Source organism: Acyrthosiphon pisum, chromosome A1 (assembly GCF_005508785.2).
Source record: "Acyrthosiphon pisum isolate AL4f chromosome A1, pea_aphid_22Mar2018_4r6ur, whole genome shotgun sequence".
Taxonomy (NCBI): Eukaryota; Metazoa; Arthropoda; class Insecta; order Hemiptera; family Aphididae; genus Acyrthosiphon; species Acyrthosiphon pisum.
Genome location: NC_042494.1, coordinates 26,823,777 through 26,926,884, shown reverse-complemented (window position 1 = coordinate 26,926,884; position 103,108 = coordinate 26,823,777). Strand labels below are relative to the sequence as shown.

Sequence of the window (103,108 nt, the reverse complement as noted above, 5' to 3'; positions counted from 1 at the left end):
CCGACCGGGTTTGTTTTTGTTCTTGTTGTTGTTTTACGCCAATAATATTTAATAACAATAGGTTCACGATAAGCGCGTCGTCGACGTTGGAGTAAATAGCTATTATAAAAAGCTGCAATGACCCAAATCCAAGGACCAACACACCAACCAACACGTCGACGACGCGGGCTGACCAGATCTCAATGTTATGACCTGTAGAAACGCGTTTCCGGTTATCGAGCGGAAGAAAAACGCGAACACCCAAAAAATCACCTACACAGAACGAGGCGAAAATTACAAGTACACAAAACCGTTAACGACGCTGTATAATATTGTTCTATGATATTCCGAGAGAAAACATTAGATTAAAGGCAATATTATTATTTATTCAATAATAATAATATTATAATAATAATCTGTAGTAGGTAGGGTAAAACTAACCACGTCCGTCCACAGAAAGCGGCTCAAACGCGACACCACGGTACACGCACGGTTTATACGGGCGACACAACACTTGCAACGGCACGCGAAAAATCGGACGTTAAAATATGACAATAATAATATAACAAGCACGGGCGATTTTCACTCGCGTCACTGCGGATCGAACAGATCGTAGTCCAAGTCGTCGACGGCGGACGCTCGCGTAGACCAACGGACGGTGCGTAACGGATGGCGCGTACTGCTCTGGCGACGCCGCGACGGGGTAACGCGAACCGCACGCCGCCCGGCCACCGCGCATGGTCGGGGCCCGTCGTTGGCGGTCGGCCGTCGTCGTCGTCGTACACCGCGTTGGTGGGGTCGGGTGGGGGCTCCGGTGCCAGTTGGTCGTCCGCGGGTCGGGACGTGACGCTGGTGATGGTAGGACGGAGGGGCGCGCCGGGCGTTTCCCGTGCGCGCTATCCGCTCGAATGGGTGAACGGTAGACGGACGGATGGTCGCGGAACTGAGTAGGTTGCAGTGCGGTGGAGGGAATCAGTGGCAACCGCCGCCGCCCGATCGTTCGTTTGGACGGACGTGGAAACGTGCGCGAGCGATTCCCAAACGCGAGCAGAGCTTGCGCGAGCGATTCCCAAACGCGAGCAGAGCTTGCGCGTGCGGCAGTTCGCGAAAGGAAAAAGACAGTAAGCGGCGGTGGTAGTCGAAAAAACCAGTACAAGGAGATCCTGCGACTAGGCGCGGCGATTAGAGATCCTGATTCCTGACCGCTCACTCCCGTCAACTGCCGGTCACGGCCGCGACGACGAGTCGATTACGTGAACCATGACCCCACGACTTGACGCATGAAAATATAAAACTGCACCAGTTTCTATGTAACGAGCATTATCAACAATAATGAATGATTGCACACGAGTCTGATTGCAAAATCACATAATTTTAAATACTTACACAACACACGGTTGATGTACAATAATAATCTGCCACACACGTCTATACTGTAAAGCCGCATCACAACTACGTCGTGTGTACCTATAGTGTCGTCTCGATCAAGTCGTATTGTGATTAGACATTACTTTTTTTGGTATCATGTAATAACCAAGTTGCAACTGAGTGTACCAATAATTGACTAAAGCTCAACTTTTAAACCAATACGCTTACCAGTTGTAACCGTAATAACCACACCATCGCACGACACGACACCTAACATGTGATTGTGAAATATTTCATATTTGTTACCTTATCGTACCTGGTCGTCTGCTGCAGCAGCCACGCGGACGACATGATGAAGTTACGAAATTGCAATGTTTATATTGTGGCAATGCAGTGGCGTGCGTATTCGCTTTCGGGCTAAGCAAAACTTACATCCACTATTTTTTTTGTTTCATTCCGATTTTCTGCAGATAACAAGAATCCCGTTGGTCTATGAAAAGTATGTGAATTTATCGTAAAAATCATTCTATATTTTAAGTGTTCAACTTGAATTAAAATAAACATAATATTATGGCTCTTTGTCGGTGAAAATAAAACATTTATTTATTTGCGTTGAACAGTTTAAACGAATTCGTAGCGGCAGTATATAATATGTGATAATTTATCGTGCAAATTTCGAGCGGAATACCTCACGTCACACGAAAAGAAATTCTAAACACGCTATTACTCGCCATCGAAAACACAGAATAATAAAGAACCTGATAAGTAATAATAAAAAATTCTGTGCCGTGCGGTGTATTTTTTTAATCTCAACTTTTTTACACAGTACGGATCGTAAAAGTATTTCCGGGAAATATTGTAATTTGTGTTGTACACATAGCAATGAAATTGTTTTTTTTTTACCGATAAACAGTATGAATGTTGTTCGGACACTGTATTAGTTGTTATTAAATAATATTCAACGTTTATTACCATAAACATCATCAACCAACGACGAATGAAATCCGCTGTATATACGTTAAATTATTATGGTATATAAGTATATAATACAATACAATCCCATGCTTTAAATTAGATTTCAAGTACGTATATTATTAACAATGATTTTTCGTACATCGTACATGTATAGTTCTACATGGTTTACCACACTAATAATTACTCCGAGCGCTTAACCATATTATTATAACCACCGTCTGCTGTGTGCATAACACGGATGCACACGGTATTATAATGTTGCTCGTTAAATACCTACTTTCATAATATATGGTTTTTAAAAAAGAATATACAAAGTTTGATCTGTTCAAAGGTCATAAGATGCGCATTGCATTTATGTAAACACAACCGTCAACCGGTAAGGTGTGTTGCGTGCTATACGTAAATACCGCAAATACAAGTGAAAATAACACGAATTCGATTATTAATTTTCCAACAGGTGCAGCGTGTAACTCAAATAAACCGAATTTTATAAAAATATACAGTAAAATCATAATTAATACATAGACTGTTGTAGGAGGTAGCGGGTACATAATATTTTATAGGTCGGTGTTAATATTTCTATTCGGTTTATCGCCTTATCGGTGCGCCATGTACGTATTGGTACATTATTATAAGTACAACAACCGTCGCAGTATCTCATTGAAACAATTACGTACAGTCGGATACCGTAAAACTATACCGTGCAATGTGCAAATTAATTGATATCCGCATTGGCCTAATTGTTTCACTTTTACGGTTTCGAGTCTACCGCGGTCGATTTGACGTAATGTTTACAGACAGCAGTAGAGCATGTATATGTATTGCCATAATGTTCGTGGTTATAGTTCCTATTGAAATTATACATACGCTATATTGGACGGGGCAAACGAACACGAACCCATGTATTATAATGGGAAATAATAATAATAATAAGAAGAAAATATAAAGTTATACTACCTATTATACGCATTATAATTTATAATATTATACACAGAAGCCAATACTCTAGTCTCTAGACTACATTATTTGTATGCGACGCAAGGTCAATGTGAATTCGTAATTCCGAGCTCGTATCATGTGTACCTACATAACTATATATTATATATTGTTGCGCGCGAATGACACGATATTTCGAAATAATCAGAATGTATAATGTATCCTCACTATCTCTTTTGAATGATCAAACGTCTGTACAATATAACATAATATAATAACAATAATAATAATCCTTCGGAAATCATGGCATCACCTTTAAAAAGCGCAACGTGTATATAGGTACGAGGTATACCTATAGTCTTTGCTAGGTTTTATTAATTATTAGGCGATACCAACATTCATTGAACTTTAACTTTCCAAAATGTTTTTTAGAGCGCTATAAACTATGAAGTGTTTTGATAAGGACGTTATTAGAATACGGTGCCTCATACTATAACTTCTAAGTGACATGCGGCGACTTGACAAGATTTTTGAGTTTTACAATTTACCGACTAATCTATTCGCACCGCATCCACCTTGCTTAATTATAGGTCTAAACTCCATAGTAACGTCTTCCTCCAGGGTCCAGACATCGTTTTAATGAGAAAACTATTGACGCACCCCGTGGCCCGTTTATTAGAGCCACACGCAGTATTCGTATTCCTGGTAACATCAAGCTGACCCCCTTAAGCTATTTTAAATGGTTTTAAGTCAAACTATAATTTTCAGAAAATTATCCATTATTAAGAACGACGTCGATAAGTAGTCAAAAATAATTTTAAATAAATTTTCACACACTGACCAACTACACACTTTCATTAACAATTTAAAATATATTCGTATCCTGAATCCTCTGTTATAAAATAATTTAAATTGTGCAAGTTAAAGTATATAGGTGCCTACTTTGTTACCAAACGTAATTTATTCATAAAATCTGTCAAACTAGTTTTAACCGTAAATATTTTGTTAGAAAAAGCCGTACGATGTTAATTCTAAATAAATAATTAAATATAATAGTGCGTACCTACATACTATAGGTGTGCGCAAAATGGGGTATTCAGAATCGCTTTCTTGGAGAAAACGACTTTTGATTCGACATCATCCGTCGTCGCTGCAGAGTGCATAATATTATTTAGTCACTTATACCGGCAGCAGACGATGTTAATTTCCGCGCGTTTCTATCAAAAAGCGGTCGTATTGGGCGTTCAATATTTATTATTCAAAATTCTTTAGATTTTTTGTGGGTACTATACTGTATACTATTATCGTGCAGCGACGTTTCCGCGGGGTGCGTCGGATACAGCATACCTATATTATGATTGTTTATTATTGAGTAACGGTGGGCCATTTAGAAGCGAGAGCGACGATTACCATCTATGCGGACTTATTATAGTGTTATACAAATTATAATATTTTCGTTTCGATGAAAAAAAAACCGTTTTGCAACCATGCGCGCGCACGCTCTCGCCGAGCGGCACGCCGCGTATAAGTGAAACCGACTACGGAGTAAAAAAGAAAACGAATCGAGGTAGGTACACAGAGAAGAGTCTTAAATAACGACGACGATGACGACGATTACGATTTACGATGACGGTGAATGGTGATGATGACGATGTGAACGAAACCGTAACGGAGTTTTTCTCTCAAAACCGCGGTTGCAGCGCCCGTGCTTATATTATATTGTTATTAATTATTTATATTACGCGAACATCGACCACTTCGTCGTTACTTAACCGGCAGACATCAGTGATGTGGGATGAAATAGCGAATGAAAATAATGTTATGTACGATGTGTATCACGTCCTATACAAATGCGGCAGTGGCGGCAGTGGCTGCAGTGGCGTCGACGACGACGGGGTCAGTCACACCGCCGAGCGCAGTAACTATGACGCCGCTGGCACCACCGCCACCACAACCGCCCCCACCACCACCACCCCCGGCCAAGAGTGCATTATTATTTATTTTTATGTTCCGACGACCGAAACCGGTTTTGGCACACATTGTATAGGTCACACGCGGCACAAAAACGGGACGCGCGGCGGTGGGTGCATTTCTGATGTACATCGCGCCACCGGTGTATGCAGAAGAGGGTGCCGAGGAGGACCATTGAAAGGTATCTCTACCGCGATGGACGAAAGCCATAATTTGAACCCGCGCGGTCTTGTAGGGAAACTCTATACGGACAAGCAGGCCGTAATATGTATAGACAATAATATGACCCGCAATGACCATATTATTATATTGTAGCATAGCGGCGAGTAAGAGTAGTTTACAGAAACAGAGACACTTGAAGACTAAAAATAAATTTTTGTTTGACGAAAAAACCGATAGAGAGGTCCATATAATGATAATATATTGAACGTATCATGGGGAAAGCTAATAATGCTCCTCATGACGGCTCATGACCGTCAACGTCCCCCTCGCTCTAATCTCACTCGCTGTCGTGTGCGCGCGTCGATCTCGCCATTGCAGCGGCGGCGACTGGTATTCTACGTGCATACCATTTTCACGTGTTTGATGTAAAAAACGAATAAGTATTTTTATATTCGACCGAGTCTCTGGACTCAGTCGCGTACACACACATAATATTATATATAATATGTTTTATGCATGTATAAATAATATATAGGTATATCCCCGCGGGAGCACGGAAAAAAAACCTAACCTAACCCGCAAACACGACCGTATCGGTTGTTATTTTATTATTTTTTTTCTCCATACTCGTTTGCCTTGAGAGAAATCACACAAGACCGCCGACCGATACGTATACACGCGTGTATATAACCACCCTCCACCGCCATAGCCGCAAAGTCGTAACGCCCGCGCGCGCTTTGACTAAAAATTCGCCATTTTCACGACCGGCGTCCACGTGTAGACTTCTTACAATAATAAAACCATATTATAAATTATAATATATTATTATCATAAAGCTGCGACGCAGAATACCGGTTGACGGCTGCTAATCTGTATACCGGGAAAATATATCGTTGATCCTCACAAAAGGTTAGTCAGCCAGTGTGTAAAGACGACGATAATTCGTTTCATTAATCGTTTTGTGTTGTTATAATATTTACAACGTGCAGCCAGCGTGGCTTCAACAGCGTGTTTAAAACGGAATATTAACACCTAGCCCAGCTAGACTAGCTGAATTTTTAAAACCAAAATCAAGATCGAAATCGCGCATATAGCTTGAATATTGTATAATATTCGGGGTGTCGGATTATTTAGTATACCTTGGTTTTATGAGAGGATTTAAATGTTGATCAATTCTTATACATATAAGACGTTTTGAGGAAATCGAAACATAGATCTATTGAAAATGTTAAATAGTTTTACAGCTAGCACCTACAGTCGGTAACTCTTGGACTAGTTTCCCGGGTCATACTTTATTTTATTATATGAAAATATATAGGGACATGACATTTGAATTTTTTTATGGTTACCTTTCTTGAACCAATGACCAATGAAAATACAGCAATTTCGTGCAGGGGGACACGGTGCTCGATATGGTATTAAACAAGATGACACTATAATAATATTTAAATTGTATATAGGTACATGTAATTTATTATGTGATAAACATTTTATCTTGTGTCCGTTGCTTTGCAGGTCCGATTCGGCGGGACGACTGCAGCCAACAAATTCGTTTTGAGCCGAATAAACCGATTAATCCCATATATTATGCATAGTATAATAATATTACGTTACATTCAAAACCATCATCGCATCACAACGGCGATACACACTCGTAGATATATCCGTATATTATTCGGAAATATACCTCGTATCTCCACCCGGCCTTGGCGTCGGTACGAAGTTATATTGTATGTATACAGCCAGAGAACTACCACACATACGATATAATAATATGGGAATATGGGACCCGGTGGTATCGATTTTCCCTTCGCGCTGCACACACACTCGCAAGCATATATCTGCAGCAGTTGCTCGCTCGTATCGTCCCTCTGGTCTCCCCAGCTGAACGTCATTCTGGCGACGATTGCGAAATTCACTGTATAGCTGAATGAAACAACAACAACAATATAATAATAATTAATAATATTATATTATATTATTATCTATATAGTAACATATTACGCGTTCCCCAAGTGTATACAGTGTATCGCGGCCGTAATGATATGATTATAATGTGATACACGCATAATAATATAACACACAATATCCGACTCTTCCTACCCCTCCCCCAACCATAATCCACACGAGGCCGGTGTGTGAAATTAATCGCACGCGCCCGTCGGTCGTTCGTTAATTAGTGAGAGAGATAAACTTGGACGTTACGTGTACACATACGCAACAATAATAATTATATATATCCACAATTATTATATTACGCGACGAGACAGCGTGGGCGATGGAATCTCTGCTAGAAACGTCTATAGTTTCAACGACCATCATCACACTGCAATATAGGTACACACGGACTACCCGCGGCCGCGGTCAAGTGAACCGATAGACTTTTCATCATAGCTGTGCTTAAATAGAATCACAGAAAGCTCATTTTTAGGTTTGTAAAAAGTTCAGTTTAATATAAATATTATGAAGTTAGCACGCATTAACCCGACATTAAGATATTCTCTTGCAGACATACTGTGTTCTACACACAGGTGAAATATACTAGAAATTATATTTCTATACAGGTACGTGAAAATATTCGGTATTCGTCAAATAATTATGAAATCTTAAGTCTGTTATTAGGGAGTGCAGGTTACTTGCATAAGTATTCTGTAAGATTAATCACTATATTATTATGCCAGAACTGTACAAATAAATAAATAAATGTATTATATAATTTACAAAATATTCTGAAATGTGAAAAAAGGTCAACTAATATATTATATCTATTCTCCAAAATGTTAAAGAATAAATGTGTCAGTGTTATTTGGTCCTTCCTATATATGCACTGACTTACACTGACGTGATATAACTGCAGCTGTGGATGGTAAAGGTATAATTGTGCATGCAACAATATTATTATATTACGCCATCGCTATTGAGGAAACAATAATAATACCACGGCCACTGCGACATTTTCAGCGTTGAAAAATGTGTAGGTAGGTAGTATTAAAGTGCATACTTTACAAGTCTTCCTAAAAATTATTGTCAATTAGAAAACTACACAATATTAATTTTGTTTCGCCTTCCAAAAGGGTGTATGGAGTACTATTACAAAACATAATTTTTTTCCACTCGTCATTTACATAAATGTCCGTAGAAGCAAGGGGTTAAGCTTGTTATAAAATTGTTACTCGTGTCTCGAAGTGCACATATACGTTGTAACTAAACAATTTCTTGGTGATTTTTCAATTCTCAGATATAAATATTGTTCTTTTTGACCCACCGATAAGTAGGTACTTACTTCGGGACACGCCTTTTACAACTCATTTTGTTTTGCTTTTTCACGCGCGTGTGCTTTATTTAATCTTTGTAATTATTTAGCACTACAATTGTTATTTTATGTAAATATCCACCGATAAATTATGCAAATTTAGACACGAATATTGTATATATTTAGTATTTACTCGACAATCTATTTTAATCTATTCCTCCTCTCTGTACATATAGTGATATAAATATAGGTACACATTATAACAAAAGAAAAATAAGGGAATTTAAATTTTTAATAGTTTACCTACATAATACATTATATATTATATTATTCTCCAAACAAAACATTATATTAGATCTACATACTAAATTTGGTTTATAGAAGAAATGCTGGAATTTAATATTGTATTAAATTGTAGAATATAGGTACCTACGTTAAAATAAAAATTACTATTTAGTAAAAAAATTATTTGAAGATTTAAACCCACCAATCCTACATTAGTCAAGTGTAAATGCAAATAAGCTTGGTTCTATAATAATAATTGTGATGACTGCTATATATTTATAGTTATAATATTATAATGTTATATGAGTAATGAGTATGACAATACTACATTCCTCAAATAAGGAATATATACTATAATGTCTACAGTAATTTTATTTTATTTTATTATCTTATTGAAAAAAAAAACATTCTTTACTTTCATAATAAAATCACACTAACAACATCGAAAAAAATCCTAAATCTAATAACATTTAACAATTAATAGTATGGAAAATGGTATATGTTCAAATTAAACAACTTTAGGTGTTTATATTACATTTTACATATTACGTTGATTATTTTTACATGTCGTATGTACACAATACGTTATATTATACAAAATAACATTATGTCGAAATGGATATTCTTTTTCGAGATACAAATTTTATTGTGCAAGACTTATGAGTATTGATACTCTTTAGCTAGATGTATTAATGACTAATGTATTATTAACCGTTATAGGAATGTACCGCAAACATTTAACACAGAATGAAATATCATCAGGTTCATTGCCAAAACACTACATTTAGCACAAATGTATAATCTATTATCGAGTATTATGTAATACCGTGATTATATTATACTTTTATCAGTTTTAAATTTTAATTATTGCTACTGAAACTAATTGGATATAATGCGTTTATTATGTAAACATTAAAATAATGAAATTTTAGTCCTATTGAAGTCGTTCACGTTTAGTACAGCTTAGTATAAAATAATATAATATAATTGATAAATAATATAATAATGTTGAAATGGAATATACGTGTAACAGCCATGATTGGTATTATTTATTTTTTTTGTCATATTTTAAGGCTCACAATAGATTGGTGTTTGATTGTTTATACATTAATTAGTTAAATAACACGATTATGTCTTAAAATTCAATAATTATAATTATCAGTAATCAGTATATCATAAATTAGTTTTTAAATCCCAGAGAAAAATGATCCCGCAGCCTGCAGGTTACAGTATAATTTACTTATTTTCACACAAATAATAATAACGAAAATAAATTAAAATTTATTCCAGACAGCAAACATTATTCAATATAATATAGTTATAAACTTATAACATTTATCCCATCTACTCATTACACCTTATAATATGACGTAGAACACTAAGCAATTTTTGTCAGAATACCTACATTTTTATAAAATGTTGCAGTATATTAAAAAAGCGAATGATTAAATATTGAATAGTGAAATATGAGTAAATTGAAATAATAAAAGTTGAGTGGGTTTCGCAAAAAATGCAAAATTTATTTTAAACAAGTAAATCGTAGAATTGAAATTTAATGAAATTCTAAAAGTACAAATAAGTATTACATACTGGTTGATTTTAATTTACAATCGCAATAAATCACGGAAGTTTTATCCATTACCGAGCTAAGAAAAATAATATAATATTAACAATAAATTCAAAAAAATACGAAAAATAACTAAAGAATATCAATATTCAATTTAAAATGTTTAGGTTAGGTCAAAACTCGTATTTAAATATTTTTAGAGCTTCAAATTTCAATAAAACTGGCAGCCAAAAATAAAATGAACAGAGACCAGTGGAAAATAGGCGAACCACTGTTGCACTACTGCAGTACAAACGCAAAGTTAATTTAATCGTTTGAATTTATATTGAATGGGTCATATTATGATATTTTCATTTTAAATGTAAACTAAATAGAAAAGAAGGTTATCACTTATCAGTTATTACTTATCGTGCTGTGCACTTGTGTTCAGTCAGTTCAAGGACGGATTGAAACTATTCTAGTTACGTAAAAACAAGGGAGAATAATATTTTCCCCAAGAAATAATGATGATTAAAAAAGAAAATTTTAAAAGTTAATTATGAAAACACTATTTAATTTGTTGGACTTCATAAGAATTTTAAATATTAAACAACTTATTAATAGTAATTATTATTAATGATGGTGATCGTGGTTATTATTATTACTTAATTACACCAAAAAACATGATTATATATAGTCATTTAGAACAATATGTTTTATGATATTGTTATAATTTATATGTATTCCTAAAAATTACAATACCCACAAATATTTTTGATAATAGAAAATTGATCATATAATTTAACATTATGTGTAAACACTCATCAAATTTTACAGAAAACTAAGTGTCTTGGCCCCCTGATTGCTATACAGTCATCTAATCACCTATATTTTGCCAACCCCTCGGTTGTTTATTTCTATAAAATGCTTATTATATATTGCAATACTTATATAATTTAATTTTAGATTCTGAGCAGAACTATGGATGTATTGGTTTTACAACGATGCGTGTGTGTGTTTTTTTTTTTTAATAAATATACATTTCATAATCTGTTATTGCATTAAATTTTTTTAAATTAGTGAAAGTGACGGTTAATGGATAGGTGGTTGATGAGATATGTGCAACTTGTGAAGAGCTCATCCATCGATGAAACTTCGTGACGTTTATGGGTCTCTAGATTAATTAATTTATTCATCAGGTCATACGATTTACCAATATGTATTAATAAGCTAAATAATAAACTAGTAAAAAAGTTAAACAGATTTTCCATAATATTGTATAATATATACCTATTGTTTAAAACATATTACGTATCTGTAATATTTAATTTGCTGCCATAAGTTGGTTACCAATCATAATTCATAATATGATCCAGATATAACTTTCGTCCTTCATACTATAACTATTAACGAAATTTAAAAATCTATGAGTGGCAGTTTTGTATATAACATTTTTCAAAAATATTATCGGCATTTATCGAGTCACTGTGAAAATCGCGAAGTATAAAAAGTGAAAATAAAAATCATGAAATGCTCCAACAGTAAAAACAATAATAGCGAATACTTCATCCAAAATAATTTTTTTTTTTTCAAAAGATCGAACTTCAGAATTGCGGACTGTCATTAAAGACAATAATATTAATAAAAATAATGGATACACGTTTAAATGTACAATAAATTATAGACAATATCCCTATGTTTTATAGTTCGTCCCTATTTTCGTGTAATCAATGATACATATTATATAGCACGCATATATATCATATAAAAAATTAGTACAATATTTAAATTTAAATTGTTGTTGTTGCCGTTGTTCTTTTGATTTTGAAGAAGGAATTCCGTAATAATTACAAAATGGTAACACTAGACGTAGTATAAAGATTTGGATATTACAGGTACAACACTGATTATATATAATAGTATAATATAATAGTTAATAGTATATATACGACTCGGGCTATGGACGACTATAGATTCGGTAATAGCTAAACCGCTTATCTTTATTACTTATAGAGACCCAAAAATACAAAATGACATACAATAATTACAATTATTATGATTATTCACATATATGCGTAGTTAACAGGACACACGTCGTTTTCTTAAAATAATTATATTATTATTATATATCTATGAGAAGAATTTCCTATACTTATCGCTATAAAAACATTTCACCGTATAATTTTCACGATTTTGACTTTCACGGTGATTTTTTGACATTTCAACTTGCACCCAATTCAATTGTGTACATTATTTATACCATAACCTATTTATTTTTTTAATGGTTGCATATTTTTACGATTTTTACAGCAAATTATGGCATACTGTGATACTATTTATAATACATACAAATCCGTACTTTACCCATAACGGTCATAACTATTTGATGCATCTTATTGCATATTTTTGTTGTACTGTTTTGATGCCTAAAGTTTGTTTTTTTACAATTATTTTCCACTCAGCTAACAAGCCCATGATTTAATATGAATCCCGGTGGCCAATCGCTAATATTCTTATTATTGAGGTACAAATAAAAATTCGACTGAAAACTAACGAATTATAAGTGACACTGCACTATAGTAAGTATGCAGAGCACCGGCGCTCAGCTGTCTTTATTTCATAATAATTATACTGATTTCTCTGATCGGGAACAAAAATATTAAAATATGCCATTTTACTATAATGTACGTCAGCCGTCGTCATCATACTGAACGACTAAACAGTGAACACGTTCGCAATAATTTACGTCGGACACTCGGACGACATAATTATTTAATAATTAAATATAATTATTGTACGGTCAAGGTGAAACATTTCGTATGACCTATAGCCGAGACAGTTGTTTGTCTATCACAGTTAACGGGGAAAAATTCATCGACTTTGCTGGTTGTGACGACGGTTTATGGCAGACAAGGGAGAGGGGAAACGATAATGATCGGAGCCGTTCGTCAAAACTCTTGTCAAAACTATATCAAATAATATACGAAACTTGGGGTCGGCGCTTTAAAAAATAATTATTTATTTACGTGGGCTTATGGCGTACGAGGATGGACGACCAAACGGACTAGGTCGATTTGACGGGTGCTTGTTGATCAAGGTTGCCGTTATGGTTTTTTTTTATTTTACACCATATTATTATGTCGTTTGATAAAGCTGCAATGACGGCTGCAATTAGTAACCACATACGTAAGCATAATATATTATTATCGTAAGCAATTTAACTAGGATACCCACATTAAAATTTAAAATTGATATTGCGTTATTTAATTAATAATAAGACAACCGTGAATGCATTCCTATAATTTTAACCTAAAGATTACAGTCGGAAATAACTCGTAAACGCGTTCCTGCAGATAGAAAACGATAAACAGCTGTAAGCCGTAAGGTGCAGTATAGTGCATACTATATTTGTCATTCGACAACTGAAATACAAATGTAGATAACTGGGGTGATAATATATGACGATGTAGGTATACATATATAATAATATTATAGTTGGGTATGTTTTCACTTTTCTCATGGTTTCGGCACAGATAGCATATTAGTTTTAAACATTTTAGTTTTAGACATTATCATGCCATTTTAAAGTCGAGCTCGTTTTGGCCACCAATTTATTTACCCAATACCGATGTTTTCTACCACTATAATATGGTATACATAATATTATGAACCATTGATTTTTTACGACGAATGAGTGAATGACTATTTATTTATTATACGTTACTAATTATTTTATACCAAGCTTTTACTTAAATATTTTCTAAACTTATGTTTCATACATAATCAACATTATAATATTATAAATTATAAATATATTCAACTATTTGGTATCGTTTGGTAATTGTGGTAACCGTGATAATTTCACACGACACGGCGAGGTGTGAATCCCCCTTTACCCGTGTCAATGCAATAAATTATATTAATGGATATACAGCCGAATAAATAAAGTATAATTTGTTTAATTTTGATATATATTATATATTCCTACGAGGAACCTGTGAATATATTATTTAGGTGCCACTGTGCCAGGCGGACCGAGTGAATTTTACCTTGACGATAAGTAATCACCTGTCACAAACACAATAATAATTAGGATCGCGAATAAAATTTACGTACCTACTATTTTTTTATAGATTCGTTTTGTCAAAATTTCATTGCAGAACTGCAATACTGCACAGTGCACACTCGCGGACCGTAAACTGTTTGTTCGAGAATAGAATAAGTATACAACGATAATAGGTAGAACAGATGGAAAAATATTTAACAAATTTAGATATCAGCAGACGCGCGGAGAAAACGGCGGGCAACGACTAGGAAACCGACCAGTGACCTGCAGTTACCAGAGTTTTATACCGCGGTTACATACTTAATGACTTTACCATAAATCAAACATTTTTTTCTCATCTGATTATCTCGCGAGTACCACAGAGTTTATAGTTTAGTTTTATACCAAGATCAACAACAGAAATACAGAATTTCAAAAAAATCAAAGCGATGACGATTTGCATTTGTATGTATGTACTGCAGCATGAGTACCTACGCACCCTAAGTCCAAACCAGTGACATTTTTCAAGATGGCTAGGTTACCATCCATTTTCAGATATTAACTTGTGGAAATTACTTGAACATATACCAATTGGAGTTTATTTTCATTACAAACGTGAAACGTCAATAGTAAATAGAAATTATACAATATCTGTCACAAGTCGTGTGTAACTGCACCGACGTTTTGTACGAGATGATAAAGCAACAGATAACGCGTACGCTTTCAACGTTTTGTGAAACATAAATAGTTCAAATCAATCGAGGGGTTTTTTTTTGGTTACGTTCGTCGGGCTATGATGTTTGTTTAAAATAATATCTACCAGCACCCGAAATATAATGACGAAATGTTATTGACATATTATTATAGTCCACTCCGCACTCGCCGTATCAGTAATGTTAAGGTAGTTAAGTAGAGGTATACCATCGATAGAATAATAGCGCGAACGGTTTACCTATATGGCTATATAATATATACTAATATACTTTATACACTAAGGGCCGGTTGCACAAAAAAAAATGTATTGATCCTATAACTTAATACTTATTGGCTCTATAGGTTTTATCGGTTTGATAAAATATTTTATTGATAGATAAATATTAAAAATCGTTGCACAAATCATTTCTTATATTATAATATTTTGAGCCACATACCATAATGGTTCAGAGTGGTTCAATTATTTAAGGTTATGGTTCATTAATATTTTGATAATATTGTTTTGTGATAATAAAGATGTTGATAACAGAAGATATTTTGATAAGGTTTCATTAATTTTATTTTATTGGACTAAAATCGGGCCTATAAATTTATGGATCAATAGTGACTAATGGTCGATAACTTATTGGTTCAATAACTTTGTGCAACATATTTTAATTTTTATCGATTCAATAACTCAACTTATTGGACCAATAACTATTTATTGAACTAATATAGTTTTGTGCAACCGGCCAGTAGTGTACAAAGCGTATCATATTATATAAGAAGGTATAGGCGGGGTTCGAAATGAATAATCGATAATCGTGTGACACCGAATTACAATTTTTTTCGATTCAATTAATTTAAATTATCAAATGTAGACGTAACGACGCAAGACAACGTTGTTCACTTGTTCCCATTCGCCACAATTGATTTTTTTTTTCGAACAATAATGATATATTGTGTACTTAGTTTTTTTGTATGATATAGTAATATCCTATTCCGCTCATAGTTATTTTCTTTCCGACGGCGTTTACATCGCAATTGTACGACGGTTGACAAGTATTGAAGTAAACCGTATTGTCCCTTATGTCTGGCACTTTGTTTTTGAATAAAAATAAAACCTCTAAAGTAAGCGCATTGAATCACGACGCGAAATGAAAGATTTACGATCGTGTGCCTCGGCGAAGAGACATTTTAATAGGAATTATTAAGTGATTTTTTTACCTCGCGATTGAATATTACGTAGTTGTCGTCGATTTAATCGAACACAAAATATATTTTCTAATCGCTATTTTCAGACATAGTATATCGCGAAAATTGTGGCAAGTATATAATTATGACATTATGCTAGCGAGAGTACATTCGAACGTACGCGTAAACGAGTGAACATAACTTACGACGAACGACGTCCGTACTACAGAGGGGTAACACGCCGGGATATTGTTAAAAAATGCGGGTTGACGCTCGATGCTTTTCATTTCGATTAACATGATATTATTACTACTTAGGCGATTTATATCAATTCGATATAACACAGGACGTTTCTATCGCGTTATGTCTAACAAACAACAATAATATTGTCACTGTATATTATATCATTATAATTGTCGTCCAGCTAATCCAGCGTCATGCTCGTGCAGCTCCATAATAACATCGTTTTCTTCTTCATTATTTTAATGTCGAGGTGGTTTATTATTACTCATTACTCATTAGTTTCGTAATCGTTTGGCATAATATAATACAAGAAAAACATGATATGATTTACTAAATTTGGATTTATTTTTATCGTCGTCATTACATTATTATTATTACTTATTATTAATTATTATACGTACTAGGTGAAAACTAACACGCGATTGTAATTTGGAAGACGTCGGCAAATAACAATTATAATATTTTATATTACCACGCGATCGACATAAATCTGAAATTCCAGACGTCGAATCCTATTTGCTCGTGCCTACCGCACGACCGTGAACTGCACTTGACCGTCAAAATTATCAAGTCAGTACCTAATAATAATTGCAAACATATGCTATTAAAATTAAACACAATATCAACGAATTTAAGAATGGCTCGGAATCGAAAATAACAATGTACACGAACATGACCAAATTACAAAAGTACTGTATGGGCAAGCGAACGTAGTAGGTACTCGGTATTAATTTTTTGTGTTGTGAGCATTTTTAATATTTTTTAACGCGAGTTTCAAAAAACCGTATTCGGTGCGTCTCACGCGATTGTTGTATAAATTTCCAACAGAATTATATCCACCACGGCACCACTACATACGGCGTTGGCAGTAATCGACCTAGTGGCATAATAAATTACATTGCACACTAAACCATACACGTTTTTTCAAGACAATAGAAAACGAATAGAACCGAAAACCTTTTATAATAAATATAAAACTGTTTTGTGTACATCATTTTTTGAGATCATTCGCCAGCAAACAAATTAATTGCATCTAATACTACGGTATACGTGTAATAAATGAATAAAATATAAATAATAATGTACCTATACAGCTATACATAATAATACGTGCATTTTTAATTTTACAGACTATATTACAGACTAAATTTAAGAGTTAAAAATACATGATTATGGAAAAAGGATAATGACGTCTTTAATAGTTTAATATATCTGCAATATTATAGGCGGTTCCCGGCCGAAGAAAAATATTTAATTAAGAAAACCCTACGTATAGGTATGGCCGTTTGGGGCCATGTTTATATAGCGTTTCTTATTATACACATCCGTTTTACTTCCTCCGAGAATTTAACGAGCTAATTCTTAAAATAAAATATTAAGGCACCCATTATACGGGCACTTCCGACAGCAACGTTTTTATAAATAATTAAATTTTAAAAATAATTATTACGAAAACGAAGTATCCACGAAAATATCTTATGAAACCAGCTAAACAACTAATAGTTAAAGGAAATAGTTTTGAAATTCAGCATTTTTCGAAAGGAAAAAATAACTGCCAAATAACTCCACTACAATAAATAATAATGTATTAATTAATTAAAGTATAAGAACTAGATAAGACAAAAATTGAAATATCAAAATATATAATATTACATTTTCGTGCATTCATCATTATTTCACTGTCTCATATTGATTATTATTACGATAATTATCACAGATTATACAGATTTATTTATTTATTCTTTGCTATCATTGACAATGTAATATACAGCGAAACGTCCATAATAATTCCTCATTGGCAAAAAAAGAAAAATTAGTATTGTTGAGCAAATTGTTAAATAGAATTACATAAATTTGGTTTTAAATTGGTTGTGGTTCTTAAATATCGTCGTATAAAATATATACGAATGCCATAGTTGAATAACGTAAGCCTATTTACATATTTAACTATATTGATTTGACCCGTATTTCGTATTTTAGTTTGTGCAGCCACGCCGTAACTTATAATTAAACTTAAAAAAAAAGTAATAAAATAATATTTATACTTGGTAATTTTTAGGCATGGTCTCTGTGATCGGTATCGATTTGGCCTACAACGATTTAACACATTATTTACTTGATATAAGTAGTACCAAATGACTAATTTACAAAAAAAATCTGATGAGGAGAAAAATACCTATAGAAAATTACATCACAGCAAAAGTTTGGAAACAACTGGTTCGGGCGAGTATAATAGTGATGACAAACAATACTATGGCGCGTCATCGTAATCACCTAAAATAATAATTAAATTTACCATTGTTATTTAGTTGTCAGTAGGAATCGAGAATACAAAATAAAATTATAACATCGCTGATGTTTTCCTTGTGGCCTCAGGCCGGTGCAGTTCTATTCGCTGGTGAACAAAGAACAACATTCGCGTATTTTATCAAATGAAAAACCGAGAAAAATAATATTTACAGAGGAATACAACTGAAAGAGGAGTTTTAAAATAAGCAATAACACCACGCACATTGATGAGAGTGGAATGACTATACGATATTATATTGTATAAATTATTTTTTTTTTTTTGTCAAATCACCGAACCGTAATTGCGACTAGATGAAATGGCACATGTGGAGCGCGCGCGTGCGCGAAAGGTATAGAACATAATATTATATGCAAGAAAGTTTCGATTATAATAGGTACTTCGTTCAACCGGTTGTATAGGTATAATGTACCTACCTAAACTAACGTGCGCTGAACGGATCATGTTAAAAAATAATATAGTAGGTGCGAAAATGTCTTCGTGGAAGATGTATCGAAAGGTATTATTATAGTATCATTGCCATTTAAATGTTCAACGTAGGAATAAATGTAATAATTTATTATCAAAAGGATAGCGAACTGGTAACGACGATACGTGAAAATATTGTAATAGATTTATAGTTAGCGGGTACTTTAAAACATAGTACGATGGTTTGCGCGTTGTATATGTTGGGCAAAAAACCGGTAAACGATAGACAAAATATGAAATAAAAATAAAACGATTACCTACTAAAAGACGGTCAACCAAAAGGTTATACGAACATCGAATAATAGCTGGTGACATTTAGGATGGCAAAAGGGGACCATAAGGTCGAGAAACTCGAAAAATGGTATAGTCCAACACGCAAGCACACAGTTTACGCCGTTTACGATACCCATACAGTGTGTAGAGAAAGTTTGGAAAACTTATTATCTCACGACGGGAATCGTAAGTAATACAGTTAGTTGTTTTAAGTTAAAAAGTAAAACTATATTCGACAACTAGTCATCATTACTGCACTTGAATCGAATACAATATGCGGTCCAATGTATAGGATTAAAAATTTGAATAAGTAATTTCGTGAGTGTTGTATAATACAATCAAACTGAAAGTAAACTTTAGACACACTGTGTACTTAAAGTCGGGCACGCGTTATAACAATATCATATATTATACATTTTTAGTGGTATCAAGTCGTCCGTTGTGCCCATTTATAGAGGACACAGCGGGGACATGAGAGGGACGAGGTTAAAATGGCAGGCGGACTAGTGTAATAGGGATGAGTGTGGGCGGTGCAGTCAGCGGCGGCCTTTATCCGTTATAAAGGTCAGCCTCGGTAGCGTAAGAGTTATAATATGACGCATCATAATGTTGTGCGCATGTACACTACCGCCATCGAATATTCCGTTAAAAACAGTCTTAATCACTATTCAATAACAATAATAACGTCATATAAACGGGATAGAGTATGGGCGGGCTGCCTTGCAGTTTTGGTAATTGGTATAGGTAAACAGTACTTAGTGTTTCTGGTAGATGACCTTGCCCTGAAAACGCATCGAATGCAACCGAATGGACCTTGTCCCACATTATTGCGACGACGCGTAAGTACGACAAATGCTACTGCTGCTGCTGCTGCCGACCTTTCTCGTTCCCCAACCGTGATCGGTCGATGCGTGTAATAGCATTAAGCACTTCCACCTCATCCTTCACGACTTCACGCAGGCACCTCCGATCGATATTTTTATAAACAGCACCGTACCACGGGTGACGATCATCATTTAACTGATCTGAACCATAATGCACTTGTGATTATCAGTCACGCGTGAGTGCGTGACACTGCAGTAGGGTGCCAAAGAGTTGGTAACAATATATTACAATATATTATGTATTCGAAATGATTTTGGAAACACTTTTGACGTTTTATATATACTTATATAATATTACCGTTGTATACTCGTATTAGGATAAAATTTGGTACCTACGAAAAGATGTATTTTACGTTAACACGACGGCCAAAAGAATTATATTGAAAAAAAAAGCTTAAAATAATATTTGTTGAGAAAATATCATTGTTAAGTGGATGCACTGTTTGTTTTCTCTCTCTGGCCCAAACGCAACATTATAAACAAAACGCATGTCCGCAGAATCATTTTTTTTTTTCAGTAATCTCAGAGTAAAATCAACAAAATCAACAATAACAAAAACGATAGAGAATAATAATTTTGAGAGTATGACTTATCGAATTGCTTAAATATTGTCTCAAAACAATTTAAACATTATTTAAATTTACAACAATTTTATTTTATTTTGTAAATTAAATACAAAGTCAAAATAAATAATAATAATAAAATATAAAACCGATATTTCATACCCTCAAAAATATTATCCTCTATAATTTTTGTAATAGAGTGATTTTACTCTAAGATAACTCAAAAATATAAAAAAAGATTTTAGTTGAAAGCGACAAAGCGTTTTATCTATGTTGCGTGTGGGTCTGCCGAGAGAAAACAAATATTGCGTATTATAAATAATAATATAACATATTATACTATTATAGTATGCATAGATACTAATTATTGCTTATGTACTAAATACCAATTATTGAATAATATATTATGGTATTTATAACATAAATTATATTACATAATATTATTGTTTATTATGTCAGGAAATATAACGAAATTCAAAATATTCGTTTTAAAATTAAATCTTGGTGAGTTTCATCACTGGATCCTTCATAGTGTGCTTCATATGTTAAATACAAATTGTAAATTTTCTAAATAAAAAAAAAAAATTAAATCTATGTAGTAAATTTTATTATAATATAAGAGTAATATAATAAAATCATGTATAGGTTAGGTCACAAGAAAATTAAAATTATAAAAATAAGTTTGCATGTTAATTTCAATAACTTTTGAATAAAACATAAATGGATTACGTAAAATCACATTTTTTGACCTAGCTATGGTGATTATGTATAGACATCAGACACATTGGAGCATTGGACACCGTGCACGACTCCCTCCTTCCTCCATCCAAAAATAACGACAAATTTGTGACACAAATAATACCCTTATGGATATTGTATAGTATGTTTATTTATTAATAAATAATAATATATAGTACTTCGACCCCACCACAGTACCACACGTCATATTGTTCATGAATTTAATATAGAACGCGTTACACAATAATGCATACCGCATGCGCACAAAAAAACTGCACATATTATTTTTAAATTACCATACATCACATAGAAACTAAAATTTTTTTTTCACACTACATTTATTGGAAATTGTATCACCGGCGGTGAAATTATATAACAATAGAAATATTTGAATTATTCAACGTGAAAATATACCTACGATAACCACACTTAGATAACTAAATAGCGGCGTATTATTGCACAGACGGACAAAGTATACCTTAGTAAATATTTTAAGCGCAATACATTATTACGTGTAGGTACCAGAATATATTTATAGTAATAATACAAATTAGTGATTCTAACTAACTAAACGTACTATTCCGAACTCTTATATCCATTTCTAGCTTATAATTTATGTGGATTACTATATTATAATACATGCATTGGTCTTGTCGTTTTTAATAGGACCTGCGCGGCTGCGCCACTATCGAGTTACATTTTTTCATAAGCATAAAGTTTTTTTAGGCATTAAAATCATTCATATAAATGTGGAAAAAAATTAGAATTCTCATAAAAATATGTATACATTTAGGTACTTACTGTCATGGTATTGTAAAAATTAAAGATGTTAAATCTCTTTTCGTCTATTCGTTGGCTAGACATCATCAACATATTAGTCTTAACTTTCCTATAGCTTTGAAAAGAAACAGCTAAGCCCGAGTGATCTGATTCTAAACGTTACCAAAAATAACAACGAGAAGTTATCTGATAGAAACTCGGTCAAAAAGATAAAACATTGACAATGCCATTTAAATTAATAAATTGCGGTAAGGATTGGAATTCATTGACATTAAATCTCATTTGCAGTTTGCTGACACTGCAGTTATAAGTTTATGACCACTTTTAATTAATTTGATTCAAGCACTTTGAGAAAAATGTATACATCGTTAAATTAAATTAATAGTAATAGAATGACATTACATTCGCATAGATAAATATATAATATTATAGTAAATAGATAAACGCGAGCAACAGTAATCTTTTTTTTTGTTTTAAGCGCATCGATTAATATATTGAATAGGTAATGATTTTACAATGTGTGGTTTTTCTGTGTGCCATCACCTTTTGAGAATGCAGTAAAAATGATTAATTTTTAATTTTTCAGCGGGTGGTTTCTTGTAGCAAATAAAATCTTTCAAAAACTTGAAAATTTAATATAAGGTTCCTTACAAGTAGTTCATACTACTACCAACAAATTTTAAACATTCAAGAGAGACATGTTAAGTTAAAATTAGGTTTAAATTAGATGTTTAAACAAATAATAATAATTTTAGTTTTTTTTTTGTAATTTAAAAATATTTTTCTTGGGTACTTGAAACATTTAACGTGTAGGTATTATTATATTTTATACACACAATGACATTTTCCTATCCAGTATTTTCGACCAAAATTAATCCAACCTACGTATTTTTAACAGTAAAATAAATTACTCGCTTTTCGTATGCAACGATTTATTATTGAATTCATATTTATTATATCACATAATATACATTATAGTGTACTTATATTATATTCTAATTACTCCTGAATGACGAGGTACACTCAACACCTATTCTGTACAGCAGAGTGGTTACCTACTTGCCTCAATTTTTACTTCAAAATTATTGAAATTCTAAGGTCTGACTATTTCATTTATATATAAAAAAAAATTTATATCACATAATATACTACTCGTATAATTAACTATAATCTTTTTTTCATAGCGTTTAAATATGTAGGTGATTACACCAGCTACGTTTGTTATATCGTCTAAGTATAGGTATACGCTGTATATATCGTAGCGTAAATACCTATACGTGTTTAAAATTTAAACAACCATGTTAATCTGCAGTAACGGCTATTTTTAAATGTATCGAGACTGTGTCGCAGCAGCATTCGCAGAACTAGATTTATTCAATTTACATAATAATATACAAACACGATATACAATAATATCCAATCTATCACTGTAGCTTTATAAGGAAACGTTTGAATAGATTTATCATAAATATAAAACCAATTTCGTTCATGTTCAATGGGTGCTAGAACTCTGACGAGTGTCACGAATCGTATATAATGTTCTGATCTATTACTTAACTGGTATAGGTACTTTTTTTGTAGCTAATGCATGTTATATTTAAAATAATAATTTAATGTAATGTCGTTACCATTCAGCAATTGCCAATTATACTAAGCTTTGATCACATATTTTTAAAAAAAGCTTATATATTACGCGTGTTGTTATAAGAAATAGATAACTATGGTACAAATTATATTACTTATAATAGCTATATAATACAACATTAATCACTTATTTTAATTTATTTTGACAAAATATTCTAGCGGTACACGAAAATCAAAGTATATTATTCGAATTCGAGTAAGAAAACCGCCCGTTTTGTAGAGAACACTGCCGTCCACGGATTTCGTCGTTACACTTGTTATTGAGTATTTGAGTAAGGTATATATATTTATATTATATCCATGTCCATGTGATGTATACGAAACCAAAAAATAGAAGAGAACATGAACCTACATGGCTACATTATTGTACTGCAGTGTGTGCAGTATACTATATATTATAGTATAATACAAAATTAGAAACCGAATTCGAAAGACCGTTTGTTACAAACTCATACACAATATAATATAAGACATCCTATTTATTCACGAAAACGTATCTAATGAAGTCCGATTACCCCCTAATCGTTACACACATTGTTTCACGTTGGTTTCTTTTCAGATAAACAAAGATCAATTGATCAATCGACATCATCGTACCGTCACTCGCTCTGTACTGGATAACAATAATTATCCTATCCCGACGGATGTATACATATTATTATGTGCGTATGCTACACGCACACATTACGCTTGTCCAGTGGAACAAACAAAAATAAAAATATACCACGGAAGGCACACACACACACCCCATATTCTCACGATTTTTGAGCGTCGCGAACGAGCATATATTACACCTATATTAGACATTAAATTTTTTTCTTTGTCAAGCCGTGTTAATAATATAATATAATAATATACCTATGGGGTATGTACTATGCACGCATATAATAATATTATATAGAGACGGTCGTCGTCGCCGCATTGAAGTTTATTTCCGGTCGGAACTGCCAAATCGTACCGTCTACAGCCCCCTCAGCTCGACGACGGTGACTACGAGTTCAAACGAGTGAACTGATTCTGATATGACTATGTAATATATAGGTAGGTACGAGTATATCAAACATATTTATATAGCCATATAGGAACCTCCTAAATAGGTATATACACGCGTATTTATACATGTACATACCAAGAATTCGACGGGGGCGGTGGCTGCAGAGTTTTTATTACCAAAACGTATTTTAAAAAACTTGCCATCACCGGTTTTTACGCGTCACATAAACGCAAAATCGGTCGTTACGCATCATTGTATAATTCCCATATTCAACAGTATTCAACAGAAGTAATAAGAATCTTCTATGCACGTGCTACCCGAAATAGCATATAATATATTATATATTTAATATGCTCTATTATTATTAAATTGTACAGTCTCCGATTCACGGACGGTGTGCAAAACCTTAAAGGTACCTCAAAGTTGTTGGCATACACGTGGACACACAGTGTGTCATCGTGTCGGTGTCTGTTAAGAACAATAACTTCAACCACCACGTTGTAGAAAATCGTATATTATTCAAACTTAAACATTGATGCGATGTATATAATTTTATTACTATTATTTTTTCGACTTCCGAACGAATTATGTGACCATGCACCGAGGTCAAGTGGCGGACGAAGAATAATTATTATTAGGTACCATTTATTAATGACACACGCGATTTTTATTTTATATATATATTCACAATAATGAGACAGCAGTTTGATATTAACCGGAAAAATGTCGTTTCACTGTCTCAGTATATTATATATTTATGTTTTTCGAAGGACACGTTTAAAATATTTTACGCGTCTTCAAAAAAAAAAAAAAAAAATAATAAGTAAGTATGTTGAATATTACGCTCTGTACGTACACGCAGCAGTAATAAAATAAAATTATTGCAACGTTCAACGGTCTATAACAGGTACGTGTGAAAAATGTGAATTCAAAACTCGTTCAGCAGACTTTATGAATGTTTAATAAATATTATTTTATAATAATATCTCGTCAAGTCATTATTCCGTTCAAACATTTTGGACGGTGCAACAAAACTACCATTTTGCATTAAGTAGCGATAAAAGATAAGGTAATTAATGCGGTTTAGCGTCGCGCTGCACGCGCAATTCATGAAGAAGCCGTCGTTTTCATTATACTATATAGATACAATCCGTGACGTGGGGTTATAAAAATACCAGACAATTTAGCGGGGACCAATTATCAAGTCCTACCTTAATATGTGTTCATAAAAATTTAGCATGAATATACACAAAATAATTCAATCAGAAAAAAATTGGTAGGTGTATATCGGTGTATGTGTACAGAATATAATATTATTATATAAGTAGTGGTTTCCAACAAGTGTGACTCTAAAATTCAAAAGAAATTATCGCGATGGACGACTGTGCAATCCATACTGCAGTCTTGTAAACATTTTCATATACAGTTCGGAATTAATCAAAAGCGAAAATGGCGATTACAATTTAAAATAATTTTAGAGGACGTCTACATCAAAAAAAAAAAATAAAAATAGCAACGCCAGACAACTTAATTCGGGTCGTGACCTACAGTGGTTGGGAACCACTACAGTGTATTGTAAAAAATATAATATCACACGATGGCCAGTCCCGGATTCGAAGAGTTCTCCAGGCCACGGTGCGAATTTTCAAGTGTGTACGAATGCCGTTCGCATATATTATAATATGTATATGCATTCGAATTTATGTACAAGAGGGCCCTTGACATAATATTATTCGAAGACGATTTTTTTTTTGCGGAGTTACATTATACTCAAATTCTCTGTACCCGGAGTAGTATAGTCACATATTCTTAATATAATATTATATAAACAGTTATGTATATATACATGTCATGACTGTAAAGTATAAATAGCGGTGCGTATCGCGCATATACATATCACATATTATTATGATTATTATACCGCAGACATCGCAGACGTTTTGAATAAAATAATAATCAAAATTTACGAGCGCAAAATATGATATAATGCATGTGTATAATAATGTTGTATGGATCCAGAACTGTTTGTGGTGTGATGAGATTTCGTTCCGACGAATAAAACTGCGATCCGTTGCCGTTACAGGTCGCGGCAGTAATCGTAAACTCGGAGATTCGCAGAAAATGTTTTCCTATTAAGAAAAAAAAATAAAGCCACTCCTCCGTCAACCGGAAAAGTTTGATATTTAGGTACGGATACTTACTAGATTCTACTCAGGGTTTCAGAATACTTGGTATTGTTATAGTATTATGTACACAGGCATACAGCAACGCAATCGAGCTGGAAGATAAGGACTTCAGACGAGGCAGCTTTTATCCGACTGTATATAATATAATAATATTATACATAATAGCAAAATGTATATATAAAACGCCGGGACAGTGTTACCGGATTTACGACGCGCATAAAACAAGAGATAACGAAAAAAAATTGTACGGTGGATTGCGGAGACGTATTACATTCTATGCGGGGAAAAAAGAAGCACGGGGTACTTTTTATATTTCTCGGTGAGCTGTCGCGAGGAGGAGTAACTGGTTTCCTCCCGATCAGATATAATAATATAATTCCACAGACCGAGGAAAGAAATAATAATAATAATAATAAAACGAAATAACAACCACCGGCCCCCGAAGCGTCGTGCGCGCGCCAAACGATTTCGCATTCTCAGACCGTGGAGGCAGCATAGTGCATATTATGCGTGGTTATGGTGAGAGCGCGTCTCGTTTCGAAATTGTGCGAAAAAAAAATGTAAAACCGTATAACCGCGACCGTGGTCGGCTGTATACCACGATGCGTTTGTGTCTATACTGCAGCGTGCGTAGGTATATAAGTATTGTACATGCGCAAACATAATAATATATTCTTATTATATTTTATGTATATTTAATCAATGGTATTATAATAAACAATCCATCCAATTCACACACACAACACACTCTGTATATACGTACCAAGGCAAAACACTAAATACCATCATTGCTGCATAGTGCATACGCTGCGTACACGCCGCGCTGGGTAGGTTAGGAACATCTTGCATCGCCCAAACCGGCAGAGGTCCAAGGAAATAGGAGGTATACTTATTATATTTGGACACATTTCAAAAATGTTATCGGGTTGAACGAATTTATTCTAAAATATGAATGATCTTGTATAATACAGATATATATTAGCATTATATATTATTATATATTGTGTATATACCAATATTATTATCGGTACACAGCATATTTACGGTAACGCGATGTAGTGCGTTACCGACAAAAATCATGAGTGTTTGAGCAACACTTCTGAATTCTGATGAATGCCACTGGCCCGTGCACTGTTGAGCAACTAATACTTTCGTCAACCGCAAATAGTAAAACAACATTCTTAACAAGCATAGTTGCTTTAAAAATGATAAAAAAAAATGGTGTCATACATTACTTTTGAACATCGTAAATTACAATTTATCGTTTTAGAATTATTCATAGCTGTTTATTATCATATTACGTACTTATTATATTATAGGTCTCTGTCACCTTTCGGAAAAATTAATTTAAAACGTATATTATTATGCGTATTATAGCTAATATCATAGCGGCAAACATTCTTAAATAATATTTATTAAAATATCAAAAATTCGTCATTTTTATGAAACTGCAGCGGTCTTGCGTATTTTTATAATTTGTCGTAAAAGTAAATTTGTTGTAGGTACTTATTGCAGAGGTATATCTACAGGTATATCTACAGGCAAACATTCAAAATTTATATTGCAGCACTATAGTGGTTTCTACTTTTATGTATTTATATTTTATTATCCGGTGACTTGTTTGCACCTAAGTTGTGGTAAAAAATGATTCATTGTTCAATGATGACATGAGTAGGACAGCCTCGGTAAATGGTTACTTTGCAAGATTCGTGCGACATTATAAATTCTGGTTTATACTTACCAGTTTCCAGTGTCTGCAGGGTGTATAATAATTAAAAAATAATAAAATACTACGATGGTCTCAGGTTTAACGAAACTTAATTGACACACTCTACACACTGCTACGGAAACGAAATAGCCAAACATTAAAGTCCGCTTTTATGCGAAAATATTACATACCTAAGTAACGAGAGGTATTTTTAATGTTAAGTTAATGACACGTGTTGTTTTCTTCAAATTATTCTCTCTATATATAAACGGCACAATGGTTTCAAATTGAATGTCACTTCATCTCTACAATATAATATTATTTAGGAATACAAGCAAAACCAAAGTGAAATATGAAACAGTGTAGTGAATTGGAATGGCTATATTTACAATAAGCTTATATATTATATATTATAATATGGTATTTTATAATACGAATTTGGATATTCATAAAAGATTAGAGGTTGTAATTTATAATTTATTTATCTTGAATATAGAGAAAAAAATTAATGATACTTACCATGGATTATAATATGAAATTATGTTGGTTTATCCGAAAAAAGTTAAGAGAAACGTGTAGTTACATATTATTGATCATATCCAATATATTTTAGTTAGGTACATTACCTATATTATACATAAATGTAAAAGTTACTCACGGTGTAAAATATCCGATCTTATGGTTATTAACTACGCATATTTACGGAGAAATAAAAATAATGACATTTCGTCGAAGTTTTATAATGATATTTCCTATATAAATTTACATATTTTTGATGGCATAAATAACAAGCGCCAACGCGTGTATAAACTATTAAACACGTATTGATCGAGGATCGCAATCTATCCTTACCAAATTGAGCTGTCAAATGCAGAATCTTGGAATAGTGTATATAGTTATTATAAATAAAACTGACACATATATTTACGTAAAAGTTCACTTGCTATAGTTGCTATAGATACTATTGGCATCGTTTGCAGGTTAATTTTCATCGTTCTAACTATAGAGGTATACGTCGTAGGTATATATGTATATAAGATGTAACTATATACATAATTTTGAAGTATATTAATCACGTACGTATACGCGACCAATTAGTCAGAATACTAAATTCTGACGTGTATGGAAGGAAGGAAACAGTTCTTTAGGATTCTCGAGCAAACGCTAAAACAAAAGCAATATTATATTATATTATTTATAACTTGTAACCAAGTGCGAAAATAAGTAGGACAGCACAAAATTGTTTTTGCATCTGAGTAAAATAATTAAGCTAGGTCCATTTTCTCGCAGTATACGAAGCAAATACATAAATATAACATTTTAAGTTTAAGCACAATTTCTTTGCAGTTGCCAGTCCACGCAGTAATATAAATAGTATAATATAATATAGTATTGTAGACCGTCGTAATTCGTAAGTAGTATACGTATAAAAATCGAGAAATATAGATATGGACTTTCAAGGTTGCATCCTTAAAAATTTTTCTGAAAATTTTGACGTATCAAAATCAAAATTCAAACAAGTAGTTTTTAAGTTATTTAAGGACAATAGGTCCATACTAATGGGTTTAGAAGATTTAGGGACTACATGGTGATTTAAAAAAGTTGGAGATAAATATTAGTTTATCAACATAAATAATTTGTAAAAAATGGCCAAAGAATAATAAATACTAAATCCAATATTACATCTGTTTTATACTTTTGTAAAACATCTTTTAGAGACTATTATTCTTAGAATAAACATTTTAACAACCGAGAAACTACTCGTCTGAATTTTGAATTGGGGACATAAACTTCTTCAAATAATATTATAACCATTGAATAATTTACAGTAAAAAATGAGGGGAGGTTCTCATTTGAAAGACAAGAAGTTTGTATCGCCACAGGATACTCCTTAAGTAGTACAAAAAATTTCAAGAATTTGTAAATATTATTATACAATATTATTCTTTAAAATAAAATATCCAAAAAATCAAATTTTAAATAACTGCATTATTAGAGAAAAAAGGGGTGAGCATGGTTGGTGAATCACCCTGTATATAATTTACAAAACAGACATGGTACACACGCGTACATAATATAAAATATTATAACCGTTACGTGGCAAAGTGTATATTATTTAAGCTATGAAATACGCACGGCATTAGTATATTATATATTATAAAAGACGGTGTAATGATAGATAAGTACGCCAGTGGGGAAACCAGAATTTCTTCAACGAGGAGAGTTCTATACCTACTTAATTTGATATTTGAAATGTACGAAACGTTCTTCGTGAGTTGTGTTATTATAATATATAACACATTAACACGAAACTATTAAAAAAATGATTTTGATTGGTAATATAAATTATGTTATTCATATTATATTCCATAGCTGATTAAATCAATATACTTAATAAAATCCTTTTATACGCCAAAAAAGGGAAGGGAGATTTGACTTAATATATATATAAATAATAAATATACTAATAATGGTTGTATTTAAGGAGGAGTACAGGTGGCTGTTTCCCCGTGTGGCTAATTTAGAGTGGGTGACTATTATTTTTAAAATTGTCATTGATTTCATCCAACCGTCACTTCATTGTCCTTATTACCGACAATTAATATAATATTTTTATACATTGTAATAATTTGTTATACATAATTCATATTGTTATCATAGTACTATAATTATAATACTACCGTCATAGTCAATATCGAAAGTGATCACAGCGACAATAATTATGCTAGATACCTAATGTAGATATAATTAAAGAATTTCCTGAGTCACAAAAATACAGGAAGAACATTTTTTTAACTATCATTATTTTTTAAAACTAATAGGTACCTTTTTTTTCTCCTAAAGGGAAAATTTCTAAATACGACCCCGCGACGCGGTCGTCTTTGCACAGCCGCACAGGAACATAATTCCTATATAATATAGCTATTGTTATACTTCTATAATACATACAACGCACATTAAAATTATAAAATATTATTATATGTAGAATCACACAGGCCACAATATTATATATTCAATGAAAAATATAATATAGAAGGAGAAATTATAAAACGGAGCCGGCTGAGCAGCAGCCGTATATACCAGGTGATTAATTTAACGTAAGACATTCATTATTATAAAAACGTTTAATGTTTTTGAAAATATTTTTTTTTATTATTATAAGTCGCTAAACCACAACATTTTTCATTTTTTATTTAATGATAATATACATTGTTCATTTTATATTTCGAAGAAAAATATTATTTATAGTACTTCGATACAGGGGTTTTATTGGAGTATATACCCTAAAAATGTTGGTCCACTACTCCACCCATTAAAATTTCAACACATAACTTTAACTAATAAGTAATAACCTGCTTGTTTGAAATTTGATATTTATAGATCAAAATACTCTGAATAAAATTCTGCTACGGAATATAAAATTTAAAATATGCCTATATTGTCATTCAAATAGTAGATTAAAACATGATAACAATGAAAAAAAAATAGTAATAAATATAACTTTTTTTTAAAAATATTGTTTTTTAACGACTTGAAATTATGTAAAAGAAATATTTTAAATTACGTTATTGTTTTCTGAACAACGAGTGTCTTACTTAAAATGGATCATCTCGTATATAAACGTACGTGCGAGTCTGGTAAGGTGGGACAGCTAACCTACCTCATCTTAACGAAACGGTTTCTACGACTTTTTGTATTTTATTTATAAGCACACTGTACGCCACTGGGTCGTGGACCTCAAAAGAGCACTTACACACAGACGCATATTATATACACAGAGAAAAAGTGCGCGCGACCTAGCCGGGGCAAAGGGACAAGGAAATCGACCTTGTCCCAGGTTAAGGACACCGCCGCCGCGGCATTGTTCGATTTCCCCCTTGCACGACGCGTACGTTAAGTACCACGTGTGTTGCACAAAACATGGCGTATGGTACGTATGTTAAAAAAATACGATCGTCGACTGGCGGGAAGTGCAGTACCGGTAATGAGGATTTAGCGCGACCCCTCATTGCACTATAATTATAGGTATATATATATGTGCATAATACCATGCACACGGCGGAGCAGTCATTTTTTTGCCCTTCGTTATTTTGGTTTAGTTTATGGGCCGACTCGACTCTACTATCGCCCGGCGACGAATCGTTGTACTTGTTGTACACGCGACGTTTGACAGCGAAACGAGTGCACCGCATGCGGCAAAACGGTCGCTTGGCACTTACATAATAATAATATATTATACTATTATAATAACGAATGATCTTCGTATAGATGCAGTGCAAACTTCGTAGAGTGTACAATATTGTATATTACTGTATTATGTAATAATATATTGGTCTTATAGTACCTCTTCGTATCGGCCTACAACGTGTAAGCTACTGTATGCTATACGCGTAGATCAACATTTGCTCACGTACATATAATTTTAGCAAAATCTTATAATAATAACATATCAATTAACAGTACCCGACGTAATACCTGCGTATGTTTGGGCTTTGGGTGTATATAAGTATATAGTATTTAATAGTACTAATATAAACGACTGTGTTATTAAATGACACAAGGTTGATATAGGAAGAGGCATCTTTAACTAAAAATTAAACAAATATAAATCATTATCAATATAGTTAAGATAGCTGACTATCGAATACAAGCATATATAATCCGTTAATCAAAACGATTTTTTCTTGTGACAAGAGCTCATAATATGATATTTCTACATTTAAGTTCAGAAAATAAAAGTTAGCTACTATACAATTATTATTCGTTTTTTGGGCATGGCATTGACAAGTATTTTTATATAAGCATTATACATATATGTATATATATATATATATAGTGTAAGGGGAAACTGTGCTCGTGCACCACATGCATGATGCATCTGAATAAATTAGGGGCTGATAGTATATTTAATGATTAGTAACCAACATATAACTTTGTGAAATTATGTAGATTTTATGGTTTAGGTATCATATATCAATAAATTAATTAATTATATATATAGAAACTGAAATAAAAACATATTTATGGATTGATAATTTGATCCTTGTCGTGAAAAGGTAAATATGTTTGGAGAAAAATCGAATAGATGGACCTGCTACGATTGTACAGAAAATATCATAGGGGTTGACCGAGGAGGCTTGGTGATCATAACGAGACGTCCAAACAATTCTACCGATATAGTTTATGTAATTAAAAATTAAGATAAAATTGGAACTATTATTCATACTGCAGAGATAAATGAATAGCGCATAAAACATTAAATTTGCGAAATGGTTATATCCATCAAACTGTTAATCATAAAAACAAATTTATTGATCCTTTGGTAGATTTGTAGATTCCTAGAGCTCAAACATAATACATTGGAAAAATTGCGTTATATGATGTTATGGTATATAATACAGAAAAATTACAAAAAAAAGAATGGTGGCGTTCAATTGATGACAAAAATATTTTTGAAGATTTTATAGAAGATATGAAAATAGTATTTTTTGTGTCTGGTGCGTTTATACCTTTTTTATTTTTTACGGAAAATCAATAGTAACTGCGGTAGATCACACGTTAGACCGGAGCCTAGGTTTTTTCTGGGCGGGAATATCGAGATATCTATATAGTGCCTACATCGTGTATGGTGGGTGGGTAAATAATTTAGTAAATATATATACAAAGTTTGCGAGAACTGCTTTTGGCTGTTCTTTGAAGTAAAAAAAAAACACGGAACCGACCTTAAATTTGCCGCAACCGCGAGGTGACTATATTAGTATACCAGTGTATACTTACGTGTGTAGCGGCACGGTGTTATAATAAACATGAAATGTAAATAATATATAATATACTAATGGTTTTATTATCATAATAATATTATAATGGTTTCAAATAACTTATAATTAATATGAATTATACACAAGAGGAATATAAAATACCGAACAAATTGATAACCACGCGCGGGACTACCTTATAAATATACATGAAAAAGGCGATCTACTTTATTAAATCTTATATAATATATAAATGCTATGTATATTTGTTATTACATATTATTTGAATCATTTGAATTTGAACAAATTGGGATCCTAAATTTGGTGAGAGGGGGGGGGGGCAAAGAAAATTGTTTGAAATGCGTACACAATTCTGAGGTAAACACAAGAAAAAATACGAACGTGGTGTAAGGGGTAAGGGTAACGTTTCTTGTCGGTGCCACGTTCGTCGACTGCGAATATATAATATTATACACTTTATATACTAAGAGTCACGTGAGACTCTGATCATTCAATGTCTGACGACGCCATGCCGGTCGACTTGTCGTTGCTTTTGCCGCTGCCGCAATCGTCCATGCGGCTGTTGTGCAACAACTGACTCATGACGTCGGCCAGCCGCTTGGTCTGCGCCGCGTTCTCCTTTATCAACTTCTCCATCCTGGTGAAGTGCCGATCGTGCATGGACAGCGTGTCCCGGTGCACGCGAACCATCTGTTCCAGTATTTGTTCCAGCACGTCCGGTTGCTGGACGTGATGATGCCGGCGAGACGACGATGACGAACCGACGCCTCCGCCGCCGTTGCCGCCGCCGCTGGTGGTCGAGCACATCGTCAGCGGGTCCACTTTGAACCGTTTGGACACGTGACCGGAACTGTTGACCACGTAACAGTGGTCGTCATTCGGGCCGTCCATATCGTCCATGTCGTCTAGTGCCGCGTCCGAGTCGTTCATGTGATGGTTATGCATGCCGCTGACGCTCGATGCGTCCGCGTCGGCCATGTCATCGCCGACGACCACTGTTTGGGTGTACGTGGCCGCGTTCGCGTACTTCTTCTTCCGCTTAAGAATGTCGTGCAGTGCCTCGAAGTACGGCGGTGGTTTTTTGGGCGCTGAACTGTTCGGGTCTGTTGAGCAAATTAGATAGTTCCGGTACGACTTCTCCAGGTTGCGCCATTTTTGGTGGCACTTGATGCCACCTTCGTTCACTGAGTCCGCGATTCTGTACCCTTTCGACATTAGTTCCTCGCATATCCGCTTCCACACTCGAATCTTGACCGTGCATTGGTCGTTGAACATATCCTGGTATTTTTTAGAGGCCACTAGTCCTAGCATCTCCCTAGTCGCTTCAATATCCTTCTGGCATGGTGTCCTCATGCTCCACAATAGTTGGTCAGCGTCTGAAATACAGTGATGCACATATTTCGTAGCGTAGGTAGGTGACGTTAAGGCTAATGCGTCTATTATTTTATTTTATTTTTTTCTTTATGTGAGGGGGGTTATAATAAAACGTATTAAAAATACCGTATGATTCTTTTTTAACAAACAACACTATGTATTTCAAAAACTATTAATATTTATGAAAATTTTTTACACAAATTTACTGTCACAAAATTGTACTTAAAAAAATTAATTTTTATGTTACTTAATATTTTTTTAATTTCTTAATGACAGCATACATTTGTATTTCCAAATAAGAATATTTTACGGGGTATATCGGTGTTTAAAATCGAATTTCAAACAAGTATATATAATATATATAAGTTCATGTGTTATAAATATTTTAAGTTTTAATGAGCAGAGTGGAGTGGTCAGGGATACCCAGTAAAATTTCGGTCCACTACATCACTTATCGAAACTTTAAATATTTATGATTCATAAAATCAATAGAAAATATTTTTTTCAAGTGTTATATTGTAATAATTTAAAATTATGTAAAAACTATATTTTCAAAAAGAGTAATAGTTATTGAAATTTTGAATGTTCTTAGGTAAAGTATAAATTATAGATATATTGTACATACCGGATGTCTCCTCCACCCCGTCAGTGAAATACGATTTTGGAAAACTATTACTGGGCGTCAAAGGGCCTAAACTCGAAACAGAAAAATTGTAAAAATTTTGTTTTTGTGCTTATTAAAAATCTGAGATACCGATAGTATGTTTATATAAATAATTTAACATTTTGTGTTTAGATATTGGCAGATGAGAAGTATAATATTATTCAGCAGTAGGCGACCGGGTGGTATGAGACACCCTGTATATTTAGTGGTGGGCAGGGTTTAATAATATAATTCATAGACCTTAATATGCTAATAAACCGGCATGGATGTAGTGTAGATGTAGTAAAAATACAGCAGAGACAACCGGCATTGATGATACACTAAGTACAATATTATAACGAAAAGTGCCATTTATCGCTGACTGCTCTCAGTTAACAATAAAGACTGGCTATTGGGTATTATAAGGTTTATGAATATAAAACAATAAATTATCCGTTTCATGATGCAATTGAGTAGTTTACAATTAGATTTTACGATTTAAATCATTATTATACATAAAATATGACTATCATTGCGAAATGTGATATTGGTGTAGCATTAGCTACCAGTCTTGAATAGGTGGGAGCATAGGACGAAAGAAATGATACACGACCGTAATTTAAAATTTTTAATATTTGTATACACCTATATTATAATATGTTTTATCTAATAATACAAGCACGTACACAACTATTATCAATTAAATTTACTTTTTATCATTAATATAGTGTTTACTTAAAAATGGAATTATAAATTAAACATGTACTGAATACTGATATTGGTGTGTGAATGTCTGTATAGTAAAAACAAATTATATAATACTATTAAAAAAAGTTGTATGGCTCATTAAATGTATTATTATTGCATGTTTTACCATCAAATGATGACTATATAAATAAACAAAAAATAATGGAGTTAAAAACAACTATAATATTATGTGATAAAATTATGAAATAAAATAAAATCTAGAAAACATTATTAATTGTTTACAAATGTATTATTTATCCTACCTGCTGGTTTATAAAATTACTACTCCAGTCTGAATATTCAAGACCAATATGTATGTTGTATTCAAATTTCCAGTAATTAAATGTTCATAACCAAACAAATCTATTCACTTAGATATAATTATACATAATATTATTATTAAGTATACATACCCTGTAAACTGCATAATAATTAATTAAAAAGTTAAATGAATACAATTTGACTTGAAATTCCAGGTTATGGAGCTTTATATAGAATAGAATACGTCAATACGTGTACTTTCATTTTTATAAAATAAATTATTGATATAAGCTTATATGCGCTTGTTAGGATAGGTTAGTGATGCCACTGATGCCCTTTGACAATATATTTATTTATTCATTGTTTTGAAACTAAAAATATCGATTTATGTCATAATTTTAATGTTAGTAGATGGTAAGATATTAAAATACTGTAGGAATATATAAAATAAAACAAAATAAAAATAAAATTGTCTTTTAAAAAATTAGGAATTTTCTTACAAATTATATTTCAATCGAAATACATTAAATATTAAAATACCGTATATTATATGTAAGTTTGAATTATACATTTTCTCAATCAACTATATGACAGAAATTTGCAATTTTCATAATGACAAGTAATCGATGACTGTCAATGATAATAAAATTATGGTACATTAAGAAACGAGACTTTCAATCGGACATCAACAACAGATTTACGATCGTGAATTGTGGAACAGCGAGTAAGTAGATAGGGAATCCACAAAAACTCATTACCCGCTTCACATAATATACTTCTTTACAAATAACATTATGAAACGGATAAACAATTAAATGCCTGTATTGTAATAATTTAGGAATATATATTTACCTGTCAAGACTTGGACGATTGGTTTCATATCGTGTTCAGATGAATCTTTTGGTGACCCGGGGGGTGACCCGTAACTCCCATGGTACCCAAAACCAAAAATTTCCAATACTTCCTCAGAGTTAGGAACTGCTATACACTTTCCGCCTAAAAATGTTCGTTGTGTAATTTTTTTTTCATACATTTTGGTGTGAAAAATAAAATGTTTTATTTAAACGAGAAACTTCGAAGAGTGTATACCAACTGTATAATTGTATAGTTGTAAACCACTTGTAGAAGTTTCTTTTTAAACGACACTCACTTTCGTTGTCCAACACAATAAGATCGCCATTTTCATTTAAAACTGGTTGTTTCTGGTCATCAACGGCAATACTATGGTTATCAGGATTAATCCATTCATATTTTTCCATCTTAATAGGTGTCATGGATTTGATATATACTACTTAGGTATTTTTTATAACTTAACTATTCGTAATATTTTTTACCTGTCAAATTATAAATGTGAATAATTATACAAAAATAGTATGATACTTAAGGCTTTCATTGAAATGTAGTGAGTAAATATTTGAATAGTATAACTACATTCAACTATTCAAGTTTCATACTTTCATTATCAAAAAAAAATAAAATAAAAAACAGTCATTGGTTATTAATTATAATAAATTATTATATTCAGTAAATAAATAGTTAAATTTGTTTAGACGAATATCTGAGTTTTCTTTTATACAATACAATTTTATTATTATAATAGTATGGGTAATATGAGTAACAATTTTATAATTTATACATCTGTCAAAACTTATCCTTTCTAAAATTTCTCTAATTTATGTTCGCATGTCACATGTTTTTTCTCCAAGTCTACTCAAACTCGAGTCTCAAGTTGTTTCGTTGTTCGAAAGAACTATTTCGAAATATTTAAAAAGTGATAACACTATCATTACAGTAAAAAACTGCCTAATTGTAAGTCAATAAAACATTTTTTTTTTTTTATAGGAATGACACATAAACCAGTACTAAAATAAGTCAATTCAATAAGTACTCTTTCATAAAATATTGCACAGTTGCACACATATTTAAAATTTGATTCATAAGTCATATTACATTTATATAGTTAATAGTTATAAACATTATAACACAAAAACTTTATTCAGCGTAACACCAATATATTTTGTTGTCACAACTTACGACAAATCTATATATTATTACACTACTTTCAAGTCTATAATATTCCAAATTCACATATTCATATTAACAGATCAAAACGTCCGATGATAAAGTAACCATTTCATCAATCAATTACAAATTAGTTATTTTCAAGGCTTACGAACGCAAATAGGCAGCCGATTAAGAGTAAAAACGAAAAAAAAAAATGAAAAGAAATTATAAAAACATTTTAGACGGGCAATTTATGAACTAAAATCTGTGATGAAGGCGTACGAACGTCGTTCAATAATACTTAAGCATTAATTGTAAATCTAAATAAATAATTAAATGGATATATTGATGTATTGATAATATGTAAGGGATGTATTGGATATACGCCATACGGGGTAATACAATATAAAATTATAATCCTGCGGCTAATAACGACGGCAATACATATTTGTATATTTCTGAATATAACATGTATGAGCGGTTGTAAGTCGAGTTGAAGATGCGGTATTATTATTTTTTTAACACGAATGTTACGTAGAATGAACACGGAAATCCGATGCACACTGTGTAGTTTTTTTTAACGGTACGGTGGATGCATGTTGTAAGACGATTTATTATATACACCAGTATACTAGAAACGGTGGGAGTGAGAAAGAGAGAGAGAGAGAGAGTGAGGAGAAACGATAGCGGTGACGGTGGCCTTGGTCTAGACCCTCAGTATAACATCTCTGTGGTCCATTGCACAAGACAACCGAAATGGCACGGTGCACACAACGCACATACATAGGTACGAATACACACTGTTTGAAAAAGTTGGGCGTTGCATCGACCTCTCCGTTGTTGCACAAACGCACGCACACGCACACGCACACGCACACACCTACACATACAGAGTGTACACGCGATGCAACATCGGCAGTTTAACCGGACCCAAGGCCGGAACGAGGAAGACCAGTGCGGGGGCAGCAGCTATTGCATGACATCGCTGCCGCTGCACTGCACAAGTTCACGTCACATGCACTGTCATAATGTCTTTAGGTTAGAGAGAGAGAGAAAGATAAAGACCAATAAACCTTTATTGTATACATTTATAATACTATATACATAAACTCGTTACTAACAACAATCACAGCACTGGTATAGAAACAGTAAAAACAAACAAATGCACGCACGCACGTCATTATAACAAAAATAGATATAAAAGTAGGTGGTAAGAACTATAAGAATTACTGATTTTTGACTCTTCATTTTCAGTTTTCAGACAATAATTTACAATGTCACTGTCAAATGAATATATTGAAAAAAAAAATACAATAACAAACAACATTATGCAGCGGTGACGGCATTTCTCTCCTGCAGTGCAAGTACAACATGTGTACGATTTAATTATTATAATAACCAATCGGATAAAAAAATCGTTTCACGATAAAAATATAATGTATGATATTTAAAAAACAACAAAATAAGTAATTAATCACCAAGGATGTATTGAACTACTATCACTATTACAATAGTTCTTATTTTATTATTTTATTATTGTTATGTCGGAAAAGATATACCGAATTGTGCTATGCATATTATTATATATTATAATAGTTACACAAACAAATGATAATATATTTTCTTATGGTAAAAAAAAATAATGTGTGTCCATGATTAAAATATAATAGTACTTAAGTTAACTTTTATTATCAGATTTAAACATAAGAACATTAAGAATATATTATAATATAATCTATAACTTGTTTTGTTTACATCCTAAACTAGATAGGTATAAGGTATACTTTCAAGTTTCAACATATTTTTCATTATATTGCTTTGATGATATGGAGAGTAAATTTGCCTAGTTCATACAATATAATGATAAGATATAAATATCAAAATAGTGTGTTACATATTATATATCATATAATATTAGGATAAAGGGTGCCAACGAAAAATGATTCCACATCCATAAGAATTACGTGTATATTTCAACCTAATTTTATTATAAAAAACATAAAACGTCGTTTATTAAAAAATAGAACCAAAATAAATTAAGTCCCTATTATTTTAGTACCTAAATTAAATACTAACAGAAATGTAGGCATTTATATAGCAGATGATTAACTACGAGATGTTAATCAACGACTTAAATATAATACAAACGACCTACCAGAAAATTTGAATACACACAACTTGATTAATTATTAAGGATTACAAAAATTATAATAAAAATAAATCGAATTGTCAAATAAAAATGCAATAAAAATATACAATTATAAGATTAAACAATTGAAGTACAATAAACTTTTTATATATCAATTAAAAATTGGATAAATATGTCTTTATTGTTATCAACTGATTTCCAGCATGCTTCAATAAAGATTTTGAAGCAAGAGTTTGGAAGTAGTAGTACTATGCATTTTTCGAAGTATTTTAATATTGGTGTGTGACCAAATGCATTATATTGTTTGTGTGTGACTGTGTGGTATCTGTATGTAGATCGATCAAATTATTAGTGATTTCCAATCAAATGAAAATAGTTTTTAGTTTGCAAAATGTTATAATAGAGTTTCCACAACACTAACACAATTATTGGGAATAGTTATTTTCAATATATTAATTAAGGATTGGCCTAACTCTATCATGCTACAAACATATCCCAAAATTCCACGATCCTTACAGTCACCGCCCGTAATTTCTTTTCGTGTTATTAGGAGACATTTTTTTGGGAATCAGAGTTAGATAGCTTTTGTTGATAGTTAAATTAGCACTGTTAGTATTGCTACGGTTAGTAGGTAGTTACAAAATAAAATCCTATACCTATATTTTTTCTATATTTTTCTCGTAGTTATGTGTACGAGCATCGTGTTGATTTTAATTTATGTAGTCTACCCATGCCTTTTCAGTTTTACATACTTTTCTACAGCATACGCATCACGGCATAAACTGAACTAGTCCAAAACTGTTTAATTAGACAGTCCAGTAAGTATAAGAGTATTCACAATTATAGGCGTATCTTCAAGACCAATAAACAAATTTATTCTAATGAAAGATTGGTTAGATGGATTAAAAGTTACAACTAAAAATGTTCAAGTATTTATACGACGAAAATATCAGTTAATAGAATTTTCATTTACGAACCTATACATATAATAACCAATTTACTTAAAATGTCTATATACACGGACATATTATTTTTGATATTTATTAACTAATTTTAAAAATAAAAATCTAAAACATTAAAGTAAACCTTTCACCACATGAACAATAATAATAATGATATAGCCAAAAACAAATTAAATAGTACCCGTATATATAACGTTTTTTTTTTTAAAAGTATTGATCCGAAAAAATTTAATTTACTCAGTGTAATATATTAGTAAGGTGTAAAGACTAATGATTTAGTAAATAGCTATTTTTCATTAAAAAAAACATGTTGATTTAAATGTTATTTCAAGTAAATTTTTACTTACCACTAAGTTGTTGTTAATTTTTATAATGTACATATATTGATGTACCTATTGATATTTTATAATAATTAAAACATACCTGCAACAAACAAATACAACTCATTAGTTATGAATAAAATAAAAGAACAAAATTGATATGCATGTTAATGATATAAATAAGTTAAAATAAAAATAAACAGTATTGTCTTCATGTCAGGAAATTGCGTGGGTGTTTAATTAAAAATTATTAAGTAAGGTTGCATTTTTTTTTTTTTTAATATAACCTATATAAAAATTATTAATTTTAAAACCTAACGTTAAAATAATTAACGTTACGTGGTAGTGCGGTACAAAAATTTTGCATCCATTAAAGTATTCCAAAAACCAAGTAACACGTGTCACGTCTACAAGAACGCACGTAAAATTTATTGTTTTTAATACAACGCCCAGGATAGATTTCTGAAAATTATATACAAATATCAGTATTATGCTTTTCCACGTGGTTATATTCATTTTTTTTTTATTACACTACGTCACAACGATTAACCATATTATACAAGGGAATTTAATTATATTTTAATACATCGTTAGAAATGTTTATAATGTCTTGGTTAGTTAATTTTTGTTTTATAGAGCACGGAAATAATTAGGTTATCACTGATTTATATTCTAATTTTTTCGATATCAGAACTAAAAAAAAACTGGCCAAGTGCGAGTCGGACTCGCACATGAATGGTTCCGTACCATCATCTATAAACAAGTTGGCAACACGCTTATATTATATATTCTAGAATTTTTGGTATTTGTTGTTATAGCAGCAACAGAAATACATAATCTGTGAAAGTTTCAATTTTCTAACTTTCATGGTTCATGACATACAACCTGGTGACAGACCTACGGACAGCGGAGCCTTAGTATAATAGTCCTGTTTTACCGTACGGAACCCTAATAAAAACGTAATTGCCCAGTAAATGTTTTCCACTTTATATTGTGAAATTTGGTTGCTTTGACTAGCCTTAGTGGTTCTTTCCCGCGCAAAACAGTTGCAATGTTTTATATTTGTAAGATGGAGACAACACATGCGGGTGTAGCTTCCTCTTAATGCAAAAACTAAATTGTTGTGAAAATATTTTACACTTTTCTGCAGAATGGAGTATAAATGGACAAACGATTTGCATCATATTATTATGACACAAGGTAATAATAATATAGAATTAAATATACAATTGAAAATGAATAACCAAATACCTATATATAATATAAGTAATATACTAATGTTATGTAATACCATTGATTATAAGTGTATAAATAATACTAATAATCAATGGCAATACAATATAATAATTAGCTGAATAACCCAGCTTAGCCGTAAGCAGTTGTTTTTTTTGCGGAAAATCTTATATAAGAATCTTATACGCCATATAGGTGTATTTCGGTTTGAGTGTATCTCAGCTTTAGTGTACCTCAATTCACAGGCAAATCGGCGGCAGTACACCTACCTTTGCGAACAGGGCCGGATTGACGGAGGGTTTTAAAAGCACTTTCCCCGGACAGCAAGATGTTTGGAGGGCATCCGGATGCCGGAATACCTACTACTTGTGAACAAAATATAAAATATTTAGGTTTAGGAAATGTATGGAAAAAAAAATATTAACTTTAAAATATAAATATTGATTTATATTTATATAATTTGGGCTGAAAACATGGGCAGATGGCATTGGGGCATCCATCGAACACATAATAATAGTTTTATGATTTTAATTTAAAAATGTTAATAAATAATATGTCATGAGATTAATATAGATTTTAATATGACTTTAGTATCAAATTACGAAGGTTTATTAAAATTGTTATAATACTGGCTATTAACTACTATCTTTAAATTAATTTTTTTCCTTAATTTAGATACTTAGATATTGGGTATTTTTAATTTGTTTACTGCTAGTCGCAACAGTTTAATTATATTGAAGACAACTGAGTCGGTATCAAACGATTTCTTCAAAGGCGTAATTATTGGCCAAGATATAATATTATTGTAATGTTTGTCTCAAGCATATACAACAATATGCAAGCGCGGTGCAGACGTGTGCTCCTGTTGTGGGGTCTAATGTTCGAAATGTAAACAAACAACGCACCGTAGGTAAGCACGTTTTGATTTAAAGATCAATAGATTGTTAATAAACCAACACATCGGCGATAGGACTAAACGATCAATGAAACTTAATAGTGATATTATGTTCGGTTTATAAAACGGTATATATATTTCAAGACAATAACAATATTATTCGTTATAGGTATTTGTAAATTTGTAATAAACGGTATTATTATAGATATAATATTTACAGCGACGGGCCGACGGCGGATAACACGTGATGGGGCTGAGGCGGGGCATTCGGGTCAAAAGTGCATCATCACTCACTCGAGTAATAATCGCAACTTGACATTAGAATATTATACATATAATCAAAACATAAAATATATTGTATTTAATATTACACCGCAACGCGTAGTACATAATTATATAATAAAATCATTAATCGGCTGTCTACGTCTACACTCGCTCATTTGTGTATCCCGCGCAAAACGATTGGCACATGTGCGTTTCATACAGCGCGTGTATGCGCAGACAGACGTCGTCGGAGGCAACGGCCAAATGTGTTAAAATTTAGTGTGTCATCACTGACCTGGGCCAACCCGTGCAGTTTCGCTCCTGTTGCTATGCGCGTGCGAAATGCGTATAGTATCGGTGACGGCGGCGCTTGCGCTCTAATTCACAGCAGATGCCACTAAAAACGGCACAACCGCTGGCGTCGCAGCCACTCGCAGTCACCGCCCCGAATCAAATCGAAGCGGAAACGACGCCGTAGATCGTTTCGCGCGACCCCTTGCTTAAAGGGGAGGGATGGGGAGGAAGCCCACCAGCCCCCGCCCCACCACTGACGGCCGCCAAAAGCGTCATCGATCTTTTCCGTCGTTGACTTTTTAGTTGACACCGCGTAGATACAACAATATATTATATTATGTATAATATTAGTTTATTCCTTTTCCCCGGTTTTATAGTCGTCTCCGTATAACATATAATTTTCTCCACGGTATATAAATAAAATATTATAATACATCACACAAACACGTCCGACGCGACGGTCCAGAGTTATATTACACAAATTCAATATCTACCCCTCCCTCCCAACCTTCGCTACAAGCAACAGTCGTCGCCCGCGCCGCGAACAAATAAAAGCAATCAACGACAGTTTCCGCCGCGGTCAACCACCGATCAATGGAAGATAATAATATTATTATTATCAAAACGAAAAACTAAATAACATTTACCATGCACGTTATTATTTTATATAATATTATAAAATAATAGTTGTACCTGAATGCTAAAAGACAACCGAAACAACGATATTATATAATAATATGCATATATTTTCTCGTCACTACTTATTCAAATAAATCACACTGGACGGTAGGTACTGCTGTAAGTATATTGCGTACTACTAAAAGAGGAGAAGGGATAGAAAACCACAAATGCCGTATAAAAACTCCAGTGTTTAAAAATGCACTAGCAAACATTCATTTCCGAGATTATAGGAAGAATTATTAACGGCTACTTATTATGAGATTGTTTTAGAATTGATTTTTTTCCTAGCTACATGTGCAGTACGTGCACCTCAACTAAAATGTGACTCATTTGTGAGTGTACGATGATATTATTATATTGTTTTATGCCAAACGTATCGACCTACAATACTATTCTGTTTTTAATTTTAATCACTCACTTCTACATTCGTTATATATAAATAAACCAGACTGTATGACTTTTTTTCAATTTATAATATTATGTAAGTTAGCTACTAGGTACCTCCGAATACTATATCATATGGACCAGATATCATTAATTCATAATATTCCTTACATATTATACAGTATACCTACTGCTGTTAAATATTATCTACCGTGTACCGATTATGCACTCAGCCACAAGAAACATTTAGATTTTGAATGTATTTACTTAGAAACAGATTACGCTGTTTTAAAAAAAAAATAAAAACTAAACGCTTAATTAAAGTATATTATGTAGATATTAATAATAACTAATAAGTAATAATACAAATTCGTATTACGCTATTCGTAGTATTTGTACCTATAAGATTATATGTGTCTTCAACCTGTGGTTCATCTTATTGCCGTAATTTGAGGCCCGAGAAACACATTTTAAGCATTATATCATGTAGGTATATTATGTATTTTTAATAATTTAATACATGTTTTTATTACAAATGTGGCCAATGAGATTTAAAAAAATAATAGGTGTACCGCTGCATAAAAAGGTCGAAGACAGAAGAATGAAGACCCCTGGGTTCTGATGTAGAGGTATATACGCTATATGGATATTGGATACAAGTATATTTATTTCTAAAAATAGAATACAGCTGCCTTTGTCGGTGGTCTTAGAATGAGTTAAAAATAATTTATCAAAATATGAGTTGTATAATATATTATGACTTATGGGTAATGAGCAAGAAATCGATGTTATTTTGTAGGGGATTTCAAGACTGATACTGCATTATGTTGTACGATTGAGTATTAAAGCTTAGAGTTTTGTTATACATTTAAAATAGTTGGCATATTATTATATTCTGATGCTACATTATTATGTTAATAAATAAATAAAATATGGAAACTTTATTGATTTTTATTAAATTTTCAAGTCTATTATCACAAAATTAATCCCACGACATATTTTAGTCGTCAGAATTAATGTTCGTTATCGTGTTAAGTGTCGACATAACGTTTGAAATATGTAGAAAATGCAGTTAAATTTCATATAAAGATGGGACAGAACGACAGGTATGAGCCTAGAGGTAAAGTTAAGAACCTAGCGGAATCGAGAGAGAACGACATTTCTTCAACCGAGAATGTTAGAATGAGGGCGGAAATAAATAATCTCTCGTTTCGGTCGAGTGAAAAAAAACAAAGTGTATAAGTGGTAGGTAGGCATAATATCTAAACAAAACGGTAGTCGTCAACGCTATTGGATGTAACAATGACGGTGCGATGGAAAATTAAATACAAAATATATTATGTGTAAATGTTGAATGATGTTCAAGTAAAAATAAAAAATAATCGAGCATCATAAATAAATAACATAGGGACCGACGGGACTGGCCATGTTCTTGACGACTTTCGGTGGGGTTCGACCAGCTCTCGGCCCAGTACACGGGTCTGATGGGCTGCGCACGCGAGATTTTTGCCACTCTGTTGTTTTTGTAATCGTTACCAACACAGTCTACTGTTATCATTGTCTAAGGTTATGGTCGTAGATAAACAGTTTATTGTATTTTTATGCCACCGAACTGTAAGTAATATTGTAATAACTGTAACTGCATATATTATATATTATACATGTATAAAACTTTAAAAGAACAACATTCAATCAACTCGTGTATGTAACCGTTTCAGACTATTTAAAACTTAAGCTAACATCGTACATTTGACTGTAATACTACTTATAAATTATAATACCTTTATGGAAAAGGGAGGGAAAGGTATGAATACACCTTATTTTTAAATATGTTTGGACACATTAGTAATTTTTAAAATAACAAATCACATTATTATGAAACAGAGGTCTGTATAAAACTTATTGAATTGTTCAACTACATCAAAAAAGAAACAAATTTTCGTAAAATAACTCAGAAGCCTAAAATGAAAATAATATAAGAGTTAAAAAGGTGGACAAGTGTGAGTACCGCTCTGCTATACATTAGATGTCGGTGTACTTTATCATTGAGTAAGTTACTGTAATGTATATTATGTTAAATTTGAATTTAATAATAATAAAAAAATTGTACTTAGTGTTAAATATTTTGATACATTTATCATGTATGGAAAATGGTCATAACATAAACAATAATTTGAAAATTTTAAGTATCTACGGTTATTCGTTGTGAGTCAAAAACTCAAAAACTTGTCAATAACTGATTTTGCATGAAAATCCCGTTATTCATAATTTTTTTTTGTTTTTCTTCAAGCGTTTGAAAATCACGAGAGATGTTCACTTTTGACCCATCCCCCCTCTAAAAGTACAAACTAGATCCACTTTCCTATCAGATAAGATGCAAAAGTAGAAAATATAAGTATTTTTACTGCCCAAAAAGTAATCAAAAACAATTTTTTTTTTAAACACATCATTGTAAAGCCGCGTACACACTTGTAACATTTTCTGTTACGCCGTAATAAAATAATGCTGCTGTTCTATAAAAAGGTAACAAATCTAAGACAATCTGTTGTAGTTTATAATGGCAACATATTTTGACTATTGGTGGCTTAGTAAATAAAAGTATAAGCACAACAACAACAAGAAACAAAATGTACCAACGGTCACCGCCTTTAAAAACTGCACTGACAGGGCACTGCGTATACTATGCACAGGATAAGACAAGTGAAGATGCTGTTAGTGTATAAGTTGTGTCTACTTATTTACCGTACCCCTTATGCACCGTTGTTGCTTACGCACGAGATGGTGGGCTTGCACGATGCATTTTTAAATGTATTTATAGTTGGCGTGACATTAAGTCATTGCGAAACACCGTTGGATCATGCAATTTACAGAAACCTTTTAGGCACCGGCACCGGCGCACAACACGCACGTCATCTACAGTCTATATACTATAAACAGCGCAGTGGGGCTGCAATAATAAGGAGGGGAACGTCCGTGGTTTCTAGACAAGGTCACGTGCACTTGACACTATATTATATTAGCAGCTCTAAAATGTTTTATTTATTGTCACCGTAAATATATTTTTAATTTAATAATTTCATAATACACGCATTTTTACAATATTCAAATTCGTCATAATTAAATATTTTATTTTACGTATTTTATTGTTACTTTTTGGAATAGCAAAAAAATTGTGAAAAACGGGAATATTTTTTAAGTTTCCCATCAAAATCTTTTTTGTTGTGTGGTAAATCAATATAAATAACTAAAGATACTTGAAATGTTCACCAAATATTTATATTCGGTAGCATTTTCTAGAAATTATATAATTTTCAAACAATGTTGGCTCATTAGCCATTTATAGACATTTGAAAATGTTTAACTTTTCTTGTATGAAATATGTTGATTACATTTTTTTCTTAATCAAATCTTAAATACGTGATATAATTACTTTCCTCGTTAATTATTTTATAAATTTTTATTTTCAGCAAATAAAAATTTATAATATATAAGATAATTTTTTTTAGACATTTAAAGTTAAAATGTTGACGAAATTGGATGTTTACAAAAAATAACATTTATACTGTAATTCAAAAAATATGAACCGAATAGGAGACTAGAAACTTATTGCCATTGCACATTTTATAATTTTTTATGTACAGAGAAATGTTCAAAACATTTAAATTTTAGACTAATTTTAAGCTATTGTTATATCATAAATATATTCATACCGTCCTATACAGTGCATGATATTGAAATTATATGGTATTGAACAATAATATTATTATATTATGAATTATGATATCACTAGTATCAGAATATTGGTTTTCATCTATACAGACATCCTTTTTAATTTATTACTTCATAAGTCCTTTTTTAACAAAATAATTTATTGATTGTATGATTTTTAGTATTATTAATTCACATAACTATACTTGGTTAATTTGTAATTTGTCTATTCGTTAAATATGATACAATATTTTAAATAATATACGTTGTTATTACTAAATATCCAATACTCCTATGTTTCATGTAAACCATAATGTAATATTATATAGAATTTAAGTAGTATAAAAAGTAGTATTCATAAGCCCAGCTACAAAATTAAATGTATAAGGGGTGATCATTTAACATAAGACACTCATTATTTAACGCTAATATTTTTAAATTTTGTTTTACATAGTTTTAAATTGTTACAAAATTATATTTTTGGAAAAAAAATACTAGTTTTAAAGTTTTTTACTTTTTTTAATTACAGCATGCCTGTATTTTCAATTTCATATTCCTAAGCAGAATATTTAAGGCAAGTATTTCAATTTATTGAAATCAAATTTGGGACTATAGTCATAATGTAATAATTATAACTTCTAACGTATGAAATGATAGCCACTCTATTAAATCCTTATATACTGTATACCTGTACTTACATGTGTGTACTTATTTACATATAAGAAGGTAGTAATTTAGAGTGTATACGCAATATATATAATTAGTAAAATCATATATAAATCATTTAGTAAAAATGAGATAATTACGTATATATTGCGCGCACATCCCATTTTCACATTACTACGCGTTTAAGTATTTAAAGATTCAATGAGTGGAGTAACATTTTGCGGAGTACCCTTGTTGTACCACTCCACTCAGCTCATCTATACTTTAAATAGGTACCTATTTATAATTCAAAAACTTTTCGTCCAAAATTCGATTTTTATACATCAAAGGACTCTAAAAAATATAATTAATTAGTAAATAGTTCATTTATAATTAATTTGTTTGTTTTAAAATAAAAATTATTTTGTGTTTCTAATATTAGTAATGGCCAGTATATAGGTGTGGTAAAACTTTCAAACTAATATTTATTAAATGCTGGGTGTATAAAATAAAATAATAAAAATAATGTATATTGAATTAAAGATAAACAAAAAAATATCGAATATCTCAATTCCTATAAATTATGAAAAAAAGAACAAAAATAAATAAATACAAGCTAAAAAAACCATAAGATGAGGTTTTGAGCTCAGACGTATTGCATTGAATAATTACGATAGTACACTCAGAATGAAGGCATACACAGATTCTTTCGAAAACATATTTCAAGGCCAATATTCATTTGGATGAAATCATAGTACAGTATTGAATGCTTCGAACAATATTAGTCATAGGTAAGCAATTTATAATAATAAGTAATAATAATAACAATAATAACACTATAATAGTAATAAGTAATAACAGTGATGGCAATCTCTCCGTCCGTCCAACTTGCTCTTCTCTTTCAGAAATCTAATTTACTTTTTTATTATTATTATTCCATAACGAGAGAAGTGACCGCAGTTTCTCACGGATAGAATACATTTATATATGACAACGATGTATTGTACCTACACAGTACCTCCTACTTTTTTACCTGTTCCATTATACTCCCTATAGACTATAGCCCCCACTTATGAACACTTGCCAATCGTATCAGTTTTGTGATCCTCTCATATTGTAACCTTCAAACAGCTGCAGTAACGACGATACGGCGTATTCTATAGCTGCTGCCGCCGTCGGCCTTGGCCGTTTGTTTTAATATTATTATTACTTTTTTTTAGAACACTGTCCTTCCATGGTTTCCTCCACCCCTTCCTCATCCAAGACCTACTAGCTGCAATAATAATTGTGAAATTAATTTACATAGGTACTTCCTCCGATAATCCCCGTACACCCGTGATTCACGGGTAATTCTTTGCCCGCCAATCACCAGAACTTGTATGCAACGCGTGTACGCCCACCAACGCCACCGCGTTGCACTTGTTCTTCGACAATATATACGAAGAATACAGGTAACATCCATAATAATGTAATAATGTAATATTTTACTGCATCGGGTAAACGCAAGTTTTTTTTACATATAATATCCGCTCACATGTCTTTAACTCGTCCAATGGCTAGTATTTGCGTATAGACGGGTCTATATAATGTTTATTGTATATGTGTAATATATTCTTCAAACAGATATATATTATAGCACTTTAATTATTAGCGGTTAAAATAAAAAAGTCATGTTTATCAATATATATTGTGTATGATCTATAATAGAGAATCGTTAAAATGTAAATTAAATATGAACTTACAATTATTTATAGCCGTTAATATTTTAAATTGTTAATAATTTATCTAAATAATACTTAGAAAAACTTGATACTTAATAAAAATTAAACAATATGTTCAAACCAAAATTTATTTGATAATAAATAATAATTTTAACATATAGTACCTATAATATTATACTTATTTGATGAAACACGTCATGTTTTATAACTAATTAATAATCAGTCTTTAAAATTTGAAATTGGTCCTAACCTATTGAAAAACAATAGATAACTATTTAAATTAAGTACCCCGAAAAAAAAAATGTATAATATTTAAAATGATAACATTTAATAAATCAATAACAACCAGGATAACGATGAGTGATGACCATGAATATCATATTTCTGGTGCCTATTATAGTATTATACTATTATATAATAATATTGATATGTCTGATAATATTAACAATGTTATTTTAAAATCAACATCTCATAATATACTTATATCTTGATTTGCATTTCTCATTTATTGTTCATTGTGAACACTATTGGAACTCTATGACAATAGTCTACACATGAAAAAAAGATACGTAAGTACAAATACAAGTTACAATTTGAACATAGAATGCTCAATGCTCAAGTAAACACTATGATGTTAAATATTATTTCTTACTGGTCACTACTACTTTTTACATTAAATTATAAACAATTGGATATTAGGATATGTATTGGACACTAAAAAAACCAATATCGCTTGAATTATGAGTTATAACCACGTAACAAAAAGTACAGTTAAATCAATTCCCCAGGATTCAAAGAATTCTGATTTGACACGTAATACAATTTCATAATAATATTTCTAATAAAAGCCAATTCGTTCAACGAGTATGTATAGTGGTAGGTGATGATCGAAAAGCCCAGTTCCGATTTCCGGGCCAATGACCGGAACTGCAACTCGATTAGATTATAAGCTATTTCATTATTATAGACCTTTTGTGTAAACTCTATATTTCTATTGTATGTATCCATTATACATTGTGAAAATGTATTTTGAAAAAAGTATACTGAGATACTAGGGTGTTGTTGATCAAGCGCGATTTTAATATAAATAAATTGAAACCAATGATAAAACTCATTGCATTATTCTAAACTTAAAGCGATTCTAAGCAATGAAATTTACTGTTCAACTGTTCAAGTATGTTTTTCAAATTTTTATCACTCATAACCCATAAATCATAAAACTCATAACAATATTTCATTCACAACGAAATTATTTTACAAATGTTTAAGATGTTTAAAATTCTATGATCAAATAAACATGGGTTAAAAATTATAGTGGTAAATATTCATTGTAATTTTCTGAAAAACTAATAACCAATTATAAAAATAATTTTCCAAAATAGATACTATATATCAATGTTCAACCATAAAGGACTATAATGAGAATCTTATGAAAAACTACCACCCGAAACTGTTACTCATATCAAATGTCTACAAATACATTCAATTAATATATAATATTATAAATATATATTTCAATAAAGTCGAAGTCTATATAATATTAATTTTCAAAAATTTTAATTTTAATTTTTCATATCAAATGATTCAAAAATACCATTTGATTTTTCAACTCAACAGATTACAAACGCAAAAAAGGAAATTACAAAACAATTAAATGTCCAGCTGATAAAATTATAAGAAATGTTATAGTGAACTGTATTTACATAGGCAGTGCACTAAACACAAAACGTCGTATTAAAATAAATTTCAAGTTAACTTTAATTTAAATTATGTTTTGAATTGTATATTATTTTACAAATATATATATTATACAAAATATCTAGTTCAAAATAAGATATATAAAGGGGGGCGGAGTGGCCGAGAGGACACTAAGGGGGTTAAATTTACCAAAAATACGGAGTAGGTAAAATTATTAGTTTATTTTCTAAAATGTTATGGGCTTACATTTTGTTTGAAATCGAAGAAATTGAAATAAGTTTATGTAATTACGTCAAAATGCAAATATGACCAATATTAGAAAATTATTATTGTTAATAGAATACTCCAAAAAGTCCAAACATTAAATATATTTCAGTTATTTATTTAACAGACTATTTTAAGTATAGCCTATAATGTGAAGTGTTGCACACGCGCTGATAAGTTCTAGATTATTTTAATGAAATACAACTATTGTCAATAAAACATGATATTATTTTGTTATAACATAATTACAAAAAAGTTGAATATTAAAGGCACTGAAATGGATTATTAGTGACCTAAATACAATCTAAATATATAAACGGTGGCTGCAACAAAATATATTACTTTTCTAATAATAATAATAAAAGGAAAAACATTAATTTATTATAAAATGTGATAAAGTTATGACATTTAAACATTTTTTATATCGTATATAATTTACATTATGAAAAAAGAAAAATACATGGATAATTTTAAGAATATTCTAATTTTGTTTTACAATATAGGTAACATGCTGAGTTACTATTACAATGTTGTGTTATAATCAGGATTGCCAACATAAATAAAGATTCACACCAAATACTAAAATATGATCTTAGCTTGTATAATATATATGAAATAAATAAGACATTATTTTAACAATTTAACGCAATGTATTGTTACATATTAACTTTATAACAATATCAACAATAGGTACTGTATTATTTTATAATTTAGTATTTACAAATTTGATACTTATGTAAGTTATTTTTATTACGTATGATTGTATGAAAAGTAATTATTTTTATCCAATTCTATAAAATTTAACCACATTTTCCAATTTTTAAATGTAATCATTAATTAGTAATTATAATGGTTTTTTAATATTTATAAAATATTGTTTACAGTTTAATGAAACCTGTGAATTATAAACAATTAATTATAAATTATTTAACATTTTTACTCCATGATCATGAGTTATTGAGTTATTGAGTTATCTAAAATATATTGTAACCAATGTTTTAATTTAGAACTGTAAAATATTACAATCCTTCGTATATTTACGCACACACAGTACAGGTTTCGATAAAACGGTCCCCAACAAACGACCGTTCTGTCCCACCTTAAATCGAGGCATCTGCAGAATTATTCTCATCAGCTGTTCCATGGGTAGGGAAGGGTCATATATTTATGCCGTGTTCCCGGGTTCATCCACCCTCCTATCGTACCGTTACACCCCACGGCAACGAAACACACGTCACATACTACACGCACGTGGAGAATTTACCCAGTATTGTATGTGGTACTCTTTAAAAAGACGAGGCGTAGATAGAATACTATACGCTTATACTTGTGTGTAAATACTAATATAAAATTTTAAAAAAATCATTATTAGTATTGGATATTTATTAGCATTATTAGTCAAATTTAACTTATATAATTAGGTATTTTATTATTTATTCAATCGAATATTGAATCAAATATTAAAGATATTCTGTACCTATTTATAACCAATGATATTTTTACAATACATTTTATAACATTTTATAAATAATAATTAGCCATTAGGATTTGTATTTTGCACTAATATCAATTATGATTACGGTATAAAACTATCCTTCTCTGAGGGCGTGTCAGTGCGATACTGTTGAAGGCATCAGAATGAGAAGACTGAAAAAAACCGCGAAAGCGAAAGAAACGTTCCGTGAAAGCGAAAATGGTTGAGTTGGTTCGTCAATTAATTTCACAACAGCAACGATGACAACGACGAGATTGTGCAATTAAATAGGTACTAGACGATAATAACTAATATTGTGCAAATGGCAATAACAATAAGTTTTGATGGTTAAAATTATTGACTTTGAAGTGTTTATAGGTATATACCTAAATAAAGAACTTAAATAACTAAGAATATTAATTTTCTTATTGTACCTATTAATTTATTAAAATAAATAAATAATTAAATAATAATAGACTGAATGCACCTACCTAGACTTAAAACAAAAATGAATGACAAGTTTTTTGGATCAAATACATACTAGTCTTATGGATTTTTTTTTTAGGGGGATTTATAGTTCAAAGCCTATTGGTTAGGTTCTATAAACAGCGAAAATGCGCATTCGACGGAACAATATAACCGCAGTACTTAATCTTTCACGCTAATGCTGCTATTGTTTGCATTTTATGTAATGTTTCACTTTATAATAGTTTATATTGGTGTTTGAATACATATTTTTATATAGTCATTGGCCTTAATAAAATTTTGATTATATATTAAAATATGAAATGACCGAGGTAATAATTAATAATATTTTATAATCGATACACATGCAACGGAAACGACTAACGAGTCGGGCACGAAGGGCAATTAGATAAGTTTAATGGTGACGGCGGCGGCGGCGTCGGCGGCAGCTACGGAGGCGGCGTTGACCTAGTTAGGAACAGGCCCTGGTTCCCGGGAGCCAAAAGAGAGAGTACGCCCAGAATCGCAATAGAAATTATACCATACGGTTGGAAATTACACGTATCATCAAATAATTGGGAATGCGATTTTTATAAAATTAATAATAATGCATAGGTACCTCTATTTGTTTATTTTGTTCAGATGTAATAATATAAATTATTATGAACCTATGTTTAAACTGAATACAATATGTAACTGACAACCGTTACTATGAATCTTTTAAACCATCCGATATACATGATCTTTATAGACCGAAATATACGAAGGTAATATTAATAATACATTATAAAACAAAATATATTCTAACACATGTCTTAAAAATGCGTCCTGTTTATTCATAGATGCGCGCAGCCAGATGGTTTGTAACAAGGGGTTCACTGTACCTTGGGCCTTGGGGTAGAATTGGGACGGACCCGTTCTTTGACGTCGCGTACTAACATACACGTTTAATCCCTTGGGGTTTCACATTACATATTTAATGTTTTTTTCTAATTCCGTCCCTTATACCAAAGTCGGAATAAAAGTAAAGTAATTTAAAAACTACATACAGCAGGTGTTAACTATAATAATAGTTATGATTACGGTATTAATATATAGATATACCTAGTATTATTTTCATATAATATTGTCAATTTTAAGATGACAAACCAATATATTCGAAGATTTTCAGTAAAAGTTTTAGAAATAAAATATGCAATTTCTGAATTAAATATTTAATTTGAATGTGTGTGTATGTGTATAATGGGCATATGTAAACACATAGTGGGGGTTTCAAATTTCAATAACATGAATTGCACACGTGATTCATTACACACTAAAATACCTAAAATAAACACCTATATTATAAAAAGGTACAAAAATTATATTTATTTTAGCTTCTCAGAAAAACGACAGCGTATTTTTTACCTTTGTTTAAAATTAAAATAGGGTTAGACTGTTTAGATACTTTTATGAAATTAAGCACCATTTGTTTACATTTTGACTACTTTAAACTACAACGTTACATTTTATGCTTTATAATTGCGTAACCTAATAGCAAGATAGCAAAATTTAATAATAATAATATAAACACATCTATGTCTAGTAAAATCATTGATAATTAAATATTTGTAGATGATTACTATTGACCTATATAAGAATATATGACTGATGTTCAGTTAATGATTTTGAACAAATTTAAGCTAGGTACCGGCTATACTTTCATATTTAATTATTATTGAAAAAATGATTGTTGGTACGTCTGATACATATGTGCAATCGGTACAATACAAGATGTACAACGTACTAATTAAACTTTCTGAAAATAATGCCCTGAATACGTATTTTAAAAAGTAAAGACCACTTATGTTTACTACTTATTATTACCATTGATTAAAATGTGTTAATACAATAATATAACATATTTACGTCATCAAATAAAAAAGAAACAATATATTATTATCTTCTATCATTGTATATTTAATATACTTAAGTTTTACAAAAAAAAAAAATTGTTAAAATAAACGGTTTATACTGACGAACTATTCTGTTTCAAAATAATAATTTTTTTTTAGTTTTACAAGGACCAACTGCAGCAGTTACGGTTGTCAACCTATTCAAACACGCTGAATTGGTGTCAAGGCACAGACAGCGCAACACACGTGTGTGTTTAAGTTAGGTGTGACGAGAAGAGAGGGTGGAGGAATAGATACACAAAAGGTGATTGTCATTATGGTACTGGAAAGTCATTTTATTATGTGTTTACTAATTGTGATTATTGTTATAATTTTTAGTGTCAGTATATAGATTAAGAAAAATAATTTGCTTTATAATTCTTATAACCAGGAGTATTGTTTTGTCATTTAAATTTCTATAAAGTTAGTTTAAAATTATTTTAATCAAAACTATAATAGTTAATATAACTTTTACTTAATACATTTATCCAGAAATGTAAGTAAAATATAACTACAAATAATATTTTGGATAAAAATAATTACTTTAACATTTTGGTAGGTATAATGAATATTTTATAAAAATAATGTATGAGTTTCACAATAGTAAGTATACCTATACTAATGAAAACCCTATTGAGGTTTTTTAAATGTGATATACATAATGAGCTCGATTAAATTATAAAATTGAAAATAAATAAATACTATTGAAGGAGAGTATACTATAGAATAAGAAAATTCCAATTATAATATTTACATAATATGAATATTTTTCGACTATTTTAAATGTATCTAATATTTATTGATATTAACGGTTTTTAATTAGTTTAATTATAACATGTTCAATATTAACTTTTGATGTCAAGGTCTAAAAAATTACGACAGTTCGTATTTATTTCGAGTAAGTTCTTCGTTATAATTAACTCAATGTAATTGAAGTAAATAAGTGGTTAAATGTATTCTGTAAAAAAAAACTTTGAATAAGAAAAAAAATTATTTATATTTTAATTATTAATTATTAGAACAAAAAAATGTAAAACCAAGTGATTAAAATCTGAAACATAATTGAGATAATATATAGAGCACTTTGAATCATTATTTACCGTAACCCAACCATTATTGCATTGATGGTCTGACACAAGTCATTGCATATTATAGATGAATTAACAGCTGTTTTATTTTGGAATTGCTGGTGCTTAACATTTTTCTAACTACAAGATTAAAAGAATTGAGAGATTTCAGTTCATTGTTCAATCATTTTCAAACACCTAATTGGCTGTAACCACGTTTGACGGAAATTCATTTTTCGTTTCATAACGACATTTTGCCAAATTGTGTCGCTTAGTGGTTAGTCTAATTTGGTTCTCGAGTAATACCTATTTAAAAACACTTGACACATATCACATAATATTCTCATCTTTGATTTTATAATAAGTCAATGAAACCACCAGACCTTTTTACCTACTTAAAACAGTGCTGCTTATATTGGGAAGTTTACTTTGTGCTAGTGTAAATAGACGAGTAACAAACTAAAGGCGTAGATACCTGATAATTAAAACAAGCTCTATTTAAAAATTGTATGTATCAGTATATAATATATCTAATGTATTTACAATTTAATTTGAAGAACATAACAATAAATAACACAAGTATTTTAAAACAATTAAGAAATGTCTGCTGTCGACTTCAAGAAAATCAAAAATATATGAAAAATTCTAATTTCATATTGTTTTACGATCAAAATCATTGTAAAAACGAAATAGCTACACCTAGTCCATATCGAAATAAAAATAGTATAAATAGATACTATATAATACCATTAATATACCTACTTTTACTACAAATATATTACTGAATACAGTATAAAGTAGAAGAAATTTTACCGATTGAGGATTATAATATATCAGGGAATTTAATTTAAATATTATGATTGGTAATTGGTATTGGTATCGTATAGTGATAAAAAAAAACTAACCATAGATGGTATACCAACGTATTAACTGCCAAATTAATCAATACAGATTTTTTTACTATCCATAATAAAACATAATACATAACCACCTACCTACGATTAAGATATAAATATTTACATGTATAAAGGAATATCTATACTTATTAAAATAAAATAAATTATTGTTTCAAATTTTAATTAAAATAAATAATATAATATAAAATATTTAAATAGGTATTAATGTTTTAGCAAAATTTAATTTTGAAATATTTGAAACGTTCTAATAAAACATACTGGCATTTTTAATAACTAAAAATGTGTGTGTTCAAAACAGCCCTCCAAGTATACAAGGGCGGTTGGATTACAGCACAAGAAGGGAGCGAACTGAAAGCGCGTTAACGTGGGTGTTGCCTTGACTACTTGCTTACCTATAGTGCTTGAGTAATTTTAGAGATGTATTTATTGTCACGTGAAATGTGAATAAAATGTACAATTCGAATTAAATGTAGATTATTTCTTTGATTTTGTTTGAGCAAAAAAAAAAATCACTCGTTGTCATACGATATATATAACAACACAAAATCTAGGCCACTTTATTGATCAAATGCACCTAGACATTTAATTTGTTTATAGTGCTTATATATTATAATTTATAACCTAAGTGACAAATAAGACAGTTGAAGATTATTTTTCCGAATAGCAGGATTAAATATCACATTACATGTTGACGAACATTATAATATTATAACCAGTAATCACAACGAGTAAATATAATTTGGTGTCACTCACCGGAAATATTGTGATCCTGTACGACGCACCCACCGCAGTAGACCGATATTTCTCGTACACACGTTTAGATTTTAAAGCCGGGAAAGGAGAAAAAACAAATCACTAAAAACAGTCTATAAAATTTCAAAGGCAGTAAAAATATTTTGGGACGACCGTATGTGTTGCACTAAATTATCAAATCAAACCGATTGCCGCGGCGAACACAAAACACAATTTTAACACAAAGTTAATACTTGTTTATTGTTATTAGTCAGTTTACGTAATTTAAAAAATATATATAACATATTAATTATATTATATTACAATGTTTTAGTATAATTGTAAAATATTATGTAAATTAAATATAAATATATATATATATATTATTCCCGACAGTAAAATATTTTCAATAGAATAATGATAATATTAGTAAATTTAAGACGGAGTGGTGAGAGGGAAATGGTGAGTGGGAAAGAGAGGAATGAGTGAGAGTGATAGAGAGAGTGGATAAAGTGAATGAACGCATACTGTAAACACTGGGCCAGCCGACAAATACTGCGAAGTAACCACGAATGTGAACAGGGCCGTCGACGACTTTTCCCTCGTGAGCGCTCATACGCGCAGGCACAGACCGTGAACCGAGGTTTTTTCCCTGCTACAGTGTTGCCGTGCTGTTCCACGCACATAGACATTATGTGGCAACACCGCAGTAAAACTAATTGACTCACACGTTTTTCTCTCTCGCTCACTCTTTCCCACACGCACACTCGCTCTCTCTTACGCGCGACTTTACATGGCTCTAAACCTTAAGATTTAAGAAATGTATCTTTTGTTTATTCACTAGTCACCACGGTGTATTATTGTTACTATTATAATGCAGCCCGAGTGGGAGCAAGTATACAACGGCCTCCTCATGAGTAATAAGAATTCAGAGCTTTTGTATTAGTTTTGAATGGATCTTCCATCGTTGTAGAGAATTATAGAGATGCCTTATATTTTTTATTTTAAATATAGACAATGTTATTACATTATTGGGTACGTTTTTGTTCGAATTCTGCACCAATGTTAAATAAAAATTAAATCTATGGCCACGAAAGTATAACAAGTGATCCGGTCGAGATAATAGTTAACTAATAGACAATATTGTAATACACACCACATTTTATGAATCGTTAGCAAATAGCAACCCACTTCATATACAGATTCTAAAGTTCCAAAAATGCTTGTTCTAACCTCATATTATTACAACAATTCCATAACTTATATTCATTCTAATCCACTTATATCTAACTTTTATTCTACTACTCACCCTGACAAGAGATAATTCCACTCGTCAGTTTATGTGTTAACCCAAAAATCTTTTAATGATTAAACTTATCCTTCCTATATATATATATAAAAAGAGGCCTTTTTATGTTCCAATTTTGTAATGACAATTTTAAATATTTTTCCAATTTTTTTTCACATAGTTGTTTCAAATACCTTCCTGAGTGTCACCACGTCGCTCGATTTTTAATTTTTTTTTTGTCAGAGTGGAGGGAGAGGGGGATTGTTTATTTTATTGTTCCAATCTCGTGACGATATACTATTTAATAGTTTTCCAATTTTTTTTTCACAGAGTTGTTCCAATGTACAAATGTACATTCCATAGTGTTACCACGTCACCCGATTTTAAATTTTTTTTGTCGGAAGGGAGGGAGAGGGGGGATTGTAATTTTATAATGTATAAATAATGTATATATTATATAAAATCCAAATACCACTGACTCACTGATTTGGAATAGTGTTTCCTCTAATACTTCTATCGTGCAATAAGAAAGGATTTGCAGAAATTCGCATTTGGAAGAGGTGCTCAAACGACAAACGGGGACATTGAGGTTCATGATGGAAATTATAAATTATATTTTTATTTATAGTTGTCATTGGTTACAGTCTACAGTAGAAATTAGTATTGATTTATTATTGGTTATTCGGGCAGATCAGGTACAAGCTTGCATCAAATCAAATTATTGAACGTTACTTACTTAGGTGCGAAAGAGCTGACCTTTGTCCGTGATCCGACGTAGTCGGATTGCCTACCAGGGTGGCTGAGTTTCACATACCTACCGCAGCAAGTTACACCCAAAAGGAGTTTAACAATCATAATTTTTTTAAGAGTTACTATTTATTACGGGCAACGAAGTGCACGGGTTCAGCTAGTCCTATATAAAGAAATAGGTAGGTACCTAAGTCCTACAAAAATTGAATTAGACAAATGGACACCTTCACTAACAACCTAACACATAGGCGGATATATTATGGTGGTGGAAGTGTCGGCCTAACACACCATGGGCCCATGGATTAGCTTAGTTTAGCTAACCCCCCCCCCCCATAACTTATACGTCATTATCACAAATTGGTTACCTACCTATAAAATTAACATAAGTTATGTTAAATGTGTATAATAAAATATAAAATATAGATTAATAGATTCAATGTACCTATTTCATATATTTTTATCACACTTGCATCGAAAGTTTAATTTTTAATGCTGGTTGAAGCGTTCGAAAATGATCTCTTACCGACCGTCGGACTAAAGTTAAGTGGGAATCCTGTTATGCAGCAGGCGGTCCAGTGGAAACCCCTATAGGCCCTGATTGTAGATGGTGGTAAAGAGGAAATAACAAAATGTAGCGGGCGGAAAAGGGGAAATGCCACAACGTAGCGATTATAGTGTCTAAATCAGATTAAAATAAATATGCTGGATACTAGCAATAGTAGGTGGGTTACTCCCATGCTGACATGATGTTCTATATGAAACAGAGGCGTGACAAAAATAGTAAGTATGTGTGCTTCGTGTAGGAACGCAATTTCAATCTTGAGGAAAATCACGAAAAATCGCAAATTATGTTGTTTAAGAAATGCATAAATGTTTTCTTTTTAAACCTATATAAAATTTGAAAATTGAATACATTAAGTATGTCTAATTTAAAAATAAAGTTAATCGGAAAGTTAAATTAATTTTTTAAGAGCTTTTGAAGTTTGACTTTGGGCCTGTAAACTAATTATTTCTAATGGAACGATTTTTTTTTTTTTGTTGTTTTGTTGTAATTAAAAACGAATAACCATAAATACTTTAAATTTTGACGGAATATTAGTATTTTCTACATCTATATAGTATATGCGGTATATTATTTTCAAAATATTTGCAAACTTTTTATGCATTTATATTACGCATAAGATATGTTTTAGTTTTAGATTCTGAGCGGAGCGAATGAATGCATTGTATTTACAATGATGTGTGTTTTTTTTTCAAATGTTGTGATTTTTTTTTTAATTATTCTCGATAAAAACTTTTTCACTAAGTAAAAAAGCTTGAAAATTGAATGCAAAGTTATAAGATAACTTATAAGTTTCATTAATGGAAGATACACATTATTTTGGCACGATTATTTTTTATATGCATTTAAAGTTCAAACTTTGATAAAATATTTTTCAGTTAGACATTTTAATAGAAGATTCCACATAAGTTTTTCTACTTTTAAGAAAAAAAAAAGTTTATTGCAACGAAACAAACATTTTTATGAGCGTTTGAAATTAGAATTTTTACGATATTTGACATTCAACGTTTAATTAACGAATTCCCATTAATTGATTTTTAATATTTTGTTGTATTTTTCGTAAATGTTTAAACTAATTTAACTCTTTTTAAGCTATTATAGCCATGAGATATTCTCAATTTTTATTAATTTTTTTTAACTATTAAATTTGATTATTTATTCAAGTATATGCTAAGCTAGGATGACACTACATCTCCGATAAGAATCGTTTTTTGTATGCAATTATTTATCATTGAATTAATACATTAAACACATTTAACACACTGAACACATTTATTACCCGACATACTCGACAGCTTCTGTACAGCAGAATGGTATACCCACTTATCCACCTTTTTATATTTTTTTTTCTATAAATACCTACCGATAAAAATATTTTTGCTGGGTCCAAATACTTAAAAATGTAATAGGTACATAGTTCCACATAAGTTGTTTAAATAGCAGATAAAAAATGTCATGGCTAAATATATTTGCTATAAAAAATATTAAAGATACATAGGCGCACTATTTTTTAAAAGCATTTTAAGTTTAAATTTCGACAAAATTCATCAAAATCACAAAAGATTGCAATTTTTTTTGTGGATAGTTAAAAATGTATACATTTTTTAATTTTTACAGCTGAGGGTTGAAAATTAGATATTTAATAGATAGTAACGATTTTAGTTATTTTTTTGTAATATAAAAATATTATTTTAATTTAAGCTGCAGACAGAATCATCTTCGCTCAGAATCAATTTTCGTTTACAATGATTTTAAAAGTATCGTTGAATTTAAATTCAATACATCCATTACAGTGATCCACATCCCACACGCCTACTCGATCCCTAATGTGCCGCAGAGCGATATCTCTTGCCCAACTTTTTTGATTTTAATTTAAAAAAAAAAACTATAAATAATTTTTTCTGGTATCTGTCTTATTTGATAGTTAAAATAATATAAGTATAAAAAATAAAAAGAGATTTATTAACATCATATTAGGTAACTAGAGTAAACAGGGTATACATACAGTGCCGCAATTAGGATTCTTGGGGTCCCGGACAAAGTCAATGTATATGAGGTATATGTATATAATATTTTTTTATAGGTTACCTATACAAAAATAAATGATGATGGTGATTTTTTTTTTAAAAAAGCCTTAAAATATAATGTGAAGGCCCAGTGTTTTGTTATTCAAATATAAATAACACTTTTATGTGTTATTTTTTTTATTATAAATATTAATTAAAGCTTTCCTTTTCACATAAAAGTAACTCAATAACAATAAAACACTATAATAATATAATTGTATAGATAAATATAGATATTATTATGGATAAATTCTTCGACATCAAATTATATAGCATAATAAATTATAAAAATAAATATTTTTATTTAATATATTTTATTTCATTTAAACATTAGATTATAATGCAATTATTTAAAAATTTAAAATAGATGCGGGGCGCCTTTGGGCCCCCCTGAGCCAACGATTATCGGCCCTTTACATGTGCATTGCCCCGGCTACCCCTGCGGTTGTTGTGGCACTGTATACATGTTACTTTATTAAGCTGACAATTAAATTAATTTACACTAAATTAACCATATTTCATGTATTAGGTTATTTCCTTAAATTTTTATTTCATAATATTGCGTTTTTAAGTTAAAATTAAAAATAGTTACATACAATACTTCACCATATTTTTATGAAAATAAAATCTCAACTGAAATTAAATGTATACTTTATATTATTATAAGCTGTAGTATTACGTAAATATATTATGATAATGTAAAATTGAATATAGTTTTCATTATAATAATTTATTCGACATTGCAACACGATCATTCGGCATTTTTGAACTAATACAAATTGTATAAGCCGTTATAAGATAATATTATTTAAATATTTGATGTATTCAAGCCACCATTACTAATACAGCTGTGACCTCTATTAATAAACAACTAGAATTATAAAACCGATATACGATCTTTAAATTTTTTCATAACATTATTGCCATTATTGATTATAACTTTACAAGAACAGAAACAATATCTCGGACGTCAGTGTACAATAATGTAGATAATATTCATCAAAATTAATATAATCTTTTCGAATTTACAATGAACGTGTTTCCATAAGCATTATGCCAATTTAAAAATCATAACCAAGAAAATGATTTAAATTAGATATTGATAGCTTTTTAAAAATATATACAATTATTATTAAGTCACATTACTTTCAATACAATATGAAGCTATTGTCGAGTTAGTCAAAATTAAACTGTATTTTAATTATATAGGGGAAGTCAGGAGAAGTTGGCTCGAATTTCCAAAAATCCTCTCTTAGCGGACGACTACGTCATAATATTTATCTGTATGCAAAATGTCAGCCAGATCCTTCCAGTGGTTTGGGGGGCAGTGCGTTGATAGATCAGTCACTTAGTCAGCCAGTCCCTTATCCTTTTGTATATTTACTATATAGAGATAACGGGTCTTGTAAATGTGTGCGTATTAATTAATCATTAGGATGTGTGCATGTGTGTAAAATATAAAATAGTGGAGCGCTGCCGCAAGCGCACGTACAAGTCACCACCACCACGGCGTTGCCCGCGTGAAAGGTAAACAATTTATGCTCATAAGTCATATCTTGTACTTTTTGTCAATACCCCCTATAAATTATAATAGACCTGATAACGCGATAAGATTTCTGAAAACTAATTTGCATTAGTTAATATGTCTACATGAGATCGATCAGACCAAATTATAGGATAGGTACTTAATTTAATTTTCGAACCAACATATTATACAATTTCATCTGGACACGCTTATTGAGTCCAACCGTAAGTTGGAACGTACTATTGGATTTTAAACAATACAGTGTCTCACCATTTAAAACAGTAAAAATGCTTCGAATTTCTACTGTGAGGATGGTTCTTGATATCAATTGGATCTATATTTGGTTAGGATGGCACTAAAAGTAAACAATTCACAAAAAAAAATCCTGAGAAAACCTAAAAATAAATAAGGGAAAACGGAAATGACTGCCAGCTACACCAGTTTCCGACAAAAATTATGATTTTAATCATTTTGTAGTAACTAAAAATAATTGTTAATATATTTTGAAATCTTCACTAAGTCTTCACTAAGTATTTATAAAAGCATTAATAGACATTTGAGATTTTTTTCTTTTTATGTATGATAGTTTATTTATTTAAGAGTAAAACAGCTTGAAAATTTAAGACAAGATTTGTTTGGTCCTCATAAGTTGTTCAAACCCTAAATAAAAATTATCGAAAATATATGGTTATTCATATTATGCTAATTTATTATTGAATTCAAATTGAACACATCAATTTCAGTGATCTACTGAATGATAAATTTTCTCATAAAGACGAGTTTTCGTTTCTAATATAAGATGGTGCGATGAAAGAAGGGGTAAGTGACAGAACCGCATGGATGTGTAGAACAATTTAAGGCAAATATGCAATGAATATTGTGATTTTGTAAGTACAAAAGTAATCAGATTCAACCCTTAGAAAAAAAACTCGTTTTGCTTGCCTAAAACTATTTTTCAAGGATCTTAAATTCACAAATTCGTAATCTTTATAAAAATAAATTTTTGTTACCCTGTGTTGGAGGAACATTTTTTTTATTAAGCTATTTCACAGGTCAGATTTAACAATTTATAAGATCTTAACTTGATTAATCTTAGCAATTCTTACTCTGTAACAGCAACTCAAACATTTCATCAAAAAAAATAAAAAACTGCAATAACCTCGGTCACGAATTATACCTACCAATACATTATATACTTATATAGTTACAGAATAACCAATCGTAATTAATTGTTATACGCTTCTAACTTATAGTCATAGATAATGGATAATTGTCATATAACTACAAATAATAATAATAATAATAATACAGAATACCGATTACTTCATTTTTAAATATGTTAAGATATACGAGCGTGTTTGTACCAGCTATTTTTACGGGGTAAGTATAATACGGCATTACGGCAAATACACTATTCATCAAATGGTAAATGAGTATACGACGTATACCCTCGTGTATACTCTCGAAAACATATTAAATAATTATTAAACTAAATTATTAGTTATTATTAAATATTATACTTTTATATACAACAGTCATAGGAAATTTAGTAATTTATGTTCTATCACTAAACCAACCAAAAAACACCCTATCATCATTGTACATTGACCATTGTAATAAGTTATTATTAATAACTAATAAGCAATAACAGCTAATAAACCAATTCTACTCCCTAAAAACTGCTACAAAACGTTTGGTCACTATTTTTTTCTAATGTCGTAACATGTAACATGTTTGGGCACTATAGTCCTTAATAAATATTATGTAGGTTTTAATTTACAAAAAATATATAAGCACCATATTTATGTAGGTAAATTAAATATAAGTTTATAAGAATCATATAATATACCTATTATAAATTATGCAATATGAACATGAATCATTAAAAAGCAGTAAGTGCATCTTGACGAAAATAATGAAAAATCGATATCAATAGGGAAAAAAAGGTGGGCAAGTGGGTGACTGTAATGGATTGTGTTAAATTTGAATTCAATGATATAATATCATTGTATAAGAAAAACGGTTCTGACTGAAGACGGTCATTTTGTCAAAATTAAAAATTTAAATGCTTGTAAAAAAAATTGTGCCTATGTATTTTTTAATATTTTTCAACTGCTATAGTAACAATATATCAGAAGCATTGTATTAAATTTTCACATTTTTACCAACAAATAAAATTGTATTGAAAAAAAAAACTAAAAAATTTGGAAAATGAAAATGCCTGTTTTTCCTTAATTTTTATGTGGTTTTTCCCAGCGCTTTTGAAAACTATTGGGAATTTTGACCTCCTGAATGCACCAACTAGATTTCACTTTAAATACCGAACAGGTAAAAATGCCTAATCGTGTTTCACCACTAAAAACATAGTTTCATAAAACTATTACTAGGTATACAAATGGTACAATTCAGAAGTGTTGTTTTGCCAACTCTGAGGAGTTGACTGTGCCACAAGGTCGAAGGTATAAAATACTATTGGCAAACACGCAGAACTTGCTATAGCCTGCGGGTGAGATAGAAACCAACGGAGAAAGATGGCACTGTAATATCCTTGACATTCCTGTACATATATTTACTTGTATTAAAAAAACCACGATAATACTGTACTACCCGGCTGCCCCGTGTGAGTTCTGTAGGCAATCCTTTACAGACTAATATTATTTAGAATAGACTATACGTAGTTGTTAATGGTTAATAAAGATCACTATATGATACATCCTATAAAGTATATATACTTTTTCTGAAAAAACCCAATAAAACCACCCATTATTACTTTTACATTAAAACCCAACCGGTATGGTTGTATTAACTATTTTTATTTGGTCATATCATTTTGACTATATTATTATGATTGTATTAACTATTTTTATTTAGTCATATCATTTTGACTATATTTTACAGTTAAATCAACCAAAATATTTCAACTAATTATAGTTAGTTGATTTCGCTAACTTATTTGGTAAAAATGTAGTATATTCAACTAAAATATGGTTGATATAACTATAATATTTCTACCTAAAACTTTTTAGTTAATATTTTTTTCCGTGTATAAGTGATGTCTATACCTATGAAATTAATTCATATTCATAAGCTATCATATTATTCAGTTATTTTTGTAGCAACTGTGATGATTCTATATTTGTCTACCTAGATTAACTAACAAATTATTGTACACAGCTCTATTTAGACAAAAACCTACTTAAAAATGAAAATATCATAAAATACCAACGTAGAGACACATGTAAATTAAATGATCTTAGCTTAAAGTTTGATAATCGATGAATTCACGCCAATATTAAAATTGATAACACAGGGTTAATTCTGCCAAACGTAAATTTGCTATCTTGCACGTGACTCAGAGAGAAAATAAATAGTGCGCTGACATTATCTTTCTCTTATAAAGTCAACCAAACCTAAAAAAATGTAGGCGATTTTTTTTCTTTATAAAGAATTTTTATTTTACAATAACAACATTAACAATTAAATGGTAAATATATTTTTTAAATATTTTAATCAAACTTCAGCTTTACAGCTTTGTAAATATTTAAGGCCACATCTGGAATGCTATAAAATGAGATACACCACCACGACTGTTTGAGTGTACACAGTTGACATAGTTTTAATTGTTTTCCTCATCATTACTCGTTGTATTCTGATATTTTTTATAGGTACAAGATTATGTGGTAAACTAGTAATATTTTGTTTCGTAAGTCACGTATGTCGGCGGTTTACAATTTCTATCGCAAAACGTGCAATAACAATACATGACATACCTAATTAAATTGGGAAGGTAGAACTGTTATGGATAAATGTAATCTAAGAACCAATAGTGTCGTATCCATATGAAATATTTGTATCAACTGTAATTACTAAATAAGCCACCTATAAGTAAATGCTTATATTACATAGTTGATAATATGTAAATATTATAACAATATTTTAACACCGCTACAGATCTAGTATAATAATAAATAGGATCTATATTTGAAATCAAAGCAACAAATATGTACTAGTTATAGTCTGCAAGGAGGTTTATTGGGAATGTAAGCCAAATTTTTAATCAGGAGGTTAGTTCTTGAGGTTAGTTACATGGAATCGGTTGTAATGGAGTTCAGCGAAATCTGATACATTTTTGATTTGTAAGTCCTTATAGAAAAAATAGTTGGTTATGTACCATGGACCACCAATTAAAGCGTGGAAATCTATATTTAATAAAAACTGGATGTGGGGGTATGAGACGGATGTTGCAGGGTTTAGATCGGCCTCCTGATCTAAATGCTATATGACCAGATGGGTTTAATAATTGTCTTATATAATAGCATTTTAGTTTTTTATTTTAAGAGGGGATGTAAGATATAGGGCTAGATATTGACAAGATTCCTTTTGTTTTGTAGGCGAGGTTTCCAAGTTCGGATTTTAAAATTATACCAAGGTACTTGATCTCGTTCTGGACTGGTATGTTTTATATTTTTAGGTTTAATGGCTGGGTGATTACCAGAACGAAGAGCGGAAGTGATTTGAGGGAATTTACTTTCATCAATTCTGATCATCTAGTTATTGGACCAGATATCTATGATATTTAAATTTTCTTAGGTATGGTGTGCTGCTATGATAATACCATTACTTGTAGATAAGATAGCTGTATCGCTATCCGTGGTGAAGATGTTTAAAGTTTCCAGAATGAGTGGCAACCCTGGAATTAGAATCTTTTGGGGTTTCTATGAATGATCTATGATTCACAGGTTCTCGTGTAAGAATATACGAAGTGTCATATATCCTTAAGATTCTTTTGTTATATAATATGTGATGATAGGCTGGCCCCCTACAGTGATAATATATGAGGCCTATAAATTAGACCTTTACAGTCTGAGTGCATGAGGGGAGGATTAATGAACCCATCCTATAACTAGATTTATACCTGGATGATCCTGGGGACTTCACACAATATCTTACTCGCACTAGAATGGTCAATTAACAGTTGAATAATACTGGTTCAAACGTTTAATACGACAGATTAGGTTGACGGTTGACATTAGACGTTTGCACATTCCCACTGTACTTCTACCTACGGATCTACTAAAAGATTTACTTACACAAATACCATTCAGTGTGTAACCGAAACGACTGACGGCTTCTCATGATCCCAGAGGAAATAGGATCGCGATCGCTATTTTAGGACCGTTAATAACACACCACGCCGCACACGGTGTATTATAATATTGGAGAAAAACGACGGCAAAGAAACGTAAACGGTCAGAGTATAGCTCACGGAACCGGGTGCAACGGCAGCGATGACAAAAGCCTTGGCATGGTGTTCCCTAACCGCAAAAGGGACGATAATAGTATATTAAAAAATTCTAACATTATACACATACACTCAATGTGCGATGAAATGGACAGGTTGCGGTGGTAAAACAACAGCTGGAGAGGTAGGGAGCGGAAGAGGTGGTAGGAAAGGGGAAGAGAGCAAAGCTGATGTCGGCGGGTTCTAGAGGGTGGGAGGGAAGCACCAGACGGGCCGTTGACGCGTTCACGACCTTCCGCAACGTCAATGGCGTTGTGCTCAGACTTTTAAAATCGGAAAAACACTAGTGAATCAGCGGATGTTGTTGGTCCGTCTCACATATCTTCGAGCAAACACACGCATCGAAAAAAAGAATTCGTGATGATACAAAAAGAAATATTACAATTTATATACAATTATATTTATTACTATAACACAAAAAAACGTCGCATGCACACACCATCTAAAGGAAACTAGCAACTTGTGCTTGTTTTGCCTCCTGGTACGAAGTCTTATAGTGTGTTTAACGGCTATAATATTATGTACTTATATTTTTATAATAATAAAACGTTGGACTGAACTATTATTACAAAGTGTACACGCGAGTGCCGAGTGGTATCGGGTATAATATTAATATTTAATTATAAGACGTATTTTCGTCCGTTTATCGTGATATTATAGAAACGTATGCGTTCGCACATTCGCACTGTGTGGGATTCCAAGCCGTTGTACAACACGTCTATTGGTAGTATATCGTCTACAGAGACTGACAGTGGCGTCGGAGAAGGGAGGTGGGCAATTGACCCCTCAGATATAATCCAAAGGGGACAAAAGTATACTTTTGCCCCCCTACTATATTAAAATTAAAGGGTATAAAATCGTAAATTACGTTTAATTTATACGTTTACGTATTCAAAATTGGTCTCATTTTCATGAATGTATGAATGTGCCTAACAACATTATTATTATTATTATCGATTTATTATTTATTATTATAACATAATACATACCTAATAAAAATATTGAGTAATTTTTTTTTATATATTGTTACTTTAGAATATAACTTAAAGTATAAAGTAGATACATTTTTTTTAATTTAATTAATTTATATATTGTTACTTTTGAATATAACTTCAGGTATAAAGTTAATATGTTTTGTGTTTTGTTTCAATATATAAATGTCTAAATATAATGTATCTATATTTATATTATACAATAATATAATTATTATATCAATACATTTATATAATTCTTATATAAAAATATATTACCTATATCAACTTTAAAAGAATAAAATATTAAGAAAGGTTTTCTGTTATAAATCACAAATAAATATTTTATAGTTGTTGGGTGTTTTAAGTTTTTCCCCCCTCATGAAAAATAGTTCCTGCGCCATTGGAGACTGATAATAATAATTATTAATTTTCGATGAAGGGACCAGGACTTAAATCATAATTCATAACTGTTGTTACGATTATTATTATTTTATACACACATCTACTTTTCTCTCCACACAAACCACAACACATATACCTATGACGCACCCGGCGTACACCATCGTACGTTTCACTAAACGTTGAAAATACTAAATAATAATACGTTACTTCAATCGTACGACGAGTAGTGAGTACTAATAATGGTTAATAACATTACATTAAATATTATGGCTTTCAATACTCACACGGCTACGATTCAGTCTTCCCGCGGAGTGTTTTTATTGCGATGCTATTGTGTATTATGTGCTGCCATCTATGCGTAACTTAAGCGTGTTAACTATCACGTCCCATTCTCGCACGCATATATTACTCGTAACGTAAAAATAATTTATTCCAATATGGTCGTAAGCAGTCTCAGCACTGTCGTAGCCGTTCAATCTGTAACACAAAAATGCCCTCCAACCTTGTTATTAAACATGGAAGTATGAAGTCGATATGTAAAATGTACTTAGGCACTATACATTCGATTTGGTGCAGTGCTTGGAAAGTTCCTTTAAAAAAGGAACTAGTTCACGTTCACGTTCCTCTTGTTAAAAAGGAACTAAATTCTTTACCATTCATGTCTTGAAGAAAGAAACTAGTTCCTTTTCTCGTTTCTTTTTAATGTGAAGTAAAATTAAATTAAAAAAACAGGTACATTTTTATACCATAATTGTTTTAATTTTGAAAATTTTGTACTTATGTACTTATCTACTAAATTTCAAAAGAAGCTATACATTTTTTCCTTTTAGTTCTACAAATGATTTAATAACTTTTATTTAAAAATAAATGAACGAAGAAAGGAATGAAAAAAATTGTTTATGTTCCTCCAAAAAGTGAACGAAATTCCGGTACGTTCCTAAACATGAAAAAGGATGAACTACGTTCCCGATAAGTTCTAAAAATGGAACGGATTCCTTTGAACGCGTTCCTTCCAAGCACTGATTTGGTATACTGATATACTGTGTAGTTTGTACGATTAAAACATATTTTTATGATCAATGATTCTAATATTTCTAAATACTATTTGATGTATCATAATCAGTAATTACTAATTAATTAGCTCATAAAAAGTAAATAGATAAAGATCAGCTTTACCAAGGCACTCTAAAAATAATATCCAATATTGGAGATATTAAAATTTAATATTATTATGTTATTGTTTACACATTACTCTGTAGTCTGTATAGCACAATTTAAAATATATCCTTACTCGTGCTGTCTAGTCAGTTGTACATGATAATGCTAAGTGTATTATGTCAATGGGTAAATGGGTATAATATTACTATCTAGTTTACCTGAAAATTGAAATTATTTTTTTTAATTGGAATTTAATATTGAATTTGGAATAGTAATAACTATTAACTAAACTAGCGTAATTGTTGTTACAAATATTATTTCATATTTTAAGTTTGAATTTTAATTAAAAATATTCGATTAGCAAAGAATATTGCAACACTCAAGGATAAAGCAAGAAGACTTGATATTTTATAAGGAGACCAATCTAAATAGACCAGCCACCACAAATATAAAGCTAGAATAATATAATTATTGGGAGGTAGCTACCCAGATGACAAAAAAAATTTTTTTTTTTTTTGTGAAATTAGATTAAACTCATTACAGAATATTTTATTTTATGTAGCTAAATGTATGAAGTAAATTTAAATTTAAATTAGTCCAAAACTTTACATAAATTATTATTTTCTTGAATTAAATGATTTTAAACATTGCATTGTTACTACCTAACATAATAATATCTATATTAAATTAATAAGAAATATAAATTATTAGTTAAGGTTATAGAACCTAGTTTTCAGTAAAAACATAACTCTCCTAATCTACTCTATAATATACTATTTTTAATTCATTAATATTACTAAAGAACAGTACAATATTTATGAATTTATTAGCACAGTTATATTAAAAATATAATTCAAGTTATGAAATATTTCTTTTTTTTTTGCAATATCTATAATCAGTTTTACAATAAAGGGTATTCATTTAGTATGTGACCTACCGTTTTGGGTATTCATATAGTATATATGACCTACGGGACCAATAAGTAATTTAACAACAGTCAAATTTAAAATCATAAAATTATGTTAATAATAATTTTTTAACTAACAAATTAGTAATACCTACAAATATAAAATAATACAGGATTACATTTAACAATGTCAAAATAAGTCAAACAAAATATCGGTTTTCAAAAAAAATGTATGAATACACATAACAGCAATGTCAAAACTATTCAAAAAAATGTCATAAAATTATGTTATTATAAAAAAATTTATTTCAATTAAAAAAATATTTTTAGCAATACTTTTTTTTGTATATTATTCAAGTTTAAAAAATGTATCTTACTTGTTAATAGATTGGTACCCAAACGTTGCCCATACATAATATAGATAATCCCCTTGGTAGGTCACATACTAAACTCGATTTTCACTCAGTAGGTCACGTACTAACCGAATACCCAATAAATTATATACGCATTACCATAAAAATTCTTATATTTTTTATCATATCCCCAAGTTTATGACAACCAACAAGTGGTAATGATTCTTAAATGTATGCTTATAGCTTCGGTTATTCTATTTTTTATAATTTAAAAATATCTTTTTTTTATAATCTACGTTAATACGTAACCTATAGTAATATTTTTCTGTCTCATACATAAATGTACTTCCAAAAAAAGTCTACAGACTACAAGTACCATCTACTCGATGTGAACAATGCAGTAAAACATCAATAGATATTGAGCTCAGAATGAATATATCAATGCATTTAGTGGCGGACTTTTGTGTGTGTGTGGTGGGAGATGTGTGCTGGACCCCTCCACTGACACATATATATATTTTAAAAAAAAATACAGTCGATACTTGTTTTTAATAAAAATAAAAATAATAACTTTAAAATACATATTATTCTTCAGGAAACCCCCCAACCCCAGGAAAATGTTGAAAATCTACCACTGAATGCATAGAAATTTTTTTTTCTATAATTGTATTTAAATAGCATCTGTTTTATAGGAGGATATTCATAAAATTAAAACCATAAGTTAAGAAAGCACATTGGTGGGTCATTGGACAGTATATAATAATACAAATTAAATATATCAATCAATACTACTTATGTGATTAACATAATATACATAAATCATAATTTTACCACTCAATAAATTTGTTATAAGTTCTGATCAATAAAATGTAATATTTACAATTTACTATAAATCTAAAATGATAAATAATTCATTCCTGATTTATGCACACTGCACAGTTTAATTGTTACTTGATCAAATAGTTATCTAGTCAATGCAGTTTTTCTTGAGACTTTTTTTATAAATGGAATTTGATCTCCTTATCTTTTTTTACCTTCATAGTTACATGAGTATAAGGTATTAAGGTCTATGATTTTAAAACACCAATTGTAATTTAATAATTAACTAATTACACTGAATAATGGATGCAAAAATGCATAATTGTGAAATACATAATCTATATAAATTAATTATCATATATTAATTTCAGTTTTTTCCTAACTCATGTATATTAGGGACTGTCCGGCTTAGTGGGAATGAGAGGTTACCAGCCCAAATAGTGGTGGACTACAGAAGGATATAACGTTTTTAACAGCCCCCCCCCCTCCTAAAATAAATAAATATAGATATGCATATTTTTTTTAAAATCTTAAATCAATATTGTAAATTATATTAATATAACTCCTAAATAGGTATAAGTAGCATGTATAATTGAAATTAATTAGGTTGTTAGATAGGTACTATGGTATATGATATTCCATGTATCCACCTATAATTTCTTGTAAAAACATATCTAATTTATTCGTACTAATTATAGGGTATCTAGTTTTGAAAATCTTTACCATTTACCAACACCCGACTAAAGGCCTCAAAAGTCGTTGACACAGCATTTAAATGAAATTATCCTTGTTATCATGTTTATTAATTATATTATATTATTTGTAGCTAATATAGACTATAGTAATATGGATTATATTACCAATCGAAGATCAAACCATATGAATTGGTAATTATATGATATTATTTAGGTATATCCAATATAATAAAATTGTTTTAGTAATTTAATGTTGGTATATACAAATTTTATTTTATTTCTCCTTTACAATTTTGATTTATTTTAATTAAAAGACTATCTACATATCCCACAAGAGCAGTCTACATGCAAGCCCGTGTATCTGATGTACAAATAATATTATATGTTTATATCATACAACAACAATACAAAAATAGGTAATGGTCCAATATGCGACCTACAAAATATGTTACTCGACTTACCGATAAGATTGTGTTTATCTACATGTTTATCGCGATAATTGTCATTATGGGCATTTTATTCTATTTTATTCTTATTCTCCAATACTTACAATCATTAATACTTGTTCCAACAACAAAGATTCTGACCAGGCTGACGAAAATGAAACAGTACATACAAATAAAATTTACGGTAATCCTGTAGAAGGCCCATGGGTATTTGGAATTTAGCGATTTTTTATCATAGAAAAACAGGATCGAGAAACATTTTTACAAATTAATAAAAATTAAATAAAAACTGGAACGACAATTTATAGTGACCAATGAAGAGCATACTCAACATTAAATCATTATATATTCATCAAACAGTTGACCATTCAAAATTTTTTATTGACCCGGAAACAGGAGCACACACTCAACAAATTGAAGGCTTATGGAGAGTTATAAAATCTAAATATAAAATTTTAAAAAATAGGGCATCTCCTTTATTAGATAGACAACTCCAAGAAGAGTGGCGGAGATCGTGTCAAAATCCCAAAACTTTTTTTGATGACTCTTTGACTAATATAAAAAAGATGTTTCATAACAATACAATCTGAAACAAGTTATTGACAACACTGAGAAGTGGAATAAAAAAAAAAGGTAAGTTAAAATTATTTACATTTTAAATTTATGACGTAGATCGCGTATTGGATCGTAAATCAGTGTTTAGGTTGCATATAGGGATCCAGGGAGGAGCCTAGGGGCCCGGGCCCCCCACAGATGTAATTTTTTTTTAATACAAATATTATATATTAATTAATAATCAATAATTTATTTATCACATTGATTACCTATACCTACTATTATGACAACATTTTTAGTAAAGCATAATATTTTATTATATATGTATGTGTTTTAAAAAAATTGTTGCCCCCCAAATTGTTACTCAAAAATATAATATATTTTGTTACGTATTACCAGACCAATGCATAATGTTTAGTTTAAAATTTAGAATTAAAACATTTATGAAAACGGTTAGGTAGTCTTCATTTTTTAAATTGCGTTAAGTTATAAAATTATAAATTTATAAAATACTAATTGTTGATAGGAATAGTATCATTTAGTACTTACTATTACAAAGAAATGCATACATATACCTATGAAAATGTATTAATTTCAAGGTATTTAACTTGTAACCTATTTCCATAAATAAATCTGAATAGAGTTGTTTAATATTGTGGTGTGAAGCAATTTTATACACTATCAATTTAGTTTAATTACTATTATATAACATATCACTATATAAATAATACATATTGTATTAAAGTTTAGAGTTTATTAATTGTTAAGATTTATTTTGTATAAAAACGACGGCAGGATGATTTTCGAAATGTTTCAAATTTAATTCGCAAAATATGATAACTTATAGTTAATGATTGTAAATATATTAGGTATGTGAATTTTACTTTTGTAGTAAAAAGATATTCATTTATATTAATTTGATAATTTGTTCAAATGATTTAATGAAAAACAATTGAACAAATCAAATGGATATTTCGATTAAAAAATAAGTTAAAACACTCAAACCGGAGTGCGAACGCAGGACATTGCCACATTGGTATCTGTACTCTATAAACTTATAACCACAGTTATGCCGAATGGTTACAAGACATTTCTACCTAGCTTGTGAACAGAACCAAAGATCATGTCCTACCAAACCAGGTCAATGGACAAACCACAAAGCGGCAATTCGAGTTAAATTCAAAAACTGATATTAATTAAACGTCAAAGAAAAATAGTAACTCCATATTTAATGCTGATCAAGAAATAACTATTATAGACAAACCTAATTCTAGGTAAACTCACCTTTATGTTTTTTAACCGTAAACTCTGTATCCAAGTATTGATCAAATAATACGATGGTTATTAAATGAAAAAAAATATTAAATTTAAACGATCTTCTGGAAGTATCATATACTCATTAAAAACAAAAACTTTATCAAGTTTAATATAGTAGTTACATTTAACTTCGATGAAAAGTAAAATAAAATATTTCGAAAAAGTGGTTATCATCGAAAGATTATTAACATATTTTATTATTTTGTATGTACACTTCACAGGTCTTGCTCAGCCATTTTTACAGGCATGGGGCATGGTTACACATTTAATAGAAAACATGGTTGCCAATAACTGCTTACCATTTGTAAGATCTCTTTGACTAAACCATTTCCCAGTTCCCGCTAACATAAAATTTGATAACATTTTAAAATTAAAAGATAACGGAATAATTACATTTTTATTGTTCTGTTTATAATAAACTAATAGCATAGTAATATAGCTGTAACTTGTAGGCATGAATTAAGTTTAATTTTTAATTCATACTTGTAGGTGAAACTAGGAGGCTGGTGAAAGGTGACTGGTGTAACCTAAACCGTGCTAAACCCCAACTGTAATTTATAAAATGTCAAGTGGTCTTCTTATTTTAATAGCAATTGTACTATTAGAGGTTTATCTGATATTATGATAACCAATAATGTTCAATTTATATTTATTTTCTATTTTTGTTTTCCACTAAATGGGTAATAACGTTAAAATTTCAATTCCAATATTTATAATTACAACCAAACGAGTATGAATAATATTAAATCATTATAAACGAATTGCAAATTACCAAGACTGTAGACAAATAGTCTATAATCTTAAGTGTACTGTCTACGAATAAAATACAAATATTTAATACTTATTTTGATTTAGTGATTAGTATTGTACGTATAATTAATATTATAATTTCAACTATAGGTACCTATTTTATAAAAAATAAATTATATACTTCTATAAAATATTTATCAAAACAATAATTGTATTATAAGTCATGTGAGTATTATATTATTATATGAATTATCTAGTTTTGAATAGCTTTTCCATTATGTGTCAAAAAATTTATAAAATGTGTACCTAATAAGTAATTACAGGACCGGCTCAAGCAAAAATAGTGAACTAGGCAAAATCAAATTTTGCCGCCCCTAACAATATAATATTAACAGTATTTTGAAAATTCCGCCCTCTTACTAAAGTGTTGCTTAAGTGCCGCCCTAGACGTGGACCTATGTCGCCTACCCCTTGAACCGGGCCTGAGTAATTACTAATAATTATGACGTTGTTAGCCTTAAGTATTTTAAACATAGATCATAATATAGGGAATCTGTGAATTATCTATGATTTTAAAAAATATTTGTGCTTTGTTAATAGGAATTATGATACATCTAGTGAGACATCTAATGATGAAATTGTTTCAATTCATAATGCATATAAAAAGGAATTTTGTCGTCTCAGCAAAGAACATCAATGTAATTTAAATAGCCTAGAAGAATGCTACAAAGAACAAATATTATGTATAATTAAAGAAAAGGATTCAGTATCTCTTCAATTACTATCAATTTTTCAATCTTTATATGAGCATTTTCAACAAAAGTTAAAAAAATTAAAGCCAAAAAATGATAGAGTAACTGACAAGTCTGGTGAGAAAATAGATGTTATTGATGAAACATACCAATGTATCATAAATGGCTATGAAAATAAACAACAAGATTTATTCAAAGAAATTTTAGAATTAAAAAAGGTAAATTTTTCCTAGTTTTTCCTAGAATCCTAGTTTCTTTTAGAATCAATCAATTCATTGTTAGATTAATTAATTTTTCAAGTGTGATTGGATTATTTGCATTAAAAAGTTACATGTTTAATTATTTTATTTGATACTGTCGTGTATTTACTATTTTAACCAAAATATTAGAATTTTTAACCATTGCGCTATAAGCCACTTGATTAAAATTACATTACATTTTTTTTTAAAAGATTATAATGGAAGAAAAGAAGATTAATATAAATGTTTCATCAATTGGTTTGCTAGATAAAGAAAATTCTATTTTAAAGTCAGATTTGAATAGTAATGAATCAAAAAGAAGGTTTAAGTCGGAATTAATAACTGGAGTTCTTATATGGTGCTTAGGTGTAATAGCTTATCAAAAAAAGGTAACTGCCGAGTTCATTAATTTAAGAGGATTTGATACCTGCATGCATTGTCTCCGTCTTAAAAGTTCTTAACATAGTAATTTGTACACTCAGCAGCACACGTGTAGCTCCATTGGTTTACAGATTAGAGTGAATTGACCAAATTTAAAAATTTAAAGGTAAAACTATTATCTCAGCAATATCATATGCTTTTTATTATTTTATAATTTTAAAGCGAGTCATGAGTATTTTATTATGTACAATTTACAATTTTAAAATACTTATCTCGCTTTAAAATTATAATACAATAAAAAGCATATAATATTGCCTAGATAATAATCTAACCTTTAAATTTTATTTAAGTACGATTCACTTATTTGTTAACTAAAAGAGCTACAGGTGTTCTGCTGAGCGTACAATTTGGTATGTTAAGAACTTGTAAGACAATGACAACACATGCAGGTATCATGTCCGCATGTATAAAGATTATATTAAAATAGTCTAGTATAATCACTGATTTATATAACCATGTGAATGGGTCCATGCAAAAACAAGACAACTCTATTTAGCAATATAATTGGCTTGTATAATATAGGTTAAAAATATATATACTAGTGTATCTGTGAAATAAGGAAACAGATTCAACGACCTGTAAAAGAAATATAACTTACTTGTAGTTATTTTATTTTGTATTTACTGGTGCATAACCAGATACCTCCAAAAATTAGTTTTTTTTTTCATTTTCTAGAGTTAAGAAAAATGGAATAGACTGGTTTTTGCACGGATTTCCTTCATGTAATTATTAAATGTAAAATATCTCAACTACTGAAAAACAACAATAAATACCTAAGCCTATGGGTAATATGTGGTTTTTAAAATAGAACACTCAAAACAAGATACCTACTTGGCTACTGCCTACTTCTTAGGTAAAGGTCAAAAGATGTCATAATTTCTTACGATTTGCTTGTTTATTATCAAAAAAAAGTTTTTGCTATTGTATTGTGAAATGCTCATGTAAGACTTATGATCAGAAATATGAAGAATACACAAACCTTTCTATTTTTAGATCTTTTAATTTTTAACAAGATTCATTTGACTTTCATTAAATTTACTATTTCATTTAATTCTAAACAAAAAATATTTTTACAATATTATAGAGTAAAACATCGAAAGAAAATTCAAAAACAGAATATTTACTTGAACTTGTTTTAGTTATAACTATGATTTGGCATTTGGGAAAATTTGGAGAAGATCGTAGACTTGGTTTACTGAATTTAGTTATTTGTGGAATTATATGTTGTACCTTAGGATTTTTTTAGAAAATTTTTAAATTGTATAAACATTTTTCCTAAATAATTTAAATTTTAGTTCTATTGAATATTTAAAACTATTATATTTTTGTTGTCTATGTTATTTATTATAATATATTTCTATTAATTTTGTATATCTTAGAATTTCAGTTTAATATTAATAAAATAATCCTTTTTATACAAAATATCAACTATTAATTTAATTGTTTGTAAAATGAATCCTAAGATGCACAATTACACACTGAATCAAATTTTTACCCAGTTGTCCTATTCTTCCAAAATATTTTAAAATTACACTCTAAGTCTATGAATTCAAAACGTATTATTATTTATTATAAAGTTAAAAATAATTATTATAGATACTGATTTTCAATAAAAGTATAAACAATTAATATTCAGTTGAAAGTACTTGTAACAGAACTTGCAGCATTTATTACTATTTTATCATCATAAATACATTTAATAAGTACTTTTTAATCTAATAATAAATGTGAGGATTTTTTTAAATTTCTATTTAAAAAAAAATACTCAGTTTATTCGTACAATAGGTATATTTTGAAGTATTATTATAACTTCAGCATTACTACTTAAGTGTATATTAATATTTTTTTAGAGGTGTATACTTGAAATAAAAAAAACCAGTTAATATTTTAGATAAGTTACCCCAGTTATACTAACATTATATAGGAACTAAGTTTAAAATAAATATAATTAATTTCAAAAGTTGTGTACTTCTAACCGGTCATTTGTGAATCTAAAAATCCTATGTAGAAAATCTAAATATTTAACTAAAGTACTCTTGATAAAATAATTATACTAAAATAATAAAAAAAAAATATATCATTTTTGGTAAAATGTTTTTTAATTATTAATCTGCAAACTGTAGAGACCTAGAAAAACATAAGTGCTTTCGTTGATATAAAGCTAATTCTTGAGGAACAATATTGTTTAATACTGTTCTGTATTGGACAATAATAATCAAAGTAATAATTGATACTGATGCCAACAATACTTTTTTTTAATGACAAAACAATTTTACAAACAAAAAAATATTTGGAGCAGGACTAAACTTGTTGAATATGGTTGAACAACATCGACAATTAATTATCTATACAAGTGCTTCCTTGTAAACTAATTTGAACCAATGTCCACAGAAGCAACGTTTTGGCTCGCCTGAGTGTAGCCACATCCATTTGACGTGTGATGAGTCTTCTTCACATACACAACCAACAATTCTAGCTTCAAAGGCAGATGGAATTTCATTTGGTGTTTCTTTGGTTCCTACACCTCGCTTAATAGATTTTAAATTGTACGGGTCCTATAATAAAACAAAAACATTTTAGATTTTATAAATAAATTTAAATATTAACTTTTAGGAGATAAATTATATTTTTATAAACTAAAATGAGTACCAATAATTTTTTTAGGACTTCATATTATTCAAAGTAGATAACTTTTTTATTGTTGTATTAAACTTCAAAACTCAGTATTATTCAAATAGATTTATACAATTTGTTTTATATGATTGGAAATATATTATGATAAAAAATAATTTGTTAATAATATTGTTTAATATGTACAGACAATACGAACCTAAAATGCAGCAGTTATTGAATCACTTACATTGACTGTGATTGTATGTAATGTTTGAACCTTTAATAGCCTATCTACATATAATAACTGCCAATAGTAGTTAGAATTCTAAATATTTTATTTGAGTAAATTAACAATATACCTAATTCATTAAAAATATAAATTAAAACATTTGAAGCAATTTTAAAAATATATTATTTGATCTACTATTAATTCAAGCTTTATAAAAATGAAAAGATTCCCTATTAAAGATTATAATTTAAAATACAACTTACATCATTTCCAGCTAAACGCAAAAGCATTTCTTTTTTTTCAATACCTGTGGCCAAGTCCAACGGATCGGGAAATCCTAAAAATAAAAATAAATCAATACAAATAATACAATGATAAACCATTAGGTACCATTGGATAACCAAAAACGATTCTAACCGGTTAGCGTAGTTCTTATAATATTATTTTTTATTCGTTGCTATGACGATTAACAAAGCATTAGAAATTAAAATCTCATTTTTAGTGGTAGTTTTTCTCTACGCTTTCTAAAACTACTTGGAATTTTCAATTTTGACCTCCCAAAAGTACCAACTAGGTTCACTTTTTTATCAGAAAAGATGCTGATTTTCAAAAATCGAAGAATGCTAACAATCCAAAATGTAAAACCATAGCATGCTACTAAATATTTTTCTTTTACAAGGCATATCTATAATTCATAAATATGTTTTTGTTAATAAGTAACCATGACAAAAACTAAAACAAAAACTACTCACTCGGTTATGTTCAAACTTATTGAACTGTCTGAGATGCAAACGCAGATCCAGAGGGAGTGCTAACAAGGAGTTACAGCCCCCCAGGAAAATGTATATACTAAGTATTAATTTATATAACAAATATTTCATGTGTACACAAATCCAAAAATTTAAATTGTGAATATTATCAAATCTTATCTATAATGTTATCTATAATCTTATATGCAGTAAAATTTTCTTTTTTTCTGAAAAAAAATGAACTTTTTTCCCATTTAAGATTCTCGCCTGTTGAGATGTTCAATGATTCAAAATTTAAGACATTACAGTACCCATCCTTAAAATTTAGCTAAATTAAATTCAACATATTATACTTAAAGTCTAATTTATATATTTAAAACATGTCTACCTATACAATAAATTATTAAGTTTTTTTTGTATACTTCTGTAATCAATATTGAGTCACTTATTTAATCAATGTTTTGTCTTAAAATTTAAAATATAATATAGGTAAATAAATACATAAAAGCTTATCGTTTTTTTATTAGATATTGCCCTAGTTTTATATAATCTTATTATCTACCTATACTAAATTTAATAATCTTTAACATACAAGTTAATGAATTTAAAAAGAACTTGTAAGTATATTTGTTAGTCTTGATTTAAATTATTTTGGTATATCTAAATCTATAGGTACTTAAATTTAAATAAGTTGATAAAATATTAATTATATTAAATAAGATATATAAATATATAGGTACTCTGATGATTCAAGTTTAATTGGTAGGTAATACTAGGTATTAAAGAAATGTCTATTATAGATATTGATAAGTAATAATAATAAAAAGTAATTTTAAATTGTCAAGGTACCAGCCCTACCTATTTACAATTTGCAATCAACGAATTATATAAAATGTATAAAAGAACTATTGAAAATATGAATGGACAAAAATTAATAATGGTAAGTCATCTATATAAAATATTCTCTATCGTAGCTAGTTCTCAAAGTGGCAATTGATTTCCACAGCAAATGTTAGACATCCAAACTGTTGTAACTATTGAAAGTATTAGTATTAGATCAGACTTGCTGAAAGCTGACTACCTACGCACAAAAAAAAAAGAATTCGCTTACCTTCATCCTTGCTTGTACTTAACCTCGCAGCCGAGGTTGTGAACATCCGTGGTGAACTTCGGAAGGCGAGCTTCGAGCCCAGGACTATTAGTCTTGAATTCATTTTTATGTATTTAGGGTTTTTTTAAGTACGAAACTTAACTCTTTCGGTCGAGATGGTAGTCGACGAATTTTTCCGCCACAATCCGGCTAGGAAGTCCGTACGGTGAGCCGTGAGCGGTTTAAAGGAAAGAAAATTTACTCAGGTTGTCGCGACGGGGTTAAACACATGATTATAGAAGGTCAATTTACGCATAAAAAAGGAAATAGTTTACGCCTTTCGAGTGAAAACGAATAAGTTGGTAACGCCGATAAAATTATTTTTCATCGCCCACAATCACTATTTCATTTCTAATATAGCTATGATTCCCAGACACCAAAGATTAAAATATAACAATATACTATTTATGCTAAAAATCTATGTAAAAAATCTATGTTTAGATTTTATTAATTTTGTATCTAATAAAATAATCATTTACAATTATACGTTTATGAAAATCCTAAAAAAACGTAAGATGATAATACCATAGTCCTGAAAATCGATTTTCAAGGGTTTGCTAGCCTGTACAGATTGACTGTAGTTCGGCTATCTCGACCCGCTGCCAACGTCTCTCTCTCTCTTTTCATCGAAGATCGAACATGCGTGTGATGGCTTGAGAAGTTCGGATTTTCTCTTCGATTTATTGTGTCGTTCTTTCGGTCCTTTCGTTGCATCGAGTTTCAAGGTATGTGTTTTCATGGTTCTATACTTTTTGCATATTTGATTAGAATTGGTGTAGTTAATTTAGTTATTAAAACATTAAATCTCGGCGCTAGTTATCAATTGATGTATGCATGTACGAGCATAAAGCTTCGTTACTTCAAAGAAATCGTATTAGATACCGTAAAAATTAAAGTATCTAAACTCGCCGTCACCATCAAATGCCGCTAACTCAATTTATTTGATAGCCTTTTATTCTACAACTATTGGTCAAATTTGACTAGACTTATAAGGGTTTATACTACATTTTTAACAATTAATGTGTAGCGTGTATTTTAGTATTTTATACCATACTTAGGTTAAGTGATAACAGTGGTTCTGATAACAAAAATTCAAAACAACGACTGAAAATTGTATAATATAATATTAATATACAGTGTCATATAATTCATTTTAATTTTTGGAACAAGTCTAGCTTAGCGCCCACGAGAATTTTTCGATTTTTTTTTTCAGTAACCTATGTTTTTCAACGAGTTTAAAACGATGGTATAAAAATAAATTTGCGGAGATTATTTTGGAAGTTACAGCCTTCCAAAGTTTGTGATTTTACGTTTAAACGCAACACTACTATAATGCCTCGCGGAGGACGAGATTTTTATATTAAAAGTTATGAGTCTGTATGCATAGTCAATTTGTGTTTTCACTCCTTGACCTGTTAACATAATATTTAAGTATATAGACTCGTTGGCCAGTTGGAGTAACATAAGTTTATAGAAGCTCCCTTCGTCTACCGGATCCGGTCATTTTATTAATGATTTTTAATTTATAATTTTTTATCTACAGATGCCTATCCCAACACAAGCTAAAATTGTTAAAAAGGGCAGTGCAGGCCCTGATCAGTTTGAGTTGTCAATTGCCCAAGCTCTTCTGGAATTGGAAAACAATAGTGACTTAAAAGCTCAACTCCGCGAGTTGTACATTACAAAAGCTAAAGAAATTGAGCTCTTAGGCAAAAAGGTAAGTTTTATTGCTTTAAAAAATATGGTTAGGATAGGTTTCCACCAAACTGTTTCGTGCTGTGTTCTGTATATGGCAGAGATTAGCAAGGGCCGGACCAGTGTGGAGACTTAAAATACTCTTTTAGTTGTATAAATATTAAATCCTATATTCTTAATTTTATATTCTAGAGTATTATTATTTATGTACCAATGCCACAAAGATCACAGTTCCAAAAAATTCAAGCTCGTCTTGTTAGAGAATTGGAAAAGAAATTCAGTGGTAAGCATGTTGTATTCATTGGTGACCGAAAAATATTGCCCAAACCAACAAGGAAAACTCGTACCCAAAACAAACAAAAACGCCCCAGAAGGTATGAATGAAATCAATATTTTATTTTCATATCAATTATTGTTTTATTTAATAGGTAGTGAATTTCATTTGCGAGATTGTTTAATTAAAACAATTGATTAAAAGTTGCAAAATGACATGTTTATCTGTTTTTCTTATTATTTATAATAATTAATTTAAATAGGTACTTTTCTGTTATCCATAATACCGCGATTCAATTCTGTTATCTCAACTACCATGCCGACGCCGCGACTACAGTTTGCTCGATTACGTGTTGCCGACAGTTGTATTTATTAATTTTAAATTAATTATGAATCTGTGGAGTTTACCGAACAGTGAGAAGGATGTGTTTAAATTTTTTCAAGAGAATGGTTTATTTCCAAAACGCCGTGAATGCAAAAATGGTCATAAAAAAAAGAACATTGGCAAAAATTAAATACTTTGGAAATGCAACGTCAAGACGTTATAAAACCAATATGCGTATGGTGGTATGGGTAATTGGTTTGAAAATAGTCGTCTGTCTTTTTTAACAATACTCCGATTTATATATTGTTGGAGTGCAAAATTAACCTCCATTAAATTTTGTGAAAAGCATTTGGATATGAGTCAATGTACGGTTGTCGATTGGAACAATTACATGCGTGTAGTGTGTACGATAACAATTAGTCAAAATCAACAAATACAAATCGGAGGACTGGGAAAAATTGTTGAAATCAACGAGAGTATGTTTTCAAAAAGAAGAAACAATGCTGAAAGGATATTACCTCAACAGTGAATATTTGGAGGCATTTGTCGTGAAACAAAGGAGACTTTTCTAATCCAAGTTCCTAATCGTACAAAGAAAATGCTTTCCACTGCAATAAAACAATATATAAAGGTAGGTACAATCATATATTCAGACTGTTGGCATGGATATCATACACACAAACTAACCAGAGCCGGATTCACGCATGGTACAGTCAATCATACTCATAACTTTGTTGACCCAGTTACTGGGTTCCATACTCTGCATATTTAATGTGTTTGGGGCTCTGATAAATGGAGAAATAAAAAGCATAGCGAAACCGGACGCCATCATTTGGAGTCCTATCTGCCGGAGTTTATCTGGAGATGAAACATCGAAGGGAAATATTTGATAACATAATGAAAAATATTTCCAAAAATTGGTTACCTAAAATAGAATTTTAGACTTATGCAACTGTGATAATTTATTTTTATATTTATTAAACTAGCCGACCCGTGATAGGTTGTTTATTTTGCCTTCGGACGATATTATGTATAATTTATTATTCAAATTTTATCGTTTTATGTGATCGGCTAGTAAATAAAAAAAAGTTTATGGAAATGTATTGAAATGTTTCTAGCGGCCTAACCTGACCTAAGCTAACCAACTCTATACAACTCGAACTTAGTTCAATTCGCTATTTAATATTTGGTGTTTGGTATTCAAAACTTATCTTAACATTCATTGCCCGGAATAAAAATTCTGATACACAGCAGTACTTTATACTTATTTTTTAATAACAAAAGTGATACTAAAACCTTCAACAGACTTTCAGGTACAACAGTAAAAAATTTCAGCCAAATCTGTTCAGTAGTTTTCTCGGTTACCACAATCATAGAAAACATCATAGAAATATTATAATAACTTTCCACTGCTGTGATAATTTTAGAATTTGTAATTTGATGTTTTGTGGTAATTTTGATGATTTTATGTTTTATATTGTAACTCTCCACTACTGTGATAATAAACGTTATACTAATATACATTGTTATAAAAATGGCAATTCATGTATATTATATATTAAAATACGGAACTATCTGCATAGTACTATAGTAGTAGAGATAACAGAATTGAGTCGTCGCGGCATCGAGCGGTAGTAGGGAAAAGTACCTTTAAATATTTTCAAACGCCTTAAATTTTATACAATCAAATTTATAAAATGTAACTTATTCAATTTTTGTTTTTACATTTTTTAGTTTTAAATTAATTGTTTAATATAATTATTTATTTAGCCGTACATTAACGTGGGTCTATGATGCTATTTTGGATGATTTGGTGTTTCCCGCTGAAATTGTTGGCAAACGCATTCGTGTAAAATTGGACGGTAAACAAGTCATGAAAGTACATTTGGACAAAACTCAGCAAACAAACATTGAACATAAGGTAATTTTTACAATATAATACATCAAATATATTCCAACCTTTATACAAATTAACATACCAATTATATATGCATTTGCCATTTAATATAAAGTTATTATCACTTCATTGTTGTTGCTTCAAATGTATTGTACAAATTCAAAATTAAGTAATATTTCCTTTCTTTGTATAAATGTATTGATAAATTACCCACATTTTATACTCTGTTTAGTATAATTCAATAATACAATGACTTAGATATTATTAATTATAACCATAATGGCTTTATGACCTAGGGTAAACCCAAAAGGTTTGTTCGCCTGTTTGTCAACATTTTATTTGGGCACCTGTACCATAGGTTTCTGCCATGCTCAGTTGATTGAAATAGTAGTGTTAAGAAGATGCCGCATCCGCATGCGTTGTATCTGTCTTACAAACGCGTAACATACCAAATTTATGCTCAGAAATTCAAATTTTATGACGTTAGCTTAAAAATTAGAGTGAATCGACCTATTATGAAACTTGATGGTAAAAATATTATCTATCTTTGGTTGGAAGTATGAGCATTTTTAATTTATATTCATTATACACGCGATAACACACTTAAAAACTGAATTATCATGAAAAAAAACTTCCAACAAAACACAGATAATATTCTTACCGTCAAGTTTCATAATTGGTTGATTCCCTCTAAGTTAGTAAGTCTCTCTAACGACATAAAACTTTAATTTCTGAGCGTACATTTGGGAATGTTATGAGTTTGTAAGACGGAGACAACAAATGTTTAGTGTAGCATACTTTTAAACTATTATTTAATGCATCATTGATCAGTCACTGATTAGGTTATAACTGGCAAGTATGGGATACTTCTTACGGATACTTCCTTATTGTAAATAGAGTATAAATAGGCGTAGCCAAGGGAGCACAAGGTATGCCACTACAGAAGTTATGGGTGCGCAAGTACAGGGTGAATTTTAATGCAAGTAGGGTTTACTATTTACGCTATGAGACGCGTTTCACCATTCGTATTACCTCAGTCCTCAATTATCAATGTTGCCATATTAGAGCCATTTTTTTTCAATATCTCCCCAACTAAAAACTAATGCCTCGCCACTGCACATTTCATTATATCATCGTTTTGTAATTTTTAGCTTGTTATTGATACTTAATTCATCCAATCAATGTATTTTGTTTGATAGCAAATATTAACAGCTAGTTTGTTTATATATAAAAAATTTCTGAGTATCTAAAGGTGAATCTTACTGAAGCCCCCACCCACCCCCGGCTTACTTTGATACTAAGGCTTCTTGCATATCCTGAAATAAAGATTTAGCTAACCTAACCCATAATAATATAGATATTTTTTACAATCATTAATCATATGTATTTTGTTATTACAGGTGGATACATTCGCTTCAGTGTACAGAAAGTTGACTGGTAGGGAAGTGACTTTCGAATTTCCTGAACCATATTTATAAATCCTTATTTTTATCTAATAAAAACGTGATTTTACGACTTTATACTATTATTTTTTTAGCTCTTATCCTTATAGCTAAAGTTAAAAATATAGATCAATGAATTAATTATCAAGATTAAATTGAAATTGGTCATAGTTTTCTGAGGAACTTGCTCTGCTGTATAGTAGGTTTTGATTTTACCTCACCATTGAGATTGCTGTAATATGTTGTTAATTAATTTTGAATTTTCAGTGCTGAATCAGTCACCTAAAAAAGATTATGAGCGGAGACTGTACATCGGATTATATTTATACCACATATGTATACTAAAATTTGTTTTATTTATGAATAACAAATTATCCAACACGTATTTTATTTTTATTATTAAGTTATTAAAATATACATTTGTATCTTCCTACAATCATATTATGGGAGGAGGGTATAACTCTCTTGACATTTTATAGTATTACCAGAGATAGTTTTGTCCACCCCTGTTATAGGCTTATGCACTTATAGGTTTTAAATTGTAAGACCTGTAAAGATATGAAAAAACAGCTTTATTAATAAATATTAAAAATAAATAATATAATAGCATCTTATATAAGACTTGTACAATATCCAAGTCAGTAACAGAAAATATTAAATTACATGATCGACCTGCAGCGATTAAGATAGTATATCCTATGTAGAGTATTTAAAAAAGTTAAATGGTCCATTAAACAAGTCCTTAATTCTAAGAGGAGAAATATAATTAAAATGTTGATGTGCTCCTTTGAATACTTGAATGGCGTCATAGATCCTAAGTGGAGGAATAAATGTATTGCTATTATAATAATGTATTTTTTCCGATCTGTTTCATGTTTTGGAGTTGATAATATTTATCCGTTTATTGCCTCGGAGGATGAAAGCACACTATTTATTTTCTCTCTCCGACCCATGCACAACATAGATAATTTTATGTTCACAATAATGATTATAATATATAAAACAAAGTGTTGATTGTTTCTACATCTTAAATTATTCATAACTGGCTATAATACATTTACTATATTAAAATATTATTATGCTTGAGCAGATTCTCAATATTGTACCATAGGCGTTATGTTTGAAAATCTCTAGTAACTTCATTTAACACGTCTTAATATAATTTATTATACTTAGGAGTTACGAAATTGTTGGAAAATATTTGGAGAAAACTACAGGATTTTTTTGGGGGCTAAGCCCTCCCTTCTTAATTTACGCCTATGGTAGTATTTTGTCCAAATAAGTAAATGGTCAATATCTTGTCCCGAATTATTACAATCATTTAACTTCCATGTACCACAGATCCTCAGATCAATGACGTTTTTGCAAGGCTGGGCAAGTAAGTTAAAAAAAGTTAATTTGTTTATAAAACGTTAGAGTACTTAATTTTTTTCCAACCCAAAAATAAATTAAAGACTATAGTGTCTATACTTAATACAGTATTTCCATATAAGTTGGATTCAAATGATATACATTTTTAACTTCAATTCACGTAAATATTTATTGACATGAAAACGAAATAGACTGAAATAGTGAAGTATAATTAAATTAAAAACAAAATAAATTTACTTCTTAAAATGAAAAATTAATTCGTTAATTCAAAAAGAAATGTAGTAAGTTAACAGTTAAGTTAAAAAGTTAAAATAAAATTGACTTTTTAACTCAACTTTTGAACTCGTTAATGCTCAGCCTTGCGTTTTTATCCCATTGGTCGTATGTCCAAAGAGTTTGGGTAATGCCATAATAAACTTTGATTTGTTTAATATTAAAGATCTATATCCATCAAATCCATGTTTTGACTACCGTTTATTATATTAATTAATTAATAATATTACTAATATTTCATTTGACCAGTATATGTTTTTTTTTAATGTTATCCTTTGTATTGCTTTAATTTAAATATAAGATTGTATTAGTCTGATGTACTTGAGCCTTTGCATATGTTTATTCAATTAAAATTAATTTAATTTAATTTCAAAATTATAAAAAGCCAATTTTCAAAACCGGGAATACCATAATTTTTTATTATTTTTAAAATTAAGTACATTAGCACTTATTATTTATAAAATATTCATAATAAACTATAAAAATTAAACTAGTTTAGTTTTTGTTTGTATAATATACAAATTAGCATTACATTTTTGTACAATAATAAGCATACATGTAACATACTATAGTTCAATAATGTACCAATCTTTTAAAATATTGATATATTTAAACATATTGTATAAGAATAAAATTTACCAACAAACATTTCTTTATACCTAAAAAAATTACAATATTAACGGTTTAAAGTTAAAACAAGTCTTAATTAGTAATACAATATTGATCTATCTCCATAAAAAATAACTATGGAATGAATGTAAGATAAAAAAAAAATATTTACAAGTATAATGTGGAACCTTACCAAATATGATGGTAACAAATTTATAATATTGTTGAGTTTTGTATGTTTCAGACATGATAACAATAGTAAAATCTTAAAAAAAAAAAATAAATAAATACTGTTCATATAAATTTTATGTTTACATTTATAGCCTGTAAATGCCTAATATTTGATCAGTTTTTATATTAATTTTTTGATTACATGAAAGAGAATACATAACAAATATATAACTAATAATAAAAATATTTTTTTTAAAATCACTGCCTATCTATGTTGGATTTATCACAATCTACCAATGGATGAGGTAGAGCTATTGGGTTACCATGTACATCAGTGACTGGAGTTGATGGTTTTGGTTGCATTTGTTCATGAATTGAATTTGATGGTGCAGGATAGGAACTCACATTAGGTATATCCTGTATCAGGGCATCATATGAGCGACTATCAGTTTTGCGTGCCTTAAAAGCAACTAAAGGTACATATCCTTGTTTCCTATCAAAGTTATCGACAAGGAGCCATCCAGTTTCTCTGGCTAATGCTATATTTTCTTGAGATGTCAAATAAGACTTTCCTTTCACTAACGGAATGGTTTTTGGATCTGTACTACTCCAATCACACTGCGCAGTAGCAATGCTCACTGTAAACGGTAATAGTAAGAGTATTAATAATAACTATTTAGGTTGTTAGAATAAACATTAAAACATAGGCAGCATATGGCAAAAATGTATGACGCTCCCCCTCTCAAACTTTTTCATTATTACTTTATTTTAATTAAATTTTATAATTTTGATAATACCAATATTTATTTAATGTTTAATTTAATTAATTTAATAAGAATTGTTTTTGAAACTTTGTTGTTTAGACCCCCTCACACCGAAGAAAAAATAAAATGATAATTCATTTGCAACTCTAGATTATACTTTTGGGGGACAGCTACACACACTCACCAATATGCTGCATATGAAGGTAAGTATAAAGTAATGATTTTTATTCATATTATAGAATGAAAGTCCTACTAACTGTTTGAAGGTAGAGTATTATTGACACTAGGGACCGATTCTGGTGTTACTGAATTGAGTAATTTGTATACAAGATATGGTGTTGTAACTAGAAGTCCAGTGAAAACTACTAATGGCCAAGATCGTCCATCAGAGGAAATCATTTCTTTGTTATTATCTGCAGATGATAAAGCTTTCCACAATTCTTCTTCGGTATTCGATCCTCTATCTCCTCTCACCATTTCTATGTAGAATATTAAGTAAACATTAAATGTTGTTTATAATTAATAATTTAATATATAATAATTTACTTACTTAATAGATAAAAAAGTTTAGTTAAAAACCAACGAGCTAATTTGAATGACACAATAGTTGAATACAATTTCATCATAAACATTCTCAGACGAGTAAAATTTTCGGCTACACCTAATAATGCTTGAAAAGACATCTGCATTGCAGTGAATGTAGACTCTAACATCATACTGACCGAGTTAAATGATTGAACAACAGACTGTATTGATTCAAAAGCAGGGCGAGAATTTTCAGCTGCTGCAATTACAATCCTGTAAGAACACAAAATCAAATATAAACTATGATATTAAAAGTGTCAATACAAATAATACAGCTAATCATTAATATATAAATTGTCTAATTGGTTCTATACAAATCAAATATATTCATTTTTTGTCATGTTTATATATATATATATATACATATAACAAATAACAAATTGTGGTATACGATACCTAGGCATCAATGATAGAAGGCTGAAAGAGAAACGGCTCTACAGGACGCATAACGGACATTCAGATTATTTTACCACAATATAGTAGAGGAATTAACATTTTCTGAACAGGAGGAAGAGTGATCGAGGCAGCGCCAGAATTAGTTATACTGACCAGAAATCTGAAGTGCAACAGACTACGACCTCTTCATTTTAAACTTATGGCATCTCAGGAGGGACAGGTGATCACAGCAGCTGATATAATGACTTTATTTTATATTATATGTAACATAGTTTGTATTTTTTGTTCAATAAATATGTCACAAGGGGGTAAGTATTGTGCAAACAGTTCCCATCATGTGCGTACCACAACAAAAAAAAACCATGATATATAAAAACTCGTAAAATTAGTAGCATGCTACTAGATATTTTTTCTCTGTTCCTCTTGTTGTTTATTTACGTATCTATGGCCGTAAACAAAGCGTTACAAAAATCGGTTAGAGAAAAAAAAGTTGTACTCATTATGGTAAGCAATAACATAGAACAAAAATTATATTTATAAACACATAATAATTAACTTTATTATATTATATTATGTTAAGGAGATTAAGAGTGTATAGCATAGCTGGAGGGGCTAGTTTGGCCTCCCATAAGACGCGGAAGATTTTAGACTATACCAGCGACTCCCAAAGTGTGTTCTGTGAGACAATCTCACGGGTTCCGCCAGATGTATGTGAATATTGAGATAATTATATTATATTATTCTTGGGAAAACATATTGGTCAGGGTCGAGAAAATAGTGGAGCCTAAAATGTCATTATCATTAGTTGGTAGTTGCATATATTATGATATATAGATATAAATAGATATATAAAGGGGGAAGGGTGCAAATAGACTTAAAAATATAGTAGGTTGAACCTATAACAATACGAATACAGAATAAGTAAAAAAATTAATAACATAACAAGTCATATTATACTTAAACTTAATTCAATAATATTGATAAATGAATAAGTCATTAAATATAGGTAGTAGGTAGTAGGCAGTTGTAGGTACCTAATACAATACAAAAATGTATTATAAATTAACCTACATATCAACAAATATGTAATAATATCATTATATTTTAGTTTTTCAGGAGTTTCTTTTTCTACAGATATTATAGCTAAGTTGGTGACTTTTTTTGGAACTGAATGCTTCTTTTATAATTTTCAGCAATGGAAATTGAATTTTAATCATTAGCTCGTTTAAAATTCAATACATTAACTCGTTCAACGCCACCCGTGATTTCAGAAATGACAGAAATAACCAAAACTAAAACCACCCGTACCTTTAAATTTAGAGTTAAATGTCATTGATCAATCTAAGGTTCAGAGTTTATTAAAAGAAAACTGATTTAATTATAGTGTATATGAACGTAAACGTTTTTGACGCTCAACACGTCTCCGGCCTGTTGGAATAAACTCTGTTAACGCGTATACGTGTCGGCGGCATTGAAAGTGTTAATTTGGCTTCAACTAATGCAGGCATATAGGTAAATTACAACAATAAGATTGAATATATAAAATATAAGTGATACATTTTTTTTTTTGCTCATCAACTTGATTTTTTTATTGTATCTATAAAAGTGGGGACTGTCCAACTTTGGTGAAGGGGCAAAGCCAGGGCGAGAGTCCCGCTCACTCTGCCCTAGAAACAGCCCTGATTGTGGTTGAGTTGAAGTTACAGACATTGGGGTTCCCAGTACTCAAATCGAGAGGAGAAGGTGCACAGAGAGACAGAGCTCCTATATTAATTTTCTTTTTAGGCGTACCCCAACTATTTTTTTTTACTTACACAAACTAATGCCCGAAATAATTTTTAATATCAAAAATATTTTTGTTATTATCTCATTATCTTTTCTATGGATTAGACTACCTAATACCTTGCTATTTTTATTAAAGTTTGTTTATATTATTTCACGCTTGTTCTTTGTCTAGAGCAGTAGTTCTGTAGTTCACAGGTATATACAATAAACTATTGTATTATCAAATATCTCTGGACTAGTGTTGGCAATTGACACATGCGTCTGAACTGCAAATTTAGATACTATAACTGATAATTATTTTTTTTTTTATTTGCTACTAAAACATATAGGTATTGCTATCAAAATTGGATTTATAATAATATAAAAAATTCCATTTTCAAGTAACTGAAGGTATGAAACGTATCGGGTAAAACTGTGTAAATATAAGTCTACATTAATTTACATGTTACATGGTTACATATATTATATTTGAAATATAATAAAGCTGAAATGCTATAATTAAGCTGTAATGTAGTATTCAAAATTTAGGAATGAGGGGAGGAGGGCGCATAGCCTTCCACGGGGCTAACCGCTAACAGCTAATTGAAACAAAATATATACTTACGGATTATGGAATTGACTGTTTGTTAGTTGCCCATATGCACTGTAAGGATTGAATGCACCCATGTTCATGTTCGCCATACCTCTATATGGATAATTATTGTACGCACCACCGTAAGTATTTAAATTATTGGGAATATTATATTGTGTTGGCATAGGTCTTCTCTGGATTCTTGATCCACCCAAGTTGAGAGGATGATTAGGACTTGTTATTGGAGCATGACTTAGTGATACTGGAGTTGTTGTCATAGGTGGAGCAACTCTACCCGGTCCTACAGCACCAGTCTGGATATTTTGTAACAATTGTGTAGACCTTTGTATAATATTATTGCTAAAGATAAACAAAAACGTCAATAATTGTCATGCATTGACAAAAATGATAAATAATTAAACTGAAAAACGCTTACAGTTCAAGTTCATGGTCGTTCATGATTATCAGGCAACTTTCTCAATAGTATGAAAATCACAAAAAAAAACACGGAAGCGATCAATTTCAACGAAACTACTAGAAAAATAATATTAACATATAATCCGGTCGAATACCGGATGGATAGCGGTTCCTATGCGGATAAAATAGGTTTAGATGGAAATTAGACTTATTTGGTAAGTTGAAGTAAAATCATATACTATAAAGTCATAACTAATAATACCTATATTTTGGTAGAAATATCAGAGAATTCGAACAGATTACAGATGTGACTCAGTGAAAAATAATGAGAAATTTGGAATGGTGATAGCACAGAATTGGTGAGTGGTGCTGCTGCTGCTGCTTGTGCATTATCAACAATAATATTACCTATATCATGACCACGGTGAAGACTCAAACCGTCGTTACCGAAATTTTTTCAACCAAGTGACCATCGATGAAGGTGCTTGCCTCCGTGACCCGTGTCCGTGTTCAGATTTCAGAATTTTCTCGTTATTCACCAAACGTAACCTTGTTAATTGCTTAAATTGCTTAAATATAATCGATTTCACGATTTCAGTGGTTGAACTCCCTAACCATACCCATGGACACTTTACAAATATAAATTATAATATAGTAGTATATAATAAATAATAATATACCTATGTACCTACTGACTACTACCTACCTGCTTACATATAATTATAATAATTTATTGGGTACAAAGCTAATTTAACGCCCACTCAAATTTTTCAATTTTTATTCGAATACCCATGTTTTACACCGACTTAAGAACGATGTTGCAAACATTTGTTGCCGGAAATTATTGGTTTTTAAGATATAGCAATACGATCCAAACCAATACAAATAGTTAGCAAATATTAGCAAGTTTATTTCAGAAGTTAACAAATCCTTTTTGGAGAAGTAATATTTTTTTTAATTTGGTTGCGCCAAGTACAGGTAACTCACACACTTTGTCTGATCGCTCCAGAACAAGTACCAGTAGTTAGTAAATAGTTAGGTAGCAAATAATCAGAAATCTATTTTTGAAGTTCGCAAGTGTCAAAATTCTATCTTCAGTGAATTTTTTAATGATTTAATAAAAAAATCTATAGTTGGTAAACAATCTAAATACATTAAAAATCTATATTTCATATTAAAATCTACATTCGTTAAAAATCTGTATTCAAAGAAAAATATCTATATTTAATAAAAAATTTTGATTGATAATAGATTTTATTATTAACTGAAGATTTTTATTAAGAGGACGCCAGTGCCACACCTCCATGTGTTGTATCCGTTTTACAAACGCGTAACATACCAAATGTACGCTCAGCGGATACAATACACTTTGGGAATTTTGTATTCTATTCCATTTTGAGTGGGTCTGTGTTTAATTTACACCAACACACTAATCTTCATTAAAAAAAAATCGATTAATCGGTTAATCAGTCATTGAAAAAATTGGTGATCGATTAATTATTTAAGTCGTTATAAAATCGAATTTTGGTTTGATTATTAATTTTCGATTAATCGAAATAATCGATAAAATGTGAAATTAATAATCGAGTGGTAAAAAAATTAATCGAACAGCTCTAGTCGCTCTGCTGTAAAGTAGGTTGCAAGTGGGTCGCTGTATAATGATTGGTATTCAATTTGAATTCAATGATATAATAATATCATTGTATAAGAAAAACGATTCTGAGCGGAGACGGTATGTCAGTCTTGGTATAAGACATATTATATACTTATCTATGGTAAAAATTAAAATTAAAAATAAAAAAAATTGACCTATAATAGGTACCTACCTATAATAAATTCCAAATTAATCATATCACAATATCCATTAGGTACTTATAAGTTATAACGCGTTATACATCAGCAACAAACCATGATACTATCATCGATTTATAATAAATGCTTTAGAAGTTTCATGGGCGAATCTAGGAATACACCCTGCTGTGAATTTACCTCAAAAAGGCCCTCTGTAGTTCAAAATAACTCAGTTATCACACGTTTAAATATGTTTTCCATTTGAAATAACAGTATTAATATTAAAAAATATTAAGATAAATTTTTATTACCTAGTTTAGATGCTATTTTTCATGCTGTAAAATACACATGTTATGTTTCAAAATTATTCAATTTAATAAACTACAACTATTGCAAAGTTCAATATATGTTACCTACTCAATTATTTTTTTTGGACATACAGCCAACAATTAAATTGTTAGTCAATTATGTTTAAAATTCTTGGAAGTTTAATATAACATCTTAATTGTATTATCATTTATAACAAAGAATTGTATTAAATATATAACTTGATTTTATTATTAATATAACAAAGAATTGTATTAAATATATAATATAACTGGTAGTAATTAACATCTATTTTAGATTCTGAGTGGAACGATGAATGTATTGATTTTACAATGATGTGTGTTTTTTTTTTTATTTTTTTTTTATTTTTTTTTGTGTCTGTCATCACCTTAAAAGGTTAGGTTAGGTTAGGTTAGGTTAGGTTAACCTAACTGCTTCGATTTTCTTCAACAGTAACTTTTATGATTGGAAAGTGAATCTAGTTGGTACTTTGGGGGGTCAAAAGTAAAAATTTCCCAGTAGTTTTCAAAAGCGACGTGAAAAACAAAAGAAAAATTAAGGAAAA

General features: G+C 30.4%; 6 protein-coding genes and 1 long non-coding RNA gene across 11 annotated transcripts in view; 2 read left to right on the top strand and 5 right to left on the bottom strand.

Moving 5' to 3' along the window:
* The window catches only part of Ecr (ecdysone receptor), a 40,959-nt gene extending 40,284 nt beyond the window's left edge, over positions 1 to 675 (bottom strand). Inside the window, exon 1 of the mRNA XM_008183993.3 lies at positions 421 to 675. The gene's annotated coding sequence lies outside the window, so the exon portion shown is untranslated. The remainder of the gene's footprint in view (positions 1 to 420) is intronic.
* A 34,345-nt stretch (positions 676 to 35,020) lies between these two features.
* LOC100161014 lies at positions 35,021 to 62,119 on the bottom strand. Of its 3 annotated transcripts, XM_029486866.1 has the most exons (6): positions 61,831 to 62,119; positions 43,461 to 43,536; positions 39,149 to 39,332; positions 38,851 to 38,994; positions 36,973 to 37,038; positions 35,021 to 36,349 (listed from the first exon to the last, which is right to left on the bottom strand). In XM_029486866.1, the coding sequence occupies exons 3-6, from the start codon at positions 39,270 to 39,272 to the stop codon at positions 35,460 to 35,462; spliced, it is 1,224 nt and encodes a 407-aa protein (XP_029342726.1). In that variant the 5' UTR covers positions 39,273 to 39,332; positions 43,461 to 43,536; positions 61,831 to 62,119; the 3' UTR covers positions 35,021 to 35,459. The 3 variants fall into 3 exon arrangements, with proteins under 3 accessions (XP_029342726.1, XP_016659224.1, XP_008182242.1); XM_016803735.2 differs by lacking the exon at positions 43,461 to 43,536; XM_008184020.3 differs by lacking the exons at positions 36,973 to 37,038; positions 61,831 to 62,119.
* Positions 62,120 to 74,960: 12,841 nt separating this feature from the next.
* On the bottom strand, positions 74,961 to 81,151 carry LOC115033688. Its single transcript, XR_003838993.1, has 2 exons — positions 80,896 to 81,151; positions 74,961 to 75,155 (listed from the first exon to the last, which is right to left on the bottom strand). It is a non-coding gene; the product is annotated as an uncharacterized LOC115033688 (long non-coding RNA).
* Positions 81,152 to 81,394: 243 nt separating this feature from the next.
* On the top strand, positions 81,395 to 84,432 carry LOC107883536. Of its 3 annotated transcripts, none has more exons than XM_016803731.2 (4): positions 81,395 to 81,903; positions 82,279 to 82,648; positions 82,882 to 83,058; positions 83,786 to 84,171. In XM_016803731.2, coding segments are annotated over exons 1-4 (555 nt in total). In that variant the 5' UTR covers positions 81,395 to 81,901; the 3' UTR covers positions 83,792 to 84,171. The 3 variants fall into 3 exon arrangements, with proteins under 3 accessions (XP_016659220.1, XP_016659218.1, XP_016659219.1); XM_016803729.2 differs by lacking the exon at positions 83,786 to 84,171 and adding an exon at positions 84,195 to 84,432 and having other exon boundaries at positions 81,396 to 81,903; XM_016803730.2 differs by lacking the exon at positions 83,786 to 84,171 and adding an exon at positions 84,250 to 84,345 and having other exon boundaries at positions 81,396 to 81,903.
* Positions 84,433 to 85,190: 758 nt separating this feature from the next.
* On the bottom strand, positions 85,191 to 88,044 carry LOC100169591 (cytochrome c oxidase subunit 5B, mitochondrial). The gene is made up of 3 exons (NM_001162362.2): positions 87,813 to 88,044; positions 86,216 to 86,289; positions 85,191 to 85,665 (listed from the first exon to the last, which is right to left on the bottom strand). Exons 1-3 carry the CDS (start codon positions 87,913 to 87,915, stop codon positions 85,456 to 85,458), a joined length of 387 nt encoding a protein of 128 aa, NP_001155834.1. The 5' UTR covers positions 87,916 to 88,044; the 3' UTR covers positions 85,191 to 85,455.
* Positions 88,045 to 88,479: 435 nt separating this feature from the next.
* LOC100169556 (40S ribosomal protein S7-like) lies at positions 88,480 to 93,558 on the top strand. Its single transcript, NM_001171966.2, is given in 5 exon segments — positions 88,480 to 88,576; positions 89,395 to 89,568; positions 89,739 to 89,920; positions 91,915 to 92,065; positions 93,442 to 93,558. Coding segments are annotated over 4 exon segments (585 nt in total). The 5' UTR covers positions 88,480 to 88,576; the 3' UTR covers positions 93,520 to 93,558.
* Positions 93,559 to 95,516: 1,958 nt separating this feature from the next.
* On the bottom strand, positions 95,517 to 100,774 carry LOC100161268 (peroxisomal membrane protein PEX13). The gene is made up of 5 exons (XM_003243897.4): positions 100,445 to 100,774; positions 100,042 to 100,368; positions 97,222 to 97,469; positions 96,929 to 97,150; positions 95,517 to 96,545 (listed from the first exon to the last, which is right to left on the bottom strand). Exons 1-5 carry the CDS (start codon positions 100,465 to 100,467, stop codon positions 96,166 to 96,168), a joined length of 1,200 nt encoding a protein of 399 aa, XP_003243945.1. The 5' UTR covers positions 100,468 to 100,774; the 3' UTR covers positions 95,517 to 96,165.
* Between the last annotated feature and the right edge of the window lie 2,334 nt (positions 100,775 to 103,108).

Excerpts from the sequence above, each read along its gene's own strand:
- LOC100161268 (XM_003243897.4), bottom strand. The coding sequence starts at position 100,467 with ATGAACGACCATGAACTTGAACT. Across the intron at positions 97,470-100,041 it reads AACAGTCAATTCCATAATCC|GATTGTAATTGCAGCAGCTG; the intron begins GTAAGTATATAT and ends GTGTTCTTACAG. Across the intron at positions 97,151-97,221 it reads TAAACTTTTTTATCTATTAA|AAATGGTGAGAGGAGATAGA; the intron begins GTAAGTAAATTA and ends TATTCTACATAG.
- LOC107883536 (XM_016803729.2), top strand. Across the intron at positions 82,649-82,881 it reads AAATTTTAGAATTAAAAAAG|ATTATAATGGAAGAAAAGAA; the intron begins GTAAATTTTTCC and ends TTTTTTTAAAAG. Across the intron at positions 83,059-84,194 it reads TAATAGCTTATCAAAAAAAG|AGTAAAACATCGAAAGAAAA; the intron begins GTAACTGCCGAG and ends ACAATATTATAG.
- LOC100169591 (NM_001162362.2), bottom strand. The coding sequence starts at position 87,915 with ATGAATTCAAGACTAATAGTCCTGGGCTCGAAGCTCGCCTTCCGAAGT. Across the intron at positions 86,290-87,812 it reads AAGTACAAGCAAGGATGAAG|GATTTCCCGATCCGTTGGAC; the intron begins GTAAGCGAATTC and ends TTTTATTTTTAG. Across the intron at positions 85,666-86,215 it reads TGCGTTTAGCTGGAAATGAT|GACCCGTACAATTTAAAATC; the intron begins GTAAGTTGTATT and ends GTTTTATTATAG.
- LOC100161014 (XM_029486866.1), bottom strand. The coding sequence starts at position 39,272 with ATGACACCTATTAAGATGGAAAAATATGAATGGATTAATCCTGATAAC. Across the intron at positions 38,995-39,148 it reads TATTGTGTTGGACAACGAAA|GCGGAAAGTGTATAGCAGTT; the intron begins GTGAGTGTCGTT and ends GAACATTTTTAG. Across the intron at positions 37,039-38,850 it reads AATCGTCCAAGTCTTGACAG|GCCCTTTGACGCCCAGTAAT; the intron begins GTAAATATATAT and ends TTTCGAGTTTAG.